This window comes from Patiria miniata, unplaced genomic scaffold, assembly GCF_015706575.1.
Source record: "Patiria miniata isolate m_02_andy unplaced genomic scaffold, ASM1570657v1 HiC_scaffold_23, whole genome shotgun sequence".
NCBI classification, from domain to species: Eukaryota; Metazoa; Echinodermata; class Asteroidea; order Valvatida; family Asterinidae; genus Patiria; species Patiria miniata.
In genome coordinates this window covers 7,896,532-8,040,710 of record NW_024037062.1, presented here as the reverse complement: position 1 = coordinate 8,040,710, position 144,179 = coordinate 7,896,532, and the positions used below count along the sequence as shown (strand labels likewise).

Genomic DNA, 144,179 nt, shown 5'->3' with positions numbered 1-144,179 from the left:
AAATTAAGAGCATGATTCTGACAAGAACCAGAAATAAAATAAACTCGACGTTCCGGTCAGGAGAGTGATTATTACTGGCATTATGGTTGATCTAATTGCAATGTTACGGCCCGTAATCAACGAATTGAAATTCAAGGCTTACTAAATAAAAATTAATTGAGGGGGTCGTGTCGCTTCCCATGGAATTGCCCAGATAAAGTTATTTGTGATTTTTGATGTATTCAAATAATGCTAGCTTCGTTTCCAGACCCTAATAACTTCTTGTCTATCTTTCCTATACAAATTATTCGTTTGGTTCCGAAGTGAAGTGACTTCAGGAAACACAACACGCCAAGCGATTTAGCTGAGGTTAGGGTGAACGTCATTATCTGGAATAACGGGATATAAACTAATCAAATATTTGGAGAATTTGAAGTAAAATAATGGTGACTTACCAAAGACGCAAGCAACAAGTGACGCCAGGGCAAGACGCCGCATCCTGATGACAGGCTCGGTTACTACCTTTCGATAAAATTTAATCCGGTTTGGTTTCCTACTGGGTTCGAAATCCAACGCATCAAATGTTTCAAAATGTAGATATTTCACCACCAGACAACACGTTTTGCCGGGTACATTCAACGCACTAATCATAGGACTAACGAGTGCGATTCAGCATTACGCCCGGGCTGGAGCTCAGGCAGGCTCATTGATGCACGGTCATTGGCTACTAAGATTAATATTAACGCTAATGCATATTCATGCACAGGAGCCTTGCGATGAGGGAGACCTTTGGGAAGACTAGGCTGGTTCCCGCTTGCATAATATGGCGACCTGTAGCTAGTTCCCATTTAACTGTGACGTTGTTCGATGAGGAGGCGCTGGCTGAGGGTGACGACGGTGTGCTGGATGAAGGAAGCGTTGTTGCGGAGGTGCGGTTTGGTCATTAGGGATTGGGTGTCTTTGATATTTCTTTTGGAAACTGGACTAGCATAATCTCTTTTATTGTTTCCATTTTCCCTTAGACCAAGACATCGCGGTGTGCTTGGTTTGCGAGACGTGGAAGTTTTTGGTGTTGAAGACTGGATTCTCGGTGGAAGGCACTGGTGAGCAGGTGTTGGGTGCTCTATTTAAGACCGCTTGGAGTCTGGGTGCTGTTGATTAAAGGCGATGGTAATTATCAGTATGCACTCAGACTCCAAGCGCTCTTAAACAGAGTGATTAATACCGACCAAGCACATATTTATTCCCATCCATAAATACCTTTTCGCTCAAAAAAATCTAAAATGTTCGGTCAAAAAAACCCCGATTTTGTTCAGCAAGTTCACTTCATGTTTTGTAAAACACCCCTCTAGCTAAATAATGGAGTGTCCAGCTCGCGAGTAAGATGTCAACAACTCCCTTTAAGGAGATTGTCGCGCGTACTGCGCGATGTCGCGCAGAATGCACATAAGGCGTTCTCATGCATCCCCTGGATATATTTTTATAACCTACTTTTTGTAATCCTTATGGTGTCTAGTGAATGAATTTCGATGTTCCCAAGATCAAATATCGTCCCATGGGCTTCATTTGGCGGCCACTCTTGGCAGCCAACTTGGCTCTCGACAAAAAAAAAATCGATTATTGACATAACTTTTGAGCCAGGCATCATAGGGAGACATTCTTTACCTCAGGTTTCAGCTGCTGCCTTTCAGAACGCCCTACGAATGGTAAAGGCTAGTAGAGTAAACAGAAAAATATCAGGAGTGGAGCCGCTAAGGCGGTTGGTGGTGATACAAACCATTCCCTCGTAGCTAGCAAAGCGAAGTTCATACCAAAAAAGCCTCACCACACCAAGACTATGGATCACCTACCGCGAATTGTCACCTTCTGCATCAACAGCCCAGCGAGGACTCAGCAGTTTGACAATCTTAGAGAGGCTCTGGCATAACCTACAGGCGGTGATAACAGTTGGAATCCAAGTGGTCCAACCTTCGTTATGATCTACAACCTCACCACTTCTTCCTACGGAAAGAGAGAACGTAGGAATGCTGACTGGTACGAGCTGGGAAGAAAAAAAAAAGTGACAAAAGCCAAGAAAAGAGCTCTCCTTGCCCACAAGAAGGATCCCAGTCCCAGCACATAACATATGTTCCAAGGCCAGGGCCGCAAGAGACCAGTGATGCAAGAAGGCTGTATGAGGGCATCAAGAAGGCAATGACCGAATATCTCGATAACGACACTGGTGCAGTCCAAGACAGGAGAAGTTACCACCGATGCAGCTGATACAAGATGCAAGTGTACCAGTCCTGTGTCCTCGTACACTCTTGAACGGTTGTGAAGCCTGGACAACCCATGCTGGTCAGGAGAAGAGACTAAAGAGGTTCCAACTCCGATGCCTCAGACGTACCCTCTGCATAAGCTGGCAGGATCGAGTGACAAATACGGAGGTTTTAGAGCGTGCTGGTATCCCGAGCATGTTTGCTCTCCTCGGTATGAGACGTCTTAGATGGCATGGGCCATGTCAAAAGAATGGACTTGGGTCCACTCCTAAAAAATATCTCCTTCATGGAGAACTTGCTGAATATACATATTATATACCATTACATAGTGACGCCATCATAGTAGTAATATTCCAGTGGACAATTATAAAAGACTAAAATATCTGTAATTGTAATGCGTACACATTACAAGGTATGAGTACACAAAGCAACAGTGAAGAGAAAATTGTTCATATTTTCGAGCAACACGACAAGCTAGAGAAATGATAATCAATGACATTTCATCGTCATACTGAACGTCTAGTCACGTCAAGAAACTCATCATAATCAATCTGTTGATGCACTTCAACTATTGTTCCTCCGCCTTCTCAAGAGTTTTCTGCAGCAAGTCAATGAGTGATGGAGAATGATAGGTCCTCATCACCACACTGGCATTATCCAACACCACACTGAAACTATGCTATGATTGTTGGTTCACTATATCACCATTCCAGCTAATACTACAAGATTAAGGCTACATCTGAATTTGACTTCCTATGGTGCCTAGCTCAAAAGTCATGTAAAATAACACATTTTCGAAATCTAAAATGGCCGTCACGATGGCCGCCCAAATCATGAAATCATGCTTTCGATCGATTCCGCTCGCCCAAATGACCCCTAACAACATTTATTTTTTTCTTCCCATGATGCCTTGTTAAAAATTTACTTCACGTACAACTGATTGTTGTCGAAATCCAAGATGGTCGCAAAAATGGCCGCCATATTATAAACGTAACACTTTCAATTGATTCCTCACACCCAAATTAACCCGAAAAAACGTGTTCATTTGTCTTCCTATGACGCCTGGTACAAAAGTTAGGTCAACAATAGACTTTCGTCGAAATCGAAGACTGCCGCCAAGATGGCCGCCAAATGAACCCCATGGGACAATATTTGATCTTGGGAACATCAAAATTCATTCGCTAGTCACCTTAAGGATTACAAAACAGTAGGTTACAAAAATATATCCAGAGGGTGCATGGGAACCCTATCTTCCGACTAGACTAATTGGGCGTATTAAAATATGGTTCGGAAGCAAATGAACTTTCTGGCGAATTGTATCAGTGCAGGACAAATCTTGACAGTATCAGCGCGCTTATAGCGCCCTCTTGTGACCGAAGAAGATCTAATGACGGTGTCACATGAAAATCCGACTCCTATGGAAATCGGACCCCTTTTTCCCTTTTATTGGTTAACCCTCGCACGTGGTAGGTCTCTCTCCACAAACGATCCTAAAAATAGCATATTAAGGTACTCACGCGTGTGCAATCCCTACCAATGAGTCCACATTTCATGGAGTCGGATATTTTACGCTACAACGGCACTCCTCTAACCTGAAAACGTTTCCACCCGCAACACCTATGTTCATGTCACCGGTTCCATAGCCACTTAATTACAAGAAAATGTCCACTGTTGACCACCGTATGTACGAGTGATCGGCCTTTTGATCTTATTTTGTACAACAACCTCAATGAGCTGGTTTTTAACAAGGAGGTGAATGACTATCAATTGCATTGCGTGAGTGTGTCTGAAGTACGTGGCGAAAGCGCAACAGTTCATATTTTGGGAATGTTCATAAATTATCACTGAGTGACCACATGAATGACCACTTCATCACTTCCTATCAGGTTTAGGTCCAGATATGTATTTGACCAAGTTTGACATTAGTTGGACCATTAATTGGGGGGGGGGGCTTGTAACTTTAAAGAAAATGACCACTAGTAACCACTAGGTAACCTTTGACCCCAAATCGTCACCGACACCATGATTGTAACACTCCACGTTTTAAACCATATTTTTGTTTTAATTATCTGGTTTTTTTTTTTTCACTTTTATACATTATTCATCAAGGCCTACTATCGAACGATGTTTCAAATTTCCAAGAGCTTTACTTTAATAATTACGCTAATTATCCATGGCAACCTTTGCGCACAAGTGACAATTTTCGTTTTCACGAAGTAACACTCAAGTTCCATTAACCATTGTAATGTATGACGCGCACTCTGCTCAAATGCGAGCAAAACGTTTTCACGAAGTAACACCTCCTTCTATGAGAGGTGGCGCGTTGACCCGAAGTAACACTCACATAGTGTAAGTTGTAGGCCTGATACATTGAAGCGTACTACTTGATGTCTCAAAACCGCCAAATTCACTGGTTTGACTGGAATCCTGCTGCTGCACAATTTTAACGTGTTTTTAGATGGGGTTATGATCGAGAATAAACTTTATGTGGCTTCTCTGGACTCCCATGTATTTGCACTAAGTCTAGTCGGGCACCATTTGCAGTCATCAGCGGACATTTGAGGCAAAAAATTCAGGTATATTTTTTTGGCCTTAGATGCCGTTTCCCCGATTGCTAGATTTTACTGGTATGTACATCGGTGGTGCTTCGTGGTGTCCCTGACGAAATGCTTAACATCATCTCAGGTAGGAGTTCGGTCGAGAAAGATCCTGTCCAAATTTCGCTGCAATCGGCAAATGTATTTTGGCAGTAGCATTTTAAAGGCTCATTAGGAGAAAGAAAGGTCAGGTTTGGTCGGGTCTGGTCAGGTCTGGCTTATTAAAGGCTAAATCACAAGAGACAGTCAGTCCGGTCCAGTCGGTCGGTCGGTCAGTGCGTACCTCTGTGCTAGATAAGTGCTAAGAGCACTGTCACTAGGCTGGCCCTCTGGGACCAGCACAAACGTAGTCTTGAATTATACACGAAAAGCCGTGAGACACCTTAAGAGATCACTAACAGTAATAAATGATATCTAGAGACAACACAACACTGCAGGTGCACGCTTACACTCTATCTAAAGTGCTTTTATTAAATGAGAAAAGATATGCCGAACTTTCTCTATCGTGTCTTCTACTCCATATTCATTTAATTTAATGGGCTTGAAGGTAATGGCCACAATTTGCAGAAGAATATTTTTTTTGCCGTTTCAAGAAACAGTAATACAATAAATCTGAGGCAAGTTGTTATAAAAAAATTAAAAAAAATAAAAAACCGTTGAAATTATGCGCAGTAGATATAATGCTTTTGAGAAAATTGTGACAATGCATCTTCAATTTCTCATGCACAAAACAGGTTTTTGTTGACAGTTTGATGGTTTGATCCTTACCATCCCGAGGAAATGATGGTAAATTCCTCTTGCATGGAAAAAGACAGCATACCGGGCGCAAATGATTTAACAGGATGCTTAAACATTTTATTTACTTACAATAAAGTGGGATATTTAAGAATAATTTGACAGTTTAATGTTTGAATGTTTGCAAATTGTGTCGATTACCTTTAACCTCTTCATATTTTAAGGGAAAACAAGAAAAAGAACAAAAAAACCGAAAAGAAAACAGTTTGCTGAAAAAATATAGCCAGTTCATACTGTTTATCTATTTCCACCAGGTACTGAACTAATGTATATGCTTAACCATGTTGAAAAGGACACTTAAGAAAGAGTAATAATCTATATAATTATGCCCATTTCTATATTAAGAAAATTAATATATTATACCAGGTTTGCTAATATAATGAAGTAAGCTATAATTATTGGATATTTCAAAAGTTTCATGCAAGATTTATTGGAATTGTACAGTGTTGTAGAACAAAATAGTTTGCAGTTCATAAATAATATTCATTCCATTGGTTTACGAAGCGATTTTGAGTGGTAAATTATTTTGTATTGACTCAAATTTACCCACTTCAAATAGCGCCCTCTTATAGTGTCCGCAATACTTCAACAATAATTTGTGACGATTGAAGTAATTATTATCGAAGTTTCACGTGCACTTTCATCTGGGGATTGTTTTCTGGGTCCAAAAAAATCCCGACAAAATGTCTGACATTTCCAGAGAAAATGATGAATACGCTCGTTTGTTTTCATGTGGCGCGTCAGCCATTTTTGCCTCGCCTTTAAGTATTTCTAGCAGTGAAAAAAATGCCATTTGAACTCAAAATGAGACCGTCACTTTTCAAGGTATAGTTGTGTGCACGTTTATATTCCACTTGTCACCAATCTTTCCATTGATTATTATTTCTTGAGAAATGCGTTTTTAGAGCCCAAAAGAGCGCAACCGGCCAAAAAGTGTACCTTTAGGAGTATTGTATTTTGAGTGAAAAAATGGCATATTCTAGCTTGTCTTGCAAACATTTCCCTTTTACCATTATTCTACTATAGGTTTTCCCAGCCAATTTCGCAAAAAAAGCATTCAAAATTCATCTTGATAGTCACCAATTTGAAGCGAAGTAGCATCCTGCTGTCATTCCCGTGGTTCGTATTAGATTTGAGGCGTTCAAATTCGTTTTAAGACCTGACATTTTCATGTTTAACACATCCTAAATTGTAGTTATGTCATTCAGTTTAAGTGATCATTCAATTTAGCAGTCGGTTTGGTTTAGGGTTATTTGCATCAGATTCTTGTTTTCGTTTTCATTTCCGCGCATTCTATTAAGCACTTTTTGCGTCCAAAATAAAAGTAAACAAAAGTAGACGATGCGAGTCTTTTAATTTCTTTCATCTTTTCATTTTTTTTCTGCTTCAGGTCGTGGTCCATTTTTGTGTTTCTGGCCCCTCCTCTTTGCAGGTTTTTCTGTCTGCCAGATCTGAGATACGTTGCTACAATTGACCTGTCAGTAGATCTGATTATGGCCAGCTTATCTGCAAGTTCAAGATCGTCTTGGGCATTGCCATCGAAAGCTTCGATCAAACGACCAGGGTCTACATTTGAATTCTCATGTAACGCCCATTAGCCCGCATATTGATATTTCTAGGGCTTCAATCTAACAGTTTGCATGGTGATCAGAGCAGTCGCAGAGTCTTGATGGACGTCAAGGGCGTCCCGGGTTTTTTTTCTAGAGGGAGGCAAAACATATTCCCCCCAAAATGCCTGTATTTCCCAGCATATTCTCGATTTATCAGTTTAAGAGGGGGGCACGGACATCCCCCAAGCCATTAAATTTACAGCAATATGACTTCGCGCCTCTTTTTCTTTTCCTTTTTTCCCCTCCCCCCCCCTCTTTTTTTTGGAGGGGGAGGGGGCTTTTTCCTGGGGAAGCCCCCCCTTGCCCCCCCCCCCTTCCAAATTGGAACGAAAGCACTCAATCTTATTCTAACAAACAACGGAACGACATGGACCTATTTCGAATTAATTTGCTTACTTTACACATATGCTTGCTTAATGGTGAATTCGAATGACCAAACTTACACAGCTTGAAGCTCCGGCGAATTTGGATGCTCGTTTGTGCAATTTTAATTTGAATGCCGTATTGTTGAAATTGCATGATTTAAATGTGAAATCGCATGCTTTTCATATGAAATTGATTGGTGTTTTTAGGTAATTGAATGTTGATCTCAACGTGCATTCAAATTCGTGGTGCATGGTCACCAATTTGGCCGCCAAATCTGCTAACTTGGCCGGGAAAACCTATACATGCAAAAATGATATTACATATGTAAATACATACCATTGTACTTACTGATTGTGCCACTAAGAATCTAAACAAAAATATGGAAACTCGAAATAAGGTAACTTTAAGCTTCTGTTAATCACCAGTCTTTATCCAACTGATTTCTTTTACCGGCATCAATGTAGCATGGGAAACCCCTGTCTCTAATGCTCATTGGAAATTTGACAATTTAAACTGTGGAAAAGTCTGTGCCATCAATCTTGGTCTACTGTTAGATCGGTTTCGGGCCCTTCCATCGTAGACTCAGAATGTAGGAGGCGGAAACAAGTTCGAACGGGGGTCTCTGGAAAAGCACATGAAATGCAAATGCCGTTTTTTTTGTTTTGTTTGTTGTTTGTTTGTTTTTTTTTGGGGGGGGGGCATGTTAAAGGTGCATCGGATCATGTGCTTTTAGTGCATCCCCCCTCCGTTTGAGCAAAGCAAAAACATCGCTCTAACTCCTGAGTAGTGTGAATGACAACTAACTTGTGGAAGGTTCAGCTCAGTGGATTCTATACATTTTGAGCGAAAACAAAGAAAATACACAATATTTGTGTATTTCTACCAATGACACCATTTCTGGCAGGGAACTGGCCACCAGTTCTATCCTCATTTTGAGCGAGGATTTCTTGTTAAATCGGTAGGTACGTTTTCTCGGTAACTGCAGATCCTCCTATGTGCATTAATGTTTTGACTGAAACATTCTTAAAATTTAACACCACATAATATCTATGACATACACATCCCTGCTCAAATTTGTCGAATTTTCAGCGAGCATTAGAGCAAACTTTTCCCGCGCTACGAACGACGGAATTACTCATGACTTTTGCAGCCGATGACCTCAAAGCGCATACTGCAGTGCACGCTCCACTGAGTAGGCAGGATACGCAGGAACCTGGCCTGGAAAGCCTTCGGGAAAGTGGTGGTCACGTACGTATTTCTGTCTGAGTTTCCAGGGAACTGTGGAATAAACAATATGGATATAATTTACAAACTAGCGTTGAAAGTTGGGAGGTGTTTAATCTCTATTGCCACAGTTTTCATTACCGTGTTTTTCCGACTTTTTGTCTGGAGCTCAGCCTGGAAAATTCATTTCAACCTCGCTTAAATATGATAGAGCAGGTAGCGTACTGGTAGCGTACTGCCTTACACTACGGGAACGAGGTACTCACCCCGATGACCGAACGTGAAATTTGAACTCAATGTTAGAGGAAATTATCACCATATTTTTGTTTCAAATCTGGGTCTCAGGACAATCTCATTTGTTGAAGCTTTATTACAACATTATGCAATAAACATTACGAAATTGAAAATGTTTAAATGATAGCTTAAGACAGTTTTTTAAGGTATAATTTTAACTACTACTTTTTAACTAACTGGTTTACTTTTTATGTGGTTTCGATATTTTGTAAAGCAATATTTTGTAAACGCTATATTAAGAATACTTTAAACTGTAAGATTGGGAAAATATTTTTGTTTAAACTGTAGTAATATCATTATAAATTATCATTGTCAACAACCTGGTACTCACATCGTTGTAGCCCATACTCTGTCGTTAGAGCGCCCTAATTCATTCATAAATATGACTTATTATGTCCTTCATTAATAGAAATGTAATTAATTACTAACCTTTGTCGGTGCACTTTCTCCTTCTGCGTTGACGTTAGTCCATTCCTGGCCATCGTTGCTATACGCAACCTGGAACTCAGTCACCCATTGACGGTCACGTTGATCGCCACGCCCCTGAGTGATGAGGCTAGTGATGATCACAATGCAACCGAAGTCGACTTGAATCCACGGATTTGGGTCACTACTTCCTGCACTAACCCAGCTAGCAGCATAGACTACAGAGTAAGCAGATAATCAAATCCGCTAAGCATAAAATGATTCTTAGCACATGTGCTTCAAGCACTGTACAAGGCAGCGGTCATGCTTACATAGTGTGGTAATTATGGTTCTCGGGGTAGGGACCCCACGCAATCACCCCCCCCCCCCCTGGAAAAACAACGGTAGAGCCACTTCAACTTTTGACAATTGTTGTCACCTTTGACGTATTATCGCTTTAAATTCCTACTGTTAGACTTGTCTTACGCTTTGTCCCATGTGATGTTGGTGGATGAAATAAAAATAACAATTTACCTTCAGTGTTAAGCCGAGCCTTTCTGGGTGCATGGTCGGCCAGGTTGCCCCAAAATGACGAAGCTGTGATGCTTGCATTAGGGATGCGACCATCTTCCATCCCAAGGGGTCCAGCCTCAGAGCACTCCAAAACATCTGTGGCAGGTTTTGATAAATACATTCATTCAGGGTCGGGTATATCGTTAATAATCGCACCTGTCTTTTTCCAAAAGAGTCGTTTTTGTACATGGACTTTACAGCCGGGGCGGATTACGCCCTCTCATGATCTTAGAAAGAATATGAAACTTGGTACGTCTAATGAACAAACTGATGCATTGACGTTGGAGCTCCATCGAAGTGTTTTGTAAATTATGATCATCATGATAGTGTTCCTCATGTCCGTCAAACAGTGGCGTAGCCAGGAATTTTTCAGTGGGGGGGGGGGGGGCCGCTGGGGGGGCTGGAACATTTCATGGGGGGGCGTCAAGCAGGGGCGTCAATCGCTTCTCAAAAGAGGGGAGGGTGGGGACATACCTTGATCATAACTGATGCAAGCGCGAAGCGCGAAGCCCTTACGGCGTGGGGTTCACGGCCCGCTTAAGGGCCCCGAAAAAAATTGGATTCTAGATGTTCTGTGGTGTGATTTGAAGCAATTTCTTACGACTTTCCTCCATGCTTTTACTAATATTTTCTTGGCAAAAGATAATTATTTGAACATCGTTTTCTAGGTTGGAGACATCGAATCAGCTATCGGTATTCTGAGCTATTGGCGTGGGGTTCGGGGCCCGCTTAAGGGCCCCGAAAAAAATTGGATTTTCGATGCTCTGTGGTGTGATCTGAGGCAATTTCTTACCACTTTAACCAATAATTATCTTAGCACAAAAGATAATAATTTAAACATAATTTTCGAGGTTTTCTCAGCTAAAGGCATAAGAAAATTTTGTGAACATTGTTTTCGAGGTTGGAGTCATTGAATCAGCTACCAGAATTCTGAGCTATAGGCGTGGGGTTCGGGGCCCGCTTAAGGGCCCCGAAAAACTTTGGATTCTAAATGCACTGTGGTGCTATCTGAGGCAATTTCTGACCACTTTAACCTATATTTTCTAAGCAAAAGATACATTGTAGTACATAATAGGGCCCTGTAAATGAGACACGAGTTCAACAATCGGGGGGGGGGGGGACATTTGATATTGTGTCCCCCACACTTCAAAAGGTGGGGGGGGGGACATGTCCCCCTGTCCCCCCCCCCCCCCCCCCCAGGATTGACGCCCATGGCGTCATGTAGATCAATGATAATTTTTTTAGAAACTCAAAATCTCAGTGGGGGGGGGGGGGGGCGACTGGGGGGCGACAAGGTTTCATGGGGGGCGGTCGCCCCCCCCCCTCCACGCCCCCCCCCCCCCCCCCCCCCCGTGGCTACGCCACTGCCGTCAAAAGTACGTACTCTATACGGTCTTTGGATTTTGTTTTGGAGATCCCGGGTCGAACAATTTGACATTTATTTTGGGGCGAACGCTACGCTCGATTTTTACTAACTTGGTGTTAAGACGCCGCTATACATCAGCCTAAAAGCCCATCCTCAACACAACCAACGGGACGAAGTTAAAAGCTGTTTCGGCATTCCAAAAAGTATCTCTACATAAAAAAAATCGCACCTAAGCCTACCTTTCTTACAGGGGACATGAACAAGCACTTTGACCGCGTCAAGTTGGTCTCGAAAGACGTCCAGTTGACTATACAACGGACGGAGAGCTGCTTCGAGAACCGAGTCGGGGTCCCCGTGGGCGTGTGCGGCTGCAGCAAACAGGCAGCACTGGGCCACCACGGCAAAATGAGCTACCAAAAGGTACTTCATCTTCATCATCAGAGACACAAAATGACGGAGAGCTGCTTCGGTATTTTTTGTGACATGTGACATGTAAAGTTTGAAGTACAAGTTTCATCCAGGAAGAATGTGTAGTTCTGTTGATAATAACTGGTGGCATACAATGTGTGATTACATTCCCGTAGGGCTTTGAATTATGACGTCACATGTGACGTAATGACGTCATGATGACGTCACAACAATTTTCATCTATTACTATATTTTTGTTTGTAAATAACAACTTAGCCATAGCATACATCGTTGAAAGCAAGTTCACATCTTTCACCAATTTTAAATTAAACGCACATAATATATAACAATTAAGACCCTGGATTATTCTATCGATTCCTGCAAACGTCAAGTTCAGGTCTCTCACGGTTAAATTTATATTGATTTTCAAAGATCTATTAATTTTAACGTGACGTCACGTGACCCATGATGACGTTATCGTGACGTCACTTCAATTTTCCTCTATAAAACATCTCAGTCTAGGTACATACCAACTTTCAACCAAATCGGACCTGTAGTTCAGGAGATATTTTGTCACATAATATTTGACCACAAAAACATAGGTGTAGACATGCCTTTGTTGGTATAGTTTTCGTAATATCGCACAAACAATGGGTTTTTCGGTAATGGTGGTGCGAATTGAGATGATATATGATAAACTACACATCTTCAGGCACTATAATGGTGTTCAACGTAAAGATTGACCACAAAAACATAGGTGTAGAGACCACATTTGTGATATTACCATGTATAGTTTTTGAGATATTGTCAAAATAGGGATTTTCGGTAATGGCGGTGCTTTATTACGTCATTTCGGACCTTAGGCCACGCCCTCGACCCGGCAGCAATGCATTTTTGTGATGTCCCCATGATACCCTTTCACCCTATGAGGTCGACTGCTTTGGCGCTTTTCCCATGAATAAATGTTCTGGGCTCCCACTCTATTAATATAGTGTGAATGATTTTAAGTGTCTGGAAAAAATAACCGGTCTACATTTCAGCACGCCTCCCTGAAAAAAAATTGGATCCACCGTGCTAGCCCCCCCCCCCCCCCACAAAAAATATTGGTTCTAGAACCGCGCCTGCTTAGACCCTTTCAATTAAATATTTCGTTACATGTTGTTTCCCCTCATATCAAATAATTTGTAACATTGCAAATTGTGTAGTCATCAACATTTTGGGGGGAAATGAACCTCGGAGGAAAATAGGAAAATATATCGATTAAAACATCTTACTAACTTAAATGACCAAACGATGAAAGCAATTGCCCATAAACGAATAAGAAACGAAAAGCATGGTCATACGTCATAAGCGCACGGATGTTCGCTAATTTGAATGCGGCAACCGTCAAAAGGTTGCAAAGACTAAATTTAAGGCCCCCCCCCCAAAAAAAATACTCGGTCTCTGGTCAGCGCGCGCGTCGATTTTAATCATGCGCGTCAACCCTTTTTTTCTTCTTTAAATTAACACGGAAGCTACAATAGCGCCCTCTATTGCCGCACCTCCTCAAACTTTTGTACCAAGGAGCACCCAGGAATGGGGAAATTGCACCAAGGCAAATGATAAAGGGTACCAAGGCAAATTATGGAGGATACCAATGTATAATGAGGACACAAAAGAGCAAAATAGTACCCGCATTGTCTGTACAATTCAAGCTTGAAAAAAAAAAAAGGCCACCAAAAAAAAAAAACGCGTCGCCGCATCAATTCCGGAACTTCGGTCTGACCAGAGACCGACAATTTTTTTTTGGCCTAAGACTGCTACAAATTAAGTCTTCAATGCACAAAAACGAAATAGGATATCCGAAAACGAACATTCAGAGCAAAATCTTGGCTGCCTAAAAATGAAATTGAATGAACCCAAAATGAAAAAGAAAATCCAATTTGACCACATGTGCAAAACTCACGCGAAATTTAATTGCTGATAATGAAACTGATTAGAACAATTCGGAATTTTCCCGGAAAAACTGTATTGAAAAGGAAGGCCTATTCTTGGCTGACTTCTTCATACTTAAAAAGGCATTGATCCATTTTTTGTCTTCATACTCATTAACCAACGACTGAATCACCCCCTTTATCAGTACCTCCCTGACTCATATCGTTTGAATATTTTTTTTGCTTCTTCCAAATATTATTGCTCCCTGTGACTTTCGGATCAGGAAGATGTACATGAATGTACAGACTATGAGGTCTCAGTAACTCTCTTGTTAGTCCGATTCTACTGGCCTTGCATTTAAGTGCAAAATCATCATAACAAAAATCCACGATTGAGGAAAATTATTCAATTCATATTGAATAACCTATCAACTAGCAATGAGGCAGAAAGAAAGCGCTTGATGACTGCATTCCTTTGTGTGTATTCCGGTGGTTAATGTATTATAAATAACATAACATAAAATACAGAAAGGCTTCAGTGATCACGCTTTTGGTGAAAATAATTATCCCTGAGTACGGCAGCCTATATTTGTATTTGGGGAATCTGCCACAACCCGGCTACCGTTTTAGAATCGTTCTAGCTTTTCTTTCTTTTCCCCGGACCGTCGTTCTCAGCGACTTTTCTTCAACCTGTTCCCAGCAGGAACTTGAGACTTGGAACGAAAATCAACCCTGATACAGAGGGTACATCATCATGACGTCATCGGGTATCAAATTAACAAATCGTCATTTTGTTTAACTCATGGACAAATAATAAACAATCATGTTGATATAGGTTTTCCCGACCAATTTACCAAGTTTTTATTTAATGTAACGCCTGGCTCATTCAATTTAGATTAAAATTGAAAAATCACTCACATCGTCATTCGACCATCAAAAAGAATCATTCAATTTCACTATCCTTGCATTCTAAAAGTATCGTCTTGTTCATTCAATTTTGTCTGAACCAGCAGTAAGGGTTGATCGGACATTCATTTTCATCAATTGGCAAACATATTGTACATTTATCAAGCATCTTTGTGTGTGCCCGTATTCCTATAAAATTCTGAATTATCTCTGCGTATTACATCAGACGTCTTCAATCCGTAGATGCACACCTCTCTTTCTTAAAGAGTCCATGCAATGAATTTATCTAAGGGGACACATTTTCTGCAACTTTTGACTCCTCTTAAATGCATGACACCTATTCGACATCCATTTTTGGTATATACTCTTATTGCAAAGTGCACTTCTTTAAACAGTTAAACGTTTCCATGCTTTTCCAGACTACTGAAGACGCTGTTGCTGTGATGCCAATTCAGAAAGGGTCTGTTCAGCTAGAGGTTTTCTGTTCAAATTGTCAGCCTAAAATTTGAACGTACTAAAACGAAATAGAATGCCCATAAACGAAAACGAACATTTGGATCAAAATCTTGGGTGCCTAAAAATTAAAATTGAATGCCCAAACAATAAAAAAGAAACCCCAATTTGATCAGATATGTGTAAAACATCACGCAAAATTGAATGGCTGATGAAGAAAATGATCAGGAAAAAAAATATGGAAATTGGCCGGGAAAACCTATACTTTGCAAATCTGATAGGCCATACCTTCATTAACATGCTTGACCTTTCCTCCCAGAGTTGCCGGAAGGTTAAAGTTAGTTGAATTCAAAATAAATACAGAATCCTCAAAATCATAAGAAAACTTCAGGTGAAAAGTTGGAAAAATTAGTGAGGACATCAACTTTTTGCATCAACTTTTTGCATTCTATCGCCTGTCAGCTTCACTCGTCCCTATCAAAGATGCATTCATATTAAAAGTATCGCGTTGTTCATTTAATTTCGTCCTAACCAGCAGTAAGGGGTTGATCGGGCATTCGTTTTCATTAATGGGCAAACATATTTTACAAAAATTCAGTGCACATACCCTTTAATTAAGAAAGAAAGGCAACTACGGACTGAAGTCATCATATATGATTTACGCTAAGGAATACGGACACGTATGAAGTCTTAAAAGATGTTTGACAAAATGTAACATATATTTGCCCATTAATGAAAACGAATGCTGGTTTAGACGAAATTGAATGAACAACGCGATACTTTTAAATGAATGCATCTTTGATAGGGACGAGTGAAGCTAAAAAGCGATAGAATGCTCGGATAGTGAAATTAAATAATTCTTTTTGATTGTCAAATACCGATCTGCGTGATCTTTCAATTTCAATCTAAATCGAATAAGCCAGGCATTAAATTCAATGACAACTTGGTGAAATTGGCCGGAAAAACCTATATTTTAGGAAAAGATGGTGCTGTGCTACCTTTGTTTGTGACGTCACCCCCAAAAAAGAAATTGGGTTCGTTTTTTTTTTTTGGTGGAAGAGGCATGGCCCGGCCTCTTCCCCCCCCCCCTCCCTTGGATCAGCCCTTGGGCCCTTGGCACACCGTACACCCTCCGCCCCCGGCAGTAACCTATCTGGGTCCGCACATGATATTCATATTCATTGTGCCATATTTTCAATGGGGAGCGCTGATGAAATCCTACAATTAGGCATACTATTCAAATACACCCTTCCCACGACTATTTATTTAGGGGAGACTGTTCGTATTGGGGCCGATTTTCTTTGAGGGGGGGGGGGGGCGGGGGGCTAGACAATTTTATTTTTTTGGGTGGATACAGCCCCCCCCCCCCCCTGTAGAACCGCCACTGGGGGGAGTCGTTACTTTTTGTTATCAGTGGTAAAAACCTTATTCAAAAATCAAGTTATTGTTTGTTTAATGGGGATCCTATCAGTGTTGTAGTCGAGACCGGATAGTCCGAGACCAAGACCGAGACCGAGACCTGAAGTTGCGAGACTGAGACCGAGACCGAGACCAGCCCCTTCAAAGCGGACCGAGACCGAGACCGAAATGGTCCGAGACCGAGACCGAGACCGAGACCGTGGATAACAAATAACAATAATCTAAATAAACAACAAGACACTGATTACAGCTGAACAGTCTGTCCTTGAGATGTTGATGTTCATGGGGATGTGAAGGAAGTGATTGAAAGTTAGGAATCACTTGTACCTGCTTAACTGTGTCAGCGAGTGCTCTTCGTGTTTGCTTCATGCCATAAATTTACAACATAGCAACAGAATTTGTTATTGTCACAATCAATTAAAAAAAATGGAAACAACCTAATTTAAAGAAGGGGAAAACCTTATTTGATGAACTCCATATATTTTTGCCACTTTAAAAAAAATATTTTATTTTAAAAATATTGTATAACTACTATAAAGTGTCAATCTGATGAAGAAACTCTAACTTAGGAGTACGATAATTGAGTGGTCGGGCACAACCCGACCACTCTTTGGATTTGTTGCGATTAATCTTTCTTTCTTTCTTTCTTTTTTTTTTTCCGTACAGCACGTTTCCGCGGCTTTTCTCCTAAACGGTATATGATATGAACTTGTAACTATTAGCATATATTGACCCTCATTCCGAGTAGTGCATATTACACTGACGTCATGATGACGTCATTGGGTGTCAAATTACAAGCGATTTTCGTTGAAAAAATGACGATCTTCTTTCATCTATAACTCTTCAACAAAACGATCAATTATGCTTTAACCTTGTAATCAGATAGACCATACATTGATAAACAGTTTTTGTCGTGTACGTGACCTTCTGACCTTTACTTCCGGGTCTACCGGAAGGTCAAAGTTAGGTGAATTCAAAATGAAGACGTAAGCTTGAAATCCAAACAAAGCAAAATTTCTTCCAAACACTTTACGGTATGATCCTAAAACCTAGTGTGAACTTGAACCATGTAACGAAGATATTATACATTTTGTTACGTCATCATGACGTCATCAGGTATCAAATTACAAGCGATCTAAAGGCAAATTTGGACAAAATAGTTTGCGCTATGTCTTTTGAACTAAACAGAGAATTGTGTTCGTTTTTTCGTGACGTTGTAGACTATGCCGTGAGTAACATATCTTGTCCCCGGACACAAAACCGCTTGACCTTTACTTCCGGTGTAACCGGAAGTGCAATAAAAACCGAAAACAACTCAAAAGCGGAAGCATTTTACTGCACACATACAAATTGTGAAAGTGTTTAGTGAGGAATGCCAGACACAAAAAAGCTTGATGACATCATCTTTCGAAAGGGCGCCCCCTAGCGGCACATAAAGTAGTTTTTACTTTCTTTAATTTGAAAACCATCCGTTCAAATTTTACTAAATCGCCCTTTGATATTCTTTGATTAACCACAGATAACTTGGCAAGGTTGCAAATTGTGACGTCATCGGACCGGAATTTATTTCTATGAGAATTTGAAAACGATAATATTTTAAATTCAATGATATCAATTGATCTGAGCCCATATAAGATATCCGTTTATGTTCACCTTTTCTTCCAATACTGTGACGTCATCAAACCGGAAGGTAGGTGACGTGTTATGAATACATACACTTCCAAATTTTCATACGTTAGTTAACGTCACAATGAGCATTTATCCAATCCGAACTCAATCAGTATTCACTTCCCGTTTTTGAATAATGACATCATCAAGCAAGACATAACTTGCATGTGTACATAGAATGTTTACTGAAATTTATCACACCGTCAAAGATGATTTTTTTTAAAACAATATAATTGATTGTACTGGAAAGAATTTAATTTAGAAATCCTTTGTTCATAATTAAAATATACAGTGTTTCAAAAAATAGTTGTCTACCCGACCACTCTGCGTTTGTAACAACAAACGCGAACCTCTAGTATTTTTTTTTTTTCCGGACAATACTTCTCCGCGGGTTTTCTGTTAAACGGTATATGGTATGAACTTGTAACTTTCAATATATATCGACCCTCATCCGAAGTGGTGCATATTACTCTGACGACATGATTACGTCATCAGGTGTCAAATTACAAGTGATTTTATCTGAAAAAGTGACCAATTACTTTCACCTATTACTCTTGAACTAAATATTCAATGATGTTTGTATTCTGTAATCAGATAGACCATTAATCGCTAAACATTTTTTGTTGTCTACGTGAACTTGCTTGACCTTTACTTCCGGGTCTACCGGAAGGTCAAAGTTAGGTGAATTCAAAATGAAGACGTTAGCCTGACATCAAAACTAAACAAAATTTCTTCCAAACGGTTCACGGTATGATCACAAAACCTTGTGTGAACTTTTTATTATTAAAAGCGGCATCCTTGCGACGCGTGTCTGTTGCTAGCCGTGCAGGCCGTGCAAGTTCGTGTAACTTATCCCCGTTTTCTTCTGTTATGGTGCCATCTCCTTGGAGATTGGAAGATCAGATACATAAATATTGACGGGAAAAGTGCAGATGTCAGTCGCAGCCTGACTGTAATTTTATTCCCTGACAGACTGCAGATCACAATTTGTCTGTTTTAATCGGGTTGGCGCAGAAGTTCTTCCTGGTCTTTCACCTCCATGGCCCAAGTTCAATTCCTGGCCAGGTCCACATGTGGATTGGGTTTTCAGTCTTTCTATGGGGCTGCCGTTCAAATCGGACTATCATGGACAGTATCGGACAAAATGTAGTGCTCTTCAATCCGGCAAATTTGCCGACGGGGCTGACGTTGCCGACAAGACAACGATTTTGCCGACAAAAACGATTAAGGGGGGGGGGTCATATCCTCCACGCCCCCCCCCCCCCCCCTCTAGGGATGCTCGTGACCAGAATTCTTTCTTTCTTTTTCCTGTGGAGTCCTCATGATCTCAAAACAGAATTTATGTCTACGGGCTCTTAACATGAACTTTTATATTGGAGAAAAAACCTGAAAACTAAGGAAGCTCCTTCGTCTTTGTTTAAAACATTTCACTGCCCACTGCCTGCCAATTAAGTTATCACAATGCTCTCTACAAAGTAAAGGCACACAACAGCGTGAAGTCATGCCTGAGAGCCTTCACAGATGTCACATAAAAGTAGGCTAATACATGTAATTGGACATTGTCACCACTACATGTATGACGCCCCATTACTACATGCGTGACAATGCCAAATGACGCCACCGGTAAATTTCAATTAACTTGGAGCAATAACCGACCCCCGCACAAATTAGCCTGGAACATTAAATTCCGGTGTCTCAAAGAACACAAACAAATATTCCAATTACTGCAGTATACCCATTCATGATTGTTTTTGCAAATTTAGCCCTCCCCCCCCCGATCTCCTCATCCTGGGCTGGTGCTGCACTTTTTATAGCGGCAATGAATAATAACTGCCTTATATTGAACTTGTACATCATGTTGCAAAATGTAGGGATCAGTACTGAAATGGTTTTAATGGTGTCCAGAGGCCCCTGAAAATAGAAGCTATTATGAGGAATTCCATAAACGCCGGAACATATGGGGTCAGAAGTTCAATTTCAGAGACTGACCTATTTAAAAATATTCCTTGCAATCAACCCTAGTGTCAAGAGTTTTATAACATAACTTCTGAAACAAGTTCCTCCCAACACTTAAGCAAAACTTTCCGCAAATCCAGATCTTTCTTGAAAAAAAGGCAGTTTCTCATGATATAGATTTTGTCCAGATTAGACCCAAGACATCAAAGGCACTGCACGTGAAATTACTTAAATTAGGTACTGAAGAAATAATGGTTGGTATGGGACATCGCCGTGACTATTTGCAGTTTGACCCAATTTTTAAAACCAGGTTCACTGAATTAATCTGAGGAGATGAATGTGCATGGCCAACTTAGATTAGAACCAACAAACTTCAAAGAAAAAAAAACAAGCGCTTCAGTTTCGGACCAAAAATCACCCACAGGGGATCAGCGGGAAGATTAGCTTCCTTCTGTGTGTCAGCAGGATTTGACAAACTACCGGACTGATTTTTCCCTTCAAAAAGCATCCTTTATTACTCTGTGTCGGCACCGAACAGTTTGCCAATTTGGTCTGGCGGTACTGACGGCAGAGTAAATGGCTGCCTGGAGAGATTTCTTGACATTACCATGTTACGAAGATGTTATATATTTAGTTACGTCATCATGACGTCATCAGGTATCAAATTACAAGTGATTTAAGGGCAAATTTTGAAAAAAAATTTTGTGTTATATCTTTTGAACTAAATAGAGTATCGTGTTCGATTTTTTTTCGTGAGGTTGTAGACTATGCCGTGAGAAACATTTTGTGTTCCCAGACACAAAACCGCTTGACCTTTACTTCCGGTGTTACCGAAAGTGCAATAAAAACTGAATATAACTCAAAAGCGGAAGCATTTTACTACAGACTCATATATTATGAAAGTGTTTAGTGAGGAATGCCAGACACAAAAAAAAACAGTGTGATGATGTCATCATCCGAAAGGGCGCCCCTAGCGGCACATAAAATATTGTTTCTTTTCTTTACTTTTAAAACCATGGGTTCAAATTTTACCAAATCGACCCTTGATATTCTTTGATTAACCACAGATAACTTAGCAAGGTTTCAAACTCATTACGTCATCAGACTGGAAGTTACTTTTATAAGAATTTTCCAACGATCATATTTTAAATTTAATTTTATCATTTGATCCATGTCGTATATCGTAGCCCAAATAACGATACCATTACAATGTTCACCTTTTGCTTCTAAACACTGTGACGTCATCAAACCGGAAGTACAGTGTTATGAATACATTCCAAATGTTCATATGTTATTAACTTCACAATGAAGATCCACTCCGAACTAAATCAGTATTCACTTCCCGTTTTTGACTAATGACGTTATAAAGCAAGAAATAACTTGTAAGTGTACATGTTTACTGAAATTTAATTGATTGTCCTGGAAAGGATTTAATTTCCTGATACTTTGTTCTTACATAAAATTAGTCATAACTTAATGGACAGTGTTTCATAAAATAGTTGTCTACCCGACCACTCTGCGTTTGTAACAACGAACGCGAATCTGTAGTTGTAATTTGTTTCGCTACGGCAGCAGTTTCTGTTGAGTTTACGTCGTTATAGCTGTTAAGCTAAAATATGGCCCATGAACATGAACACAAAACAGTCTGGAAATATCGCCGAAAGAAAGTCACAAAATTTGAGCATTTTAACTGTTTATTTCGTTATAAAGGTATTTATAAATGGGAATAACAGTGTGAGGATCCGGTCTTCACTGCGTGATAATGACCGGGTGTGGGGGTGACCGCTGTTAATGGACCTCGACTTCGTGAATTTAATAAGCATGGTCTAGCTTGTATACTCATCTGAAAAGGTGGGTATATTGAAAAAGCTTTTTAAAAATAGCAAATGTGAAGTTACAGGCCCCGTATACCTTAACAACGCACCTTTACGTATTAGACTAACCACACTAGTTACAATGTTAGTGACGTTTGAAATAATAATATGAAATGTTTGCTAACGCCCTGTGATAAAGATCACACAACGTAACGTGAAAAGATGGTTATCGGCGCAATGTACTGTGAAAAAGCAGAACCGCGTTGATGTCGCTACGCAGGCAGCTTGAAAATGCGTAGAAAATGTCTAGTGGATATTATGCCGGATCCGGTTTTCTTTTAGGAGGCCTATGGGTGCACACCAGTAAATAGGCCAAATATCCGTCCGCCGAGCTCATGAATACAAGTTATACACTCAAATTCTTCTATATTAAAGAGTTCTGAGAGCCATGGAATCGGGAGATTGAAGAGATATGGCAATACACCTCTGGCCCGGACTTAAGGCTTCCAATTCAGAGCATTTTGGATGCAATCGGGCCCGAAAGTGGCGCTATTTAGCCATAATGTGGAGGGATCCCTTTTCAAGATGGCTACTTTTCCACTTTTGGATACATCACTAATTTTAGGGGTCGTTTTTATTTGGGTGAGAATGTCTCGAAACAACAAAAATTGAAAATAAAATAAAAGATTTTTCTGTGCAGCCTGAACACGTGAGAGTTTTGAGTATTTTTAAAAGAATTTTGAAGTATGGGCATTTACACTGTTGTCTATGGAAATTTATTTGATTGGGTGCACCCCTTTACGATGTTAAGCTGGGAGATCTTACAGCGCCCTCCTTGACGCATAATTATAGACGAGGAACAAAAAGAAATACTTTTCTGCAACTATGCGGAAAAGCCAAAAAAAACACCCAAAAAACCAATGGCTTTTCCGTTGATGGCGGAAAAGCCAATCTTCAAAGTTGGCGGAAAAGCCTGAAGTTCGAAAAGTTATTGCATTTCAATAAATTCGAATCTTGGGAAAAACTCCATTGAACGGTCCTTTAAATGTCTATATTCGATAAGATGAAGCTCGATTTTAAATATGATAAAGAGACTAACACTACAGTTACGTGGCCTACCAATTTGCACACGGATCGCAAAACGCCAGCAAACAGATTATTTTGGAAATCTGGTTTTGCAATCAAATGACTAATATTGCAATAGAAAAACTCATACTAGTAATTATCACAACCACCACATTTCTGAGATTTCCCTGTAAGACATCATGCTATAGTTGCACTTTTAACAGATTTTTTATGGAGTAGAATTACCTACCTTGTTTACCACGGCACTGGGATCTAAAAGACGCGAAAGCCTTGTTACGAAGTGCGGTCAGATCATCACCGGGTGCAGCCTGGACCATGGCACTACACGTGTTCCCTCGTACAGGTAGAATAAAGAAGGAACTATAAAGCCCTAAAGTCCAACTGAAGACCCACATTTTACGCGGGTATTTCATAACCAGCCAGCAGGTCTTCACTTTGATATCTGCGATCAAAACGGGCAGAGCACCACTCCCTGGCACAATGAGCCTAATGTTTGGGATATTGCTTGCTGTCGTCACATAGTTTCCACGGTAACCGTAACAATGATTATTGTTTGGCGTTGGTTCATCGACGATCATGACGGAGCGAAACCCAATGTCATGAGACGTTCGGGATTGTTTTATTTTTCTCTTGGAGGAAATATTGTATTCAACCTCAAAGCAACTTCTCAGCTTTACAAAAATTACTTAAGAAACCAAGGCAATGTCGCAAAATATCTTGACCTATAACACATTTGGGAATACAGAGTTAATTTTGACACAGTACTTCGAAGGAGTCCCATTTTGTATGACTTTTGCAATAGATCCATTTGTAATAGAGATGTGCATTTCCAAACTAAAATAACGTTTTAAACAAGTTTCAATAGTGCAAGGGATGGTCTGCTATCGTTCATCTTCATCGTCCGAATGTTAACACGACACAACATAAAGATCAGGTTGACAGCCTTTCACGATTTTCTTAATTACACAGAAAAGTATAGCCTTATTGTCTAAGTGTATGTTTAAATGAAGAGTCCTCTCAAACCAATCATTAACCTGGGTCCAAAACATAGATGAAATCTCACACCTACGAAAAAGATGAACAAGCGTTTCGCTCTCTAAGATATAGAATATCTATGTAATTACGAACTGGATAGGGCGCTCGCGCGCTATGCACGTCAAGTCCCGTACGAACATGCGTACGAATACATTTTTTTTCTTGTTGATGCATGTACGATATGGGTTATGGTAAAGCCTCATTTTCGCCTCAAAGAATCTGTATCTTCGGTTGTGAAGGGATGAAAGAGGTACGTACATTTAATACAAATCCTTGCTAAATAACGCAACGTCGAAACCTTAATTATGTTTGAAAGGATTGATTCTTAAAAAAAAGAAGTAAGCTTTTCAATCATCGCGTCCCGCGTTAGATACATCGACTGCAGTCCTAGTTTAAATGTGCCAATATTTGACACATTTAAATGAGACAATTCCAGTGGTTAAGATCGCGCAAGGCATGATGGGAAACAACATGGCGCAGCAAGATCGTACCCATGGAAACGAAGTTGCCCAGCAGGCTTCACTTGTAATTCAATACAGCCTATGCTTGCACACCAGTAAATAGGCCAAACATCCGTCCGCCGAGCTCATGAATAAAAGTTGAACCCTTAAAATATTCTATATTAGTAGATCTAGAGAGTTCTGAGAGCCATGGAATTGAGGAATTGAAGAGATATTGCAATGCACCTCTGGCCCGGACTTGGGGCTTCCAATTCTGAGCATTGTGGAAGCAATTGGGCCCGAAGCTGGCGCTATTTAGCCATGCTGTGGAGGGATCGTGTTTCAAGCCGTACTAAAGCTGTACTAAATTTCGAGATTTCCATATGTTTGTGCACAAACGTGGATCTGCCCAGCAGGCTTGACTTTGTACAGCGAGTTAGCACTGTAGTAATTCAAAATAGCTCTATATATTCTATTATATAGACTAATCCTGCAACAGCCATTTTCTCTGGTGGCACCAGGCTCGCGCGAGGCGCGTAAATGCGAGCTACTTTCATTTATAACGCAGCAACTCCGGGGAAATGCACAAAAGGAGGCCCAACGATTAACTGCCTGCTCCCTGCCTTGTGTGGGCTCCAAAATGTCAACTGGAGCATTGGTGACAAGAAATTAATGAACTTCCATCAATCATTACCATTGTATGGTTTAAATGATGCGTGAACCACAACAAGTCCAAAGCGGCTATTACTCCCTGTACTGTTTTTTTTTTCAGCACAGAGTACGCGTAACCCTTGATGTAACCCGTCTGGTACACACCCACAATGGCGACTTCTAGTCAAGATGAGGAGGGGACACCGACCTCGCCAGATTGATATGGGGGGGGGGGGGTTAAGGCATCACAGATTGAACATTTCTGGGCCTTAAAATCGTTTTGTCGAGACTAATATTAACAAACTCGACTTATCAAGATCTAACTATGATCACATGTACAGCTTCAGTTCTTAAGTTACCTACCTATCCTACGTAAATGTCGCTCCTTCCGTCAAGAAACTTTACTTTCGAAAATCAGAAAATAATGTTTTTACAAGGTATGGTCTATAATATAACAATATTATAACAATAAGTACCAACATGATTGTTCATTTTGTTCATGAGTTATGAATGAACAAAATCTTGTGAAACTAAACTCGCTTGTAATTTGATACATATGACGTCATCATGGCGTCACTTCTGTTTCAGGCTGGTTTAAACTCAAAGCGAAATGCGAACGCAAATTTGTGACGTCATAGCAAATTTTCGCGCTGCGATTTCGCAAAAGGTGAGCACATTTGAACTCCGGCGAATTTTGCAGCGAATTTTCGCGAATTTTTCCGGCGAATTTCGCATTCGCATTCGTGTGGAGTATCATGGTCGGTTCATACTTCATGCGATGCGAATTTGACGTCACGAAGCATTCGCTACGAAATTCGCCGGAGTTGAAATGTGCTCAACTTTTAAAACTGCCCTGACGTCACAAATTCGCTATCGCGTTGACTTTTCGCGCCCGAGTATGAACCGGCGGTAAACCGGCCTCAACATCACATCGGTTATTTTATCCCGACTGACTTTGATCTGGACTAATTCATCGAAATACCGAAGTGCTTTACTGAGGTTATTCACAATACTTTTATTAACAATATTTTCCTCCATCATGTATTATTTTATAATGATTGTGTACCTAAATGCAAACTTCAAACCTGGTAACAAGAGAGTAACTGAGACTTTGTGTGTAAAAATAACCAATTGAACGTACAGACAAGGCTTTCGTGTCCAGGTATTGAAGCTAGACTCGAAAGTCACAGGAAGCAATGATTTTTGAAAGAATTAACAATATTCAATCGGCATGAGACAGTGAAGTACTGAAAAGGGGGTAAATCATCGTCACGAGCGCCCTCATTTCGATGGGAACCACCTTGATGAGGGCACAGTGCGATGGTGCGACGCGATAAAAGTCGCAAGGGACAACGTGATGCACGACACGACGCACGATGCCAAGCATGACGATAAGCATGATGCGCAACAAAAGGGGCAACGTTCAGGCATAAAATCTGCAAGACTTCAGAACACAGCCCGAGGAAAAACACAGTGGACACATGAGCATGTATATCGTGCTCATGTAACGTGCACTGTAACGTGCTCAATTATCCGCCGAATCCAACCGGGCCGGGAAGCTAGCACGCCGGAGAAGTGAGACCGTGACACCGGTAATTAAGGTAGCGAAAAACTATACCGTCCTGGAGGAGTATTAAGCGTGCTTTTACTGTGCTTACTGCTGAAGCCCGCCGCACACGCGTACAATAGCTACCCTACGTGCTGAGCAAAAAGCCGTTTGAGCCGTTTGCATAGCACGTAGCTTAACGTATGCGGTGAATTTTTGCTGAGCAGTTTTCTGTCTCGCGAGGCCGTGAGGCAAATATCTATCCTGTTTGATTTCTTAAATTTCGCCTCGCGGGGCGAAAAACTTTACCGTGAGCGGCTATTGAACTACGGACTGATCTAAAAAGATTAACTAACCAATAAAAGCAAAATATTCTTGTTTGTCGGTCCAGTGATTAAAAAAATGGGGACAAACGACAGCAAGCTTTAGAAGTTTTGCACAAACATATCTTAAAATCACGTGTACAGTGTACGTGATTTCATTGGCTAGTTCGTCTTTTTAGCTCAGCGCGTAGCTCAGGTTGACCGCATAAGGTGAGTTTTTGACCTTGCGAGGCGAAATAAATCAAAGGACAATTCAGGAACCGGCGGGGAACCTGTCTATGGGAAGACCCAACTCCTTTTAAACCTTGAGTAGAACTCTACATTTTTTTGCTCTCTCGCTACTATGGGCCTTTTTCACGAGTCGGCCATATTGAATTGAAAGTGAGGTAAACTCTTTTCCCTAATATTTAAAGCCAGATAAAAAAAAAGACAGTAAAAAATAAGGCTGCATTGTGCCTGCATAAATAATCTGGCGCCATCCCATTGAACAGTTAACACTTAATGCCATACGTTCAGGGAACTCGACAAAAATGGCCAACTCGTATAAGGCCCATTGTCATCGGGATCGAAAGTAGACACGTGGATCGAGGTTGACTCTTTTCTTTTTCCCACTATTAAAACATTTATTACATTATCCCAACCTTGTACCCAGGATCTACTTTCAACCTCGAGACAACAGTAAACCCTGGTAGGGTAACTGATCCAATCCCATCGTAGCAAGTAATGTATTTATTATCTTGTCGGCCTACTTGATGATTTTACTTGTTGATTGTATTTGTGAGTATTTCTGCCTACTCTACGGAATCGTATTGTTACCAACCAAATAAAAAAAAAACGGGGAAAAAACAAACAAACTAAAAAACGTCTTAGTATCTCATTTAATCGACTAAGTACCGGTATCTCATTTAAACGACTAAGTACCGGTTTCTCGTTTAAACGACTAATTATCTCGTTCAAACGACTTAGTATTATTTGTCTTGTTTAACGATTTATTGATCTTGTTTAAACGACTCATGTATCTCGTTTAAACACCTTATTTATCTCGTTTAACCCTGGCAGAACTCAACCCATCCAACCCCAACATGTTTTGCTGGAATCTGTCAGGATGGGTACAGTATCCCTAAAACTGACAGTCTTTTACATTGGGTTGGCACACCTCCAGAATCAGAATCAGTTTCCAATTATGGCGGTGGTGTGCAGTTTCCCATACGGGCGTTATTAAATGATTTTATCTCTCCGTCAAACTAGCCCAGGCACACCAATAAAGTGACAGGCGCGCCACTTTGGTCTTCCTAATCTGCCATCTCGCATGCGTCTGACATCTGGGCCCAATTTCATAGAGCTGCTTAAGCAGAAAATTTGCTTAAGCACGAAAAAACATTGCTTAGTAAAATTAGGTTACCGGCCAAAACTCCATGTGATGTACATTGCTTGTGACTGGTATTTAGCTGTTTTTTACTTAGCATAACAATCGCATGGAGTTTTGGCTGGTAACCTGATTTTATTAAGCAAGACGTTTTTGTGCTTAAGCAAATTTTGTGCTTAAGCAGCTCTATGAAATTGGCCCCTGGTGTGGATGACCTGACTTTTGTGTCGCGTGTTGTAATATGTAAATTTGAAACAAATATCAACCCTGTTAATACAGATAATTATGTGAGTCTTGATGACGTAATCATGCATTCAATTACATGCGCTTTTAGTTTAAAAAGTGAATGGTTTGTTTCAATCATAACTTAGAAACAAAATTAACAATCAAGTTTATACTTTAGGATCTGATAGACCTTGTCTTGATGAATCTCAAAGTACGTGAAGTCCTTGACCGTTTAATTCTTCCGTGGTTACCGGAAGGTGAAAGTTACGTGAATTCCAAATTCCGAAAAAGGCGACAATATTGAAACAAACATAATTTATCTAAACGGTTCAAGGGATGAAGATGAAGCCTGTTCAAATACGAAACCCTTATCTAAATATGTTCACTTATTGGTGAGGTCATTATGACGTCATCATATCAAATGATAAGGTCAAAATTGGACAAAATGCTTTGAACAATAACTTTTGAACTGAATTGAGTACTAGCGTCTTCATTTCGTGCGAGGTACAGTTGATAGATATTGCCGGGCCGGGGTCACCGGAGGTGCAATGATTAATATATGTAACTTGAAAACAGAAGCATTTTGCGACAATAATACAAATTAGGCAAATGTTTAGTGAGGGATATAACAAACACAAGAAACGGCTTGATGACATCATCACCCGAAAAAAACGCCCATTGGCACATTTTTATAATAAAGGTGAACTTGCTTGAATTTTTTTTTTTTTTCGAATTGCTCCTAAATATTCTATGGACAACCGCAAGTGACCTTGTAAGGTTTCAGGATCATGACGTCATCAGACCGGAAGTGACCATTTTCCTTTTTTTTTTAAATCCGCATTTTTTATCAAAGTCAATTATCTCAGAAATAGAATAAGGGTGGCAAAAATTTATTTTACCAGAATTATGTTAAGACTAATCTGAATAGATCATGCAAATGTCATTAATGTGGAGCTAAGCATTGCGATTATGTAAGCACTTGTTCATTGTGTCCTCAATTTATTACCATTCCAAATCCCATTTCAACATGTGGTCCATACTGATCATTAGGAGGACAGGTATGACGCGGCGGGCAGTTGCTGATATGAGACGACGGGCCGAATTGTGTATTCACCTCAATGACCTTCAAGTTGAAGGAAGAGCAGCCAGGCAATGATTTTAAGCAGCCAGGATGCAAGGAGGTATTAGCAGTGCTGGTTGTTGTCTATTCCAAGAGCTTTGAACAGTAATAATAATATTGGAAAGCTTTTTTTCGGGTGATACAAGAATGTTCTTGTATCCCCCTCAAAGCCATCCAATATTATATAATGGCCATACGTGGCCTGTGGAGGGCGCGCATCCTGAAACTATAGTATACATATAGACTGGCAATGAGGTCACTAGTGCACGTCTATGCGCCCCGAGGGACTGTGAGTTACCAGAAGAGGGTCCGGCCGAGGGAAATAGGACCCTCTTCTGGTCACTCACAGGCCCGAGGGGGCATAGACATGCACTAGGGACCGAATTATGCCAGTCCAAATGTGTTTTATGACTCAACTCTGTCCAAAATATAAAATAAGAAAAGAAACCTTTCAGGGTTTTATTATTGAACTGTTTTATTTCAACAATTAATTCAAGCAATTAAACTGTAAGCAATTCAACAATTACAGAAACGCTTTTACTTTCCCTAGATTAAATTTTTGAGTTTGAGTTTTGTCAGAGGACGCTGTTACCAGTCACAAAATAGAGTATAGTGCCCCGATCGGGCACTATACTCTGGAAAATACGCGCGCGCGATGTCTCGACGCGCGTCTAGTTCACGCTGACGCAAGTTTCATGCACTAGCCTATATTAGTGAATCACACGTGACAGCGTCTCAGCCAACCTGGATAAGGAACAAGCAAGAGTTGTGTTACAATTGCACTTATTACACAATATACTTTTCACGCTGAAGACAATATATATAAACTTTGTTGACACTTCGACGGTCGAGAAAATGTTTTGTAATTCAGCACGTGTGGGTCAAATGTCATATGCTAATAAGTTCAAAGGTTTAATACTGACTGGAAAATCCCCAGTCCCCACACTATTTACTCTTTTGCTTGACTACTTTTCTTGATAATTAACAAGCTATACTTTACAACATCACAAAAAAATGTCCGAGATTTGGGGGACAAAGTTGTCCGCTATTTGGTTGGGGTACAAAGCTGTCCGTGATAAGGGGGACAAAAACAATACTAAATTGTCCGCGATACGGGGGAGAAAATAATGTCTACGATTTGGGGGATAATTTGCTTGCCATTTTGAGGACAAAGGTGTCCGTTATTTTGGGAACAATGCTGTTCGCAATTTCGGGGAACAAAGTTGTCCGCTAAATGCGGTCTTATTTGATGTCTATCAGGTATTATCGGACAATAGATGGCGCTTTTTATGGCGGCTGACGTCCGCGAAACCTTCCAAAAAAGAGTTAGCACTCATTAAAAAAAAGGCGCTTATAAAAAAGGTTTCTTTTATTGAAAAGGGCTCCCAGGTGAGTAGCTGTCTATGCCACTTTAGTCAATGGATCAGAGACAATGGTCAGTATGCCTTTAATCATTCATGCATCTTCGTCTGCATTATCATTCCATAACAATCAAGAGAGCCTCAATCAGTAAGAATTCAGTCCAACAGCTAGTCAACAATTAATCATCTTCTGATAATACCTGTAAGCCCGGCAGAGATTCAGTTCAACTTCCCTTTCTCATGTAATCATCAATCAGGCGCGGATCCAGAGAGGGGGGGGGGTCAAAGAGGTCAACCCCCCCCCCCCCCGCTCTGTCAAATAAAAAAAAATTCCATACAAATTCCCAAAAAATAAGTCGAAACCCCCCCTGCTGTGACACCCAAAAAAGGTTATACTGGTATAATGTTTGCCTGTTCAAAATACGGTACACCATTCTGTAATCTAGTCAGGCGCGGTTCTACGTTTTTGTCAAATGAGAGTACAACAATTTTGTCTAGCCCCCCCCCCCAAAAATAAATTCCGTAAAAACAAATTGCATTAGCAAAAAAGGAGGATTGTGATGTACATGTACATGCGAACGGTCTCCCCCTAAAAGAAATAGTCGTGACAAGGGTGCATTTGTAGTTAATATAGTGTGAATGATTTTAGGATTTTATTGGCGCTCCCCATTGAAAGTATGGCATGAGCGCCCCCCCCCCCCACCCTACCCACCCCACCCACCCACCTATTGATTTTCGGAGGCCTAAGTGTCTGGAGAAAATAACCGGTCTACATTTCAGCACGCCTCCCTGAAAAAAAATCTGGATCCACCCTGCTTGCCCCCCCCCCCCCAAAAAAAATATTGGTTCTAGAACCGCGCCTGAATCTAGTGTTAATAATCATCGAATTAAACAGCGCCCCCTATTGAAATATGGTACCAGCCCCCCCCCCCCCCCTATTGAAATATGCTAATCAGATACGCGATTCCCAATATGCAAAGAGACTCGCATAATTTATTTTACTTTCTATAGTTGTGAGAAACGCTTTTTTAGAGGCTAAAATGACGCAACAGGTTGTAGCATTAATTAGGGTGCTGTAAATTGAATGACATAAAACACAGAATAGTTCATATTCCAATTAGGGCGATTCACAATGCAGTGCGCCACCAGGAGTTTGCCATGGAGAGTCCATATTTTAAGCCAACTGGTTTACGGTCGACAAAACTGCCCATTTGAATGAGTGTCATCGGCAGACAACTCGAGCAAATTACAAAAAAACACCATGATAAAAAGAAAAGAAAAGGGCAATCAGATACCCGAATCATGTACGCTTACGAAACTACTGACCGGAATTTTTTTTTTCAAATCTCCCGCGCTGCGAATTTGTCGACTTCTTCCCACAATGCACCGGTGATAAGTGATATTTCAGTGGCAAACTCACATTCACATTGTGAATCGTCCGAATTAATTGGTGTTCCTTACAATACGCTATTTCAAAAATCTACTACATGCAAGAAATGATGCTGATATGTAAAAACATAAATGTTATAATTTGTGCCTTTCACAATATTTATGATTCCGGAGAAAAATTGCATGTAAATTAATGTTAACCATCAGTTTTCAACAAACCGATTTATTTCACATGCATCGATGCGGCGGGAAACCCCACATGCCCCAGCTCTAGTCACTGGAAATTTGACAATTAGAACTGATCGGGCCATATGTGTCATAAATCTGGGTTTAGACGGGTACATCATATAGCCCTCACTCAGAATGTAAGAGGCGGGAATAAGTCTTTAAGTTTGAGTGAAAATGTCTGGTGTTTTATTTTTTAGTAGTTTTTTTATGTTGATCGTGTGCTACTTCTATAAGTGATTGTATAGTCATTTTGCTTGGCAAGCTATATCTCCATCACTTGTGATTAGGCCCAAACAGAAATAGTTCTGCTTCCGGTTACCCTACCCCTATTTTGACAGCCCCTACCCTATTTTTTTTTTGGGGGGGGGGAGGGGCATTGTGTGGAGAGGATCTATATATCCCAACATTTTGACTCACGCATTCTGAAAAATCTACACCGCAGATCTATGACATAGATTTCACCCCAGGTTCCCATTTGTCAAATTTCCAATGAGCATTAGAGCTTGGGCCTCCCAAGCTAGCATCGATGGTATTATTTTACTCGTGACTATGGCAGCCGAGGACCTCAAAGCGCATACAGCAGTGTACGCTGTACTGCTTTGGCAGGATACGCAGGAACCTGGCCTGGAAAGCCTTCGGGAAAGTGGTGGTCACGTGGGTGTTTTGGTCTGAGTTTCCAGGGAACTGTGAGGAACAAACAATAATAAGGATTTTCAAACTAGCGCTGAAAGGTTGAACATTTTTCCCATGTAGTTGCAGCATGCAGGATCGACAGAGGGAGCCCTCACCCTACGACATGCATATTCATAGTCAAAGGTTTGTCAGTAGATAATTAACGGATTTAAGGTGTTTTATAACACTAACGCAAAGACAGCCGTTTTGATTGTTGACTGGAAGTCGATCTGACAACCAATCCCAACGGTTGGCCTTTTATGCTTCTCTTTTTTTTTACCAGAGTGATGAGGATAAATGTTTACTTGGGTGGGACTTGAACCCACGACCTCGTGCTTACTAGCGCAAATGTCTTACCACTCGACCTCCAAGCTTGTTCGAGTCTGCTGGCTGGTTTGAATCTGATCTATAGCTTAATTTCCCATCCAACATTTGCACCCGTAAAAAAAAAAAAAGATGTCGTGGGCTTCCAGTCCCAACCCACTGAGTAAGCTTGTGAATTTTATCTCAGAAATGCTCGGACAACACTGAGTATACAGTATACCTTGGTGAAAGGGCAAATAGGCCTGTCTACTGATGACGTCACACTTTGTTTACACGTGGGAGCCCGGTGGGGACGGCAGTTTCGTAGCCCCATAGTCTGGTTCTCAGACCGAAAGATTCTGACTGTTTCTGATGTATTTAGACGTCAGGGCGTCGGGGGAAATTGTAATATCAGGGAACCAGACTAGTACCCCCATAGCAAAGCGCACATGTAAACAATAAAGTGTGCCGTCATCAGAGGCTCATATCGAACAATGTGCTTGGACTACCTTCATCGGTGTGCATGATCCATCATCGGTGACATTGGTCCATTCTTGGCCATCGTGACTATAGGCGACTTTGAACTCTGTCACCCATTGGGGCCAGTCCCCATTCGAAGTCCCGCGCCCCTGGGTGATAACGCCAGTGATGGTTGCATTGGAACCGAGTTCGACTTGGATCCATGGATTGGTTTCACTAGGTCCAGCATTACACCAGGCTGCGGACCCGCTCGTGACTGCAGAGTAAGCAGATAATCAAACCTGCTGCATGAGCATAATTAACAAATTAGCAAATGTATGCACTAAGTAAAAACTGAGAACCATGCTTCAGGCACTATACCAGGCAGCGGCCACACTTGCAGAGTAAAGCGGATAATCGAAGCTGCTGAACATAGAATACGTTCTGATTTAATAGCAAATTATATACTAAGCAGAAACTGAGAACCATATGCTGCAATTATTCTCCAAGCTGCGGCCACACTTGCAGAGTAAGCGGATAAAACAAACCTGCTGAGCATAAATCAATATTTTTGCAAATTTATAAAACAAACCTGCTGAGCATAAATCAATCTTTTTGCAAATTTATGCACCAAGCATAACTTGACTGAGAACCATGTTGTAGCCATTTGATTTTTTCCCATTCAGATCAATGTAACCAAAGCGAGGCTGGAAAGCAAAATAGTCTGGTTCCTTTTCGCACAAAAACATTATCAATCAGTACTGTTATTGGATACAGGGAACATGACTAAAATGTTGGAAGCATGATGGTCTAGTGGCCTGCAGCCGAATTCACGAAACTTTAGTTGCGCCATATTTTATTGCGTAAGCTGCGCAACATTTGACTGTTGACACATTTCCCGAAAGTCTCATAGTGCGTAAGAACTGTTTTTTTTCTTCGTTAAATCGGCTACAAAATACTCACAACTCTCCAAGGTGTTATAGACACGCACATTAAAGCTAATTTCACCATCTTTTTTTCTGTTCAATTTTTTTGGGGGTTAACTTTTGATTTTTGGAAGAAAATTCCATCCAAAGATAATCAGCCTAAAAGGGGGTCTACCCGATGTTCCCCATACCTATGTTCCCCAATATAATGTTCCCCAAAATCATTAGGGTTAGGGTTAGAGTTGGATGGTTAGGGTTAGTGTTAAGGTTGGGGAACATAGGTTTTGGGGAACATAGGTATTGGGGAACATAGGTATGCACCCGCCTAAAAGTAGTCCTGTAGCGCAAAACCGTCGCCATTTTGAAAAATGGCGCCTGCGTTCCATTGCAAAACAGAGCCATTGTGGGGCCCAATTTTATGAAAACTCTACACAAAATTAATAAGAGCTTGCAGACCTGTGTACGGCTTCCACCCTTCTTATTTGTAGAAACCCTCAAGTTCATGGCCCACAAAATGCTTCAATACCGGAGAATTTGAGGGCATGCAAATCGTGATTTGGCAGGCGCAGGCAATCTCGGGCCTAGTTACTGGCCTGCACACGTGATTCAAAATTGACGGCTGCCATTTTGTCATCATGTGTCTGACTGGTCATCATGTGACCGATTATAGAAAGGAAACGAGCTTCGCTGACCCCCCGCCCTGCAAACAGGGCGCTGGGACACGCTGATGAGCTTCACAGAATCTTGTGAAGGAAGTGGGGTGGTAATTTATCATGACCTATGCATAAAGACATCTGGCTGCAGCTGTTTAAGACCGCAGTTAGCCAATGCGTGCAAATGCTATCCGAAAACTTTCTCATAGAAATGTACACGTTCCATACCGGATGTGATTTCTTTTTCATTGCGGACCATTTGTGGACACATTTTGAGCGTCGCATAATATGCAATTTGACATTTCGTGAATTTCGAAACGGAGCCTGAGCAACTGACGGGAATTGAAAATTTACAAAACAGATTTACTGATTTAAGTTTTAAACAGATTTTACTACATTATTACGCCTTTCAACGAAAAAAAAAAGCATTTATGAATGGGAATAAAAGAGTGATGACTCAGTCTTAACGGCCGTTTGGAACCTTGCAGGGTTGTGGCCGTGATGACTTGCAGGTCAAAGGTCACGCAAAATCTATCCAATCAGAGCGCAAATTCATCAGCCCATCCCATCGTCCTGTTTGCAGGGCGGGGGCACGAGCGAAGGAAATAAGCATGTGCGGGTAGCGTTGCGGTCTTACCGCAACGGGTGAAAAAATACCGTACGTATACCGGTGATGGGGTGATCGGTGAACCGGCAGAATCGGGAAGGTGTGCGCCGGGCTTAAGCGGATAAACATAGCTGCTAAGCTGGAGTAGAACATATTGCATTGCCAATTCTATGAGCTAAACAAAAATCGAATGAAAGGAACCTGTCAATAGCAGTAAATGCTACTTCCTTTTTATATCATTATGTTTAGAACGCGTTTTGTAGCCCAATAATTGGGCGTATTCCAGGCCATAATGTCCTTTAAACGTTCATTCCATGTACGTTGTAATTTCTGAATGGACTTATGATAAAATTAACAATTTACTGTACCTTCAAGGTTAAGCCGAGCCCTGGTGGGTCCGTGATCGGCCCGGTTGCTCCACATTGACGACGCTGTGATGTTTGCATTTGGAATGCGACGGTCTTCCATACCAAGGGGTCCAGCCTCAGAGCACTCCAAAACATCTGTAGGGTTTTTTTTGTTTAGAAAGTTCATTCAGTATCGGGCAGGTGTCATTAATTAAATAATTGCGCAGCGTGTTTTTCTCTATAGAAGAACGGTTGTATGGACTTTCTTGCCGGCGCGGATTCCGCTTTCAGCTGATCTTGAACATGCGCCTTATGCATGAAACTTAGTATGTTTATAGAACTTGCTTTGTACATTGGCGTTGTAGCCCAATGTGATCAAAGTTCGCGTTCACCAACCTCGTCCCCGTGCAGGGCTTACTTTATTTTCAACCTCATTTCCAATAGTAAGCCCTGGATAGGAAACTTTCTTCCTGTATCCTAATTCGATATACCAACATTGGGTAAAATGACTAATTTGAACCAAGTGTTATTTACCAAGGGAACAGCCCAACAGGTGGTTAAAAAATACCCAAACGTAGGGCAAAATGTGCCCAACGATGGGTAAACGTTGGGCAAAATTGGAAAATTTTACATGTTAATTGGTTAAAATGTCAACCAACCAAATTTTAACCAGCGTTTTGACATCAGTACATCAGTCTAAAAGCTCATCACCAATCGACATAACAAAATGGATTAAGTGAAGAGCTGATTTCTAGCCTGACAATAATACAGACAAACACACCTACCTTTCTTGCAGGGTACATGGACTAGCGCTTTGACCGCGTCAAGTTGGTAACGAATGACTTCCAGTTGGTCCCGGGAGACGTCCAGTTGCCTATACAAGGGACTCAGAGCTGCTTCGAGAACCGAGTCGGGGTCCCCGTGGGCGTGTGCGGCTGCAGCAAACAGGCAGCACTGGGCCACCACGGCAAAGATAGCTACCAGAAAACACTTCATCTTGATTATCAGAGACACAAAATGTTCTCAAATCAGTCCCAGAGTCTCACTTATATAGGTTTACAACTGACCTAGAATCCTTGAAACCAAGATGCCCATCACAAAAGGCGTTGACCGTGCGCAGCACACAAAAACCGCAGGACCGTCACGTATGCCAAGTTTCCTCCAGTGTCTAGGGTTCACTTGTTTGTTTCGTCCAAAACAATGTTCACATAGGTAGCAAACAAATGTTCAAGTTACTTGCTGCTTCCGATGATAATATTGTTGCACACCAGTGCATTGATATATTAAAGCCTGGCTGTGAACGTTCATCATAGGCGGGTATAGCATCTCAGCGTATATAAAATGTAAAGGGTACAACATTTAAATGAATGGTTTTTAAACCGCAGCCTGTTTGTTGTTGTTGTTGTTGTTGTTGTTGTTGTTGCTGTTGTTGCTGTTGTTGCTGTTGTTGCTGTTGTTGCTGTTGTTGCTGTTGTTGCTGTTGTTGCTGTTGTTGCTGTTGTTGCTGTTGTTGCTGTTGTTGCTGTTGTTGCTGTTGTTGCTGTTGTTGCTGTTGTTGTTGTTGTTGTTGTTGTTTTTACATTTTGTGCCATGACTTTTCAACATCGTTGGGAAAACAGAAAACACCTGGCTCAGTGCTGACTGTGAAGATGCAGCATCTTATTATAAAATGCTGGATCTAAGTCTTAGATGCTGACTCTACCAACGGTGACTCTATCAACGGATTAATGTATCTCGTGAAATAAATCGACTCAGCCAACATTGGATTTGGGACAAAGACGGCTCTAGATTTCCTTCGCAATCTACCACACAGAATCGGCTGATTAAACTGTAGGACGAATGTGATGTCCGGAACAGCAGACCAATCCGCTAAGCCCCGCCCACTGCCAACGTACGTACGGATGAGGGCAACAACAACAACTGTGCCGCTCTAATGCGTAGACGCTAGACGCGCGCGCCATTATTATGCAAGTGCACGCGCGCACGTGCGGACCTGCGGCAGTGATTGGTCCAAACGACTCATCAGGCGGGGCCAACGGGGCTTGGTGGATTGCATGGTCTATCTGGCTCTTAAGTGACAGCATCATAGACGCGCACGCACCACTGATTACTTGAATACATTGGCTTAACCCGCCACTTCACACTACTTTCCAATGGTTCCAATAATTTGCAATACTCATTTTACTCGAGCCGGTAATGGACGCTTACCATTTGGACATGTGAGCCTCGTATTCTGATTCAGGCGCCTATAGTGTGTGAAGACACATCTGCAGGCGAACCAACCATTAGAACAAAGACCGCTGACGTATTCCTTTTTCACCTCAACTCAAGTTCTATTTGGAGTTTACGCTTCAGAATCAGATAAAAGGTTGTTTTTAACTTTTGAATTTGGCCATCCAGGATTTCATGTGATAAACAGAAAATTCCGGATTTATTGGGTTCGACCAAGTTTGATCTGGTTTCAGTGTCGTAAACTATGCCAACAGGATGTGGTCTGGGTCTTCAAACCAGGACATCAAACAGCAGTAGGAAATGGGGTTTCGAATTTAAATCCGGGATATTGTTAACATAATGCAACGAAGAGGGGCTTGAAACTTGTTGGTAAATAAAGGGTAACATAGGCCTACTATAGCCTTTTTGGAACATGCTAAAAACTTCCAATATATTCTACTGTAGTCATCTCAAGTTTCGTATCTCCCTGGCTTTGGACTGGCCATCCTTCTCCAACACTACAGCCTAAGACTACATGATGAGGACCACCTATTTCCAGGCTTCACGCATGGGTCGAGTGACAGCCTTGTGACAAAAGCAGGTATACGCACAATACAGTTACAACACTAAACGTGACGTCATTATGGGAGTTGGCATGCATGGGTCTGGTCTGTGCCTCAGAAATTCTGGGTCAAATGTTCAATCAGGCTTTTTAGCCATGTCTCATAAGGGAACTATGACATGTTTTTGTGGAAAAAATGACAGAGTAATTAAAATGTTCTTTTCACAGTCACAATTCTTCAAAGAGGAGATGTCATCGCTTGTTTTTACTTCTGGATTGATCATGAATGGGTCATCCAGGGTTTTATACAAGCGATATTTACTTTTGGATTTATTGGGTCGACCAACAATAATTGCAAGTTTTATCTGGGTTCAGTTTTATATGGCTCGTGCCATAATTATTTTTAATGGGGAGGGCTAAAATCCTACAATCAGGCAAGCTATATAAACTAAAAGTGTACAAATGCACCCTTCTCACGACTATTTATTTAGGGGGAGACAATTCGCATGTACGTCACATTTTTACAATTTGCTAGTATATTTTTTATGGATTTTTTGGGGGAAGCTTAAGCCGAACCTAGCCTCCTCCCTCCCCCCCCCCCCAGAACCGCCACTGGCCATATCTCTTCAATCTCCCAATTCAATGGCTCTCAGAATTCTCAAAATTTGACTTGCTTTGGATGTTTGAAATCTTAAGGGGTTAACCGTGCATTTTCATCAAAATTGGGCAAAATTTGAATTTTCTGGAACGTCAGAAATCGTAAGGGTTAACCTTGCATTTTCATCAAAGTTTCACTATTTTGGCAAGTTTGACTTTTTTTGGAACAGTTACAATTGTATGGGTTAACCTTGCATTTGCATCAAAATTGGGCAACATTTCTCCTTTTTTTTGAAAGTTTGAAATCACAAGGGCTTTACCTTGCATTTTCATCAAAGTTGGGAAAATTTCACTTTTCTGGAAAGTTTGAAATCGGAAGAGGTTAACCTTGTATTCTCATCAAAACTAGGCAAAGTTTGGTTTTTTTTCGGAAAGTTCCATAATTGTAAGGGGTTAACCTTGCATTTTCATCGAAGTTTGGCAAAATTTGACCTTTTTGGAAAGTTTCAAAATTGTAAGGGGTAAACCTTGCTTTTTCATCAAAATTGTGCAAACTATGACTTTTTTGGGAAGTTTCAAATTGTTAGGGGTTAACCTTGCATTTTCTTTGAAATTTGGCAAAATTTGACTTTTTTAGGAAGCTTAACATTGTTAGGGGTTAATCTTGCATTTTCATCAAAATTGGGGAAAATTTGAATTTTCTAGGAATCGAAGTTTGGCAAAATTTGACCTTTTGGGAAAGTTTCAAAATTGTAAGGGGTAAACCTTGCTTTTTCATCAAAATTGGGCAAACTATGACTTTTTTGGGAAGTTTCAAATTGTTAGGGGTTAACCTTGCATTTTTATTTGAAATTTGGCAAAATTTGACTTTTTTAGGAAGCTTAAAATTGTTAGGGGTTAACCTTGCATTTTCATCAAAATTGGGGAACATTTGAATTGTCTAGGAATTTAAAATTGTAAGGGTTAAAACTTGCATTTTCATCACAATTTAAAAAAAATTCGATCGTCTGGGAAAATTCGATAGTCTGGGAAAGTTGAAATCGCATTTTCATCAACATTTGGCATAAATTTTAAGGTTGGTCCCGGGAGCATCCAGTTGCCTTTACAAGGGACTCAGAGCTGCTTCGAGAACCGAGTCGGGGTCCCCGTGGGCGTGTTCAGCTGCAGCTAACAGGCAGCACTGGGCCACCACGGCAAAGATAGCTACCAGAAAACACTTCATCTTGATCATCAGAGACACAAAATGTTCTCGAATCAGTCCCAAAGTCTCACTTATATAGGTTAACAACTGACCTAGAATCCTAATTGCAACCAAGATGCCCATCACAAAAGGCGTTGACCGTGCGCAGCACACAAAAACCGCAGGACCGTCACGTATGCCAAGTTTCCTCCAGTGTCTAGGGTTCACTTGTTTGTTTCGTCCAAAACAATGTTCACATAGGTAGCAAACAAATGTTCAAGTTACTTGCTGCTTCCGATGATAATATTGTTGCACACCAGTGCACTGATATATTAAAGCCTGGCTGTGAACGTTCATCATAGGCGGGTATAGCATCTCAGCGTATATAAAATGTAAAGGGTACAACATTTAAATGAATGGTTTTTAAACCGCAGCCTGTTTGTTGTTGTTGTTGTTGTTGTTGCTGTTGTTGCTGTTGTTGTTGTTGTTGTTGTTGTTGTTGTTGTTGTTGTCGTTGTTGTCGTTGTTTTTTTTGTGTGTTTTTTTTACATTTTGTGCCATGACTTTTCAACATCGATGGGAAAACAGAAAACACCTGGCTCAGTGCTGACTGTGAAGATGCAGCATCTTATTATAAAATGCTGGATCTAAGTCTTAGATGCTGACTCTACCAACGGTGACTCTATCAACGGATTAATGTATCTCGTGAAATAAATCGACTCAGCCAACATTGGATTTGGGACAAAGACGGCTCTAGATTTCCTTCGCAATCTACCACACGGAATCGGCTGATTAAACTGTAGGACGAATGTGATGTCCAGAACAACAGACCAATCCGCTAAGCCCCGCCCACTGCCAACGTACGTACGGATGAGGGCAACAACAACAACTGTGCCGCTCTAATGCGTAGACGCTAGACGCGCGCGTCATTATTATGCAAGTGCACGCGCGCACGTGCGGACCTTCGGCAGTGATTGGTCCAAACGACTCATCAGGCGGGGCCAACGGGGCTTGGTGGATTGCATGGTCTATCTGGCTCTTAAAGGTAGAGTCCATCATTTGTAATTTGTGCATTTTGTTCGTTTGAAGCAACAAAAGAGTTCAAAATCTAATGAAGGATACTGAGCAACTAACCTGATGAAGTTTCAGCTAAGCTTCAGCCGTACATTCCGAGAAAAACAGCATTCTAAGATCTCAATTTCAAATCAAAAGTTGCTGAATCATGTTTTGAATTGTTTTGAATTGCAACTATACGCGACGTCGCGCACTGATCCGACGAATTATAACAACCGCGCGCGCGTGTGCGTCGTTCGAATACTTGTGCGCGCTGCGCTGAATAACAAACTAACTACTAATTTAAATTTTCCTACGGTGCTTCTTAAGAATCACCGTTGGAAATGCCTTCTTTCGTTGATTACTTCAAAATGACAGCTTCCCAGAAAGAATAATTTCACAGGGAGTTTAGTCCCCTTACTATCTTTCAACCAAGTTAGTTTTTCAACAATAATTACGCCAGTTACTTTTCGGATGGCTGCAAATGATGGACTCTACCTTTAAGTGACAGCATCATAGACGCGCACGCCAGGACATCCAACAGCAGTAGGAAATGGGGTTTCGAATTTGAATCCGGGATAATTGTTAACATAATGCAACGAAGAGGGGCTTGAAACTTGTTGGTAAATAAAGGGTAACATAGGCCTAGCCTTTTTGGAACATGCTAAAAACTTCCAATATCTTCTACTGTATAGTCATCTCAAGTTACGTATCTCCCTGGCTTTGGACTGGCCATCCTTCCCCAACACAACAGCCTAAGACTACATGATGGGGACCACCTGTTTCCAGGCTTCACGCATGGGTCGAGTGACAGCCTTGTGACAAAAGCAGGTATACGTACAATACAGTTATAGTCTGGTTCCCAGACCTGACAATTATTCCCGACGCTCACGTCTTAAATTGTAGGTCAGGCCAACCTCGTCCCCAGTGCTTACTTTATTTCCAACCGTCAACCTCGTCCCCAGTGCTTACTTTATTTCCAACCGTGTTTCCAATAGTAAACCCTGGATGGGAAACTTTCTTCCTGTATCCTGATTGGATACCGCAATTGGCTAGTAATGGATTTTTATCTGTACTTGGTGCTATATATTCACAACGTGCAGTACGTGTTTTCGCGATCATTCGTCCACGCCTTCTCGAAAATACTAATTTCCTTTCCAATTTGCTCATATTAATATGAAATATGATACTGCATGTTGTCTCGATAAGATCGTAACAGTTTGATTTCAAAAATCGTGTTTTTGTAACTCACGCCGTGCTCGCGCTGCTACGAATTGACTCTGTTTTTACCCCAACCCCGCATACAAAAACAAACGCTAATGTGTAACGCATATCCAGGCACCAAACTGTTCCTCATTTGCATACGTGTGCAAAAATCTTGCACATGCAAATGATCCAATACCAGGGTGAGAGAGCAGGTAGTGGTGGGCGCGTACTGATCGACACCCCGGGGACGAGGTTGAGGTCAGGCAGCCTCCGTGGCTAAAAATAAACATGACGACATTAATGGCCCTTTTTCAAAGCGCGGCTTCGTTTCCGATTTCGCTTTATCACTTGAAGCTTTTAATGTTCTGATCACATTTTTAAATGAATCACTTGCTTCGTAATATCATACAGTTATTATAATACAGTTTGATGTTTTTGTAAGATAACATTGACTAATGTTGATCTGGAATCTTCAAAATAGGGAACCAAATAGCACTGTTAGCAGGTGGAGCCGAATGAAGACCGAGTTTTGGAAAATCTCGGTTACGGTCGTCAAATTCAAAATTGTACATGACGCAGCAAAAAGTTCGCCCGTACGATCCGAGTATATTTGATGCACAAAATCGTCGTTGAATTTCAAGTTTTCTAAATGAAAACAATAAATATTAATTACCAACTCATTTTAAATCAAATTAATAAGCAATTACCAGTTAATTAAACCTATATTATATACTCGGAAATACTCGAGCGCTATCCGATTGTCGACGAAACGACTTCGGCAAACTTCGGAAATTTTCGGAAAAAGGAGGATTTCCTCCCGTTTTAGTCACGTGACGTAAATTGTAATACATTGTATTACCGGAGGCTACCGGACCTAAGATTCATCAGGAATAGTCAGAATCTTTTGGTCTGGAAACCAGACTAAATACAGTTACAACACTAAACGTGACGTCATTATGGGAGTTGGCACGCATGGGTCTGGTCTTTGCCTCAGAAATTCTGGGTCAAATGTTCAATCAGGCTTTTTAGCCATGTCTCAAAAGGGAACTATGACATGTTTTTGTGGAAAAAATGACAGAGTAATTAAAATGTATTCAAATATGAGCTCACAACGTCAGTACTGACGCACACCACATAGTTAAGGTAGATGACTTTAGGCATTATGAGCTTGCAGAAGCACAATTGGCCTCCTGTTCTTTTCACAGTCACAATTCTTCAAAGAGGAGATGTCATCGCTTGTTTTTACTTCTGGATTGATCATGAATGGGTCATCCAGGGTTTTATACAAGCGATATTTACTTTTGGATTTATTTGGTCGACCAACAATAATTGCAAGTTTTATCTGGGTTCAGTTTTATATGGCTCGTGCCATAATTATTTTTAATGGGGAGGGCTAAAATCCTACAATCAGGCAAGCTATATAAACTAAAAGTGTACAAATGCACCCTTCTCACGACTATTTATTTAGGGGGAGACAATTCGCATGTACGTCACATTTTTACAATTTGCTAGTATATTTTTTATGGATTTTTTTGGGGAAGCTTAAGCCGCCCCTAGCCTCCTCCCCCCCCACCCCCCCCCCCCCCCCCCAGAACCGCCACTGGCCATATCTCTTCAATCTCCCAATTCAATGGCTCTCAGAATTCTCAAAATTTGACTTGCTTTGGATGTTTGAAATCTTAAGGGGTTAACCGTGCATTTTCATCAAAATTGGGCAAAATTTGAATGTTCTGGAACGTCAGAAATCGTAAGGGGTTAACCTTGCATTTTCATCAAAATTGGGCAACATTTCTCCTTTTTTTTGAAAGTTTGAAATCACAAGGGCTTTATACCTTGCATTTTCATCAAAGTTGGGAAAATTTCACTTTTCTGGAAAGTTTGAAATCGGAAGAGGTTAACCTTGTATTCTCATCAAAACTAGGCAAAGTTTGGGGTTTTTTTCGGAAAATTCCATAATTGTAAGGGGTTAACCTTGCATTTTCATCGAAGTTTGGCAAAATTTGACCTTTTTGGAAAGTTTCAAAATTGTAAGGGGTAAACCTTGCTTTTTCATCAAAATTGGGCAAACTATGACTTTTTTGGGAAGTCTCAAATTGTTAGGGGTTAACCTTGCATTTTCTTTGAAATTTGGCAAAATATGACTTTTTTAGGAAGCTTAAAATTGTTAGGGGTTAATCTTGCATTTTCATCAAAATTGGGGAAAATTTGAATTTTCTAGGAATCGAAGTTTGGCAAAATTTGACCTTTTTGGAAAGTTTCAAAATTGTAAGGGGTAAACCTTGCTTTTTCATCAAAATTGGGCAAACTATGACTTTTTTGGGAAGTTTCAAATTGTTAGGGGTTAACCTTGCATTTTCTTTGAAATTTGGCAAAATTTGACTTTTTTAGGAAGCTTAAAATTGTTAGGGGTTAACCTTGCATTTTCATCAAAATTGGGGAAAATTTGAATTTTCTAGGAATTTAAAATTGTAAGGGGTTAAAAAAATTCGATCGTCTGGGAAAATTCGATAGTCTGGGAAAGTTGAAATTGCATTTTCATCAAAATTTGGCATAAATTTTAAGGGGTTCACCTTGCTTTTTATGCAACACTCAGGAGTTATAAATAAATTCAAAAATTACTAAATAGAAACGATACCAGCAAATGTTTAATAAAAACCAACTTCCAATTTATTTTTCTACATGTTAATTCTTTATTTCACTCTTCAAATCAGTTCTGAAGCAAAACAAATCAGTGCAAATACCTCAATCTTTGCTATATCATTAGAAGCAATCGAATCTCTGAAATCAAATGAATGAGCAGAAATGTATACACAATGTTACTGCACCTAAATTCACAAATTCCACGTTTACTACACTTATTTTGTGCCCAATGGACTTGAAAGATAATGACGTCACTGACTGACTGACTGACTCCCCGACTGACTGACTCCCCACTCACTCACTGACTGACTCGCTGACTGACCGACTCAATTAGACTTGCTTAAGTCTCGCCTTGGTCCAAAGGTAATATATAGGATTACTCCGTGATGCTAATCCAGCCCACTGTGTAGCCGCATGAAAAGACTTCAAGTTACCGGTGATCGGCCATTGTGAATCGAGAAGCATTTTGTGCTCTTTGGGACCAGCTTTACTAGGCTAGACTTATCTTACTTGAAGTCTACTTGGTAGACCTGCAAAGGGAGATGACAACCACCACAAAAGGGTATTAAGTCCCCCTGGCCTGTGCATTATCGTTTAATGGCCCGCTCAATGTTGAGAGGGTGAACATTTCATCAAAATGTTCTCAGCTGTGATGTGTAATTCGAACTCCAAGGAAGTAATGCTAATACATCATAAATGGGCGTTGGGGAGGGGGGGGGGGGAGGGGGAAAACAATAAAAAGAAAAAGAAGAAGAAAAAGAGGCGCAAAATCATATTGTTGCTAATTTAATGGGGTGAAGGGGGGGGGGGCAAATGTCCCTGCCCACCCTCGAAAAAATTATCAATCTGGAAAATGCTGGAAAATATAGGGATTTGGAGAAAATGTGCCAGTTGCGCCCCTCTAAAAAAAAATCCTGGCGACGCCCATGATGTCATATCTCCAGAACGGGAAAGCTTTACCAAATTAAAGCTTACATTGTGGGCTTTCCATCCATGTATATCACTTTTTGGCGACATAATACTTTTATTTGTGGAGCGGGTGACATTTATCATTTTAATATCTGAGCTGTTATACACATAGATAATATACATAGATAAACAAAAAGCATAAGCTTGACTAGCTAAAGACTTATAGTTTTGTATGTCAACAGATAACCAATAAACAACCAACAGACAAAAAAAGGGAAATAAGCACATCTCATAAGCACAAAATTTGCTTCAGCACAAAAAAGTCTTGCCTAATAAAATCAGGTTACCTGCCAAAACTCCATGTGATTGTTATGCTAAGTAAACAACAGCTAAATACCAGTCACAAGCAGTGTACATCGCATGAAGTTTTGGCGGGTAACCCGATTTTACTATGCAGTATATTTTGTGCTTAAAGCAAATTTTATGCTTAAGCAGCTCTATGAAATTAGGCCCTGCTTTCCATATCGACACTATGCCTACGCACACTGCACAGACAGTACGCGGAACATTCGGCAAAGTTGAACCGGGTTCAACTTCGCCGATCATCTGCGAGGTAGTTTGCGTCTGTCTGAGTTGTCGGCGACACTTCCGGATGAAATGTTTCCAGATGTCTGCGTTGCAGTCAGTGTTGTAGTCGAGTGCTTTTTTCCGAGTACTGAGTACTGCCGAGTACTTAGGTTGCCGAGAACGAGTACAAGCTCAGGTCTCCGAGTGCGAGTACTTGTACTTACGAGTACGAGTACATGTACTTGTATGCCAAGTACGAGTACTTCTATTTCCGAATACGGCCATATACAGCAAATGGTTCATTGTGCGTAATTGGCCCAGGCCCAGTCAGACCGAGACCCACTCGTGGCTAGCTGTTAAGTGTGTTTGTCCGGATGTCTACAGAGAAAAATCAGGAAACTTTGATTTCTCTGCAAACAATCAACCATTTCCAACTGAAAGTATCAATAATAAAATAAGGCCGTGGTAAGTCAAGCTATACCATTTTTTTTTCAAATACTGTTATTCGAGTACGAGTACTTTAAATTTGATGATCGAGTAAAAAAAAACTACTTAGTACTCGAGTGCGAGCACCGAGTACGAGTACTACAACACTGGTTGCAGTTTGGGTCCTGATTGTGTTTCACTTTGCGTTTCTTACGTCGATATGGAAACTAGGCTTAAAGATACTTTTTTACACCCGTTAAATAGTAAAAGTCAATATGTGACTTTTTGAGTTACTTTAAATTCCATATACATGTATTACTAGTTATCACATGAGCACAGTAGAGCACAGAATAACGAAGTGCATCCGTGTCCTAGTTGCCAAGAAGCTGAGGGGCCGGTGGCAAATGGGACACAGATGCAATACTTGTTTCACAGGTGCTAGTGGGATAATAAATTATCTTCAACTACATGTAGTTCAAGCCATTTGATGTGCAATGCATTAATAAAAAAAGTGGAACATGCATCCTGAACACGAACTGTACACATGCGTGCAGCAAGGGCGGATCCAGAACACAATTTGGGGGGGGGGGCAAAAAAAATTTGGGTCCAAAAAAATTTTGGGTCCAAACATTTTTTTGGATTCTAGATGCTCTGTGGTGCGATCTGAGGCAATTTCTGACCACTTTAACCAATGTTTTTTTGAGGAAAAGATGGTGGTGTACTCATTGCCTGCCTTTATTGCGATGTCACATAAAAAAAAAAAAAAAAATTGGTTTCGTTTTGGGGGGGGGGGGGGGGCCATTGCCCCCTTTGGCCCCCCCCCCTGGATCCGCCCTTGGCGTGCAGCAGGAATTGCGTGCACATCTTTAAGAGCGGGGCCGCATCATAAGTCCGATGCCTCATAATAAGTCCGAAATTTCGGAATTATGAGGCGACGGGTTTATGAGGCATCGGACTTATGTATTCTGCCTCATAGCTCGGACGCCTCATAAGTCAGACGCCTAAGTCCGACGTTGGAAAAACAAGACCTCAGACAAATGAGGCGTCGTAGCTAAAATGTATGGACCATTACAAAGAACAGTTCATTTGTCAGACGCGGCAAGAATGAGTAAAAAATATACAACGATTTGAGCGAGATTGTCTCAAGTGCGCACTGTGATAGCCGCATCACAGTCGGCCAGCAAGCAGTTTTTTGGCGCAAGGGTTAATGCCAAGGCCGGGCGTAAACCCGAAAGGGGCGTGGTGCATTCCTTATTGTGAATGTGTTAACAGTAACTCTAACACTTGGTGGCGTTAACATTCAGACATTACCATGATGTTTGTATCCGTTCATAATTGCTGTCGGACAAATGAGGCTTCGGACTTGTAAGGCGTCGGACTTACGAGGCGTCAGACATACGAGGCGTCGGACTTAAAAGGCGTCGGACATATGGGGTGTCGAACATACGAGGCGTCGGACTTAAGAGGCATCAGACTTATGAGACGTCGAACTTATGAGGTGTCAGACTTAGGAATGAAATAAAAGTCCAGTAAATTTTTGGACCTACGAGGCGGGACCTATGAGGCGTGGGACCTATGGGGCATCAGACTTATGGGCCTTTATTTGGTTGGGGATGAGATTTTGTCGGATTTATGAGGCGTCAGACCTATGAGGCGTCAGACATACGAGGCGTCGGACATACGAGGCGTCGGACTTAAAAGGCGTCGGGCCTATGGGGCGTCGAACATACAAGGCGTCGGACTTATGAGGTGTCAGACTTAGGAATGAAATAAAAGTCAATTAAATTTTTGGACCTACGAGGCGGGACCTATGAGGCGTGGGACCTATGGGGCGTCAGACTTATGGGCCTTTATTTGGTTGGGGATGAGATTTTGTCGGATTTATGAGGTGTCAGACCTATGAGGCGTCGGACATACGAGGCGTCGGACATACGAGGCGTCGGACATACGAGGCGTCAGACTTAAAAGGCGTCGGGCCTATGGGGCGTCGAACATACAAGGCGTCGGACTTATGAGGTGTCAGACTTAGGAATGAAATAAAAGTCAATTAAATTTTTGGACCTACGAGCCGGAACCTATGAGGCATGGGACCTATGGGGCGTCAGACTTATGGGCCTTTATTTGGTTGGGGGATGAGATTTTTTCGGATTTATGAGGCGTCAGACCTATGAGGCGTCCGACTTATGAGCGGACCCGAGTAGCACAATGCCCGGACCCTGGAGGGCAATATGCAAATATAGACCGTGGGACAATGTATACCACAATGCATGCTGCTGCCATGGATCACTGCATCATGACTTTAGTTCAAAAGCTATTTTATACAGATTTTGTGCCAAGCAACTGCTCAGAAGCAGTTGCTACAACACATTAAAAAGAAAAAAAAATCATCGGAAATAGCTTCCCTCCAACATATCCACAATATACATCATTCTGCACTTCTTAAGCGCTTCAACCAGTGCAGCTTTAGTTGCCTGGCTACGCATCTTCTTTTTCCATAGCAACAGGCTCTGCATGGACTGTTCCCGGAGGTCCCTCATGTGATCCTCGGAGATGCGCACAATCTCCGTCTCGGTCAGGTGCAGCTTGCGCGCCAGTTGTCGCCAGTCTCGGCCAATCTCCTCCACCACGACTTCAAAAACGTCGGACAAATCTGGACACAAAATAAAAGTTTCAAAAAGATTCTCCTGAAAAAGGGGGTAACACCACCATCATGACCATAGAGCGATATTAAATAACTACTTGTACATATGGCCTGCTGTAGGAAGCCGTTTTTGTGCACAAACGTACATGTATGGAATGCTCAAAATTTTGCAAGGCTTCTTGTCTATACAAATATATGTACAATCACGTTTGTTTATGGTGTAAATCAAGGATTCTATTCGAGGATTCTATTGTTCCTCTTCCCTTTTCCTTTGCTTTTACTCTTAACTTTTTTGCAACAGCTCTCATTGGTTTTGTACACGTTTTCTTATCGAGGTCGTCCTCGATTTGGTTTCTGTCCTCGATTCACCAATGATGTTGCACGTGTGTGACCTCGATTTACACCATAAACAAATTTCAATTTTGTTTAATAAGCAAAACCTAAAAGGGAAGATACATGTACAACACTTGCAAAGATCAAAAAATGAAATGATCAAATTATCATGAAATGATTGTTAGGGAATGACAGTCTAAAGCATCCTGTAAAATTGTGGCTCCTGGTGTATTGACATTTTCAAGAAAATTGTATTTTTCCAACGCTCGTCAGCCGACCAGCGTTGGACAAAACTGGCTTATTTTCAAAAACTGCTCCTCCTTTTTGACATGTGTTAATATTTAGTTATTCCGCATTTTCTTTGCACTTGATTACACACCTGTGTACAAGGGGTACAAGCCAGCTAGACTGATTCTCTGACCTTACGATTCCCCAAAGTCTACAAATTGCTCTGTTTAATCTCAAGTGGGGTCAGGGAACCGGACTACAAGAACATGAAGAACATGGTTGGTTTTCTTGGTTTTTCCAGCATCTTCAACCCCAAAATGTGAAACAAGTCAGTTTAACATATTGCTATAACATTCTAATCCTCCCAATTCATTTATTTCTGATAATTTTAAACATCAAAAAACAAAAGTACCAAATTATTTTGAAATACAATGTACATGCACCTTGCTGGACTGTTAGTGAATGAAAGTCTAAAGCATCCTGTAAAATCATTGCACCTGGTGTGCTGTCATTTTAAAAAAAATTGTATTTTTGTATCAATTTCCAACGCTGGTGGGCCGACAAGCGTTGCTGGAGAAAACTGGCTTTTTTCAAATACTGCCCCCAATTTACCATATCTACGGAAGTTACATGTAGTCCTCATTTAGTTTGCAATCGGTTACACATATGTGATGAGATCAAGCTAAATGAGTCTGAGTCATTTGTTGACCTTCATGACCTTGGTAAAAAAAAGTTATTACAGATTTGAAAAGAGCACAATCTCAGCATTACTGCTGTAAAAACCACATCCTGATACCATCTTTAGTTCAAAAGTTATGGAAGTCGGAACACCAAGAGATGTGATGAAGTGATGTGATGAAGTGGCCCTATTTTGGCCTGTATCTCCAAAACGAAAATTCCCAACAAACGACTCAAGTGGCTTGATCGCATCACATAATATATGAACGGGTACAAGCCAGCTACCGGTAGACTGATTCCTTTCCCCGACGTCTATAAATTGCACCGTTTCATCTTAAGTGGGGTCAGAAAACCAGACTACATGTACATGAACATGATTGTTTCGCTTGGTTTTACTTCACATCAATTTGAAGACGTCAGGGAATTGTCAGGTCAGGGAACCAGACGACATGTACATGTAGCTGTCTTGCGCCCGCTCACCATGCGTATGAATTTGTACTCATATACATGTAACCAATAGCAAAACAAAACTAAATTGGGTCAATTGGGGGAGTACATGTATTTGAAAACAGCTGTTTTTTGGGGGGTCCAACGGTGGTTCAGCCGGACCATCAGTGGAAAATGATACAAAATTCAACTTTTCTTGAAACGAAGTGGCTGTCGTTACGGCAGCCGTTGTTTAGCGCCCTCTACGATACTTTTTTGATACGCATGCAGGTATATAATTATTTGTTTCCCCACGTTTTAGCGAGCAGTGCGACAGCTCAGTCGATAGAGGGTAGGATTTTGCACCGCGAGGTTGCGGGTTCGCATCTCAGTTTTGCACTCATTTTTTTTTCCTTTTCTAACCTGAGGGTTTGGAGGATTTTTTTTTTAAGGGAAATAAAGTCCGAATTTCATAACGTTCAAATTCACTTTTTTTCCTTCTAATTTTATATTTTCTTCTCATGTTTTTATAAAAGTTGCAGTACTACCGTAACGATAGAAAATGGGAAATGCGTTACGGCTGCCGTAACGATAGCCACTGCGTTCTTGAAAATTACAGCACACAAGGTGCAAAGATTGCACAAGATGCTTTTCATAATAATTTGATAGTTTCATTTTTAAAGGGAATATACATCATTTGCTTTTGCTGTAATTTTCAGAAATGGATGGAATTGGGGGGGTTGGAAATATATAGCAAATATAGTTACACTGACTTTTTTGAGGTTTTGGGTTCGAAAATGCTATAAAAACCAAGAAAAACAATCATTTTCCTGCAGTCTGGTTCCCTGACTCCATTTAAGAAGAAACAGAGCAGTTTACATATATTGGGGAATTGTAAGGTCAGGGAACCAGTCTAGCTGGCTTGTACCCGTTCATAGGTGTGTAATCGATTGCAAACAAGTGCGATGGTCAACTGGGGCCAGTATTTGAAAAAAAAGCCAGTTTTTTCCAACGCTGATCGGCCGATCAGCGTTGGAAATTGATACAAAAATACCACTTTTCTTGAAAATGACAGTATACCAGGTGCCATGATTTTACAGGATGCTTTACACTGTCATTCACTAACAGTTCAGCAAGGTATTTCAAAATGATTTGATAGTTTTATTTTTTGATGTTTGCAAATGTTGTATTTTCCCTTTAACGTTTGCAAATGTTGTACACTACCTTTCAACCTAACTCACTAAATGCTGGGGACCAAGTCCGCCAAAATCCATCAATCACACTGCTTCCAATGCATGCTTTGCTTTAGGCCTCCAGGCCCAAGTCCATCATACTCCATCAATATTTAGTCAAACCAGGCCTGCAGGACCAAGTCCCCCAAAATCCACCCAAATGGGGGGATGGATTTTGATGGATTTGGGGAGGTTAGGGTAAAAGGAAATTCCCTTTGAAAAGAAATGAAATCCAAGAACTGGCAAAACCTCACCTTCTCCCATGCTGACTTCCCGTACTTGTTGAATCATGCCTGAGAAAGAAAAAAACAAAATGGGAAAGTTTTTACTCTACAAATCTGACATTGCCAGTTAATAATGTTTGATAGGTTTTGCCTTAGAGGGACTGGAACGTGCGACCACCAACTTTAGTGGAGCAGTCTGTTTACTTGTTTATAATCATTCGGCAATTCGCCGGGATAGCCCACGAAAGTCTATCGACTTATTTCCAGTGGGGTCCCTTGGTAGGAGATTGGGGGTGATGGGGGGGGGGGGGGGGGGCTGGGGTGGGAGGTGGGGGGGATGGAGGTGGGTAGACGTACCAAGAGCATATTGGCAGGAACACCACTTTGAAAGGGGGGGGGGGCGAGGGGAACAACTGCTTCACCACAGAGACCTTTTCTAATTGGTAGACCAGACTTTGTACCAACATGGAGTTACCATGCTTTCGTAAAGTTAAAAAGCTAAATTACACAGCACATTTTGTGGACAGCAGTAATGATACTGATGACCAAAAAGGGCACTCATGAATATATGGGCGGGATAAATTCACCCCCCCCCCCTCTCCCCCCGGATGCTACGCCAATTTGAACTTGATTATTTCCTCCTAGAAGCTTTCAAGTTTAGGCCGGGTAAATGGCTTTTAACAAACCACACAATTTCTACGCACATTCTATGTATTTTGTCGTCTCTTCGCATGCTTTGAGACCGCTCACATTTGTTGAAAATTCAAACAAAGAAAGAAAGTCTATTCAGATATATGTATGTCCCATAGAAGAATATGAGCGCACATTGGTCAAATAGCCATTCTGCTACCTGCTTTTCCTGCCATTACAAAAAAAATTGTTGTCAATTTCAGCAGCGTATACAGCTTTTGATGTCAAGGGGGGGCAACCGCACATCTTCGGGGGGGGGGGGGTACCCATCTTCAAAATGGGGGCGCTCTTCAAAACTAACCGTTATTATGCATACTTTTCACGCCGCATTGCGATGGTTGTTGAGCGGGTTTTCTTTTGTGGGATTGATGTCAGAAAACTCTGCTGACAAAAAAATGTTGTCCAAAAAATCCGTCAGGGAGGGCAAAGTGGAACAGTCAAATGGGCCTACTTCATTATTCGAAAATACACAGCCTGAGAAAGAGAACATGTTGTATTATCAGTGCACCTCTGTTCTGATGTAATGAAGGATGTGGGCCGGCGGCTGCTTGCGGGACGTGTCCATCTGAGAAGTCTCTGGCTCTGGTGACCGGCTGGTACCCCTCACAGCTGGCTCCATCTTGCTCAACAGGCCCCACGCCATGGTATGCATTATGGCCCGTCCCATGGTGTCTGTCGTGGTCCATGGCTTGTACCGGCTGCCTATTGTGGTCACCACTGGCAGCCTTGGCATAAGTCCCAGTCCCATTCTGGTAACTTTCCAGAAGTTTCAGGCAGTCTTTCCGATGAACCATGTCCAAGAGAACTTTAAGGAACCCCAAGTCGATGTCCGAAAGAACGCCCCGCTCTTCAAGTTTCTCAAAGAAATCGAGCGGCTCTTCTAACTCGAGGTCGCGCTTTGTGAGCCCGTCGACGTCTTTGCAGATGAAACGGATAGACCGCATATCGGTGTCTGTCAGCTTTCTCCCAATATCGCTGAGCGTTTTCCGGTATTGTAACATTTGTAAGCTCTACATTTTGAAAAATAAAAAGCAACACATTTAAAACTAGACATCTATTTGCTCGATGAATAGAGCATTTGATTGGTACAGATGTAGCTCTACTGAGTGGAGCGTTGAATTACGGGTACCCCTCCATACCAACGCTCCACCGATTCGCCATACTTTGGTGGCACCGTCACAGTAGCATAGTCACAAACCCACGCGAGGACAAAAAGACCCCCAAAAAAACGGTAAAGAGATTACAAATGAGAGAGACAGTTATCCTGGATTGATCTATACATTCTTGACATTCCATGAGACCCCTTATATTGTTCCCAAACAGCGAACATTTTGGAAAAAAACAGCAAAATAGTCTGAAAACTTACAGCTCAATGTGTTTGCATGGAGGCTCAGTTCTTGAATTGACTGTCGAATGAGGGCGTCTGACGTGACGTCACCGTCGTTGCTCGATCGCGAAGAGAAACAAGTCGCGCTTTATCAACGACTGTTTCGTGTAATGATACGTGCTCTGATCCGCGCCGTACGACAGTATGGGCTATTGGGCTTTGAACACACCCAAGGTGGAGACGGCTGAAACGTTCTAAACAAATTAATGACGTCTCCACCCTGGGTGTGTTCAAAGCCCATACTGTCGTACGGCGCGGATCGGAGCACGTTTCATTACACGAAACAGTCGTTGATAAAGCGCGACTTGTTTCTCTTCGCGATCGAGCAACGACGGTGACGTCACGTCAGACGCCCTCATTCGACAGTCAATTCAAGAACTGAGCCTCCATGCAAACACATTGAGCTGTAAGTTTTCAGACTATTTTGCTGTTTTTTTCCAAAATGTTCGCTGTTTGGGAACAATATAAGGGGTCTCATGGAATGTCAAGAATGTATAGATCAATCCAGGATAACTGTCTCTCTCATTTGTAATCTCTTTACCGGTTTTTTGGGGTCTTTTTGTCCTCGCGTGGGTTTGTGACTATGCTACTGTGACGGTGCCACCAAAGTATGGCGAATCGGTGGAGCGTTGGTATGGAGGGGTACCCGTAATTCAACGCTCCACTCAGTAGAGCTAGTACAGACGTTAGCAATTTACTGAGTCTGAGGGCCCTGCACCCGATTTCATCAAACTCTTCGTAACCTATGATGCATCACAGCGATGCGACGCGTCATATCTCTACGATGCGTCGCAGCTGCGACGCGTCCTGCGATCCATTTCACGAGGAAATTCTTTCACGAAACACGTCGTAAGTGCGACGCGTCGTAGGTGTATTTATAGCACAACTCGATGACTGTTTTATGTATTTAGTCAGCGTACAGTAAATAGTCGTCTGATATTCAACAAAGAGTCGTCGGATCTCAGCTCGAAATTTGTTGAAACGTAAAACAAAATGGCGGCCGTGCGATGCAATTTTGAAGAAAAACAAGCTCTCATTGGACTGTATAGGCGCTACTTTGAAATTTCAACTCTTATATTCCGGTCTAATTCATAATTATTCAATGAATTTCCTATTTACAACTTTACACACATTGCTTCGGTATTATAATCTCGTTAATGTAATGTTCATGGCATAAAACTGGCTTAGAAATTACTCTTCTTATTTTGCGATGACCACTATACACGTCGCAACTTGCGACGTGTTTTAAGCCGTTGTCAAGGAACTTACGATGCGTTCAACACATCGCAACTTTCGTGAAATGGAAGATACGACGCGTCGCGAGTTGCGACGTGTTACACGTCGCAACTCGAGTTGCGACGCGTTGCAGCGCTTCGTGAAATCGGGTGCTGGTGCGAATTGCTGCTGCGCTAGGCCTACTCAGTTTTTTTATTATTAATGTATTTCTTGAATTTTAGGTTTTTAATCAAATTGATTTTGTTCTTTCTATTCTTAAGTTGGCCTAGATTCTCAGATTTCATTTTCTTCAACTTTGAAATCAGTGGTTTTGTAGGATTAAAAAAAAATGGGAAATAAAGTCCAAGATTAACATGATTAAGAACCATTCGGTTGATACTCCAAACATTGCCAAACAGCCAATGATTGTGAAGTTGAATACTATTACTAGTATTACGTCAGGGAACCAGAAAGTTCCGTAACAATAGCACTTGATACTCGCGGTACGGCTGCCGTAACGATAGCATGGATGGATAGCCACGGCAAAAAAAAAAAAAAATGTTTTTAGGTTCAAGTACAACCATTCAACCAGTTTTACTTACTTGTAACGCCATGATTTCTTCTCCATTAATCTTGATAGGCTTTTTTGATATACCGATCAGGCCAGGCTACATAGTCTATATTTAATGGAGGAATAAGATGTTGTAATCATGTACAGAATGATTGCGTCATTTAGTGGAAAATCCACTTCCCCATTTATTGAGCTTTCGGGGAAAAACCCGTTGTTATTTTTTTTTAGTAAGGTGACGTCATGCGATAAGACAGCGACCTCTAGAGGTGGCACTGTTCCTCACTCAATAAATAACTGGCTTTTATGAAAGACTAGTAGGCAAGTTTAATAAGATCATCAGCCAATCACCGCACCGTACGTATCGATCGTCTGTGTGTGTCAAAGGTCACTTGTGTTTAGCCATGTGCAAAAGTTGCTGGTGTTGCCGTGCGACTGATGTGGTGAACCACCCATAAAAACGTCTGATTTTATCGCATCTGACATTCGATCACGATGAATTCTTGTGGTGTAGCTCTTGTGGTACTTTGCGCCTGTGCCAGTCTCTGGAGCGTCGCTCAGGCTCAGAGCAAGTATACAGAAAATGTCAATATTAAAGACAACCAAGTTGACAGGTTTCGGACGAAAATCGTGCAGCAAGTTTGGGAGAAGGCCAACCGGGTAAGTACATATGGCTACGCCCCTTCTTAAAGGGAAGATACAACATTTGCAAACATCAAAAAACGAAATGATCAAATTATCACGAAATACCTTACTGGATTGTTAGGGAATGACAGTCGAAAGCATCCTGTAAAATCGTGGTTCCTGGTGTGCTGACATTTTCAAGAAAAACTGTATTTTTCCAACGCTGGTCGGCCGACCAGCGTTGGAAAAAAACTGGCTTTTTTTCAAAAATTGCTCCTATTTTTTCATATTTAGTTATTCCGCATTTTCTTTGCAATAGATTTCACAACTGTGAAGGGGTACAAACCAGCTAGAGTGATTCTTTGACCTTACAATTCCCCAAAGTCTTTACGTTTAAGTGGGGTCGGGGAACCAGACTACAAGAAAATGATTGGTTTTCTTGGTTTTCCCAGCATAAACAAGCCCAAAACGTGAAACAAGTCAGTTTAACAATATTTGCTATAACATATTAATCCTCCAAATCTATTTATTTCTGAAAATTGCAGCCAAAGCAAATGTTGTACATTCCCTTTAATTCCATGGCGATTGTGAAGTTTAAATATTACGGGCCCCTCTCTTTCGTCTCTGAGTCCAATCGTAGCTCTACGGTCCAATCACGGGTAATCCTTACCTTGAGGACCCCGTTCCTATTATGGGTTAAAGACTCACCAAAACGGTTGACTAAGTAAATGACCAATGACAGTAGGCCTATTGACACTCAAGTGACATTCTGATATTTCTTGACACATTCAATTCATGACATTTAACAAAAACAGTTGGCAATGACACCTTTTTAAATATCACTAGGTTTAATTTTGTGGAAAGAGGGCAGGGCTTTGATTTATGAGGGGTAAAAGACGACGATGACAAACAGAAAATATATTAAAAAAGCAGGATGGCGAACTGCAAAAAAAGGTAGGAAAGTCAGAGTCCGAGTAACTAGGACTCTACGGATCGCTTTTTTAACATTTGGACATGGTCGGCGATAGTAGAGTCCGAAATCAATGGCCCTATTACTGTATTATTTTTGGCGAGCTGCGAAGCAGATGCGAGCCTATGTAATGCCAATTTCCGTCCGTCCGTCCGGGCGTCCGTCCGTCGGAACGTCCAGCCGTCCGCATTCAGATAAAAATGTTGAAGTTTTTGATTCTAGTTAACTTGGGGAAAAAAATTAAATGCAGTTGTCATGTATCATCTCTATAACTTCAGTTAGGTTCATATCATTGCAGTAAATTTTATGATTTTATTGAGGAACTTTAATTCAAGGAAATGTTCAAGTTTTTAATTGTTACATGTACATGTATACTGGTATAACATGTACACTATGCATTTTGGGGATGTGCTTGAGCTTCTGGTTTGATCTTTTAGTTTATGGGGTTGGAGTAGGGATGGGGTAGGGGAGGGTGGGGTGGGGTGGGTTAGGGGATAGGGTTGGAGTTACGGTAGGGTTTGTGTGAGTAGGACGAGTAGGGGAGCTGGGATGGGTGGGGCGGGGTGGATTGAGGTGGGGTTGGGTGGGGAGACAAAATGGGAGAGGGGTTGGAATACTGGGTTTGGGTGGGTGGGGATTTGTAGGGGTGGGGTGGGGACAGGTAGGGGGAGACAGGTAGGGAGAGGATGGGCATGGATGTAGGGGTTGGGTTAGGAGGGGGTTGGGCAGGGGGCGGGATATAGGATCGGAGTAGGGGTTGGGTTGGGGATGGGTAGGGATGGGTTGTTGTAGGGGTTGGATAAGGGGAGGGGGCAGTATAGGATCAGAGTAGGGGTTGCATGGGGTCAGGTGGGGATGTATGGGTGGGGGAATGGGGTGGGCGGGATATTGGCATTCGAGTAAGGGCTAGGGTGGGGATGTGTAGGGTGGGTAAGGACAGATAGGGGAAGATAGGGTAGGTGGGTGTAGGGGGTTGGGGTAGGGGAGGGTACGGGTCAGGGGAGGGGGAAGGAGATAGGGATTGGAGTTTGGGTGGGGTTGGGATGTGTAGGTGATAGGGTGGGGATGGTTAGGGGAGGATGGAATGGGTGTGGGTAGGGGGTTGGGAGGGGGAGGGGGCGGGTTGGGGATGGGGTAAGGTTTTGGGATGGGGTAAGGTTTTGGGATGGGGTAAGGTTTGGGGGAGGTGGTGATGGTGCTGTGTCTACATGTACATGTATACCCATTCTTGTTCTGCATTTGTGGCGACTACACAAGAGTTTTCCCATGGTAATACAAGTATGGGGAGCAGAAGACACTGTTGGGGCTGCAAAAATCCACAACTGGGTCCTAATTACCCTAACAATGGAAAACTCCCCCATAATACAGTGATGGCTAACTATACACATGTATTTATTACATGTATTAGGTAATCTGTTGACTTTTTATGTTGACATTTAAAAACTGACCCCTTTACCTAGGCACATCAACAAGAATCCTGATCCCCTTCCATCATGCCCATCCCCAACCCTACCTTCAGCCTCCCTTCCTGCCTTGGACAGCGAGCCATGGCGGCTTTGCTGTTCTAGTTTTTTATTACCATTTTCACTCGTACCCCCAATCAAAATCGTCGGATTTCACCCCCAAAATGGTCTTCAAACTGCCTTATGCGCCTCTGTAGGCTGTAGGCTTCAGTGGGAAGTGAAAATACAAATGGTGATGGTTAGGTTTACATACCTTTGGGAAAAAAAGAGAAATTTCACCTTCAATTCGGGAAACATCCTTGTCACAAACGCCTTGTTTGAGGCTGCCATTTTGAATTCAGGAAAAGCAGACTTGTACAGGGCTCTGGCTACACTGTTTCCTGTCAAGCATCAGACAGACCAATCACAGAGCACTTTGATTGGTCACCTTGATTGGTGGCTAATCAAAGTGCCCTGTGATTGGCCAGGAAACAGTGTTGCCAGAGCTACTGTATGCACAAGTCTGCTTTTCCTGAATTCAAAATGGCAGGGTGTTTTTGACAAGGATGTTTCCCGAATTGAAGGTGAAATTTCTCTTTTCTGAAGAAACAAGGCTGTTTTAACCTGCTAAAGTCACTTTGGTACTGGACAGTCATCTGCAAAATCAGTTTTGAACAGAACTCGTAAAAAATAGAAGTGTCCCAAAGAGAAGGATACCCAATCAATATCATTCAAAATAGCCCCATAAAAACATGTATGTATGTAATTGCGTCTCAAATACTGGACTTCCTCCGTATGCATTGCATTTGTGAGCTGCTAATTATTTGCTAAATTTCCTGAAGACAATTGACTTCCTTCATGACCATGTCTGTGATGTGATGTGCACTTTTTTGCAAGAATGATGTACATGTATGCATTCTTAAGAACGAACGCTCATTCTTAAGAATGAGCACATAATCTTAAAGGGAATATACATTTGTAGGCTACATCATTTGCTTTTGCTGTAATTTTCAGAAATGGATGGAATTGGGGGGTTGGAAATATATAGCAAATATAGTTACACTGACTTTTTTGAGGTTTTGGGTTCGAAAATGCTATAAAAACCAAGAAAAACAATAATTTTCCTGTAGTCTGGTTCCCTGACTCCATATAAGAAGAAACAGAGCAGTTTACATACATTGGGGAATTGTAAAGTCAGGGAACCAGTCTAGCTGGCTCGTACCTGTTCATAGGTTTGTAATCGATTGCAAACAAGTGCAATGGTCAATTGGGGCAAGTATTTGAAAAAAAAGCCAGTTTTTTCCAACGCTGATCGGCCGATCAGCGTTGGAAATTGATACAAAAATACCACTTTTCTTGAAAATGACAGTATACCAGGTGCCATGATTTTACAGGATGCTTTACACTGTCATTCACTAACAGTCCAGCAAGGTATTTCAAAACGATTTGGTAGTTTTATTTTTTGATGTTTGCAAATGTTGTATTTTCCCTTTAAGAATGAACGCGCATTCTTAAGAATGAGCATGAACAATAATCTTACGAATTAGCGCGCATTCTTAAAAATGAGCACACATTCTTATATGAGCCAGGGCAAATCACAAGAAAGAGCACATTTGCCCCCCCCCCCACCCCCATCCCCCCAAAAAAGGGCTTTGAGGCCGGGGGTAGGCATAACTTATTTATGGATTTGGAAAAAATGTTGCAACCTGACGCCACTTCCGCACTCGCGTATAAAGCCTATATGGAGAGTCCAGAAAATTGGAAATATTTGTCAGTCCCAGATTCATGTCTTATCATCATTTTTGCAACGAATGACCTTCATTGAGATGATATATGAAGAAATTGCAGCGTCAGGTTACAATATTACGATTCTTTCCATGGATTTCGACACAGGTGTGACATTTGACATGTTTGACAAACGGTTTATATTTTCCAAAAATTTAATTGAAAAACTGCTGTGGGAATATTTGGTTGATGTTGATGATTATAAATTTGAATATTCAGTTTTTATTTAGCCTACATACATGTTTCATTCTCTAGATGAACTTGCCACCTAAGAAGCTGGAAGAGTTGAGTCAAACGCTGCAGCAGCACGACGTCAAGGTGCTGCAGCTCAAGAAACACCAACAAGACGGTGGTGACCCCGAGGGAGACACAGAGACCCTCTTGAGACGAAAACTCACAGGTGACTTTTTTTTCCAGAGACCTACAGGCGACAGACACAACAAGTGCCAAGTGGTACAACAAGTGCCAAGTGCCAAGTTTAAAGCCAAGTTAAAAAAAAAACATGTTTAGCATCCGGGCTTTTGAAAACAAAATAGGAGGCGGGGCTTTTTTACTAATTTATTTTTATGCCCCACGGCGAAGCCGAAGGGGCATACTGTTTCCGCCTTGTCCTTCCGTGGGTGGGTGGGTGGGTGGGTGGGTGGGTGTGTGTGTGTGTGTGTGTGTGGGTGGGTGTACAGGCATTACATTCACTGTGTGGACTTCCGAACAAAAGATGTCCACATAAACCAGGTAGAGGAGACACTGTGCGGACTTGGGCAAGTCCACACAGTGTTTCCCCATTTCTGGAAAACAGGTTTAGAGGCATTTTTGGGTTAGGTTTATCCGTAGCAGAATGAAGAGAAACACTAAAGGGAATCATAGAAAAAAAATTGGCTTGAAAGAGTTTTCACAGTTTGAGAAAAATGATTTTTTTTCACTGGTTTTTCTTAACTACACGAAAGCAATGGAAAGTCCACACTTGGTATGTAACGTAAACTTGGGTGGGTGTGTCCGGACAAATTTTGTCAGTGCGATAACTTGAGAAATACTCAACATATGAACTTCAAATTTGGTTTGTGGATTGTCCTTGGTAATCCTAAGAAGCCTTTTGCATTTGGGGCCGAAAGGTCAAGGGTCAAGGTCACAGTGGCTGAAACAATAGAAATTTTGTCAGCACGATAACTTGAGAAATACTTAACATATGAACTTCAAATTTGGTTTGTGGATTGTCCTTGGTAATCCTAAGAAGCCTTTTGCATTTGGAGCCGAAAGGTCAAGGGTCAAGGTCACAGTGGCTGATCTAATATGCAAAAATATACAAATTAGACGCATGAGCATCAGTGTTTGCAAAACCGGTCTTCGAATGCAAAGCTGTAATACTCGAGTTGCATGAATACAATATACATGTATGGCTGAGTAAAGTGTCCACCAACCAACCCACCCACCAACCAACCAACAAACAAACATTTTTGCTTTATTAAAAAAAAAGAAATATCAAAATATCCAAGTGGCTGCCAAAAAGGAAGCGGGCGGGGACGCTAAACGTGTTTTGTTTTTTACTTGGCCTAAAATGTGAAGACGGCTTACGACACCGTCTGTGCAGCTCGGCTGATCCTGTTCCTCAAGAGTACAGAAAACGGAGACAAATGGGGCGTGATCTAAAATGCAAAAATATGCAAATAAGACGCATGCGCATCAGTGTTTGCAAAACCGGTCATCGAATGCAAAGCTGTAATACTCGAGTTGCATGAATACAATATATGGCCGAGTAAAGTGTCCACCAACCAACCCACCAACCAACCAACAAACAAACATGTACATGTACATGTGAGCAGCTCAAGCCCATGGCGTGTTTCTCACCCGCCATGGGAAAACCACGCACATGTATAGGCCTCACCATTTGTGCATTATATCATGTTTATGGTAACTCGACCAACCCGAACTATATTAAGTTTAAGGCCGTGACGGGTACCTGGGTACCCATAACCCGACCGTTGACTACGGGTACTCGATTCCATTTTATCGATTTTATTACCCGAAACCGCCTTTGTAAATGTCGACGTAACATTTCAGAAAGGCAAGCGCCCTTTTCTTTTGATAAATTGTTCGGAAAAAAAAACAAGTAAAACATGTTTTCAGTCCATTTTACCGACAAATTCTGGATGTTATTGGGGATAAATCAACGAAAACAACTAATCACAACGAACATACATGTACATGTACCAAGTGCTTCTCGGCAGGCAACTGGTCTTTAACTTTCACATGGGATAATTGATATATGGAATATTCTCGATAAAGGATTTTCGATGTATTGATTTTTTAAAAGGCTGATATCGACGGTGCTTAGTAGAGGCATTCAGTTCGGCTAATTAAGCTCGGTGTTTAGAGCAACTGCCATGCTATTGCTGGGCCCAACTCTTATTCCTCCATGGTTCAACTAATACCGGTAGTTTGCCAAAGTAGCATGGCATGGCACCTATTAAAGCAGGCCTAAAGTTCTAAACGCCAGCATACTGTACAATTGTTTATGGCTTTTGTGTCCTCTGGATTGGTGGATAACGTTTACTTTATGACCAATAAACTGATTTAATATTACACCTCAAATTCAAATCACAGATTTTAATGAAGAAAACAATACAGTACAGTGGTTATTCTTATAACAGTTGTTCCATTTAAGTGTTCAACAAAGGTTTTTTTATTCGTGGATGCTTTCCAGTTGTGAAGAGTGTTTCCATCTCTGTTGGCCAGTATTGTGTTTTTCCCTTATTTAATTTTTTGTTTAAATCGTCAATTTACACGAGCCTACATGTACATGACTTTAAAAAGCCAAAAAAATACACGTACAATATATGTAGATGATCGAAAACGAAACTAGTATCAAAAATAACCATCAGTCCAAACCAGTCGCCAAGTCAGCTGTGGCAAAGTCTGATTGGCTGCAGCTGTCGTCCTCGAGTACTCATGAAACCAATCTTTTTTTGGAACGCCAGGAAAGCAATTCAGTAGTGTGAAACTCTGTAAGAATCCAATTTGTGGTTGCAATAAAATGCACTGCATTTATATGAAATACACTGTTTTTTATACAGGGTGAGTACAAAAAAAGGGGGAACCCAAACCCCAAAATAATCTATTTCGTATTTAAAAAAAATACATGTATGTAGCACCCAAAATAATACTGACTGGAAAGCCAATTTTATGAGCTTCTTTTAGATGAAACAATTACTGAAATTGCTCAGTCCGTTCAAAGAATGTCACCATTTAAACACAATGACCCGAAAACCTTTTCGTCAAAAAAACCCTAATTGATTGTGTGTTTTGACTGTTTGGAGCAACAAAGAAAATGACACAGAATACTTGTTTCAACAACTGTAGTACACAATATCTTTATTAGGCCTAACAACCATTCTTAGGCAGACAATATGATTTATATAATCCACTTTTTTAAAAAATTATTAAAATACGCTTCAAGATTCAGTTTTCCTTTGTGGTTTATTTGAAGGAAAAAGATTCAAAAGAAAAGCGTACAACTTAAAATCTGACTGTCACATATTAGGCCACTTTAGCCTAAACCTTACATGTGTAGGTATGTTTTGAGACTTTTTGAAATGATTCTTATCTCTTTTTTTCAAGTAGTTTCATCCGTGTATTAGGGCCTTAAATTTTTTTTTTTGGCCAAATGGACGTGTGTATTTCTAATGTAAATTTACAATGTAAATTTCTGTGTAAATTTACATTTGCTTCACTGACGTGGCATTGCAGTTGTCTGCATTCCAAAATAGAACCAAGCTCAAACAAACTGCCCACCAGTTACCCTGGCATCGCAATTTATTGTACATCAATTTACAAAATATTGTGGAAAGTGAAAGCAGATAAGACACATCTGACGGCTTAACAGCTGAAGCCAATGGAAATGTTACACGTTGAAATGGAATTGAAACTAATCACTTTCAAAATTTATACGAAAAGAGAAAAAAATATGTAAAACAAGAAAAGGAAAGTTTTTTTACCACTTTCAATAGTTCCTTTATTCTTGGTTGCAAGACGGTAAATGGGTTAATTTTTTTCTGTTTTTCTTGCATTATTATATTTTTCGCTAAAACAATTTACTCACCCGCAAATGCCATGTTATATTAAATTCCACAATGTATTCGATTCTTTAACCCTAAATCCATAGCATGATTTACTAGGAACCATACCCATCCTGGCAAATTCCAACACCATACATGTACATTGTATGGGAAACTGCACACGCGTATTTCTGACTTTGATTCTGGAGGTGTGCCAACCCAATGTAAAAACTGTCAATTTAACTGTCAGTTTAAGGGTACTGTACCCATCCTGACAGATTCCATCAAAACATGCCGTTGGGTTTTGATGGGTTGGGGGAGGTGAGGGTTATCCCTACCTCCCCTAGGTACATTGTATAATTGCTAAGATGCAACCTCATCCTGCAAATTCCTCCAACCATGCCAACTGCCTCCTTAACAAAATTGCATACAGCCTCCAAAATAATCCGCTATTCCTTGAATATATGTTCCTTGGAGGGGTGACGACTGCCTCAATCCTGCCAAATCCTCCAGCGATCTCTTTCACTATGTTGGAGCAGTGCAGAGGATTTCAAATATAATCTAGGCCTAAATTTATGCACGGCTTAGCATAAACAACACAAATTAAGGTCCGGCCTAAGACCTAGGCACGGTGCATCCTCCAAAATCAGCCTCAGTCCTACAAAATGGAGGATTTGGGAAGGTTAGGGTTATTTTGTTATGTGTCCTTTCCTTCAGATATCATGCGGAAATTTGGAATTATTCCCTATGACGGCAAGGAGCAGCTACGGATGAAAGAAGCCAACCAGAAAAGGGACATGACCGGAGAAGAATTCCAAGACCATAAACTGAACAAGCTTTGGATAAAGGCACAACAGTGTAAGTATACAACATTTGCAAACATCCTGAATCCATCAAAGTCCCCAACTGCTCAATATGGAGGTATCCTGAATCCACCAAAATCCTGCAGTACCGCTAGGCTTTCTGAATCCATCAAAGTCCCCCGACTGCTCATTATGGAGGTATCCTGAATCCACCAAAATCCTGCAGTACTGCTAGGCTTACTGTCCTGATTCCATCAAAATCCCCTACCTTTTCAATATGGAGGTACATGTATCCTGAATCCACCAAAATCCTGCAGTACTGCTAGGCTTACTGTCCTGAATCCATCAAAATCCCCCAACTTTTTCAGTATGGAGGTATCCTGAATCCACCAAAATCCTGCAGTACTGCTAGGCTTTCTGCATCCATCAAAGTCTAACTGCTCAATATGGAGGTATCCTGAATCCATCAAAATCCTGCAGTACTGCTAGGCTTACCGTCCTGAATCCATCAAAATCCCCTAACTGTTTCAATGTGGAAGTATCCTGAATCCACCAAAATCCTGCAGTACTGCTAGGTTTACTGTCCTGAATCCATCAAAATCTCCCAACTTTTCAGTATGGAGGTATCCTGAATTTGCCAAAATCCTCCAAAACAGGGATGTGGATTTTGATGGATTCAGGTACGTTAGGGTTAATGTATTTATTTTTTGGTTTTTGTGACAGCACCTAATTTTAACAAGCTGGAATTGGAACAGCTGAAAGAAGAGTTGACCCACCACCAGGAAAAAAAAGAGCAGTTTGAGCAGCTTTCCGGCCAGCTCTATGGCGACCGTGAGTACACTTATTGAACACTTCAGTTAAGGCCTTTACATAACGAAAGTTGAAATGAAAAGTTGCATATTAGGTTTGAGGGTGGATAGTTTACACATATTGACTGGCAATGAGATCACTAGTGCACGTCCATATGCCCTGAGGGACTGTGAGTGACAAGACGAGGGAAATACATGAAAGACCCTCTTCTGGTCACTCAGAGGTCCGAGGGGAATAGACGTGCACTAGTGACCGGATTGTGCCAGTCCAAACGTGTTTTATAACTCGACTCTGTCCAAAATATAAAATAAGAAAAGATTAGAAAAGAAAAGGGTTTTATTATTAAACTGTTTTCAATTCAACAACAATTCAACAATTAAAGGAACGCTTTCCCTTTCCCTAGATTAAAGTTTTGAGTTTAAGGTTTGTCGGAGGGCGCTGTTATCAGTAAACAAAGTTTGAGTATGGAGTACCGAAGTGTGACGTCATTTAGAACCAGAAAGTGTAGTGTAAACGAATGGAGTACGCGCGCGTGTTGGTTCCCGGTCTGAATCACCAACACTCAGGCTGAATCTCCAATCGCACATGTTGGTTCTCGGGCTGAATCACGCGCTAGTGTCTTTTACGCGCGTTTTGTGCGCGTGACGTATTCACTTCGGTACTGCATAGTGCCAAATCAGGCACTCTACTCTGAAAATTACCAAGCGCGATGTCTCAATTCAATGCACGTCTAGTTCACACTGATGCAAGTTTCAGACAGTAGCCTATATTAGTGAATCACATGTGACCGCGTTTCAGCCAACCAGGATAAAGAACAAGCAAGAGGTGTGCTATAAATGGCATTTAGTGACCACATTGCCAGTCCATATGAAAATATTTCACCCTCTTGTGATGGCCTCTGCAAGGAACCAGAGATGCGAATCGCGTCGAGACACATGCAGACAAGAAACGCATTGACCCAGACGAACGCTCGGTCCTGGAGCTCGACCTGAAGATCCAACATCGCGAGCTGACCAACGACTTCCAGCGCCTGTCCAACAAGATGCTCCCTGACGAGCACAAAGGAGAGTTCACGGAACCGAGGGTCATTAACCTGTGGAGGGAAGCCATGTTTGCCAATTTCACAGCCGAGGAGCTGGAATCTATACGCGTGAGTTTTCTTTTCCCCAGACTTCCCCAGACAGCGCGCGCGTGCCAATTTCTATATTGCAAGGAGAATTTTAGCGCAACGCGCGCGAGGCTCATTCCATACAGGATGACCCCTAGTCTATAGGCTAGACGTTGTTATTGTTTGTACGCGATAACCGCCGCGCCGCCGCGATAACCGGCCGCCGCGCGAGGGCGCTATCACGACCAACCGATATCGCCCACGAACCCATCAGAACAACGTCTAGAACACTTGCTAAAATCTCCCCTGAAAAATGGGGGAAATTAGTGCGCATGTGCGACTTCTGCAGGCAATTACAGTTAATTTTCAGTCCCACACATACTACGCACAACAAAAGAGCTGACCAGTGAAATTGCACAAAAGTCTTGCTGCAGCTTTTAACCTACTGGAAGAAATTTGAGAGTTTGCTTCGCCAGAACTACTATGAATTTTTTAAAACTGCGCACTGCATATAATAGCAAGTATTTTAGACGTTGTTCTGACGAGTTGGTGGGCGATATCGGTTGGTCATGATAGCGCCCTCGCGCGGCGACCGCTTATCGCGGTGGTGCGGGGCGGGCTATCGCGTACAAACAATAACAACGTCTAGCCTCTAGACTAGATTACCCCCCAAAAAAACAGCCTAAAACATTTGCCTCTAAAAAAAAATTTTGCTATCCCTAAAAAACCTGAATCCTCCAATTTTAATATGATTTTGCACACCCCTCGAACTGTGTATACGGGGTGACCCCAAAAAATTGCAACCCTAAAACGTTTGCCTTTTAAAAAATAAGGGATTGGTGGATTTTTATGTTTTGGGTATCAGAATAAAGCTGAGAGCTTTTTCTTTCATATACTGAAGAAAAAAAAATCATGAAAATAGCACTTTGGGTTGCTGAGAAAATGCCAATTATGTAAAAGTAGTCATTTTTCATCCTGTACAAAAAAAATACCACATATAAGTTATTTTCACTGTATACCTACATGTATTTGTGCATGTCCTAGTCCTTACAAACAACATGGCATATAATATGACAAGAGTACACTAAATGAATTTGATGGAAATATCTTTTGTTTTCACTTGAACAGGTAACTGATCCATTTTTGTCCTATTTTAAACCCTTTCAGCATCATTAATGTGTCACAATTCTAAAGAAATTGCACAAATGAAGGATTATTGCACAGTAGACTTACGGTAAAATGTTTCACTGTTTAAAGTACTTGTGTACAGGATGAAAAATGACTACTTTTACTTAAACAATTATAGGGTCACTAGGTCCTGAAATCCCCGAAATTGTATGTTTTTGATTGTTTACTTGGCCTATTTCAAACATCTGGTTGAAAGGAAACCAGCCTAATGTCTTACCGTTCCCGAGTAAAGACGAAAAAAACCCGCTTGTTTACATCGGACATGACGGAGTACGAATACGTTTTTCGTGTCGTTCTCAGTGTGTGATTTACACACTGTGTGTCTCGGGGGCAGCGGTGAACTGTGGTTTCTTCAACGTCCGCAAAAGGCGAACACTTTACGAATGAAATCACAACTAGCATCCAAACAGCTTGAATTTTATGGGGTCGCAAAAGTGGACCCCGAAATTCGTTCTTGCACGCATAATACAGGAATAACACAAAAACGCCCAGTTTTGAAAGGATAGTTGTGTGGATGTTTAAATCCTACTTTTAAATGTTACTTCCGATTAACATCATCTCGTTCAAAGCGCGTTTTGTAGCCCAATTGGGCTGTTCCAGGACCCAGTGTCCCTTTAATTGGCATTTTGTCAGCAACCCGACGTGCTATTTTCCTGTGTGTTTCAGTATATGAAGGAAGCTCTTTCTGATACCCAAAACATAAAAACCCACTGATCCTCTTTTTTTTTTAAAGGCAAATGTTTTAGGGTTGCAATTTGTTCGGTTCACCCTGTATATACACCCAAAGGGGTGTTTCACAAAACCTGAAGTAAAATTGTTGAAAACGGTTGGAAATTTGTAATTTGTTTTTACTTTTTTTATACTTTTTTGACCGAAAGATATGTATTAGATTAAATATGCACTTCGCCGATATTTATCAAGTATGTTTATAACCAGCTAGGGGTCTGGACGAAGATAATGCCCCATGCCTTCGGCTTGGGCCATTGTCCGCATCCAGGCCCCTTGCCGGTTTAAAAGATTCCTGTTTAAAACCGGCCAAGCACGTATTTATTCCCTTAGACCCCCTTTACACAGGGCTGCGACCTTTGGGCCTCCCTTGTGCGACCATAAAACTGGCCAGGTCGCACCGTTGGAGGAGGCTCCATGGTTGCCCAAACATTGCTCGGGGGTCGCCTATAATTGCGTTGGTTGCCGTTGGTAGCACAGGGGAGGCAGGTAAGTGGCTCAGTGGACGCACAGGTCGCTCGTAGCTCGACATGAAAATGCCCAAAAACTGCAGTTTTGGTGGTTCAAGGGAAGCACAAGGATCGCTTGAGCAGTTACATAGAAAGAGGGTTTTCGGCGACAATTGAGCATCCTGGCCATTTTTGGTTGCTCATAGGAGGTACAAAGGTAGCGAGGTGTAAAGGGGGCCTTATTAAAATCATTTCTTCTTTTGCAGGCGGAGCTGAAACATTTCGAGGCCAAGATCATTAAATACGAGGATGTGCAGGTCCAGTCTCTGCATGCTGAGAAGCAGTATCGCATTGCCAAGAAACAAGGAGACTCCGTGGACTCCTTAAAGCACAAGACTCTCAGGGACGAAGCCAGGGAACTTGGCAACAATGTAAGTTAGGCAAAACAAAACAAAGTCTCCGGTTTCTGGTCTGCGCGCTCATCGCAGTAGCTATGCCCGTTGGCAAAATTCAAAAGTTTTTCTAAGATGATATCTCAAAACCGCCAAACTCACTGGTTTGACTGGAATCCTGCTGCTGCACAATTTTAATGTGTTTTTAGATGGGGTTGCGATCGTGTATAAGCTTTATGTGCCCTCTCTGGCCCCTATATATTTTGCACTAAATTTAGTCGGGCACCATTTGCAGACGGTGTTGTGGTTTTGTAATGGTGTGTCTGGAAGCCAGACTGAGGGAGCGATGGTCGTGTATCTGGAACCTGTAAACGCTTTTAAATAGCGCAATATGTAAGGGAGCAGACTAATGACCAGCCTGGCAGCACATGCACGATGTTGATGTCGCTGTATGGTCTGACGTTACCATTTCTCTTGACTATTGAAATTGTCCAAAGAACGTTCGTGTCGGTCAAGATCGTAAGTGGGTGCAGCATTCGCAAGCCTTATGGCCTTACTGAGGTCACCTCAAGCTCCAGCCTGAAGGATATTTTTGAGAGTTTTAAGGGGATCGAAGCGTCATCTGCAACATATCAGCCGACATTTGAAGAAAATGAAACTAAGGGGGAAAAAAACCCTGCATCGCCGCACCACTTTTGGGGCAAACTCCATATGAGAAACCGGAGACTTTTTGGGGGGGGGGCCTTTTTAACCCTTATTCCTTAGGCATTTTTTTGCTAGGATGTAACCTCAATCCTGCCAAATCCTCCAACTGCCTCAATGTAAAAATAGCACACAGCCTCAATCCCGCAAAATCCCCCATTATTTCTTGAATGTGGTCGTTGGAGGGGTGACCACTGCCTCAATCCTGCAAAATCCTCTAGCAATCACTGTCAATATGTTGAGGCAGAGTCAGTGACATCCTGGAGCAGTGCCGAGGATTTCTAGTATAATTTACGCACGGCTGATTTTTATTCCGCAGGTTCATGAGTTTATGAATGATATGAGAGGACGGATCCAACGCGGCCGGGATCGCGCCGACGAACTTTAACGCACCCCGACCACGACTTACAAGTAGGACAGCACTCTTGTGTGCTGGTGTCTTTTACTCAGTATAAATGCAAAACGAGTTTTCTTTTATATAGGACAGAAATATTTAAATTTTATTCTTCATTTTCAACTATTTTTTTTGAAATTCTAGAAATGTCAGCTATAACAAGCATGCAATGTATAAGATTGTGCCAGACTGGGACCGTGAGTGCATGAAAACGTGCAAAATTACTACTGACGTTTGTTTACTCACCATTAAGCTAATTAATGCCCACACAACACATACATCAAAATGATAAAGTTGCAAGCATGTCACCTGCGAAATTTTAGACCTTAAATCCAATTTTAAGGCAAGTTTTTGGCAGTTCAAAAACCATCCACGTCATTCTCCATGCTCTGGAAATGTGTGTGTGATTCCCAATGTATTCTGGGTAGGTGTAGGTAAAGTCTTGCAGCTTACTTGTTTTTTAATTGATGGCCAAATGAACATAGCGCCCTCTGTTAAAAAATGAAACATTTTGCATTCACTCAGATCAACAAGAGGGCGCTGTTTTATCTACACGATGAAAATGTTCTAGCTAGGGAGTTTTTTTGCACAATGCATTGCAGTACACATCAACGTGATGTCTCACGTTTGGATATATCGATAACTCTCTGCAAAATTAGAACTAAAAGCTGAATTTTTGGTGATGCAATGCTCACAACAGCAACTTTGCGAGAGAGAAGTTTCGGGGATTATTGAAGAAACTGTAGTGAGTAAGAAGCTTGCACATTTGATTCACACTGGTTTTATTATGCAGCACAAACTTTTGCACGATATGGATACCTTAAGTTTTGGGACTCTCATACACAGTACTGAGAGTCCCAAATTTTCGGACTAAGATTGTGCATGCTGATGTCTCCACTCAATATAAATGCAAAACAAGTTTTCTTATAAAGGACAGAAATATTTCAATGTTATTAAGCTCTGGCAGGAGCTTTTACATGTCACTTGGTGGTCTGTCGGTCTGTCGTTCTGTCTGTCCCCAAAATTGACCAAAAGTATGGTGTTCCATATGTGCCATCAGAGTTGCATTTTTCGGCGTTGCATTTTTATACTCTGGCAGGGATGATTTTGATCGATTTCATGCAAGACTTCTTGCAACATGGCCAGAGCTTTTTGTGCACTTTTTTCTATCCTCCTAGGGAGTATCAATTGCCACTACCTATTTTCTACCAGCTTAAGGGTTCATGTACTATCATTTTGATCGATTTCACGCAAGACTTCTTGCAACCATGGCAACAGGGCCAGAGCTTATTGTGCACTTGCACTTGCGCTGTACAACATCTTCCTTCAACAAGGTGGACGCCATTTTGTGTCGTGGTTGGAAGGTATCCAAAAGAAGGAAATGTCCCCGAAATTGACCAAAAGTGTGGTGTTCCATATGTGCCATCGGCGTCGCATTTTGGCCAGAGCTTATTGTGCACTTGCACTTGTTCTACCTTTTTCAACTATTTTTTTGAAATTCTAGAAATGTCAGCATTAGCAAGCATATTATAGATTATTCTTATAGTCTATTTTCAGCAAATTATATTCAGTTTTGACAGTATTTCCGACTGATTTGGGCACTTTGCTTTTGGCATTAACAGAAAAGTCAGTGCAGTTAAATGCATGAAATGGTTTAGTACATGTATCTTTCAGATTGAAAATTATATACTGTACAACATTTACACATAAGTGTTAACAAGTTTGTGAATACTAATGAATTTGTGAACAGAGTGCTATATTTTCTATCAAATATCTGAAGCAATAGCGCCCTCGGCCGGTCAGGAACATGAACAATAAAAGGTTCATACTCCGGCTTTAAACCAGTTCGCGCCGGGATTATTTTGACAAGAATGGAACGAGGGGCGGGATTACTTTTCACTCGACCTCAAGCCAGGCGGGTTGAAGCCGTCACCCTCGGGCAGCACACTCATATTTCCAGCCTCGCTCGATGCGTGTAGGTCGCTGACAGATATTTCTGGCCTCGCTCCCTGCGTGCTTATGCGTCATCCATTTTGAATAAACGCAAAACCTTTGCAGGTATGTCATCCGGCGCGAATTGGTTAAGCTGATTCAGAACGAGTTGTAATATTTTTTGTTTTTGAGAATCATGTATTAAAATGCAACTCACTGCCACATATTCCAGTATCATATTCACTTTTACATATTTTCGTTTCTCTCAAGAATGTTCATCTGCAACAGATTGATATCAAAATTTACTTTGGAAAAAAATTCTGCATCCTGGCGCCACTTTTTCATCATACATGTATATCATATCTCAATGGAGGTCAGTCATTGCAACAAATGTTGAAAAGACATGAATCTGTGACTGAAAAACCTTAACAATTTTATTAAAAAAATTATTTGACAACAATGCACTCGACTCTCCATAGACTTTGTACACAACCAAAGAAGTGGCGTCTGGATACTACATTTTTCCCGTTACTTTTTTAGCTAGGAAACTTTTCATTAAAATGGAAGTGTTTGGTGTTCACGTTAATTTATAATTAATTGGAAACCTCAGTTTCTTACGTTGTTGGTCTTGAAGACAAAAACCCAGAAAATATAAGTCTTGTAATAACAGTCACTACATGTATAGTACAAATGTTCGGTTTTAAAGTGATTTTGTTTTATAATTTCATTCAGATTATATTTTGATAAACAGTCACAATATTTTTTCAGAAGCACATTTTTTTCTCTACCTTTGTATGTCTTTGAAATGCCAAAAAGTTGAAATATCTATAATTTGTATGGAATACAGACTTATCAGAAATGTCCATGTTGTTTTTCACATTTTTCCTTAATTTGCTGTGATGCATCGAGTATTGGCAAATCTAGCTTTCAGTGTTCAGTCATTATTGATTCATCAAAACTTTTTTTTTAACTACATTACTCCTGAAGTTTAGATAGAGCTCATTTTTATTAGTTTCTATATTTTAATCTTTGTAGTGAAAAGAAACCAATTTCAATAAATAAATTGAGCAAGAAATGTTGCGTATTAAGAAAGCAAGAATTTTTCTTCATTCAAATTTGTGTCGTTTGGTTTAGAAGTCTGTATAGTTCCAGCATGAAAAGTTAAATGGCAAATCTTGGACCAATCAGATTCCTCGTTTAATGAATAACCGAGGCTTTTGTAAAAAGAGATGGCATTGGGCAGTGTTGTTTCATTTGTGGAGATTGGTGTCACTGCCCGAGCCTTCCCTAAATTAAAATTAACAACGTCTTCACTTTCTTAGCATCCTGTTTAAGCATCATTGGGAATGAAATGACGTCACGATTTAGTAAAGTCGACTACGATTGGCTGAGGCGTGGGATCGCATAAATCTGCATGCTTAGATATATCAGACGTTATACAGGAGACTGGGCTCCGTGGATAACGGGTGATACTCAGACTAGTGAGAGCCTAAGAAAAATGTACTCCTTTCACTTAATTGATTGTATTTGTGGATCTGGGGACCCAAATGGAATGGGGTAAAAATGAGGGGTCCGCTCATAAGCCCGACGCCTCATAAGTCCGACAAAATCGCATCCCCTAACCAAATAAAGACCCATAAGACCGACGCCGCATAGGTCCGACGCCTCGTAAATCCGACGTCGGACTTATAATGAGGCGTCGGACTTGTCGGACCTATGAGGCCGAATAAATAAATTGTACGCCTCGCAAGTCCGAGGCTAGTAGGAGCCCAGGCTCCTGTCTAACGTCTGATATAGCAAAGCATGCAGATTTATGCGATCTCGCGCCTCAGCCAATCGGAGTCAACTTTACTAAATCATGACGTCATTTCATTTCCAAATCAGGACTAAACGTTTGATTGGTCAATTCGAATGCAGTGTTTTGTAATGCAACAACAGCCGGGCGCGTTATCGCGTATGATATACAGAGCGCGTGACGCAGGGCTTTTTAATCCATTGTTCCATAATGACGCACAACAGGTGAATGACCGAAGACCCGATATAGAAAGCGCCCGCTGATTGGTCAAAATCTAGGAGGTCAAGAGGCGGGGTCTTGCCTAATTATGGCATTCGCCATGGGTCTATTCCATAGACATGATAGACTAGTCCGACGCCTCATAAGTCCGAAATTTTGGACTTGTGAGGCGTCGGACCTATGAGGCGTCGGACTTATGATACGGCCCCAAAAATAAGTGGATTGAGACAATGTATTAGGCTTTAATGTAATATTTAATTTCATTGAAAAAATTAAACTGTTTCAATTATTTGTTTTCTGAATGCTTTTTTGTACTCTGTACGTGCAATGGACTCGAAAGTGGCGCTATTTCCCACGCTGCGGAGGGACCGTTGTTCAAGATGGCTACTTTTCCGCTTTGGGAAAAAGTCGGGGTCGTCTTTTTTGGGTGAGAATTTCTCAAAAAGTCAATGGTTAATCCACCACAAATTGCAAAGAAAATGAAAGATGACATATCGATCGTCATTTTTCTGTGCAGCTTAAATACCTGTGAGAGTTCTGAGTATTTTAAAAAGAATTTTGAAGTAAGGGCATATCTGACACTGGTGTCTATGGGACTTTTAATACAGGGGTGCATCCCTATCGAAAAAAAAATGAAAGAAAAACAAATAAACAAGAAAACAGTATAGAGTCCCTTTTTAGTTTTAGCTGATTTTGTCGAGGTACGATGTCAGTTTAATAACCTCCGCTTTAAACTTCAACTACTTTTCTTTTCTTATTTCCCCCGCTTTTTTACTCGTTTTTCAACGTCGACTTATGTATTGAAAACCCAAGAATCACAATCTTACCCCTTTCGGATGTAAAACCCTTCAGATTTTTTTTTTTTTTTGCGAAAACAAAACATGTTTGTTTTAGTCAAATACAACGTCAAGGAGTTTTCACAAAGAAAGCACTAACATAAGAAAAGTGGATGCATACTTTTGTATTGAAAGCTCAAGAATCACAATCTTACACTCTGCGGATGTTATTCCCGAGCTGAACAATTTTGCGAACAAAAAAAAAATATTGATCAAACATCACGTCAAGGAGTTTTCACAATGAAAGCACTTACGTCAGAAAAAAAAGAAAAACCAAAGCGCGATAATGCCTTTGATTTCCCTTAGGAACTTAATTGTACTTCCAGAAAAGTTCTTTCGTCCGATCGATGCCTGCATGAGAGTTGTTTTTGCAAGCTGAATTTGTTCATAGCATTTGTTGACATGAACTTGCACACGCCATCGAGATGTTTTCCCTCTCTTTTAAAGTTTTATACAAGCTGGGCTAGCTGTGATGGCTGTCTTTTACTATGGGGTTATTAATAATCGCAATTAGCCCTGCTTTTACTATTTTGGGTGGTCATCTATGGATGAAAATCACCTTAAAACTGAGAGTTATAGTTTTGAAGTGCGTGTATATCACATTCGCGGGCGTGCCGTCGCTAGACCATTTTGAATGGGGGGGGGGGGGGTGCCATCGTGAAATTTGCCGACGGACCGTCAGGCAAAATGAGTGAAATTGAAATTGTCCGTCCAAAATGATCCCTTTATAATTAACACCACAAATGTATGAATAGTTCATTATGTTAATTACTTTTTGAATGAATTTATTATTTTCAGTGGGATAAGTTCAACTTCAAAAGTAAATCGTCAAAACGTGGCCCTATCGTATTGATCATTTTTGGACATTTTGCTCGTCGCAAAACTGTGTGTACATGTATACACGCACAGTACGTGTGCGCGTGCCGTTTTCAGGCCCGTTCCCTTATCCCAGACTGGGGGAGGGGGGTATAGTTCTCACGCCAACTGATGGGGCATTTAACACTTTCCCCTGACTTTATGAATGAAGTGTGCTGGTGTTTGATGGGGGTGGGTCATCAAAGTTAACACACAAACATCACATCGAAACTGCGCAATCCATAATAATGTGTGATGCCAATACATTTTGTGTGTTTTGAATGCATTTTAAATATGGAAAATACTGCCCACTTTGCTCGGTATAATACAATGACACGATGGGACCTATATTTCCAATATAAAACAATGCCCCCTGTGATTGTCACGTGACCACAAAGATGGCGGTATGGTGTCCATGCAATGATCCATGGCTCGTCAGTCTTGCTGTAAAACAAAATACACGGAACTCGGCAAATAAATTGATTCAATTTTGTGCCGTTGCGTAAATGAATTACCCCGCGAGGCACAAGTGATATTTAATTTCTGCCATGCGCGTCCAGAAAAGATTCTCCCGATGTATCCTGTTACTGAGTGGACCTATAAATTGATATTTTTTTAAAGCAAAATTGCATCAACGGCAGATGGCATTCCATGATCTCCATATTATAGGCAGCAGTTATAGTACAGGCAATATAAGGTTTGACCTCAAACAAATTGCAACAGAATTTTTTTCACCACAGTGCATTTCTACAAGGTCCCTAAAATAACATACTAAAAGTCTTAAAAAATTGAGGTGGTGGAAATATGCCTAATTTGCATAAATCCAAAATGGCCGCATATGTTAGGACTTTCGCATTGATTTGGTCATATTTCTCATACTAGGTGGATTTTAGAGGTACTTTAAACAACAGTTTTAGTCCTTTTACATTGATTTACTCATTATTTAAGTCCTAGGTAAATTCCAAGATCCCTATGTTTCCGAAATTTTCCAAATGCCGTTTAATTTGCATAAATGCCGTATATCAAATTGCCTAATTAAAGTTAAATTAATGGATGCCATGTGTGGACATGTACCAATTGAGTGTTCCCTGATAATCCAAGTCAAATTTCACACTACAGTGCATTGCTATAAGGTCCCTAAAAAAGTTGTTTAAAAATCCAAGTGGTGGATATATGCCTAATTTGCATAAATTCAAAAGGCCGCTAATTACATGATTTTCATATGATTTGGCGCGGCCATAATAGTATATAGGCCGTTATGTACTCTTGCTTTTTTTTTGTTTAAGAAGTAATTTTTGCCATATTTGGAAAGAGTTTACCTCCCTAAGCCGGAAATGCGTTGGCGACTTTTTTTCCCAGCTACCGTGTGGCGGCCATCTTGGATTTCAAAATGGCAGCCATTTCGAGCCTAATTTGTATCATAACTTTGGACTTGATTGTCACATGAAATTTATTTTGATGGCAAACCCCATGTTTTTGATACCAAGGAACCTGAGTACATTATTGTTTATGGTGTACTCCAAATGGATGGCAGCCATCTTGGATATTTCAAATATATGGCCGCCATTTTCGGCTTATTTGCATAATAAATTTGGACTCGAATGGCGTACGAAGTCAATTTCGGTGGCAAACCCCATACATTTGATACCAAGTAATCTTAATGACCCATTGCTGATGATCTTTCCCAGATGGATGGCAGCCATCTTGGATTTTTTTTTCAAAATAGCCGCCATCTTGGATCTTATTTATAATAACATTGCACCTGAATGTCCTATGAAGTCCATGTATTTGAATGAACTCAAGTAAATCACTGTGGACGGGGTACTTACAGTTGATGGTAGCCATCTTTGATATTTCATAATTGCCGCCATTCTGAACTATTTGCATAATAAATTTGGACTTCAATGTCGTATGAAGTCACTATTGGTGGTGGCAAAACCCATAAATTTGATACCAAGGAATCCAATTAGCACATTTAGGCATCCCAAATGGATGGCAGCCATATTGGATATTCAAAAATAGCGGCCATCTTTGATTTCATTTAAATAATAAGGTGGCACCTGAATGTCGTATGAAGTCCATTTTGGTGGCAAACTGCATGTTCTTGATACCAAGGAACCCAAGTTAATCATTGTTGATGGGGTACTCCACTGGGAGTATACCCCATCAACAATGATTTTCGTGGGTTCCTTGGTATCAAAAACATGGGGTTTGCCACCAAACTGAACTTCATATGACAATCAGGTCCGAAGTTAGATACAAATTAGGCCCGAAATGGCGGCCATTTTGAATTCCAAGATGACCGCCACATGGTAGATAGAAAAAAATGTTACCTATGGATTTCCAGCTTAGGAAGGTAAAGTCTATCCAAATAATTATGAGAAAAATTCCTTCTTTAGCAAAGAAACATGCAGTGGCCAAAAATATGACATAATATGCTATCTAGTAATAACTCTCGTCCTAAGTTGCTTTTCGGGGTACTTTAAACAACATTTTGTCATTTGACATTGGGGCCATTCAGTGTCGAATCACCCCCCAAAACTTTTAAATTTGAAACCCCAACCTCTTCAAATTGGATCATATTTAGTTTATGGGGTAATTTCGGCTGAAAAGCCGCAATTTTAAGTTTTAGCACCATCGGACAAACAGTTTTCGCGCTACCGCCCAGGCAATTTTGATCAAAATGGACATTGCTGCCATTTTCAAATGACCATATTTCTATAATCTGTGAGCCAAATGTGTTAATCTTAATTTCTTTTGAAAGGTTACATCATGAGAAATCCAAATTTACCACTGTTGTTTTTCATATCGGGGTTATTTTAAGTATAATGACATTTTGACCTTTAATTTGACCTTGAATTTGACCTAGTGGATTACCCGACATTGAGACAAACTTGGATGAAAATTAAACCCCAAGATGTTCGCTACAAAGTATCAAAAAATTGGGAAAGGTAGTTTTTGTTCGGTTTTTGGCTCATCTCAAAGTTGGCATACGCGTTGCAAAATGTGATATCCCTATGCAGTGTACTAGTGGATTTATAGTAGGGATTTTTTTTTGTCCCTGAAATGTGTTTATGTACAGGGTGTCACAAGACTGTTAAAATTATTCCTTTTATTTTCTGAGTTAATTCATCAATCACTAATTTTTTTACGGCCGTAAAGTGTTATGTAACTTCGGAGGTGGCTGCTAGGTGAATTATGCAAATCGTAATTCCTTTTTTCTTTGTTGCATACCAATTCTGGGCTTGCGCCCATGCGGGAGGGGTATAAAACCCTCGCCCACGTATTTTCGGATTGAGATTTGCAGTTTGTTGGTTTATTTCTTTCCCGTAATATATAATTTGATTTTTGTGATTTGTAACTCCTGTGTTGAATCCTCTGTTCTCTTGAGTTATTCCTTGATTTTTGGTCCGAGTAGAGCGGCGCAAGGGTTTGCTCTGCGACACAGGGATATCACATTTTCCAACACTTATACCAACTTTGACAAGAGCTAGAAACCTTAACAAAAAATATTATACCCCATTGGAAACATAGGATCTCAGTACCTCGGACTGGAATGATGATGAAATCAATGTCAAAGGACAAATTGTTTATCAAACTACTCCAAAAAGCAATGCCGGACAAGAGTTATGGCCAAATCAAAAATCATGTAATTAGTGGCCATTTTGAATTTATGCAAATTAGGCATATTTCCACCACTTGGATTTCTTTCCTTTTTTAAGGACCCTTATAGCAATGCACCATGGTGTGAAATTAATTTATGTACATGACTGGACTTGGATTATCAGGGAAAATTTTATTGTGACATGTCCACACAAGACAGCCATAATTTTAACTTTAATCTATGCAAATTAATAAATGACATTTATGCAAATTATTATCGGCATATCGCAAATTTGGGAAATATAGGGATATTGAAACTTACCAAGGTCTAGAATAATGAGTAAATTCGCCTGATGATCGCCACGCAGTGTGCGTGTGCGTGAAACCAATGGTAGCAAAATAGACTGAACCTATATGTTATATATAGATTCATATATATATATCATGTATATCATATTGCAGACAGTATATATATTACAGCAAAATAAATGAATATAAATCATCTACAGATCTTTTCTGAAGTCAATGGGCATCTCAATAATAAATTAAGATCAACTCTCTGTGTTTAGTATTAAATATATTGTTGCAGCATCACTAAATATTCCATTATAAAGTAGCAAAAAAAGTGGTACTGGGTGTGGTTAAGAAACACATTAGAAAACTTCTTTCCACCACTCGGATTTCTTAAGACTTTTAATATGTCATAGAGGAGATTTTTCTGAGTAATAACCTTTTTAAATAGTTTCTGTTGCAATTTGTTTGAGGTTACCCCTTAATTTTTCACATAATGCCTGTACTATTAAGTTGAGCCAACAGTTTGCAGTCACGAACCGTCAATAGTTTAGGGTGTTGCTTGGAAATTTTCGTCATGACAATTTCACATTTTCAGTTCGTATTTATAAAATAAGCACGTCGGAATCGACTGGCTCTCCTGATTGTACCTTTTTTCAGAAGGAACAATTCACATCATCAGTCAAGCAGCACACGCCGTTTGTCTGACAAATTTAGCGCAGCTAATTCAGTTTCAGATTGATGTTTGGTTTTCATACTGGAATCTTCAGTAACGCGCAGATAATATAGGTTTTCCCGGCCAATTTCCTAAACTGTTCATTCACTTCTGAGAATAAGTCATTCATTTTCGTCTGAATTTGAGAATCGCTCTGCACACTAAATTGATTGAACTGAAATGGAAATGAAATGAAACGCATTTTATTTCATTTCCATTTCAGTTCAATCAATTTAGTGATTGAGCAGCACCTTTCGTTTTTGTCCATTCAGATTCGTTTGCACAGCCATAATATGGTTGCGAAGGGCGATTTCTAAAGGTTACGTAACACTTTATTTTCAATGAAACTACATGTACACAGACATGTTCACGTTGGCGGGTGAAATCTTTGAAACTTAACTTTCAAATTAACTATTCAAGGTCTGAAAGAAACAAATTCGCCAAAAAAGCAAAACAAAACAAATACATGTAGGCCTATACATGTACATCATTTTATTCACGTGCCAATAACTGTGACTTCAGGGGACAGTGAAATCGTACGACCTACATACACTCTCTGGATACTTCTACATGTACCCTTGCATTTGGCGCTTCCACACCCTCCTTAGGCCCAGGGTGACCATAAGGTCATTGCCAAATTCTGTCTGCTAAATGCACTTTAAAAATCTTTCAGATTGATCAAGAATCTGCCAAATTCCCCAGAATTACTCGAAATACACTTTAAACGCTTAAAATCACTTGGAGATGTTGTAGTATTGCCTTAATTAAGGTTCAAATTATTGTAAACAATGTATAGTCACATAAAGATTTTATGAAATTATTGCGTAAATTTCAGGCAAAACGCGGTTGCGTCACAACGAAGTCTGGTTCCCAGTGAACCTCAGCACCTACACCAGCCAACCTGTCCCATTATTGCAAGGGTTTGTTTGAAAACGTTGAAGCATTTTTAAGGCCCCCAAAAAAAAGTCTCCGGTTTCTGGTATGCGCGCGCGTCGCCGTAGCCATGCGCGTCGGCAAAATGAAAAAGTTTTTTTTTCAATGAAAGATGATGTCTCAAAACCGCCAAACTCACTGGTTTGACTGGAATCCTGCTGCTGCTCAATTTTAACGTGTTTTTAGATTGGGTTATGGTCGAGAATAAGGTTTATGTGGCCTCTCTGGACTCCCATGTATTTGCACTAAGTTTAGTCGGGCACCATTTGCAGTCATCAGCCGACATTTGAAGCAAACAAATCACGGGTAAAAAAAAAAAAAGGCGCGTCGCCGCACCACTTTTTGGGCAAGCTCCATACCAGAAACCGGAGACTTTTTTTTTTGGTCTAAACAAACGTACCATTTTTTTTTAATTTGCTATGTTTTTCTGTCAAATAACCATTTTTGCAGAATTCTGCCAGAAATCTGCCTAATTAATCCATTCTGTCAAATGTTCTGTCAAACCCGTTTATTAACAAAAAATCTGTCAAACTTAGCCAAAAATCGGCTAAAACGGTCACCCTGCTTTGACTTTAAAAAAATAAAACGTGCCACAAAGACAACAGACAGACATCAGACAGCGTATTTGCGCGTATTTTAACGCGTCGCGCAAAAAAGACTGAACTAAATATTCTAACAAACGTGGGCGGATATTTTCGTTCGGTGACTCATTCAACAACTGCATAACTTTGTTTAATAGCAATTTTAAAAACAAATGCCTGTAGGTTTTTTTTTAAGTGCAACTCGATATTAGCAGTCATCCGACTTGTTATGAGATCCTCTTGAAGAATTTTCTCCGGGTGTCGACATGATCTTGCTCCTAAAAATGTGGCCAAGATAAGACATGTCAGGCTCTCGACAAGCCGGCTGGCACTTCTAGAGCTCCGTACACGGATTTAAACAATCGTTAATCCTGAGTAAACTACAGTAAGGCCAAAAAAAAAAAAAATAAGTCGGTCTCTGGTCAGCGCGCGCGTCGATTTTAATCATGCGCGTCAACCTTTTTTTTCTTCAAATTGTCCGCGGTAGCTACAGCAGCGCCCTCTATTGCCGCACCTCCTCAAATTTTTGTACCAAGGAATGGGGAAATAGCACCAAGGCAAATGATGGAGGGCACCAAGGCAAATTATGGAGGTCCCCAATGTTTATGAGGACACAACAAAAGGAAAAATAGTACCCACCTTGTCTGTACAATCCAAGCTTAAAAAAAAAAAAAGGCCAAAAAAAAAAAAAACCGCATCGCCGCATCAATTCCGGAACTTTGGTCTGACCAAAGACCGAATATTTTTTTTTTTTTGCCTAATGCAAAGCTTTTTTTGACCGAGTTTTAGGTGTACATTGCCTAGCACAAACTTGCTCGCGCGCTCAATTACATTTAATGGGACGAAATGCATGCCCAATGGTTTGCACGCAGTGCACCCTGTCACTGTGTAAACTGCTTTTACGGGATGTGGTAAAGAATCGCTCACTCGACAAAAATGTTTGCGTATGTCAGTCGCACAAAAAAGCCATGTTTGCCCGGAGTAATGGCCAAATTAGCCCCGCGATCGTGTCCGCATAATGTGCATGGTTTTATTTTACTGCACTGACGGATAGTCAAATGTCTCGCATATTTTGTATAAACTTTTATAAAGACAATCATCTCATAAAGGAACATTTAGCGAACGTAATTTTACGACCACACAAATGCCTCTACCAATGTTGGAGAATACAAAAGAGGCAATGTCTCGCATGTTTTGTACAAAAACGTTCTTTTCCCAAAGGAACATTTTACAGCGAGCATAATTTCCCGTTAAAAATGCCTCTACCAGTGTAGGAGAATACAAAGGAGGCAACGTCTCCCTTATTTTGTATAACAGCATTCTTCTCTCAAAGGAACATTTTATAGCGAACATAATCTCCGGTTCAAGTTACGACAACGATGCCTCTACCAATGCTGGAGAATACGAAAGAGGCAATACCTCGCATGTTTTGTATAAAAACGTTTCATTTGCTTTTGCTGTAATTTTCAGAAATGGATGGAATTGGGGGGTTGGAAATATGTAGCAAACATAGTTACACTGACTCTTTTGAGGTTTTGGGTTCGAAAATGCTATAAAAACCAAGAAAAACAATCATTTTCCTGTAGTCTGGTTCCCTGACTCCATTTAAGAAGAAACAGAACAGTTTACATATATTGGGGAATTGTAAGGTCAGGGAACCAGTCTAGCTGGCTTGTACCCGTTCATAGGTGTGTAATCGATTGCAAACAAGTGCGATGGTCAACTGGGGCCAGTATATGAAAAAAGCCAGTTTTTCCAACGCTGATCGGCCGATCAGCGTTGGAAATTGATACAATGACAGAAACTTCAAGAAACTTGAAAATGACAGTATACCAGGTGCCATGATTTTACAGGATGCTTTACACTGCCATTCACTAACAGTCCAGCAAGGTATTTCAAAATGATTTGGTAGTTTTATTTTTTGATGTTTGCAAATGTTGTATTTTCCATGCAGCCAAATAATTTACCAATGTCGGAGGATAGAAAAAAGGCAATGTCTTACATACTTTTAAGCTCTGACAGGAGCTTCAACATGTCACTTGGTGGTCTCTCTGTCCCAGAAAATTGACCAACAGTAGTTGACCAAAGATTGATCAAATGCCATGCCTTCGTCAGTGAACGCAGTGTTGACGAAAGTTATCGGAAAACGGGCTTTGTCTCGATCGATGCGCATGCGCGTCTATTTTGCATAATGTCTGTCCCCGGGAAATTGACCCAAAAAGAGTCCCCTAAGTTTCCAATATACCAAATTTTCATTTAAAGAACAAAGAAAACAAAAGAAATGAAATACCAAAAATTGTCGGAAAAATTCGTAACGTTATTTATGAATATTTTGTAAAATGGAGGCAAGATAATGTGCAGTAATGTTATAGTCACGTGGTATATAGCGCGCTATTTTTGTTATAATAATAATATAATAATAAATGGAGCATTTATAAAGCGCTTTTAACAAAGATCAAAGCGCTGTACAAAACTACAAAACTACAAATCTACAAATAAACAAGACAAAAACAAAAACAAAACAAAAAACTTAATTTAAGAATAACTCAAGGGAACCAGGGGATAATGAGAGGTAAAGATGAAGGTGAATTGATTTAAAGAAACAGATGTGTTTTGAGCGATTTCTTGAAGGTGATGATTGACGATGCAAGTTGGATGTGTTGAGGGATCTTGTTCCACTCCCTGGGGCCAGCAATCGAGAAAGCTTTGACACCTGTGGTTTTAGTGTTAATAGGAACATGTAATCGGGAAGTGTCTGTTGAAGACCTGCTTATAAGCCCCGCCCTACCTGATTGATACAAAGAGAGTAAATCGGTCAGGTAGGAAGGAGCCAGACAGTGTTGTGTTTTGTAAACGTATAGAAGTAATTTGAAAAAAATACGCGATTCAATCGGCAGCCAGTGTAATTGATGCAGGAGCGGTGAGGCCTCAGTAGAGCGGCTTACACAGAGAATGAGTCCGGCTGCACGGTTCTGAAGTTTTTGTCACCCGTTTCTGTCTCCTTGACTTATGCCGTATAAAAGAGAATTGCAGTAGTCAAGGCGAGATGTGATTAGCGAACGTACTGCATGGTGACAAGTGGAAACTTAGGGGGTTATTTTGGTTGATTTTCAGCGCGAAATTTTCAGCGCTGATTTTCGCGTGGGCACACAATCGTTTCATGCAAGACTTCCATGCAAGGCGGCCAGAGCTTATTGTGCACTCGCACTTGTTTACCAAAACATTCGCCTCATAAAGTGAACGTGTTAAAAACTGAATCTCTACACCAAAAAAAACAATAAATCAAAGTTCAAAGCGTGTCGCTGTGGATTTAACACTCTTCAATTTATTAATTAGGTGATTCATTGCACTACGGTGCTATAATCCAGTTAGGCATCAAGCATAGCAAACACCAGAACAATGATTAATGCTCCTATAGATGTTACGAGAGCATTTTCTGAACAACAAAAGAAAAGTGGACAAAGTGTCCTTACATCGCGTTCGGTACCAAATCGTTTAATTCGGAGAATACTACAATTCTTCAGGAGAAAACAATGATCTGGGGCGGCATTAGTTAGGTAAACAAAGCTTGGGAATCAAATTGCGGGCATTTGGAAATGTCAAGAGCGATTTCCGCTCGAAATGTAAGTGAGTTACCATGAATGAGGTTACATTAGAGAGCCGTTCGCTCCACCAATTGAATTACGCAATATACGATAAGTGATGGATGACGATATAAGGTATTACCGTTATCATGAAATAATTAAGCTGCTGCGAACTGCTCACTGACTGGCTTGACCTGAAATATATACAAATCAAAAATTAGAGAGGCCTTTTAGGGTTTTTTTTTAAGATGTTTTTTTTCTAAGTAAAAATGACTCTGATGAAAAAAGAGACAATGTGCATCTTATTAATAAAGGTGTCAGAATTACAGGGTATTCTTCGACCCAAAACGTCAGTCTTAACGTAAAATGTGCGATTTCACTGTGCGGAATGAAAAGTTTGAAAAAAACTTTTTAATTTGCAAAAAAAGTGCGTAACGAAAATACACTTTTCCAATAAAAAAAACCGGTCCCCGTTAAGTTTCTTTCTCTTGGTGTATAGTTTATTTTCTAAGTAAATTGGATTAATTGTTATTATAGCGCCTTGAGCGCCTAAATAGGTGGATATGTGCGCTTTATAAATCTTTATTATTATTATTATAGTTTTGCCAACTACGTGTTCACTTTAGTTTCAATATAAGGGAGCGTCTCATCAGTTGGAACGCTCGGAACGTTCTCATTGGAACGGCGTGTTCCCAAACTGGAACGCTCCGGCGTTCCATTGGGAACACGGGACCGTTCCGTTGGAACGGCAAAATCCCTTTGCGAGAACGGTCCAGCGGAACGGTCGGGAACACGCGTTCTTTTGCGCGTTCCAGCGGAGCGTTCCCAGCATATCGCGTATACGATGGTCCAGTTTCGAATATTCGCCCATATTGCGTCAGGAAAAATGGCGTCACGATCTCCGGCAAACCGTGCGTCACTGAACGGTAGGTTTTGCCTGTTTTTGAGGATTTATATATAATATTTGGACGTGGTTGTGAAATTTCTGTGATGGTTTGGGTAAATAGTTCAACACAAGCTACGAGTGAGCGTTAATGCGGATGGAATCTTGGTAAATCTAATGATGTAAATATCGTTTCTGTGGTGAAATGTCGGTAGCCCCGAACCTCACATCACATGTAATCGCTACTCTATGGTGAGTGTGTATTCACGTCAAAGTATGCTTGTGCAAGAACAATATATATATTTTTTAAAATAATACTTTGATAATGCGTACTAGATTAAGGGAAATCTCCCAAAAAAATCATAGATAGAGGGGGTGAGGGGATTTCGAAATATGTTAAGTGAATTTCTGTTAAATATAATCGATTACGAAACGCAGTGGCTATTGTTACGGCACATGTGAAGTTCTCTGGTGAAATTTCACCATGAACTTTTACATCGCTACGTTGATTGTGCATTCACGTTTACAATTACTACAGGGCGCATGTTTGTAGTATGCATGCAAGAACAAAAAGTGTCTTTGACACTCGTACGTAATAGGTTTACTAAAATCACCCGACAAAACAGCGTAGAAAAAGTGAAGGATTTTGAATTACAAACAAAATCATTTCCAAACAATAATAGCCTTCATCTCGAAAACAGCCCCGCTGATAAAATGAACTAGAGCGCTTGTATGTTTTGTCATGGTACTATGCTATATTTTTACGAAATAAAAATAGCAAAAGATAAAAGCGGAGCTTACTATTGGCGATGTACTTTTTGTCAGACAAAATCTGCGTTTGAACATAAACTCTGACTCTGGGTCCTGCTGCACGGACGTACTCACGTATACCCGAGCGCGAATACCCATCCGTGCAGCGTTCCGCCGGGAACACGGTGTTCCCTCCCCGTTCTAGCTGGACCGCAGCTCGGTGCGTTCCCTTCAAGCCGCAGAACGCACCCGCGTTCCATTGGGAACACGGCACGTTCCCGTTGGAATGCCTGGCGTTCCCACGGAACGCTTCATTGGACCGCGAACGTTCCCGACTTATGAGACACTCCCTAAACTTAAAGTGATTTTCACTCCAAATCGTCTATTCCGTATAGTTTCAGTCTTTGGAAGAGTATGATAGAATAGAGAGTAGGCCTATGCTTATTGATCGGGACTACAATTAGGGCTAAGCATGTATAGAGCTTCATTTAGGTAAATGATTTAGGCTACATTTAGGTTGGGCTATACGTGTATTTTTAGAATGAGGAATTCGAAGCAAAAAATATTAAAATTGCCAAATGGAATGATGAATTTACCGAAATGAATTATCAATCTGACGAATCAAATGATAGCGAATTGTCGAATGAAGCTTCAGCGTTCCATAATAATAAATCCATCGTAAACCTTGCCATTCTTAAACACTGTCCACTTCCTACAGTCAATGCTCTAATACTTAAAGGCCCTTGCAATGTAATTGCTTTAATGTAATCCTTGAAAATGCACCTTTGTGTCCCATTGAACCGTATTCTTAATTTTCGTTCTGCCATTTTCAAGGGTATTTTGGTGCCTTTGTTGTTTAAATACTAATGCAAATTTCCATATCCATGAGCAAAACCGTGATGTCATTTTGGGCAAAAGCCTCAAATTTACAGCTATTTCAGCATAAAAAAGTTGGTAGAATTTCGGATATTTTTCTGTAATACGTTGTGAGTTTTCTTTTCTTTAGTGATTTGTCGTTCTGTCAGTAGTTAGCCAATGAGCAAACCTTTCTCAATGTTAATGAGCAAATTTTGGGTTCACAATTTGAACCTAAGCTGAATGTTTCTTCCTGAAATGACATCACAGCAACAGCGCCCTCAGTTGTCCAGAAAAACATGGACAATTTCAAAGTGTTTAAAGAAGTGCACTTTTCAATAAAATTAACCAAAAAGGAATGTCACATAGTTTTCATACATTGAAGAGGAGTAGAAAGTTGTAGAAAATGTGTTTTTAAGAAAGATTCATCACATGGACCCTTCAACTGGACAAACCATTACATGCCTCCAGATGTAATGAGATCCCTCGAAATGAGTGTATATTTTGGAATAAAGAGTTCATTTGACAAAATCGTGTTTCGTGATCAAAAGGTTATGCATGGTTTTTAACTGTTTTCTCGAAAAATGTTGGCCCTAATATCCACTGAGCTGAAACTTCAACAGGTTAGGTATTGAACACTCTTCTTTGGATTTTGAGTGCTGTTATTATTGGAAAGGAACGAAATAGCCTGCATGACAAGCAAACGATCCTTTTATGCCTTAAAGAAGGACAATCAATTGGTGAGTTATGAGTTTTTTACATGCAGTTATACTTTCTACTTCTTTATAATGCAGACGTTTTGCAGGTGAAAAAAGGGTTCACTATTTCCATTGTGTGAGATTATTAAATTAAGAAGTCAATTACTCGATAGACATCTCCATGGACTCATTTTCTTAGGTTGGATGACGTGTATCTTTGCGAGACGCGCGCCGATACTGTCGAGATGTCCGCATCGTTATCCGGTCTCCCGTCCGTCCCACGAAACAGCTTCCGCACGCCCTTGCGGAACTGTCTATACTTCACACTGTACACGATCGGATTTGCGCAGGAGTTGCAGACTACGAGTGCCAGGGATACGATGTACGGCACTCCGCCGAGGTCCACATTGACCCCCAGCAAGAAGAGGCTAAAGATGGCCGTGTTGGGAGCCCAGCAGATGACGTAAACCACAAATACCATGAGGAGCGTCTTGAACGTGTTGCGTCTTGCGCGAGCCAGGGATCCGTCTAGCGTGTTGACATCCGTCGTGGAGCCTTGCGTCGATGCGGACGACGTATGCGCGCCCGGTGCGATGCGCCGTGCGCTGCGTTTCAGGGTGACAGCTATGTGACAATACGCCACGCACATGACCGTCACCGGCAGCAGAAAGTTCATCTGGAGCAGCATGAAAGCACTGATGACCGGGGGCTCCGGAAGGGCGTACGGCTTACAGGTTCCGTTGGGCTCGGAGTAGGTCACCCAAACCAGGTTAAAACCCGAGGAGGCGAAGCCATAGCTCCAGCAAGCTGTGATTAAGACTGCGGCTAAGCGGGGTCCGAAGTACGCCTGGTGCTTGAATGGAAACACGATGGCTACGTACCGCTCCACAGTCAACGCGACTAGGTTGGTGGTGGAAGTGGCGAAAGACGACCACAGGAAAAATCGGGTGATCCAGAGATAGCAGAGGAGTAGGCCTGCAACCCCGGGCGGTACCCGCTCCGAAAGGTCGATATTACTGACCAGTAGGAGCAGAAGTGAGGCCACTAGGTCCACCACGGCCTGATTGAAGATGAAGGCGTTGGTCAGTGTGTGCATGGCGCGGACGCGCCATATGACCACACAGACTAGAGAGTTGCCCAAAATGCCGATCAGTCCGACGAGGGATTGGATGACCCGCATATAAATCACGTCCTCCGACATTGTCTTATCGTCGAATCAATTATAACAAAAACCGATGTTTGAATTAGTTGCTGAATTGTCTTTGTAGCGTCGGCTACCTCTCGCTGTAAAACAGGTACAAACTGCTTACTGATGACTGGATTGACCTGAAATGTACGAATAAAAAGTTAGACGTCTGATATTTCGATCCTTTAGCATGTCTTTGTCAAAGGCAATCGGTGTGCACAGGGTGAGTAAAAAACACCCGAAAACCAAATGTCGGGACAGTTTCTCTTAGTGAAGTTCTGCATGTAGCACTTTAAAAATCTAAGATATGAAAGCCCAAGTCATAGTTTCTTTTAGTACAAGAATTATTCAAATCAATCATGTAGTTTTCAAGTTACTGAATATTAAACACAACCACCGTTGTAAAGTTTTGTCCACTGATCACAAAAAAATGTATGTGTTCTTTCAGCAAAACGAAAACAATTCATATACATCCCTTATGTGATTTGTTTTCTTTTTGATGAAAGAACACCTTTTTGTGATCCGGGTACAGAACTTTAAAACGATGTTTGTTTTTTTTAAATTCCGTAACTTAAAAAGTACATAAGTGATTTGAATAATTCGTCACCGACACCACGAAGTAACACTCTACCGTGTTAAACCATATTTTTTTCGATTTCCAGTTTTTTGGATTTTTTAAACATTATTCATCAAGGCCTACCATTGCACGAAGTTTCAAAGCTTCAAGAGCTTTACTTTAATAATTACGCTAAGTATCCATGGCAACTTTTGCGCAAAAGTGACAATTTTCGTTTTCACGATGTAACACTCAAGTTCCATTAACCTTTGCAATGCATGGCACGCACTCTGCTCAAATGCGAGCAAAAACGTTTTCACGAAGTAAGGCTGCATCCGAATCAATTGTCTAGAGCTAGGTCTAGGTCTGCGCCCATTGAAAATACGCGGGGACGCGCTGACAATAGACGTAGCCGTAGCTCTGGAAGCCCGTTTCGGACACGGCCTAACACTCTTGTTGTTTGAGCGCGCGCGCGCTGACTTCCGTTCCCACGAAGTAACACTCTTCTAGTGTTGTAATACATTGAAGCGTGCTACTTCGTGAAAACGAAATTTTACAGTTTCGCAGCTTTTTTGGTTTCACGAACTACCACTCATTTTTTTTCTCTTATTTCTTGTTGTTTAAATACACAAACGGGTCAAAAACAGAGAATTTAATAACATCAATACATCAAGTGTCTACAACGAGAAACTCAACTGAAAATACTCTGTAGTTTTGACGCAAATTGTTGTTCTAAAAGATGTTCAACTTTAGATGCCGTTTTCTCCGATTGCTAATTTTTACCGGTATGTACATGAGTGTTACTTCGTGGTGTCGGTGACGAATTGTTGTACCAAAAAGAGCTTATGAATTGGGCTTTCATATCCTAGATTTTGAAAGTGCTACATGCAGAACTTCATTACATAAATGGTCCTAATAACATTTGGGTTTCCTTTTTTTTTTGGAATCACCCTGTGGTCGAAAGACTTCCCTTCAACACAAGTTTTCACAATTTCAGGTTTCCACCAATTGGCAAGGAAAACTGTTAGACTAGTCAGACTTGTATTCAAGTCCCCAAACATCGATTCCTATAGTCCGAATCCGAGCCTCATCTCTTCCGAGTCTGAGTCCCTAGTCATGCAGGTCGAGTCCGAGTCTGCGTCACGAGTCATGCCTGTCGAGTCCGAGTCCGAGTCACGAGTCATGCAGGTCGAGTCCGAGTCCGAGTCACGAGTCATGCAGGTCGAGTCCAAGTCCCCAGTCATGCAGGTCGAGCCCGAGTCCGAGTCTCCAGTCATGCAGGTCGAGTCCGAGTCCCAGTCCCGTGCCATGCAGGTCGAGTCCGAGTCCGAGTCCCGAGTCATGCAGGTCGAGTGCGAGTCGAGTCCAAGTCCGAGTCACGAGTCATGCAGGTCGAGTCCGAGTCCGAGTCCGAGTCACGAGTCACGAATGTCGAGTTCGAGTCCGAGTCGGAGTCACAAGTTACCTAAAATACATATTAGAAATACATTTTTAGGTACTGCTAAAGCCTCAGAGAGTGAAAATATTTTCATTGGTTAGCAGCTTTCTCTTATTAGCGCTGCCCCAGGTCCGATGTCGGGATTTGGTCACGTTTTTCATGCTCCAGGGTGGGGATTTTGGTCACTCAAAAACATCGTTACCATTCGCGTACTACATGGAAAGGCAGCACTAGTGCGCCCCAGGTATATGTCAGGGCAAATTTTGCCCGAGGGGTGGGGATTTTGTCACTCCAAAATTGACAATCCCCACGTTGTGTGGGGCAGCCCGGGAGAGGGGTCGGGAACAATGGCAAGGCACTGCATGCAGTGTCTGCATCTGGAAAGGATAATCTGGCACCGAACATTATATCCAGCTTGCCCGCAATATGGACGCCTGGACATTTTTAGATACATTGATTCCCCAGATGCATATCAGAAACAAGCCATTAGCCGCACATCGCACGCTGCGTATTTTCTTTTGCTCGGCACAGATTGTTTCGCTTGCGTCGAGTTCGAGTCCGAGTTCAAGTCGAGTCCGAGTTCAAGTCCGAGTCCGCAGGGTCGAGTCATTTGTAATCGTGATTCAAGTCTGAGTCCGAGTCACGGAAAATGGGACTCGAGTCCGAGTCACGAGTCATACAAGTCTGGTTAGAGTAAACAACAAACCTTGCTCAGTTCCCAAGCTAGATGCCAGTGTGTATGTGCCCATCTGTCCTCCACTGCAGCCTTGGTGAATTCGTGCAATCCTGATCCTCGGAAACTCCGAAAGATGTCGCCAGTCAGAAACTATTTGCTTTTATCAACTCCAAGCCCCAGAAATTGTATCTCTCCCGTTTGATTACTCACACGTCTTATATATACTCCTCTTTCTCTTTTCTCCCAAACCCCAAAGGCCAAACAATGGAGAAAAACACCGAGCGGTTCGTCCGGGATAAAAGTCTTCAAGTTCAAAGACGGTCGTTGATCTCACTTCGTCGAGTTTCTACTTTACCAACACGCATATCTAATTAATAAGTCGCTGCCGTTTATAATCAAACCCGAATTGGATTGCCAGTGGCTTTGTCAAAAATTCGCCATCTAAGTCCGTTCTTTGATTCACGTCCTTTTTTGATTGCATCCCGTAAGTTAAAAACGCTTGTGAATGATGACAACCAGAATGCAGAATGAAGTAGGCCTAAAACATCCAACCGTGACATCAACGCTGAGAACGTTTTTGGCCCGTACCTGCATTTCTGCATTGCTGCCAATTATTATGCCCCACGCGTGTCACACGTCACATCGCAAAATGTTTGACTTTCTCGCTCCGATCAATTAAAGGTGTGCCCGGCCAGTCAGTGCCTGGATACTGCGCCATGCCGATCGTTTGACCTTAGTTTTCTTTTTGCGTTGCCTCCCTCTCTAACAACTCGCAACGAAAGTGGTTGTCACGAAGTCAATCGACGGGTTTTTTTTTCAACATCGAGTGCCCGTGTTCCGATCCTCGCACGCGTCGGTCCATCCATTAGTCTTTCGTCTGTGAAACTTAAGCAGGTCGCGTGTCACGATTCCGGGGGAAGGCACCCGGCCCAGATCGGGCGTATCATGGTGACCGGAAAGCAGTGGTGTATCCAAGCAGTTTTCGTCCGGGAGGTCAATTTTCTCGAGATGGCATTGCCCTCTTGAAATAGTAAAATTACCAGCACGTAAATTGCGATCCATTTTTTATTAAGTGACCGGGCAGGTTTGAAGAGGAGTATGCAATAATCAATCATGTACAATCTAATATGGAGAGACAGTTCGTGTATTGTCATCTATTTTAAACCTAAGTCCTACTTCTTGTGTTCTGAAAGGGCTCATTAATTAGTGGGGTGCTGTGGTCCAATGGCTACGGTGTTCGACTCGTGTGCCGTGGTACATGGGTTCGAATCCTGACCGTGGGAACATGGTGCTTGTGCTCTTGAGCAAGGCACTTTACCATTATTGCTTCATCCTCTGGATGGGATGTAAAGCCGTAGGTCCCGTGTGTTGTGTAATGCACGTTAAAGAACCCAGTAACACTCATCGCTAAGAGAAGGAGTTTGCCCCGGTGTTTCTGGTAGTGGTTGCAGTATGCGCCACAGCGCCATGTAAACCCTTATACGGTGCTACATTATGGGTACGGTCTCATATTTCTCATAAACTTCATTTACCAGTCTTTATTAATAGACATAATTTGCAGCGCCTTGAGTACCTAATTGTTGGTAGATACGTGCGCTAAATATCACTCCGTTATTATTAATGTCCTTTTTTTTATGCAATCCTAAATGCACCTTTGTGTCCCGGAACCCTATTTTCAATTTTTGTTTTACCATTTTCAAGGGTATTTGGTGCTTTGGTTTTTTTTATGCTAATGTGAATTTGTATATTCGTGAGCAAAGGTAATGACCTCAATGTTACAGCTATTTCAGCACTAAAACTTGCCAGATTTGTGATATTTCGCTGTCTTAAATGTTGGTAATTCGTTGTTGTGCCAGTACATGGCATGCAGTAAGCCCGCAATGCGCAACTGTTCTCACAAATATTATTAATAAGCAATTTGTTGGGTTCACAATTTGAATAGAAAACCCCTGAACTGATCAGTGTCGTCCTGAAATGACATCACAGCAACAGCGCCCTCAGTTGTCCGGAAATATTAATTGTTTAAGGAAGTACCTTTTTTTTTCAATAAATAAAATTAACCAAAGAGGGATGTCAAATATTTTCATACATTTTAAGAGGAGTAGAAAGTTGCACAAAATATGTTCCTATATAAGAAAGATTCACTTCATGAACCCTTTAATTGGCCATATTCGAGAACATTGAGGGCGCTGTAACGAGGGGATGCTTAATGTGAATCGTGTCTATACGGAATGATATAATACATCTATCTGAGGGCTTGCGAAAAAACCCAGAACCTTTTAGTACTTGGTGGGATTGACGCGAACCCACGGCTATAGTACAGTATTTCCCTGATTCGCTCGTCCCCCGCCCTGCAACTTCCAGGGCGCCGGGAAGGGCTGATGCCGCTTTACAGAATCTTGTGAAGGAAGTGGGGATGGCATTCTTGGTAACTGATCATCATGACCTTCGCATGCAGCTAGCGCGCTATGGGTGCACACCTGTAAATAGGCCTAAACCCAGCCGCCGAGCTCATAAATAAAAGTTATACCCTCAAAATATTCTATAGGCCTATGAGAGAGTTCCGAGAGCCATACATTGGGAAATGGATGAGATAATGCAATGAACCTCTGGCCCGAACTTGGGCCTTCCAATTCTGAGCATTTTGTATGCAATTGTGCTCGAAAGTGGCGCTATTCTGCCATATTGTGGAGGGATCGTTTTTCAAGATGGCTACTTTTCCGCTTTTGGAAAAATAGGGGTCGGTCTTCTTTGGGTGAGAATATTTCTCGAAAAGTCGTTGGTCAACCCACCAAAAAAATGAAAAGAAAATGTAAGATGACATATTGATTATCATATTTCAAAAAAATTATTTTGAAGTATGGGCATTAAGCACTGGTGTCTATGAGAATTGTAATACAGGGGTGCATCCCTACGTATAAACAGCTGTTTGCTGCATTCTACGTCACACAGGTCACGAAAAATCTATCCAAGGAGAGCTAAAAAAGATCAGCCCTTCCCAGCGTCCTGTTTGCAGGGCGAGAGGGGGGGGGGGGGAGGGGGGGGGGGGTACGAGCGAAGTACAGTGTAGGCGTGTTTACCAATCGACCACCGAAGCTTGTTATCCAGGCTGTTAACCATGTGCGCAAGAAATTTAAAACCAACGACGCCGGAAAGATTGCACGAGGTACGTTGAAGTCAAATTGTGTAAACATTTCCAAATTAATACGACTTATTAATCTAAATTTGAGCGCTTTGTTCCTATTTTTTTTTATTAAGGGTAATTTCATCTGTGTGAAGGGGAAAACAGAGTCGTTAGTTTAGGTCGTGCATTCGCTCGTACCCCCGCCCTGCAAACAGGAGGGTGGGGGGTACGAGCGAAGTCGTGCACGTTTTAGTTTCGGCGTAAATGACAAAGAGGGCGCCCTTGCAAAAGGCTGTTCTCTCCTCAGGGTGCAGACCGGTAACTCGACTCCCAGTGATAATTACGCATAATTCAAAAAAATATTACAGATACTAATAACTCTCCAAGGTGTTTGGCTTGTGACACCCATCAATTTAACCCTACAAGGGCTAGGGCGGAATCCGTCCCCCCCCCCCCCCCCCCCCACCCTTCAACTTTTTCCGCGATTTCCTGAATTTTTTTTTTTTTTTTTCGCGACCCGAGCTGTTATGACTTTTTAGACTCGAGCCTTGCGCATCTTTTGATACCAAAAAAACATAAAAATCAGACCACGGGTTGTCACGCAGCGAAACATTTTCAGAACTGAACTTTCCCATATACGTCGTAAACAGAGAGCAGAATTACCATTCGTGCATATGAATAATTAATTAGCCATAATTCCTAAACCCTTTGACCTTTAGTCATGACATTTCTTGGGTATGTTCATGATGAGTTGTTCTATGCATGTGCCGAGATTTTTTTGCCCCCTCCCCCCTCCCCCCCCCCCCGGCTGAGAGATGGTCAAAATAACCCGGCCATTTTAGGGTTAAAGCTTATTTCATCATCTTTCATTATCTGCTCATTTTTTGGGTAGTTAACCGATGACGTTTGGGAGAAAATTCCATCCAAAGATGATCACCCCTAAAAGTAGTCCTGTGGCCCATCGCCATTGTGAAAAATGCCTGCGCTCCATTGCAAAATATAGCATTTTTAGGGCCCAACTTTATCATCCGAATTTCACAGAAATACGAGCTCTTAGTCCTCTGCACGGCTTTCACTAACATTTTTGTTTGCAAAGCTTCAAGTTCATGGCCCACAAAATGCTCCAATTGCAAAAGAAAATTGGGCACGCAAATAGTGATTTGGCCCACGTAGTAAATTTTGGGGCTATATTTAGGCCAATCCCCCCCCCCCCCCCCCACCACCATCTCTTCGATTTTCCTTCTTCAACGTGTCATATTGAGGGCGCACTTCTCAAAAACAATTCAAGTCACTTGCCAGTATTAAAGAAATAAATAAAGAACATGCGTTCGTCTTTGTCAGGTGTTGATTAAATATGGCACAATACGTTCAAATAACCCAAACAGGCCAAATAACAGTATAATTGAAGACTATTTATTAATCGTAAATTATGGATTTGCTAAGTCACTGGTTACACTACGGTTACAAAATGAGCTAGAGGGCGCTCTCAGCGTAAAACAAGGTCGATTAAAGGGTGCAGACCTAGCTGTAAATAAGCCCAAAATTGCCTACGCCTGCCAAATCACGATTTGCATGCCCTCAAATTCTCAGATATTAGAGCATTTTGAGGGCCTTGAATTTGAGACGGGTGGAAGCCTTGCAGAGGACAGTGAGCTCGTATATTTGTGTGAATTTTGGCCATAAAATGGCTTTATTTTGCAATGGAGCGTAGGCGTCCATTTTCAAAATGGCGATGGGCTTCAGGACAGCTTCTAGGGGTGATCATCTTTGGATGGAATTTTCTCCCAAAAGTCGTGGGTTAACTCTCCCAATAATTGAGCGGGAACAAAATGATGAAATAAGCTTTAATTTGATGTGTGTCTCAAACACCTTGGAGAGTTGTGAGTATTTTAAAATAATTTTGGGAACTGCGCGTAATTATTTCTATGACAGTCTATATTGTCTGGAACCATGTTGCGCTACACTCAGTCTTCTGCGTCCGAACCTTGGGTGCTTTTGCCGATAACAACTTTCGGTTTGGGTATAATTTCCACTTGCACGCAAACATAATATTCCTATGTATGTGCCTTATTATCTATGGGAACAATTTTTCAAGTGATCTCCTCCTACCAAGTTTGACCCCCCCCCCCCCAAAAAAAACCAGTTTTTTTCTTTTTTTTGGGGGGGGGGGGGTCGGGGTGGATTGACCCAATTGACTTCAGCTCGTCTTCCCAGTACTAAATCCAACAAAACAATTATTTCTCAGTTTATGAAAGTGACTTAAGGAAAAGAATTGGTACAGTATTAAAATCAAAATGTCGATCATTTTAATATTATTAAAGGGAAAATACAACATTTGCAAACATCAAAAAATAAAACTCCCGAATCATTTTGAAATACCTTGCTGGACTGTTAGTGAATGACAGTGTAAAGCATCCTGTAAAATCATGGCACCTGGTACACTGTCATTTTCAAGAAAAGTGGTATTTTTGTATCAATTTCCAACGCTGATCGGCCGACCAGCGTTGGAAAAAAACTGGCTTTTTTTCAAATACTGGCCCCAATTGACCATCACACTTGTTTGCAATCGATTACACACCTATGAACGGGTACAAGCCAGCTAGACTGGTTCCATGACCTTACAATTCCCCCAATGTATGTAAACTGCTCTGTTTCTTCTTAAATGGAGTCAGGGAACTAGACTACAGGAAAATGATGGTTTTTCTTGGTTTGTAAAGCATTTTTGAACCCAAAACCTCAAAAAAGTCAGTGTAACTATATTTGCTATATATGTCAAACCCCCCAATTCCATCCATTTCTGAAAATTACAGCAAAAGCAAATGATGTATATTCCCTTTAAGAACCATCTTAAAATTCATAGCCAGTAACCTTAAAGCTGTATTTTGGTGGTCAAATTTTCCCGTGCATGCACGATTAAGCCTAACATGGTCTTTTGCTTTTCATGTTTAATTTTTTAAATTCGTTTCCAATAATACCACCACTCAAAATCTCAAATGGATATTACTCGGAAAAAAATAGTGAACAACCATGCACAACCTTTTCTGGACGAAGCACGGTTCTGTTAAACAACAAAATTATAATGTTTATTTTAACGATCAGTCAATTATTAACCGATTGTTGAAAATCACCTACATCATTGTCTCGCTTTCTCCGAAATGACAGAAAGCTAGACGGAATAATTTCACGGGCTGTTTAGTACCAGTTGATCCTTAATCCAAGTAAGCTTTTCGATAATAAGTCGCTAAGTTATAGTCCTACTTTTGGGATAAATGCAAATGCAATGCCTTTCAGCTAGCAATTATAATATGGCAGTAGCAATGACTGGATGCTAATTGCAGCTTGATTGGAAACCCGCACGTGGATCAAAAGATCGAAACTCGTAAATGTAGCGAGTGTTCTACGCACCGCGCACAATATATAGCGGTCGCCGGGGGAAAAAAGGCGATCGATAAATGATGACCATGACCGTCAGTATAGCGAGGCTAGCTATATGCAGTTGTGTTGAGTATTTCGTCTCCATCTCCATCGGTTCCGGTCAGCAAAATATCCTGTCGGATACATCAATGCTTGCGCACTGCGTGTGGAAATCCTGCAAAGGTTGTTTATCATGTCCCTTGAATTCAGCTAGAGTTGCGCTGTTCACAGCAGCCGAGGAGAGTGTGTTTCAACAGTTGACACTACGAAGAATGAATCTTGGAAGGCCCTGTCTTTGTGACTGACTTGAATGCATTTTTGGTTGTTTCCCTGGTATTAAGCTGAACATAGTTGTGAAATGGAATCCATTTTTCAATTTTTTTCAGACATGACGTCGAAGCAACGACTCTTTCATACAAATACATTATACTTATTATGAACTCGTTAAGAATTTTAAGATCGTTTCCCATTTTGAGGTCGCGGAAGGCAATTCAATCTTCCGTAGTCTAGCTATGGCAAAATTTGAAGTGGTGTAACTGCATATAACTTCATAGCGACACTCAAAATTTGCAGGCAGAAATTTAGATTATCGTGCGCAGGCCTCTTTATTTTCTCAACTATTTCTTCCCAATTTCCCGGATATCGTATAATCATGGGCATCGCCAGGATATTTTCTAGGGGGGGGGGGGGGAGCAAAAAAAAAAATTCTCCAAATCCTTGGTTCTTTCTGTAGCATATTCTCAATTTATCATTTTTCGAGGGTGGGCGGGGGACATACGTTTTGCCCACCCCACCCCCATTGGCATCCCCGGAGACGCCAATGTTGTGTTAAATGTGTGTTAAATTAATAGCAAATAATGACTTCACACCTCTTTTATTAATTTTTTTCTCCCTTCCCCCCCCCCCTTTTTTTTGGGGGGGGGGGGGGTGCACAAAGCCCCCCCCCCCCCATTTGTCCCCCCCCCACGACGCCCCTGCGTAGGCCTATAAGTTCTGATGGGTTTGAATACTTGCCTCATTATATTTGTGTTATATTTTAAAGTCTATTTTAAGGTCTGTGTTCATGCTTGTTTCTTTTTTTCTCCACTGAAGCCCCTTACGATGAGTGGCTAGTCTTTGCGAGAAGCAGAGGGACAACCCCCATCATTAAAAAAAATATATAAAAAAATAAGAAACATGCACTACGGTGGAATGTTCCAAAATGATGATACCTGTCATCCAAAGAGCCTTCACAGAATTACCCAAGGCAAGTATTGTTGTTTTGTTTTTAGAGCCTGATTGACCTATGAGAGAAGACATATATTCTAATGATGGATTCATAAAAACATTACAATGATTAAGCGATTATTACTCAGGAAAACAAAACAAAAACCGATGAGAAAAACATATACATCTAGGGCACTAGTAAAGGGGCCTAGTATAATATATTATAGTAGGCCATAATATCTAAAATACTATTGTACTCGTCCTTTTGTTATGAGTTATATTTTATTTTATACGTAGTGGCTGTACAAAAACCAATGATTTCAAAATAAAATATACAAACCCTTCGAGAAAAATGAACAAATAACATGTTTTGGTAAAATTCTACTCAGCTGGCGATCGATACATTTTCTTAAGCGTCCGCAAACGACATCTGACAATGTCTGAAACACAATGGCAGATATAGCGTCATTCTTGTCTCAATCATCAGGACAGTAATCCAGTCTATGGCAACCTTTGAGACCGCCGCACTGGTGATCCAAAGCACCGTCGTTCGTAATGCACTATTACAGCTGGGAACCATCAGCATAGTGCATGCGCTATGCATGATGCACATTAAAAATAGCATTACTCATTTAGCATGCAGCGTAAGTTAAAAATGGGAAAGTCGTTCGGAGAGCATTGAAGCGGTAAGTGTATTCAATGCTTATTGCTTTATTTTTAACAGTATCGTTTTCACACAGTTGTGATCATCACGTACTGTGACGTGAACTGTTGAAAAACTCGACGAAGTCTACTTTTTTTTGGCTAGAGGGAGTAGAGCGATGCGTGCTTGAACTTGAAGTTGAACCGGAACGTACAATTAAAAGACTGGCAGTGTGCATGCATAGCTCTACTGGTCTGGTGCATGCTAGTCACTCACCGCTCGCTCACGTCACGGTGGATCGCAATTTGGAATGGAAAGAAAGCATGTTGCAGCCTGACGTAGTCCCATAAATGTGACTGAACATGCTTGCTGAAATACTGGACTACTTCCGTATATCAGTACGTCACAGAGAGCCACGTACGGCCTGTGAGCGGAGCGTCCCGTTGCTCATGTTGCTAGGGCGGGAGCCGAAAATTAATTAAAGATCGAAATTATTTTGTCAGCAGAAAATCAACCCAGCTATTATAGCTCCATGGCTATAGGGTAAGTGTATACTCGATCGAGGGGAAAACTCGAACAGCCGTTACTAACCGCTCGATAAAATACGTACGATGTATTCTGTTGTCATAATAAACTTTACACATGATGTGCAGTTCCTGCCCTAGCCCCACTAGCGTGGCCGCGGTATGCTGCGCTGAACCTCTGGCCACACACCGTGGTACCGCGCACTAGTACTTAGGGCGTTTTCATAAAATTTACAGGCAGTTTCTTACATATGGTTGTATTCTATGACATGTATGATGTCCCATCTATCACGGCTGTTTCCTGTTCCAATTAAAAATGAAAATAATACCCTGCGCATGCGCTGCACGGGCATCGATGTCGACGGCTTGGACGACGCGCACGACACAGGAAACAGCCGTCGCATTTGCAACTCGCGCCCTCGCTCGACAAGCAATTTGCATGAATGCGACGTCACAGCTTGAGGTCATCTCTTGTCACATTCAAAATGGCTGTCATCACCAGACGTTTCACGAGTGCATATGGGCTCCAGAAAGATTCAAGAATATCTCGGAAAATTGAACATCATTACACCTAAGCATCCCAGAAGTGATAGATGGGACATCATAGAATACAACCATACATGTATGTAAGAAACTGCCTGTAAATTTTATGAAAACGCCCTCAGTAGTGCGCGGTACCACGGTGTGTGGCCAGAGGTTCAGCGCAGCATACCGCGGCCACACTAGTGGGGCTATTCCTGCCCTTGATTGTCTTTTGTTCAGAAATCAGAACAGCTCCATGAAATCTTTGTGTAATTTAGTCCAAAGTTGAACTCGCGTACATGTAAGCCGTTGTGCGGTGCGGTGGCCATGTTATTGGGTCACGGGTATCATTGGTGGCGCTCTTTGAGACTTTACAGAGGTGATGACGTCAAATATCAAGCCAACCTGTCAAACATTATTGGTTAGGTCATCAGTTTGATGCATGATTGGCTGACAATGTTTATTGGGCAGGGCTGATATAGGGGTGACCAAATTATGACCAACAGAGGGCGCTGCTGTGGCTGTTTTTCGATCACCGCGCTTATTGTATTGGCTTGGCGCGGGGGCGCGCGCGCGCGTTGAATTGGATCGGGCCCTGAGATTCACTTTGAGATTTTAAGGGTTGATTTGTGTAATTTATGGGTTTAATTTTTATTTTCCCTGGAAATATTTATTTTTATGATGTAATTTATTGTAAAGAAATGTAAAAGTGGTGGGAAAAAAACTTTCCGTTAAAAACAAAACAATTAACACGCCCTAATGCCCTATCGAGTTCTGCTACATGCTGATTGAAATCTCCCACAGGTTGAATTTCTCCAAAGCCTCAGGTTAGAAAAGGAAAAAAAAATTGAGTGCAAAACTGAGATGCGAACCCGCAACCTCGCGGTGCAAAATCCTACCCTCAATAGACTGAGCTGTCGCACTGCTCGCTAAAACGTAGGGAAACAAATAATTATATACCTGCGTGCGTATCAAAAAAGTATCGTAGAGGGCGCTAAACAACGGCTGCCGTAACGATAGCCACTTCCTTAATTTTAATTGTATTTGTACACAACTGGCACTGAACTGACTGATCTGCTGATGTAGCGTATAGTGTCAGGTTGCAACATTCTTTCCCATAATTTCACAGCCGTTGACAGTAACAAATAATTCATGATCATGTGTCCGATCTTTCACTTGTTGAACTTGACTTGAAGTTGTAATTGTGACTTTTCAGTCTCTTGACACTGTCTCTGTGTCCTGGGTTTCTTCAGTGTTCATTTCTGGAGTGAGTCTTTAGGCCTGGTGGGCAATGGTGGGTGTGTACAATGTATACACTCAGTGTGACACTCGATTAAATCAAAATTAATTCGACTGTAACCAAACTTCTTTTTCTCGAGATTTCTTTCACTTATTTGAAGGTCTATCATTTTGCAATTGTCGGGGAAAAGACATTTTGGAAATTGCTTAAACGTATGAACATTACCCACGATCCAGTTCGGTGAAATATCCGCTTGTTTTGTAACTGTAAAGGAAACATTCTGGTTTCCTGCAGAACATTTTGTCAACATTTATCGTTTTTAATTCACCATATGGTTTTCTTGTGAAGAAATAATCTGAAGTATCGCAGAGTAATAATGGTTTGGGCATTTGAATAAACCAAATAGCCGTATTCGCCGAAAATGTTTATCCCCGTGCGAGCAGTGAGACTAGTTACAGATCACCCGTGCACACAATGCAGTTTGTGTGCAGTCTACATTGTGAACATGATGAAGGCGCAACACACGACGCGCGCGCTGAGTGCACTGTGAATTCTGAATTTGTACATGAATGCGGTAGCGCAGCGATCCGCAGTTGCCAAAAGTGATCCACAACTGTGGGGTTCCATTCAGTCCTGTGCAAAAGCCATGAACTACATTGTATTTCCCTGTAAGTTGAGTCTGTGTGAACATACACATGTACACGTATGTATTTGGTTTTAACTTAAAGAGGAGGAATTACTAAGGGAATTAATGTGTGTTTGGGAGGTATTATAACACTCATAAACACCGTTTCAGTAAAAATAAAACATCTTTTCCTTCCAAAAATCAAAACAAGTCAAAAACTACACATTGCTAACCATTTTGTTCAACAATTTTACTTCATAATGCATCAAACACCCCTCTGATATGGAATGTCCCTCTGCAATTCCTCAGTTATAACGAGATTGGCGTGCACGTTGCGTGTACTGCACGATTTCGCACAAAACGCAGCTGGGCGGGTGTAGCGTGAATTTCGGACTATGAAATACTGATTCAGTGGTAGTATTGCACATGCCTACAGGAGCAATGTGAACGTTCAACCAACGGATTTCATGGGAGTTCAAATTTCATGTGACGCTGGAAAAGTGTTTAAGACCAGCCGGCCATGTCCAACCTTGTCCCCTGTGTGCTTACTTTATTTCCAACCTCGTTTCCAATAGTAAGCCCTGGATAGGAAACTTTCTTCCTGTAACCTGATTCGAATCTTACCCCAGTTTGTTAATAATAGATTTATGTAGTTGTTTTTTCCAACGTGCATTACATGTACGTGTTTTCACGATCATTGTATTTAAGACGTCCACGCTTTCTCCATAATAATCCTTTTCATTCCAGTTCGCTCATATTAATATGAAAATAATGTGTTACTGCATATTGGCGGGCCAGATTGTAACATTTTAACTTCCAAAATATCGTGTTTTCATAACGCACGGCGCGACAAATTGATGCTGTTTTTTTTCCCCAGACACCGCATACAAAAACAAATGCAAATTTAATGCACATACAGGCACCAGACTATTCCTCATTTGCACGTGTTCAAAAATCTTGCACATGTATGCAAATGATCCAATACCAGGGTGAGAGAGCAGGTAATGGTGGGCGCGTACTGCTCGGCACCCTGGGGACGAGGTTGAGCCATGTCTAAATCATCCTTTTACATTTAAGACCGCCCACATGACGGGCTCTTAACCAATAGGAATGGGTAAACTGTATTAATTTATGAATATGAAATGATGTCACTCGGACACGGAAACTCCAAACATGGATGGGTGTACATGTACAGCGTCTGTATAAAAAGTATTCCAAAGCTGACTACGTCGATCAGTTCAACCAGTTCAGAGTGGGAGGGGGAGGGATTGTCTTCTTTTCATCGCGCAACAATGAATACGCTGACTGTTACAATTGTCAGCCTTGGTGTATTAACCCTAACCCCCTAGGCCCTTGTTGCTTACAACCATCCTCAATCCTCCAAAATCCTCCAAAATTTTTCAACTCCGCCTAAATTTTTCAAAATTGTCAGACAGTCCTGCCTCAAAATGCATTCATCCTCAATCCTCCAAAATCCTCCTCATCCCAAAACTTTGCACTCGTGTTTAAATGAAGGATAACCAACGCCAAATCCTTCAAAATCATCAGACAGTCCTGCCTCAAAATGCATTCATCCTCAATCCTCCAAAATCCTCTTGTGCTTCATTCACCATTCATCCTCAATCCTCCAAAATCCTCATGTGCTTCAATCACCATTCATCCTCAATCCTCCAGAATCCTCATTTGATTCAATCACCATTCATCCTCAATCCTCTAGAATCCTCCAAAACCGCCAGGAGGATTTTGGAGGAGTGAGGTGGGTTAGGGTTAACGATTCAAGAGAAAGAAAGTAGAAACATCAATAATATAAAATGTCAAATGTTAATTGAATGAGTAATAAATTGCAAAGGTTAATTGGAACATTAATCACCCCTGAAAGGTCTAAAATCTTCAAATTCAACGTAGACATGATAGATCAGTTTGTACTTTTGGCTTTATATTACCATGAATATTGATTTCCTTTATTTGAGGGGGCTGACTTGTTTTAATTGCTGTTTCGCTTTGTTTGCTGGCCTGTAATTTGTCATTGAATTTTGTCATTTCTAGCCGTAACATCTGTTATGTTTCAGAATTGCCCATATTGTTGATTTCACATTTATTAACCCTACACTGTACATTTGCAATCCTGCAAAATCACCAAACTGCAAGTGAAAATAGTATACAGCCTCGATCCTGCAAAAGGACGTAATTTCTTGAATGTGGTCCTTGGAGAGGTGACCACTGGCTCAATCCTGCAAAATTCTCCGGCAGTCACTGTCTGTACAATGTACCGGTATGTTGAGGCAGAGCCAGTGATATCCTGGAGCAGTGCGAAGGATTTCAAGTGTATACAATGTACATGGTATACAAAATGTATGTATAGATGTACACAGTACATGTTGGCCTATATTTATACCTACAAGTGCTGACATGCTGAGCATAAACTACATGTACACAAGGTCCAGCCCCTTAACCATGTTGACACAGTGCATCCTCTGAATTTAGCAACACACTTTTGCCATGCAGCCTCAATCCTACAAAATCCTCCATTTTGTAGAGAGGATTTTGGAGGATTTGGGAAGGGACATGTAAGGGTTAAGGTTGTTGTGTGAATTTATAATGCTTGGAAAGTTGAAACCAGCGCATTTGGCACAGAATTTAGTTTCATTTCTGATATTTTTTGGAATCTTATATTTTTTCTCTTCTGCTTGAAGTTGGCTGCAGTTAAAGTTTTGCTAAATTCCACTCAAAATTAATTTAGTTTTAATTTCTGAAGAATAGGCCATCAATTAAAGGGAATATACATCATTTGCTTTTGCTGTAATTTTCAGAAATGGATGGAATTGGGGGGTTGGAAATATATAGCAAATATAGTTACACTGACTTTTTTGAGGTTTTGGGTTCGAAAATGCTATAAAAACCAAGAAAAACAATCATTTTCCTGTAGTCTGGTTCCCTGACTCCATTTAAGAAGAAACAGAGCAGTTTACATACATTGGGGAATTGTAAGGTCAGGGAACCAGTCTAGCTGGCTTGTACCCGTTCATAGGTGTGTAATCGATTGCAAACAAGTGCGATGGTCAACTGGGGCCAGTATTTGGAAAAAAGCCAGTTTTTTTCCAACGCTGATCGGCCGATCAGCGTTGGAAATTGATACAAAAATACCACTTTTCTTGAAAATGACAGTATACCAGGTGCCATGATTTTACAGGATGCTTTACACTGTCATTCACTAACAGTCCAGCAAGGTACATGTATTTCAAAATGATTTGGTAGTTTTATTTTTTGATGTTTGCAAATGTTGTATTTTCCCTTTAAGAATTGCATTGCCCCATTTTGAAATTTTGGAGTGATTTTTGCAATGGAAAATTTATGTTGTAATACATATGATTTTTGTTCTCTAAGGCCCCCCAAAAAAGAGTTCTGCTCCCGATTACATGCCATTTGAATATAATTTTATAGGGAACATGTAGACTTGTACAGTTGGTAAGGATTTTTTTTCGGCAATTGTTTGTGTGTACGATCATATGGAGACCTGTGTATGCGTGTAGTCAAGGGAATGTACTGTACACAAGGTACAATGTACATGTAGTAGGTGGTTTTCGGTTTTTTTTCCCCTCATTCCTCCCCCCCCCCTAAAAAAAATGAGGGTAGGGGCTGTCAAAGTACAGTACTTGGGTAGGGTCACCGAGAGCAGAACTATATTTTTTTTTGGGGGGGGGGGCCTTACATTTATGTAATAAGTAAAGACGCCCATTTCTTAATATGGTTCATTTACAAAGTGTCACCCACTTAATCAACCAAAATTACATGTGACCACAGAACATTTCCCATTTAATGAAACTAAAAAAAAGAGGGTGTACATTGTTTAGTGCATTTTGCAAATCACAAAAGATTGGTCTTAATACCTCAAAATTACTATGTAGTATGGGTGTGTGTGTCAAAGTTCTAAGGACACACTGTGTCGTCCGTAGAACTTTGGAGAAAAATGTGAATTTCCAGTATGGGCCCGATAACATTTTTTACGTGTCACACACTTGACCAAACTTTGATGACCGCTCCTAATATTTTGACACAACTTGTGAAAGTAGAAACTGCATCTGTGACATGTCTGAGGTACGGAGTAAAAAGTATTATACAACACCTGAATAAATCCCTGTCATCTGATTGGTGGATCGTTGATCAAATGTCATTGAATTATTCGTACCAGCGCGCAGCGCACAGTGCAATGGAAGTACTATTGCACTGTGATTAGAAGTACCATTGCACTGTCACTGCACATGTTTCCGAAGGTGGCGCTGTCATGGCTGTGGTGTTTAAATTGGCAATAAAAGTTCTGAACTTATTGAACTGTTTTAGTTCTAAACTTATGGAAAAGTTTTAAATTGAGATAAATTGAATATGATAGTTCTCAACCTGTTGAACAGTTTGCATAAATTAAACATGATAACTCTGAACTTGTCAAACTTGTAAACAATTTTTAACTTGAATAAATTGGCTATTAAAAGTCATCCAATCAGATGAGGAGGATTTATTCAGTTGTTATAGCCTATAAAACAAATAATGAATGTTTCACGTTCGTGCAATAGAAAGAATAATTTCATGAGGTGACAGATGAAATGTTCCATTCCACTCGGCTTCGCCTCATGGAATGGAACATTTCATCTGTCACCTCATGAAATTATTCTTACCATTGCACTCACAAACATTCATTATTTGTATACTAACCTGATGAATCAGTGTAATGTCAGACTTTACATGTACAATGTACACGTAACACTTCTCGGGAAGCTTTTAGGTGTGCGATGAAGAAGGGGGTGCGATTGCACGTTTCAAATCAGAAGGACTGTAAGGTGTAACTTTAATTCAGACTAGCCTAAATTTATGTCACACATGAAAGTGGCCGGAAATCGCCTCAGATTGCACCACAGAGCATCCATATTCCAAATTAAGCCACGACGTACATGTAAGGGCTTTGCGCTCCGCTTTCGCATTAAGTTTGTCCGTCCTTTAGAAATTCCAGCACCCCCTGGCAAAAGTTTGTGCCAGCGGCAGTGTTGGTCTGGGAACCAGACTACGCACATTGCAGCCACTGCGATATTTTGTGTGCGTAGAGCCAGTGACCGGTTACTGTACATGTATGTACCAGTTACTGTACACAAAACAATTAGGCTACCAACTTGGCTTCAAGTCTAAGAGGATACTTGTTTAACATCTTTAAGCATGTTAAGTGGACTTCATTTACTTTTTCTGGACCCAGATTGCCAGCCTACATACATGTATAAAGTGTCCTCTATCATGTCTACCGGTATGTCATGTACATGTATGTTGTACGGTACATGTTCATGTATGTATACATGGGTCATTCCATGAAGTTGGGTACACAATCAATGCATCAGTGACAGTGGTCCAGTGAAAACAAAGTGCTGTTATTTTTTTTTTTGACAAATTAATCACATTTTTTATCGATCCCGATTTATTGAGGATGAATGGGCGAACAAGAAAAAAATTTTTTTTGGGACCTCCAATTGGTCGAAACCCAAACTACGTCACCAAAATATCATGGTATCCATGTTTATTTTAAGAATATTTTGTGACATGAAACATACTCGGTCTTCAATGTACGATTCTGTGTTCCCAAGAGTATATTTTAAATAATGTTTTGCAAATAAAGTTGAACCAATAGACCGTTTACGATTCCCTGATTGTTATTTATTCCATGCGTCTTGCATTTCTGAAGTATCGATCACGGAAGTCTCAGCGCCCATCGTAACATTTCGTGTCAGCAATGTTGCGAGGTGAAACCGAAATTTACCGACATATTGTAAAATGTCAGAGTCATTTAGAAGACCCAAATAACGATTTCCACGAGAAACAGTAGCATTCCATTCGTATCCAACCAGAAATCATGAAAAAACTACACGATTTTTAAAAAACAACCGTGGTTACTCACTGGTAGTTGACTTCGCATCCACTAAAAAACGTGACGACGTGATAATTAAATGCGATCGCGCGTGCGCCCTCTATAGATTTTCTGGATGAACGTCTTGCGATCAAAGTACCCGGATGCAACCCTTGCTTTGTTGCAAGAAGAAACCCGCGTGCTTTCGGCAACTTTCCCATCGTGGGTGCCAATAGTTTTGGTGTCATTTTTTTACGGTGTGATGTCAGTTACGAGGTATACCACATTCGGGGAGGACAAACAAGGGTTAGATTACAGATTTATCAACACGGTGCCTGGTAATCCCGAAGAACTACTCCCTGTGTATGCTGAAACATGAATAACATCTCAAACAATTGTTGCAGTATAGTTGACACGCTAAAACCTGCACTTCAGCTACGGAATGGATACGAAACAAAATGGTAACCGCGTGACGACGTGATATTCCATTTCCGTGATTTGGCATAAAACATGTTCATGCACGGTCAAACGGCCTCCAAATTACTAGATATGCCACCTGAAGTACAAGTAGACATCGATGATTAAGATGGTTGTACTTAAGTTTACTTACGATCCGGAAGAAAAGTGAAATTTTCCGTTCATTTCGGAGAGCTCCCCTCGCGATCTTGAACACGTTAAATTTCCGATCGTGTTTAATATTTGAACGACGCGATTTCTTCTACATGCCCAGCGTACATTCGATGGTCCCCGTATCCCGAGTGCGATTCCGTTACCGAGCGCGCGCGATGCATCGATTATGATAATGAGTAGACTGGATCACGTTTGTAAACACATGTGCATTTCAAACGATAATAGGGAGTCGGGAACTAGCGCAGCTTTTATGGCGGGTACCAGTTCAAGCTGGTTCCCGATTCCCTTTTACAGTTCAAAATGCACATGTATGTGTTTACAAACGTGACTCATTATCATAATCGTGCATCGCGCGCGCTCGGTAACGGAATCGCACACGGGATACGGGGACCATTGAATGTACACTGGGCATGTAGAAGAAATCGCGTCGTTCAAACATTAAACACGATCGGAAATTTAACGTGTTCAAGATCGCGAGGGGAGCTCTCCGAAATGAACGGAACATTTCACTTTTCTTCCGGATCGTAAGTAAACTTAAGTACAACCATCTTAATCATCGATGTCTACTTGTACTTCAGGTGGCATATCTAGTAATTTGGAGGCCGTTTTGAAGGTGAAATCTGATGTTTTTTGTTGGAAAATGTTGGTTTGGGACAGTGACAGGATGATGTTGTCCAGGTCGCGGTATTAGCTTGGACCCCACTATCGCCAGACCATGTCCAAAATGTTAAAAAAGGCGATAAGTTGGGTCCAAGTTACTCGGACTAGAAGAGGCTAAGCTTTCACAAATGACGCTAAATATGTGTCCCGAAACCCTAACTGAAATTGCACATCGTAATGGAAATATCACGACGTGGTTTCCATGCGACTGTGTGGTACGATTTTGTGTTTTGGCCTGTGCTTTTGCCTGCGTTGGATGGTCAACGTCTGATCTATTAAAAATGGGGTCCTTTTCATTATCTGTTTGAAGGGGGTTCGAAAGTTGGTGATTTTTACTGAAGTTAGTCTAAAATAAGAGGGGAAGTGTCAACATTGATTGGTCACAGGCCAGGATACCGCCAGACCATTCCATTCTCATAATGGGGGTGGAGCATCATGTGATTTTCTTTTTCTGGTTTGAATTAAGATATTTCAACATTTTTTTCAAACAAAAGAAACAAAACACATAAGAATGAATAGTACAAAACTAAAAAAAAATCTTCCCCTAAGAAATAAATTCATAATTTGCATTGATTTAGGCTTCAGCATGTTCAGTAAATTCATCCATTTGGGAATGGTTAATCCAAGGAACAATGCATCCAACAACACTGTTATGTAATGGGTACTAGAGGGTGGGAATGGAGTGGGGAAGGGGAGGGTAGAGTGGGGAGGGGGGGGTGGGGTAGGGGAGGGTAGGGACGGGATACGGGAAGGATGGGGACGGCAAAATGGTTTAGGCATCACATCTTGAGATGTAATCAGAACGTTCGATAATTTGGCATCCATGTTACATGTGAAACCCAACCCTGTCCAATAATGGGAGTCTCGAAGCTAAACTCTCTCACATCTTTAGCGGATGTTTCAAATTTGTTCATTTTTAATTAATATACCGGTAAATGAAGTTTTACTCATTTTTTTATCAAGTTTAAAGTTTATTACCTGATTAAGACTGAATTGTTTGTGATGGACTTATGATGGACTTGCAGGGACTTGTGATGGACTCGACTACAACACTGTTATGTAATGGGTACTAGAAGGATGGGAATGGAGTGGGGGAGGGTGGGGTGGGGTAGAGGAGGGTAGGGACGGGATACGGGAAGGATGGGGACCGCAAAATAGTTTAGGCATCACATCTTGAGATGTAATCGGAACTTTCGATAATTTGGCATCCATGTTACATGTGAAACCCAACCCTGTCCAATATGTTATGGGTACTAGAAGGGTGGGAATGGAGTGGGGGAGGGTGGGGTGGGGTAGGGGAGGGTAGGGATGGGATACGGGAAGGATGGGGACGGCAAAATGGTTTAGGCATCACATCTTGAGATGTAATCAGAACGTTCAATAATTTGGCATCCATGTTACATGTGAAACCCAACCCTGTCCAATATGGGAGTCTCAAAGCTAAACACACTCACATCTTCAGCTGATGTTTCAAATTTGTTCATTTTTAACTAATATAAATGAAGTTTTACTCATTTTTTATCAAGTTTAAAGCTTATTACCTTATAATCCATATATCAGTTTCACGTGTAACAGGACACCAATATTTTGGTGTCATTGTTACATGTGAAACCACAAAATTATTTTGCATGGATACTGTCTTGTGTAAAAGAAATGGTAACATGGCAAAATAAGTTGAACGTGTGGGTTTGCTTCCTTGTGTTTTACACGTTTGGTGTAGACAAACATTTTTGGAACAGACAATACAAGAAAAAATATGTATGAAGGGCCAAATTTATATAATTTGCCCATTTCATGTGAGTGAACAACAGCTGATTTCAATAATCTCATAACGATTAGCCAAAAAATGTATGAATTTAATTAATGTACTTATCAAGCCCTTTTAAATACATTCTATACTTGGAGCATATCAATTCTATAAAATAACAATGGGAAAGGTGATTCCTCATGTTTGGTGTCCATGTTACATGTGAAACTTGCTTTGCATCTGTTAATAAACAACACTGTTAAAAATAAAACGTTTGACAAGATGTCTCAAAATGGTTTATTATTTTAGACACTACATATATGTCAGCACCTAAAAAAGTTATTTTAGTGCTCTTCACATTATTTTGAAAAACTCACCCTCATGTCACACATTCTGTACCCAACTTTGTGGAATTACCCACATACATGTACAAAATTACATGAATACAGGTAATGAACAACGGTATGTACATTGTACATGTACATGTACATGTATCTGGCTGTATCCCGACTCCCCGACCAACTGACTGACTGACTGACTGTAACTTGTGACTTCTAGCCTGGTTGTAGCCTGTCATGCCTGTTGCAGAGAACCGTGCAGTGCTATCATACAGTATTACCCTTAATAATTATGTGGCATACTGTGTAGATTAGGCCTGGGAGAGAAGTGGATTTTTCTACTCGAGTACTCGCGAAGAAATTACTCTTGAGACAGTAGGCATGTACATGTACTCCCAAGTACAATGTATGGGTAGTTAACCAAATTCCCATAAAAGCAGAAAAATGACATGTATACACATTAGTGTGACGTGAAGTAATTTACAAGCAAATACCGTAACGTGCAAATCACACCACATTCTTCAGCACTGAGATATTGTTGATGTACCCTAACGTGGCGCGGCCCCTAATGGGCGCACTTTGATTTTTTGCCTGTAGCGCCTAGCTAGAGCAAAAGTTTGAACTGATTCTGTGAAATTTCGTTAGGTTCTATTAAGCACTCCCGTTCATAAATCACGAGTTTATCTACCCGTTACAAAGGTCGAAAAAAATGTTATTTCAGCGTGATTTTCCGATTTTTTTTTTCGAAGTGCACAGTGAACCCTTGGAAATGTCCTCAAAAAATAGAAAATTATTTTCTGACAAACTTCTAGTTGGGTATGTTTATCAGAATTTATCAACTTTACAGAAATGTTAATTTGGAATTGCCTGAGAATTATTGTGCGCCACGTTGGGGAACACTCAGCCGATTTGTGCCCAATTTCCGGACGCCACCGTTGGTGAATTGTTCACAGAGGTTAAATTACATTGTAGCAAGCATTATTAAGGTACATGTAAAAGTACCAGTATGAATGAATTTGAAGTTTGTCAACAAAGAAGTTTGGCACACTGATGTGGAAAGTCGCGGTAACTGTCGAAGTGCGCCACGTTAGGGAACACCACTATATCCTTACTGCGCAACGTTTTGGGTCATTTACGTAATTTTTGGTGTTTTTTTTAAAGACGAATGAAATCCTAGGGAGGAATGTTTACAGAGGACGTATTAAGCCGTGAACCCTACAGCCAAAATTGCTGTACTCACGAGTACATGTACAATGTACCTGCTTCTACTCACCACAGTCATTCCAGTAGATCATGGAGGTAGCCTCCATGAGTAGATGAAAATCTATGAGTACGGTACATTGTAGAACAACAGGTAGCATGAACGACTAAAGAGTATTCGGTAGTGTAGACCAAATGCAATAACATTTTCCAGTGAGCCATTCTGAATCCATTGAATCTATTGTGTGCACGGGGGCCAGCTTTATACTAGCCTTGCCGTAATTTGTTTGATACATGTAGTTACCGGTATGTGTACAGTACATGCATGTATGTTTTCACTTGTTGATGTTTGTTTTGTCTTTTTTCCATGCAGGGCAAGACACGGCCAAAACCACAAGTCAAGCTTTTCAACAGGATGACCACATACAGGATAGTTGAGGATTCCTCTGTCATCGTCTCAACCTAGATTGGCAAAAATCCCTAAAATCAGCGAAATTTGTTTCTATCGTGCTGATGTTAACCCTGCCGCAATGAATCCGTACTTAAGGAACCTCCTGATTTTAACCTTAATCGGAACCGTGAACTTCTTTGCCTTTATGTTTATATCGGGGCGCTCGTCGCTTCTGTTTAGCAAATCCCCTATAGCCACGAAATCAGCCATCGCTAGCGATACTGAGGCATCACAGAGAACAAGAATTGACATCGAGGATTTATTCAGGCACGGAGCCCACGGATATCAACCACCGAGTGCAAAACAACCGGCGGTAATCAAGGACACTGAAGAACCCGGGCGAAGTTTTATCTTCAGAAGCCCGACAAACATTTCTAGGGTTCTTCCGAAGGATGACTATCTGTCATTTCGGACATCTTTTAATACAACACATGTAGTCCGACAGATACCTGTAGACTCTAGTGGTCAGAACACAGTCCCGTCACCCGGCAATTTACTAGCGTTGTACAACCGAGATGATTCCGCGCGAGTGAACCCCCACGATTACCGCCTGATTTTAGACGAGCCCCAGGCCTGTTTTGACGCCTCGGGGGCCCCAAAGGAGGTCTTTCTATTAGTGCTGATCTGCACGATACACAAGAACTTTGAGCAGCGGCGGGCCATCCGCGAGACCTGGGGAAGCCCGCGGGAAACTGGTGGCAAGCGTGTCATTACAATGTTCCTCCTAGCGTACAACGAGGATGCCAGGCTTCAGCGCCAGGTGGAGGAGGAGTGCAGCGAGCACCACGATCTCCTCCAGGAGGATTTCCAAGACACCTACAAGAACCTGACGCTCAAGACCATCATGGCGATGAAGTGGGCCAGCACGCACTGCCCCCAAGCCTCCTACGTCATGAAGACAGATGACGACATGTTCGTCAGCTACGACAACCTCGTCAAGCATCTTGCCTCCACCAAAGCCCCGTCGGTCAACCACGCGGAGGGTTTTCTCATCAACGGCGGCCCTATCCGGGACCCTAAGAGCAAGTGGTACATGCCTAAGGACATCTACCCCGGCGTAAAATACCCACCGTTCCTCTCCGGAACAGGCTACGTGATGTCTGGAGACGTCGCCAGTAAGATCTACGAAGAATCCCTGGATCACAAATACCTCCACCTAGAAGATGTCTTTGTGGCCATTTGCTTGGACGCCTTGAAAATCAAACCCGTCAAGAACAAAGATTTTCACAACTGGCGCACCGCGTACTCGTATTGTCGCTTTCGCCGTCTGATGACCACTCACATGGTCCAACCCTCCGAAATGCACCGGATTTGGAGCGATCAGCATCGCCACCACAACATCAGATGCTAAGTAATTTTGCCACGATAAGGAGGGTCACTGTAATCGGTAACCCAGGAAGTTTTTGTTAGATTGGGGCTTATAGTCTGCTGGTTAAATCACCTGATACAAGGTGATTTCAGATTAAACAGCATGGATCCATGTTCATGAACAGTAAGCATGCATACGCTTTAGCCTTTTTGAGATTGGAGGACGCAATGAGCTCCGTGCGCAAACAAGAGAGGGCGCTTTTTTACCACCTTTGAGAGCCCCGTGAACGGAACACACTGCGTGTGCGTACTGGTTCATGCATATAGCGCGAAGTACAATGCACAGTGTGCATAAGTGTGTACACGTACTGTGTGCACAATTAATGTGCACAAAGCCAAAGCTTCTTCGCGTGAGCGTCGGGCGTCTTCAGCAATGTGTCGGCCAAAACTTTTGGGCAACATTTTGTGAAAAAAAATTTGAGCCCCCCCTCCCCCCCAAACCAAATCTTGGGTGCGCCACTGATCACATGTTTGAAGGCTCGCCTAGTACCTATTGCGTGGGGCGCTATATGATCTTTTGCCTACTACTACAATGGCGACGCTGACTTTCTAGGAGCCGGATGTAGGCTGGGTCTTGTGGGTCTTGTGGGCTAAGGATTTCGGGGAACATCGGTAGTGGGGAACATCAGCATTGGGAAACATCGGGTAGACCCCAGTGAGAGCGCCCTATAGCAGGGGCATATTTGGCGTGGGTGAACTTCTGTGTGTTTTTTTTACCACAATTTTTCTTACTCCACATTACGCCCACCTGTTGTGTTTGCCTAAATCTCAAAAAGGCTAAAAGCCTGTAAACAGAGCCGTTGAATATCCCCTTGTAAAATCCAAGGCTGTGCCACACAAGTTATTTTTAAACGTTCCGTTCGGCAACTTCTCATCTGCTATAGTACATTTCATTAGCTGAAATTTTAGCTCAAATAAGACTTAGATACACTTACTATACCAATAAAGTTGTAGCGGCTGGGTTGGGCTGTTTGGCTGTCCGAATGCTGAACATTTAAATATTTCATCAACTGAATATCCGAAAAGCATTTTTTTCCAATTCAAATATTCAAAAAATGAAAAGCCTCTACAGTATTTTGATATTGCATAGTTTTAATTGTTTGTCCGAAGCCACACTTTTTGTCGAAAGCCATTTGATGAATAGGCCTAGTAGCTCAAATTTTCTATTTAAAAATGGATGCACGAAAATCCCGATCGGAACCAGTTTAGGCTGGCGCATGTTTGACTCGATCGGGCTTTTAAAATTGAATATTCGAACATTCGATCATGTCCAAGTTGGAATAATCGAATACCAATCTGTTCAAAAATGCGTAGCCACAGTCCAGACTACAAAAAATGTATCCAAACACCCCCGAGTCATGTCTTGCAATGTTTGTAGACTTGGGCATTTTAGATTTTGTGCAAATATGAATATATATATCAGTTACATGCACATCTGGCGATCCAAAATTGACACAGGATTTGTCTAAAATGTTTATTAGGTGCAAGATTTTTTGAGAAATTCAAGGGGGGATGGGGATGTACATGTAGTAAAAGGACCTGTTTTATAACTCGGCCAGCTTTTTTTTTTTGGCAACAAAATAACCAAGCATTCCCCCAGACCTTGCTCTGTTTGAAGTCTAAAACCGCACACAACCATTTCCTTATTGAGGTACAGTACAATCATTGACAATACATGTAGTTTACATTTGTTTACGGCACATGCCATGTGTACATGGACCCATTTTTCTTTTGAACATTTCGAACAGATGTTTTCATTTACAACAAAACTCTGACTGTAGACATGGTAGAAGGTTACAAATGTACGTGCGTGTTTCATTCTGTGAATTTGGGAGCAACTTTTTTTCCCTGTCCCCGTTTCATCTGACATCAGTGATTTTGCAATTCTGATGCACCCCTGAATGCAGTCGTCCTCCAAGAGTGATTATGAATAGCAAACTACCTACCCAACAAATAAAACATCTTTTGAAATCATTCAACACGATACTTGGAAAATGTACCCTAAATTTATAGAATGACGCACAGACAAGTAGAGTTCAAGGGATCAAGGAAAGAAATGCTAAAAGCTTTGATCAACAATCACGGCAAATACAGTCTCTTTATGAAAATGTTACTCCGAGGCCTGCCCAGATTCAGGTGTATAACATTGTATTCATGATGAACCGGTACCACCCGACTGGCAATTTTTATTCGTTATATCCTGTAAATGTAGCTGTAGTGTGTACGTGTATGTACATGTAAAAATATTATATTTTTAGCTTATTGCTTTTTAATAACTGCTGGCGGTATACATGTATGTATACATACATGTACATGTTCAATAGACAGTGGCCTACCGGTACATAACAGTACATGTATTTCTGAACCACATCTTTTCCAACTAACACCATGTATACATTATGTGTAACTACGTACATGTACATGTGTACGTACTTTTACATAATTATGCTTGTATGGTACATGTACATGTACATGTACATGTACATGTATGTGTACCGTATACATACTGTACATACATGTATATACATACATACATACATGTACATTGTAGGTGTACACACAGCAGCATAGCCATTCTCACCATAGGGGGTGAGTGGGGGCACAGGACGGGCACTAAATTTCTTTTAAACCTGTTAACCATGGTCACTTATAAGATGGAGCTATAAGACTTACACATTTCCAGTTGGGGGGAGGGGGGGGGGAGGCGGGTAGGCGGGCGAACATGTTGTACGTGTACATGTATAGTTTTAAGTCAAGACTTAAAAGTGTGTAGACAATCAACTTGAAAGAAATACATGTACATTGTACATGTACATCTACTAACACAGGATACATGTACGATTCAATGTACAGTCGCCTCTCGTTTATACAAACTCGGTTTGAAGAGGGCGAGCGTCAGTCCCATTCGTTGTTCACATAAATGCAAAGTTGGGACCCAATGCCAGATGTTCTCTACATGTACATGTGCATGTTTATATCCAGAATTCGTATTAATTAACCGAGTTTTTAAACGAGAGTTGACTTACATGTACATGTGTTTCTTTGTATGTCCTACATGTATAAGTATGTACAAGTATTAAGACAGATTTTAAAATATTTAAAAGATTATAGTTTCAATATGCAATGTAATTTCCACCTTTGTAAATCAAGAATGTAGGCAGGATACAGTACATGTATATGTGATTATTTTGCTGATAATTTACAACAACAATTGGATGTCAACTACTTTGCCAAGAGTAATTTTGTCCAGAGTTGGTTGTTTTAATTGCAAAAGCAGCGATACATTTGGGCAGTGTTATTGGAAATAGGATGTACGCTATGTACAATGTAAGTACGCTAAATAATATACTGAATGTTATTTATTTTAATACGATACTTGTGGCACATGACTTGTTCTTGATTTGACTTGTCATTGTTCCTCTTGTTGATGACTTCCTGGTCAAAAGGTACATGTACATGTAGTCATTGATTTTAAAGATTGTAATTTTTATGTCGAGATTTTCACCCTGTAGTCATTGTATTCTTAAATCGCCAGCAAATACTGGGAAGCCCTGTCTGTTGTACATATATTGGTGAGACATCTGCACTTGTAAACAAGAGGTAGTGGGTTCGAGTCTCACCGGTGATTGTGAAGTTTTTACCCCACAAGCTGCCAACCATGCAAAAATGTGTGAGTAAAAGGGTTGAAAATTAGCATTTTAACAGGGAATGTACAACATTTGCTTTTGCTGCAATTTTCAGAAATGAATGGATTTGGAGGATTAGTATGTTACAGTAAATTTTGTTAAAACCGACTTATTTCACGGTTTGGGCTTTAAGATGCTAGAAAAACTAAGAAAACCTATTATGTTCTTGTGGTCTGGTTCCCTGACCCCACTTAAGATGAAATGGAGCAATTAATACACTTTAAGGAATTGTAAGGTCAGAGAATCAGTCTAGCAGGCTTGTACCCCTTCACAGGTGTGTAATCAGTTGAAAAGTCAGAATAACTAAACATGAACAATAAGGAACAGTTTTTGAAAAGAGCTAGTTTTTTGGAAAAATACAGTTTTTCTTGAAAATGTCCGCACATCAGGCATGTCAGGAGCCACGATTTGACAGGATGCTTTAGACTGTCAGTCCCTAACAATTCAGTAAGGTATTTCGTGATAATGTGATCATTTCATTTTTTGATGTTTGCAAATGTTGTATCTTCCCTTTAAGTTTAAACCGTTTGTTATTATACATGTACATGTATTTATGCAGGAGAATGCAGTGGTGAGGGCTCGTGACTCGCGATCAGAGGGTCAGGGGTTCGAGTCCAGCTGCTGGCAATATGTAATGTCCTTGGGCAAGCCAAGTTACACCCACTTGCCTCTCTCCACCCAGGAGTATACAATACGTATGTGTAAATGGGTACCGGCATTAGCTGGGGAGTAACATGCGCTGAACTGGCATCCCATCCAGGGGGAATAGAAAATATTCCGAGTACATGTACATGTAGTTTCATGTCAGGGAAACCGGAGATAAATGCCAGTTTGACATGCTGGATGCATCATACGTTTATTGGCTCGTCCCAGACTTTACGACTATACATTATTTACATAAATTATCAATAAAAAAATTGTCATTGGCTGCACACAGCATGATATGAATATCATTATCATATTAAATATTGCCACACATTTACATATATATTATATGCACATACCCTGTTCAATGAAAGTCCTGAAACAAGTACAAGAACTGGAGAAGGCCATGACAAATATTTGAAAGATGATTCCCAATAATGGTCTGCAACAAATTCAATTTTATTTTTTATCAAAACATTTTCAACTTGTATATTATTCCACCCCTCCCTTTTAAGTTTTTTCCCTTTCATTGCTGCCTGCAACCTTCTAAAAAAGGTGGTTTTTTTTACACATAAACAAATGTGTTCTATATTTCAGTAAAACAAAAATGTTTCTCGTAGGGATGCATGCATGTAATTTTTTTTTTCGTTTTGTTGAAATAACACTTGCCTTTTTTTTTTGTTCGTGGACAGAACTTTAAAACGGTGTTTGTGTTCAAAATTCCGTAACCTGAAAAGAACATGAGGTACGGTATTTGAATGATTCTTGTACTAAAAGAAAGCTCATTGATTGGACTTTCATATCCTAGATTTGGAAAGTGCTACAGGCAAAACTTCATTCAAAAACAGGTCCTGCCATTTGGGTCTCGTTCTTTTGACTCGCCCTGGATTTGGTGAATTATCCTACATTACACCATGGTTTTTAGAGTGTAACCATGGTAATATGTTGATTTGAACCAAATATAATAATGCAGCTTTTTTTGGCCAATTGTGTGCTTGTGAATATACATTAAGTAGCCAAAAATTAATTCCCCATTAATCAAATGGTAAATTAAAAATAAATATATACATGCCACATCAATCCTTTGCTTTGTACATTCCATAATTTCTGTGCACACTTTCAATGGATAGTTTTCCTGTAGTTTTCTGTAGTGTTTTTTTTTTCTGTACAAATTTGTTACATAATAGACAAATCCTTGTGGCTACCGTTATCATAATTCTAATAATAATAGAGAAATTTATAAAGTGCAAACAATCGCAGAAAAATCCACCTCACGGCGCTTAAACAAAGAATATGTATTATTTAAGTTAAAAAACACTCACCGGGCCCCCTTCGATGGAGACACCATTGTGCAATAGCTAGCACAATGCTTCCGCCATTAAAGAGGGCCTTCATGATGGAATTGTTAGCGTGCCCAGATTGGTGTATTAATAAAAAAAAATGTAAAACGTTATAGAAGGTACACAGTGGTTTTTTTTTATGCTCTGGCAGGGACAATGTCACTTCGTGGTCGGTCAGTCGGTCGGTCTGTCCCCAGAAAAGTCACCAAAAACGAGACCCCTACGTTTCCCACAAGATATAACTACAACATTTTAATTTTCAAAAAAAAATATATAAATAAATAAATAACTTAAATACATAACAAAAATTGTTTGTAATCAATTCGTAAAGTTGTTTATCAAATTTTGTAAATGAAGGCAAAATATGTGCAGTAATGTTTTAGTCGTGGTATACAGCGCGTTATGGGCCTTATTCAGGAGTTGGCAATTTTTGTCGAGTTCCCTGAATGTATGTCATTAATTGTTAACTGTGTAATGGGATGGCGCCAGACTGTTTATGCAGGCACAAGTGCAGCCTTATTATTGTACTGTCGTTTTTTGTTAAATATGGCTTTAAACATTAAGGAATGTTTAATTACAAATTTTAAATCATTCATTGAAGCAGACTGGAATTTATTATGAATGAAATTGCTTTCAATTCTCTTTGCAAGTTAAGAAAAAAAGTAAGATTTTACCTAACTTTCAATCCAATATGGCCGACTCGTGAATAAGGCCCATAGCACGCTTTACATGTATGTTATGGAAAACCTAGGGGGTTTTATTGTCAATTTTGGGGACAGCGTGATTATTGCGTGGAGGGACGGCGGCCCGCGGCTTGCGTCATATCATAATCTCCGGCCAACGTTTTCGCGTTACGCGAGACTTGAATGCAAGATTGCCAGAGCTTATTGTGCACTCGCACTTGTCTTTAAAACATATCAGTTTGGTGTTATGCGCTGACAGAGAAACTGCCTTTTAAGAAATATTTAGAAATATACATTCGACTCTCGTTAGTACAAACTCTGTCAATACAACATTCTGGTTATAACAAACATAAACCCTTGGTCCCGACTGTTCATTTATGCGCACAATGAATGGGACTGATGTTCCTGATATAACAAACAATTTCGCTAGGTCCTAACGAGTTTGTTATAACGAGACTCGACTGTATTTAGAAATACTATAGTATGGAGTAAGTTTATTGCTTTTATTGGACATAATGGCACAACACATGTACTTAATCTCCAGTCGGTCATACTAATAAGCGTCAACACAGCATCAACACCTCCAAAATGCATTCAAATTGACAAAACAAGTGTTCCAACCGTATAGTATGGGCAAAAATAAAATGTTGGCTCAAAATCAGTTGGTCAAACGTCTGAACATTGCAATTTTAAGTTCAAGAAAATTGGCTCTCAGTGCAGCTCCGAAATCCGCCGCCAAGTTGCTTCAGGGGCAGCGCAGACGATACCATTACGCAAAAGGAGTGATAGCTTTATACAATAATCAACAGAGGGCGAAGGTTACGTGTGAATCCGCATACGACATGATAATTTCATTACCTGCACACCCATATCTGAAATGGTGTAGTCCAAGCAAGGCAAGATAGCGGACGACAGTGCTTTTAGACTAGAGATCAATTTTTCGCGTGAAAAAAACTCCATTTTTGTAAACGAAATGTAACCTCTGACCCACCGAAAATCTCTTTAAGTCTAAACTTTACAGTTCTATGCCTTTTTTTTTGTCAATTTAGAATGTGTTTTGGCAGTGTTGACGGTGTGTTGACGCTTCTGTCATGTGTTGACGCTTCTATCGTGATGACGCTTATTAGCACGACCCTCACCAGTAGACAATACTTGTACAGAATGTCTCAAACAAAATGTAGCAGTCGAACATTTTTTTCTGAGGAAAGTAAATCGGGTTTTTGTTTGTTCAAACAATGATTACCATGAGATGAAAGAGTGTTTCTTTACCTTTGACAGGATTTTTGTTCCGTGTGATTTGGACCCGAGTTTAAAAGTTACGGCAAAGCTTGTAAAGACTGTCCAAATCTGTGTAGGCTACTTTCATCACCTTCTTGGTACTGTATGTGTGTGCCTTTCGTTAGATATCAAGTAGCCCAACTTGGAATTCAAGAAATTTCATTTAATTAGCTGTATCTCTGGATTGGGGTGTCCAAATGAGATGGGATAAAGACCATTGTGTAGAGTATTTACTACACCTTTAGACTTTTGCAAAAAAGAGGGTGGTAGTATTTAGATCATTTATGGATTGACTGCTACATTATTTTTTTGAGGCGCCCTGTACTAACTAAGTAGGCCTACACAGAGTAGTTGAACAATATGTTTCTTTATAAGTCAAGTAGCAATATTTTAATGTCAACAAATACACGGATATTGAATAAAACATTGTCAAATAGTAAACTATTGTCACTGTATACAAACTGAATTTGTAATCTGCTGGAGATTTATTTAATTTCCGCTGTTTCTAAAACAGGAACATGTGTAGGCCTACATGGGTTCTTCTATAAATTTAGGGTCCATAGTGTGACATATTTAAAGCTCTGGCACTGAGGAGCTTCTACAAAAGTACAAGTCACTTTGGTGTCGGTCGGTCGGTCCCGAACAAAATTGACCCAAAATAAAATTGACCTAAAAAAATAAATGCTGTCGTACGTTCATCCGGGAAGCGATATTTTTTATTACACAACTATCTGGGGTACCTGTGCACTTTCCTATGGGCATTTTTATTATAACGTTTTCAAGATAAAACTTTTGACTTGTTGAAAAAAAAGAGAGCAAAACCTGGAAGAGACAGAGCAGGGAATCGAACTCGGGACCTCTGATTGCTAGCCAGCCTGCATATCCACTAGGCAACGGTGGTGCTCAATTGGACTTTGCAATTAATTAATTATAATTATACTTTCGCACATGTGGAGAGAGTATACGCGCGCGCGTAGGTAAAAGGCTACAGGATTGTAGGACGCCGCTATGCGGCGCTCTACAATCCTATAACCTTGATTCAAGTCGCCTGAAAAATGGGTACCCTGTACTATTGTGTAAATAAAATATTGGCGACCCGGCCTTTAAAAATGCCATGATGTCAGTATCCGGCAATATTAAATTGGTAAAATGCCCCTTGCCGAACCGAACGCGTATTTTTTTTTCCTAGGAGGGTTAGGGGCAATGTCATGAATAATTCAGTTTTTCCTTTGAATCATTGCATGACTTAGGTTCTCGTTCTATTTTCCCCTTAATTTAAAATTATCTCAGTGATAAATTTGGAGAAGAAAAATAGCTGATGCAAATGAGCAGCGACGACGTGGATTCGAACCAGGGATCTTTGTTTCCATAGCTCATCTCGCTATCCACTAGGCTACTGTGTGGTAGCTCGACGACAACCGTTCTTTAAAATGCTTTAATGTATTGTAACTAGTTGAGTAACTAACAACAATGCTGTTGATGTCATTGTCCGTTTCATGGATAAACATGAATTATTCATGACATTGCCCCTATAACCCTCCTAGGAATAAAAATTACGCAACCCGCGCCCGATCCTGAACCGAGTGAGGGCGCACTATATCAGCACTAGAAATTTCAAGTTTCATCTTGATCGTATATAAGCAAATCTGAATACCTCGATCTTAATCCTCGATCTCTACTTGTATTCATGGTCAGGGTTTTACTTTAGCGGTAGCCCGCTAGCCAAATGCTAGTCAAAACAGTGGCGGGCGAGTAAAACTATTCCTTAAGTAGCCCGGCTGGCGAGTCAAACATTTTGGGCTACGGCAAAGATGAAAGGACAGGAAGAAATAAATCATTGAATTCAGAAAGCCAACCTGTATCAATTTGTGTATCATTTTATTAACTGTTTAGGGTTAAATTATTGGATATGTTTAGTGAAAACACTGACAAGATTGCATCAGGATACCCGTTTTACACGTATGCACATTGTTGCTTTTTAGACACTTTTTATACAAAAGAAAAGCATGCAGGCTAGTGTATCATTTTATTAACTGTTTATGGTTAAATTATTGGATATGTTTTATTAAAAACACTGACAAGACTGCATCAGGATACCCGTTTTACATGTATGCACATTGTTGCTTTTTAGACACTTTTTATACAAAAGAAAAGCATGCGGGCTAGTGAAAATGCCCTCGGGCTAGTTGAAGAATCTGTTTCAGTAGCCCAGCTGGCTAGTGAAAAAAAAGTTAAGGTCGATCCCTGTCTATGGTGGCGTAAATATAAGGGCCCCCCCCCCCCCCCCAAGTTTCTGGTTTCTGGTATGGAGCTTGCCCAAAAGTGGTGCTGCGACGCGGGTTCTTTTTTCCCCTCCAACTTTTTTTTCTTCAAATGTCGGCTGACATTGCAGATGACGCTTCGATCCTCTTAAAACTATCAAAAACATCCTTCAGGGTGGAGCTTGAGTTGACCTCAGTCAGGCCATAAGGCTTGAGAATTCTGCACCCACTTACGGTTTCACCGACACGATTCTTTGGGAAATTTGGATAGTTAAGACAAAAATCAGAGACAACAGTAACGTCAGACCATACAGCGCTAGCGACATCGTGCATTAGCCACTGATCTCATGAACTGCCAGGCTGGTCATTAGTCTGCTCCCTTATATATTGCGCTAATTAAAAAGCGTTTACAGGTTCCAGATACACGACCATCGCTCCCTCAGTCTGGCTTACAACACCGTCTGCAAATGGTGCCCGACTAAATAAATTTAGTGCAAAATATATGGGAGCCCAGAGAGGCCACATAAGCTTATACTCCATCGCAACCCCATCTAAAAACACGTTAAAAATCTGCAGCAGCAGGATTCCAATCAAACCAGTGAGTTTGGCGGTTTTAAGACATCATCTCACATTGAAAATGTTTTGTTTTTAGTTTTGCCGACGCGCATGGCTACGGCGACGCTCGCGAAGACCAGAAACCGAAGACTTTTAAATTTTTGGCCTAATCTGATATTTTTGTTTTGGTCGTTAGTTGAAACAAAGACGACGCATGGCGGTCATCAATGTTCATGTTCCATGGATTTATGGTCACAGACGTGAAGTCAGTTCAGATATTTTATGTTGATCAAAAGTCACATCAAGTGTCGCGTTTTTTTTTTTTTATTTCTCCTTTCTCTCACTCTCATGTGTCTTTTTCCGGTCGAGGTGAAGAGATCAATATGCGCACAGACAAGCTCTTAATCTCAGTAAATCCGGATGAATAATAGTCGACATTCATTACACGTTATCAATTCATGACACGTAATCAAGAGAGGTGTCTATGCTGCCCTCTGGTGATCCTCAAGACTTCAAGTCAAGAATGCCAACTCTCGATGGCATTTACGTTAGTCTTGGCCCAAGACGCTAGTGATCGATAGTGGACGGTGCATAGTGCGCCCTCTAATGGCACAGCTTTTAGACCAGCAGGCCTTCTCGCACTAGTCTATGTATATGGTCTATCATAATGCCAGCTGATTCGTTGATCAATTATGCAAATAACCGCCTCTTGACCTCTAGATTTTGACCAATCAGCGGGCGCTTCCTATATCGGATCTTGGTCATTCACCCGTTGTCGCGTCATAGACATGGATAAAAAAAAAAAAACACAAAGCTCACGCGCTCTGTATTATGTTACACGGTACGCGCCAAACTGTCTCTGTTTTATAGATCTATGCTCGGCCGTTGTTGTATTACAAAACACTGCATTCGAATCGACCAATCAAACAGTAAGTCCTGATTTGGGAATGAAATGACGTCACGATTTAGTAAAGTCGACTCCGATTGGCTGAGGCGCAGGATCGCATAAATCTGCATGCTTAGATATATCAGACGTTAGACATGAGACTGGGCTCTACAGATAACAGGTGATACTCAGACTAACTCACACTATAAACGTCTTAGCCATTTCGTTCCAGCGGTTTAACTTTTTCTTTATTTTCTCCCTAGGCTTTCCTAGGGAACCGATCAGCGATCGAGAAAAGGTTCAATGGCTCGCCGCGCCCAACGGTTGTAAAAACTTACCCTACCTGCGTGCGGTACGTGATCCAAGGGCGGATCCAGGGGGGGGGGGCAAAGGGGGCCATGGCCCCCCCCCCCAAAACGAAACCAATTTTTTTTTTTTTATGTGACATCGCAATAAAGGCAGGCAATGAGTACACCACCATCTTTTCCTCAAAAAAACATTGGTTAAAGTGGTCAGAAATTGCCTCAGATCGCACCACAGAGCATCTAGAATCCAAAATTTTTTCGGGGCCCTTAAGCGGGCCCCGAACCCCACGCCGTAATTTTTTTCGACCCACTTTTTGGGGGACCAAAATTTTTTTTGGCCCCCCAAAAAATTGTGTTCTGGATCCGCCCTTGACGTGATCAAGCATTATCGCTTTCCTAGGGAACCAATTAGCGATCGAGAAAATAGGTTAAATGGCTCACCCGACGGTTGTAAACATACGCGCTTATACGTGCTTGATCATGATCAAGAATGGAGCTATAAAAAGGAACCATGTTTGTTCGAACATATACAGACGGTCATAATTACATAAAATGGCCCCGCCCCCATTGCTACGAAATGACCAAGACGTTGGTGGGAGTAAGTAAAAATCCAATTATGCAAGGGCGCTACACATCAATGCAACTATCGCTCTTGATCACTGACGTCTAGGGCCAAGACTACATCTACGTCGGCGTTTTTGGTCCCTCCAAATCCTATACATTTCCGTGGGCCGAAGTTTGTGAGCGCTTATCAGCTGCCGGAATCGACAATACGAGTATTCCTGGCGCTGACATGTAAAATAATAGTTATTCCTCCGCTGAACTTTCAAAGATTTCAGGCAAATAGCCACAAAGACATCCTCGAGGTGTAGGTACCTCGTTTGCAAAGACTCTTCGTAAATCTTCCCGGTCAGTTCCCCAGAGATCACGTATCCCGCTCCAGAGAGATACGGCAGGTACACGCGTCCAGGATACAGTTCCTTTGACATGTACCACTTGTGCCCGGGGTCCCGAAAGGGCGCTGCATTGGGGTACAGACGCCCCACAGCGTAGTTTGTTGACGGTGATCTAGTCAGGTGCTTGACAAGGTTGTCGTAGCTGACGTAAGAGTCGTCGTCTGTCTTCATGACGTAGGAGGCGTGGGGGCAGTGCGTGCTGGCCCACTTCATAGCCATGATGGTCTTGAGCGTCAGGTTATTGTAGGTGTCTTGGAAATCTTCCTGGAGGAGATCATGGTGTTTGTTGGACTCCTTCTCCACCCGCTGCTGAAGATAGGCGTACTGGTTTTGAGCCAACAGGAACAGGGTGACGACCTTCTTTCCCTTGATCTCTCGTGGGCTTCCCCAGGTCTCACGAATCGCCTTTCGCTGTTGTGTGTGCAAGTGAACGGTGAAGATAAGGACTAACAAGAACACTTCCTCGGGGGTTCCTGCGGCATCGTAGCATGCCTGAGGTTCGTCCATGCGGAGTTTGTACTCGTGAGGATTGATGATCTGCCTGGAATCATCTCGTTGGTTTGAACTTGTCTCAGTAGGCTTCATGGTCAAATTTCGTATCACCATAATTGGGTAAGTGTGCTTCGTGGGAAAAGTAAAGATCAAAAGCCAACAGGTGGCCATTACCACAATCACAAATATTAGGTATAATTTTGATGGATTCATTGTGAAATGTTGAAGTTACTCGGTAGCCAAAATCAGACCTCAGGCAGATAGTTCCGGTGCGAAAAGTGACCCTTTTGGTGTCCAGGTAACGTGAAGGCCCATTTCGATGATCAGTGGTCCCACTTCATGCAAGATGTTCTTTTGCTGCTCACTGAGCGCCTCTTTCACATCTGGTGTAGTATATGCGCCGGTAGAAGCTGGACAGAATTGACCGCGAGAGGGCGCCGGTGTAGAACGAGTGTCGAAGGTTGAACTTGAGACACAAACGGTTAGTCACCGACGGTAACAGTGATGCGCCTTTAAGTAAGAGTCAGGAATCACACACTGTTAGGGACGAAGTCAAAAAGAGTCAGTTATATGTAGCTGAATATTGCAACTCCTACTTAATTGACACTAAATAAGTACAGGTTGTCCCACAAAACACATAACAGTCGAAAACCAATTAATAAAGGTATATTGCATACGGGTTTTGGAATATTTTCAAATCACCTGTTAAAGTCAGATAACCTACCATAATCTACCATACAAACTTTATTTCATTCAAATCGATGCGTGGAACAAACGCTCAGCTTCATCGAACCCAATGGTTGAAAATCGTCTTTTGCCACTTTCCTTGAAAGTGAGAAAGCGGAGTTAGAGAAAAACATAAAGGATTTATTTCCTTTGTTCAAGAGTGACGTGTGACTTATTCTACCCGCTTCGATCTGTAAACTTGATAAATAAAAAAGTGCCCCAAGTGGTTTTTCAAGTCCCATATTGTGATTGCTGTATCTTTTGAACAAAATACCCTCATGAAACTAACTAAAAAATATTTGGAAGACCAATTATTCTACTCAGCAATACATTAGACACGATTTTGAATACTCCCCCACTTTTCTGAAAACATGCCCGATTCGACTGTTAGGTTTTTTTGGTAGGACAACCTGTATATAAGTGTATATTGCCGAATTTAGGTTAATTTCTCAAACATAATGAGGAACTGTCTATGCAAGCATCGTTGCGGAAGCTTTGAATCTAGCTCAATCAAAAAAAATGAGTTGAAATTTATGAAAGAATCCAGCGAACAACGCCCCCCTCTGATGAAGCTAATGTGTAGATTTTTAACTTAAAAAAAAACGACCAAAAAATCTACCAAGTTGACGTTTTTGGCGATTCACCTTCCCAGTAGAAGTTCCAAAGTTCGTAAATGCAATTCAATGTCCGTGGCAGAGTTTAGAGCTCAGTGAGCATAAACCTGAAAATGTGCTCTTCAAATGTAATACATCCACCATGTAGTGGCGAACGATCGAGATTACAGACTAGGAGTTTGGGATCATGTCTCTGAATCATTAATTATCATCATGGTTAATAGGCTCTGTCACAGACATTAAACTTCCTTTCATCATACTGGAATTGCCCATAATTTTAAAATATGTAATGGCATTCTTCTCTTTCAGAGACATTTATCTCAAGTTCCAATCGTCAGCGACACATCGAAGAAACGACCAAGTGGACTTGAGTGTGCGCTACGCGCGCGTATTTTACAGAACCGAATGATTTTCGTTTTCACGAAGTAACTCTAATTCGTTTTTACCAAGCAACACTCATCTTTCATTCACAAGTTTGAATTTTTTTTAATTAAAATTGTATGTAATTCATTTCTACAAGAATACTGATTAATAACATTCCTGTCAAAAGTTTTTATCCAAATAATATTTCCGTAACCCTCGTGGTTAATGGCACTGATTCGTGGTCTGTGGGTAAAGCTGCAGGTTGTGGGTTCGAGTCCTGGCGGGGTCATGGTTCGTGTGACCTTGGGCAAGGCACTTTGTCACTCATTGCTTCTCTCCACCCAGGAGTAAATGGGTACCTGTGATGGCAGAGATGGTTATTGCGATTGAATCAGCTTCCTTGCGCCTAACAGGCTGCATCGAGCTGTATACTCCCAAGGGAGCTGAGATGGTATTTGGAATGTTTCATGTGCCCAATGAGCAGGGGTAATAACGATGTAGCGCCTTGAGCACCCGTCCTGGTGGATACGTGCGCTCTATAAATATCCACTATTATTACTATTATTAGTAACAGTGTTGTAACTTTGTGAAAACGAAAATCGTTCGCGCCACTGTCTGATGTGCGCGTGGGTTACAGCCCGATAGTCCGAACGTTCGATAGTCCGAAGGTTCTTTAGTCCGAAGGGTCATTAGTCCGAAGGTTCGTTAGTCCGAAGGTTCAATAGTACGAAGGTTCGATACTCCGAATAGACGATAGGGTTCGATAGTCCGAATCGACAATAAGGTTCGATAGTCCGAATAGATGATAAGGTTCGATAGTCCGAATTTACGATAGGGTTCGATGGTCTGAATTGAAAATAAGGTTCGATAGTACGAATTAAGAATAAGGTTCGATAGCCCGAATGGGCAATACAGTTCATCGGTCTGACACTTCGGACTATTGGACCTTACTGTCGATTGGGACTATCGGACCTTATAGTCGATTCGGACTATCGGACCTTATTGTCGTTTCGGACTATCGGACCTTATAGTCTTTTCGGACTATCGAACCTTATTGTCAATTCGGAATAATGAACCTTCGGACTATTGAACCTTATTTTCGTTTTGGACTACTGAACCTTCGGACAGATTAACCTTATTCAGGCGCGGATCCGGGGGGGGGGGGGGGTTTCAACCCCCCCCAGCTCTGTCAAAAAAAAATTTCCACATACAAATTCCACAAAAATCAGTCGAACCCCCCCCCCCCCCCCCCCCCCCCCCCCGCTGTGACACCCAAAAAAAGGTATACTGGTATAATGTTTGCCTGTTCAAAATACGGTAGACCATTTTGTAATCTAGTGTTAATAATCATCGAATTTGAACAGCGCCCCCTATTGAAATATGTTACCAGCCCCCCCCCCTCCCCGTTTTTGATTTTACGGAGGCCAAGTGTCCAGAGAAAAACAACCTGTGTACATTTTCAGATTTTTTTGCTGATGACCCCCCCCCCTGCGAAAATTCCTGGATCCGCCCCTGTTATTCTAAATTCGGACTATCGAACCTTCGGATAAATAAACCTTCGGACTAATGAACCTTCGGATTAATGAACCTTCGGACTATTGCTTCAAATGTTCGGATTGACGAATCCTATTTTCATTTTCGGACTAACGAACCCCCTCTTATGTAAATTTTGTGCATTCGGACTATCGAACCTTCGGACTAAAGGACCTTCGGACTATCGGGCGGTGCCCGTGCGCGTGCACACTTGAGTGTTACTTCGTGAAATCAACACTTGTCATTAAGCGGTTTTCGAAGTAACACTGAAGTGGACTTGGCGTTACTTCGTGGTGTCGGTGACAAAATATTAAACTATATGACCGTGTCATTGATTGGTATCTATTGTGACCGAATCATTTGACCACGGACGGTGATATTAAACACATGCGTCCATGCGGACGTTGCTGTAGCCGCTTCCATAGGTGCATGTAAAATTGCAAGCCACGTACGGCTATGTCCATGTAATTCGGACAAGTCCAATCGCCGCAAAAATGTTATCCAGCTTTAAGTTGTTGTACATGACGTCGGGGGTTATCCCGCAGGTAGTTGAAAACTGAAACAGTAATGCTAATTACCTGTACGTCCGTTTCGCTAGGAAAGGTGACCCGTTCAGTTGGTCCACTTCGACAGTTGTGAAAATACTGCTTGCAACGACCAGCAATACAAATGCAAAAATAGATACACGCTCCGAAAATGTAACAAATTTACGTCCATCATAATAATATGGGACGCGGGTCGATATCCAGGCAACACATTTTGGTGGGATCGTATCGATCGTACAGGTCCATTTCAATACATGCCATTGTTAGATAGAACTTCCGGATCACACGATAGCAAATTGGGTGAGCGTGGAAAGGTCCTACAGGTGTTAAAACAAAGCTCTACGCACGCAAATCGGCCGGACGGAGTGAAACCACCTGTTTCATCAAAAATGAAAAGAAACCAATTGAGTATTGCGCGCCCTTTACAGGGTTGTTCAAAATAAAGGAAATTCACTTTTGACAGCAGTTTTCACCTATTTTTTAACAACAATTTGGTGTTCATTCAGTATCCAAAAACCTTTTTGATCATAACTTGGTTTAAATACTTTGGGTTAAATGCAAATGATCATAATAATATGCTTTTAATGTTAATATCCAGAGAAAGGTCATTGAAAGCACATCAGAATTTTTGATTATGGTTTGATTACAGAAACAGAGAGAGAATTTATACAACCATGTGAAAATATGGCCGTTGCGTGAAAAAGGACGAATTTAATAGCGGTATTGGTTAAGGATAAACACTGATTACACTAACAGACAAAACAGAAAATTGAAGTCATTGCTAACAAATTGATTTTTTCTTTAATTTACCACAATTATATTAACATTTTTTTTTTCAAATATACAAACTACATACAAATATTACGGATGAGTTCAAACTTTAACATTCGACAAGTGAAACAGCGTACTTACCAAGTGCTCATTAAAGAAACTTTTTGGGCTACCTGAACAGATGATGATTCATTTGAAATAAGAATCTAGAGAAGAAGGCGATCGAAAATTATGAAAAAAATTAATGTTTTGCATAAAGGGCAGATTATCGTTAATTTAAAGGGCCCGTACATTGTAATTTGTTTAATGCCGTCCTTGAAAATTCACTTTTGTGTTTTAGAAGTGGATTTGACCATATTTTAAAACTTGGAGCCTTTTTGTTATGCTAATGCTAATTTCCATATTCATGAGCAAAAGTGTGATGTCATTTCAGGCAGAAAACTCACTGTTACGGCTATTTGCAAGTTGCCAGAATTTTGGATATGATTATGCTGTCGTAAAATTTGTATCTGAGGTGATTCGTTGTTGTGTCAGTACATGGCAGTAAGCCAATGAGCAAACTTTTTTTCACGAATGTTTTCAATGAGAAATGTTTATGGTTCACAGTTTGAACAGAAAACCCCACAACTGAACAGTATCTTCCTGAAATGACATCATAACAACAGCGCCGTCTGTTGTCCGGAAAAGCATGGACTATTTTAAATGTTTAAAGAAGAGACTTTTCAATAAAATAAAACATGAAAAGGAAAGTGTGTTCCTCAGAAAAATTCAGTTCTTTGATCCTTTAAGGTTAGTATGTGACTCAAACAGCTGGGAAAATTAGCTGAAATCGTCAAAAATATCATTAAAAAGATTCAGATTTTAAGACTATTTCGATTTGAACCTCTTATGTAAGTTTAATACTGTCAAGTAGATTCTTTACAATGATTCTTAACAATGGGACTCGATTAGGTTGATTAAAACAATGTCAAAATGCTTGTATGGATATTTTTCGTGTCATAGAAAAATCAAATCTTTGAGAGATTTTAGATTTTTGTGTGAAAATTGTGGAAGTACCGGGGTAAAAGAGCGCACTTAACTTTGTAGAACTGTGAAGTATAAACGTGAATACTCATCATTGTGAGATCAAAAGAAATTGAACATTTCTTTAAACTAGACACAAACTACATCACGGGGTGTTTTGTTACGTAAAATAAAACAAGCAAATAATTGCTTACAATCATGCACATTGTGCTGTATGAAAAAGATCGCGCATTGTGTTGTCACTGACACGTTATACAGGGTAAGTAAAAAAAAAACGAAACCCAAATGTCGGGACCATTGTTTTAGTGAAGTTCTGCATCTAGCACTTTCAAAATCTAGGATATAAAAGTCCAATTCATAAGCTTTCTTTTAAAATAAGGATCATTCAAATCACTTATTTACTTTTCAAGGATCACAAAAGAGTTCAGTGTTCTTTCAGCAAAACGAAAACAAATCACGTAAGGATGTGTGTGAATTGTTTTCGTTTTGCTGAAAGAACACACACCTTTTTTGTGATCCGTGGACAGAACTTTAAAACGGTGATTGTGTTTAAAACTCCGTAACTTGAAAAGTACATAAATGATTTGAATAAATCTTGTACTAAAATCTAGGATATGAATTGGGCTTTCATATCCTAGATTTTGAAAGTGCTACATGCAGAACTTCACTAAAACAATGGTCCCGACATTTGGGTTTTGTTTGTTTTTACTTGCCCTGTATTACGTTGCAGCTATAACAAAGCTAAGTTATCTTGATTTAGCTGTTTTTATATTAAACTCTGATAGGCAATCCACAACTTCAATTTTGTTTAATGTTTGTTTTGCTTGTTTGTGTGTGCGTGAGCTTGTGCCTGTCTGTCTGTTTGTCGTCCTTTGTTTTTGTTTGTTTCTGTGTCTAATCAAATTGTACTGTTGTAGTTGGAGAGCCTCTCGATAACCTAGTAGCTTCTTGGGCAATCCCTCAGGCCTGCATATGGTTCAATTTAATGTCGAATGTGTTTTAATGTGTTGTTTGCTAGTTTCGTGTATAGTAACCTTTTTGTAGTCTGTCCTTTTGATATTCATTGTTGTGTCTAGCAATTTTTACGTAATTGAATTTTAAAACTGTCTTATATTTTTATATTTTTATTGTCTCGTCCCTGAGCAATTATCTAATAAATAAATAAATAAATAAATAATTATAATTATAATTTTGTGCAAAATGTGTCTTCACGATTTCTATTAATTTTTCTATGGACCCATATGTGCATTTTCTTTTCTGTATATTGTACGAAACCACTGGAACATTACGTCATGCAATTGTCAGCGCGCTGTTAAGTGCTCTTAAAGATGTCTCCACAAAATCCATTCCATTACGGAAGTGAGTCCTGGCCTTCATGTCGTTCCGGTTATCTAGATAAAATGTCTTGAAGTAGGTCTATACGAAGCCGGCGAATTGAACGTTTAGTGTATATTCGGTGTGCAGAAGGCCGTCGAAGTGATAAGAATCATGATTGACAGTACAAGGTTGCTTAAAAGGTTTCCTTGTCTAAAATAAAAACCCGTTGTACTTTTCTCGAATCGCAAAAAAAACCCTGAGGATTTTCTTTTTGTTGATTCGTGGTCTAAAAGTCGAGATTGTTTTATGGCTGTATCTTAAAAGATGCAATCTGGAAATACCATTTTGTTTTTAACAACTGACCTTTTCAATATGGAGTGCCGTGGCCTCATAGTCTAGAGCATTGAATTCGTGGTCTGTGGGTAATTCTGCAGGTTGTGGGTTCGAGTCCATGCGATCAATGACCGTTTTCAACAAAAGATCCAACGCTCGAGGACTGAAAGTATCTTTTGTTTTCCCTTTGTGTGTCTGCCCTCTATCGTAAAGCCATGTCATGTACATTGCTGTGTAACAGTGGATACTGTACTTTAAAAATACACATTATTAATATATTACTATTAACTTCTTTCAGTAATTTGATTTGCTTGATTTTTTGTTATGATTGGTATTCAGTGCATTTTCTTGATTTAGGACGTCGCATTAGCCAGTGAAGTAGGGCTGACAAGAGTAGCATTGAAGTAAGGCTGACAAGAGGGTGCTATTTGGAGTGGATTAACTCTTTTGTAGTTCCCAACGTTTAACCACTTCAAATAGCGCCCTCATTTGGTGTCCGCCATACTTCGAACTAACGGCGTTCACACCCAACTTCAATTGCGATTTTTGAATCAAAAATATTAATTATAATACAAAATGTCTTACCGATTTCGTTTCAAAATTTATACAGACGGTCATATTTACATAAAATGGCCAAGCCCCCATTGCTACGACATGACCAAGACGTTAGTGAGAGAAGGTAAAAAACAATAATCTTATGCAAGGGCGCTACACAAACAATGCAACTATCGCTCTTGATCACTGACGTTTGGGCCAAGACTAGTTCTCACTCAGCTCAATAGCTTTAAATGGCATTCCATGGAGACGGGACTCTTTTAGTGAAAAATGCATAACTGCTCATAAGGCCAAAAAAATATATATTTGGTCTCTGCATGGTCAGACCAAAGTTCTGGAATTGACGCGGCCACGCGGCTTTTTTTTTTTTTTTTTAGCTGTTTTTCTTTTTTCTTCTAGCTTGGATTTTACAAACAAGGTGGGGTACTATTTTGCTTTTTTGGTGTCCTCATGTACATTGGTGTCCTCCATTATTTGCCTTGGTGCTTTCGATCATTTGCCTTGGTGCAATTTCCCATTCCTTGGTGCTCTTTGGTGCGGAAATAGAGGGCACTGTTGGAGCTACCGCGTAACATTTTGGAAAAAAAATCGACGCGCATGATTAAAATCGACGCGCGCGCTGACCAGAGACCAACTTATTTTTGTTTTGGCCTAACATTGATCAATTCCAGTAATTCCTTCTTCTTTTTTAAATGAGTGCAAGAACATGCTTGTTAAATATATGTTTCGTAGGTGTTTCAAATGCACGTTATGCATGAAAATATACTTTGACCAGACATTCATTCGGAATCGATAAAATATACCTTTGTGCGCTCTGGTACAGGCTACCTGATCTCGTTTAGTTCAGACTGTAACGTTAGTGCTTCTAGTTCGCACTGAGTTCAAACTTGCCTCTGGCTGGATCGTTGCGGATCTGTGCTTGCAAAAGAGCTTCCTGAAGCCTGCTTTGAATTGCTTGTACTTGAACGCGTAGATGAACGGGTTGACTGCCGAGTTGGCGGCCACCAAAGCCACCGAGAAGATGTACTCAGGGGAGGCGTCGTCGAAGGGGTTGCCCAGGTTGGCTCCGAGGAGGAGGGACGCGTTGAGCGACCAGCAACAGACGAAAGCAGCGAAGACGATGACCAGGGTCTTGAAGGTGTTGCGCCGGGCCCGGAGCAGAGACTCGTCGGCCGACTCGTGGGCCGGGTTGGACGGCCCGGAGACGGTCCGCATGTTGCCTTGTCGGTCGGCGCTCCGCTTGAGCTCCACCATGATGTGGATGTAGGCGAAGAGCATCGAGGCGACCGGAATGAAGAACTGCAGGCCGGGCACCATGATCCCGATGACCTGAAGCTTGAAATCGAAGTAACGGTCACAGCGGTCTACGTTAAAGCGATACAGCTCGGTAGCGTAGATGGCCACCGCAAAACCAGCCACCCAGACGGAGATTATGACCACCGTAGCCCCGAGCCGAGTGCACATGGACTGGAACTTGAAGGGGTAGACTATAGCCAAGTACCTCTCGAAGGTGAGAGCAACCAGGTTGAAGGAGGAGACGACGTAGAAGGCCCAGAGGAAGTAGTTGGAGACCCAGATTTTACAGAGGAGTAAACCCCCTGCGCCGGGCGGTAAGGGGCTCGGCGTCGGGATGACGCTGCTCAACAACATCACGACGGAGCCGAGGAAATCCACAGTAGCTTGATTGAAGATGAATGCATTGGTCAGGGTGTGCATGGCACGGTCTCTCCAGATAACCAAGCACACTAGAGCATTGCCCAGCATCCCGATTATTCCAACAATAGTCTGCACGATAAATATCGGGGACACTTCGAACGCCATCGTCCAGGGCCTAAGTTGTCCTAGCACGGAGAATGAACACCCTTTGAAGTTGTACGGCACAATGACAAGCTTCACCGTCTGAAAAGTCAGCGCAGTTTATCTGACGAAACTTGGAGATCTATTGAACTCGGACTTGCGACGGCATCGCCGATCCTTCTCTGACAGTTTCCGTCGAAGTCAACGATGAAATGTTGATGGATCGAACTTCGCCGGAAAAAACTAACAAACACAGAGTGTCGCCAAGTGCTGAAACGTGTGTCAAAGGAGCGGCTTTGCTTCTCGCCTTTTCCTGCGTGATCATTAATTTCAATCCAAATAGGCCTAATGAGTTAACGCTGTCAGCATTTCTGTGTAAAGTAAATGTTTTCTCTGTCGACGAAGGAATATACCGTCATCCTTTCTTCACTCTCCGAGAGCCAATACTTTCCCTCCTTGTCGGGATTTTGCGACTACAGCAGTCGCTTTTAGTCGTCAGCAATGAAGTCATACAGTGGCTTGCTGACTGGAAAAACTCGGAGTGCGTAGCGGACGAGTCAGGATCGAGACTGGAACCTACCGGAGCGGTCTGACTGCGTTGATCGAAGACCCTTTGCCGTCTGAATTTAAAACCTCGCCGGGCAACAATCGCAAGTCGTTTGCGTCAATCCAATCATGCTCTTTGCCGATGCGAACACGTGACCGCTTCAACCGAAGCAACACCGCACCTATCCAATAACCGCAAGATGCGTACCAAAGGCCACAAGTCTGAGTGCAGCACGTATTTCCGGCAAAGCTTTAATATTGAGTCACGTTGCTCATTCCTAGAAGAAAAAAAAACAATCTACGCTTTACATTTAATACAGAGGAAATTGCGAATACGGAGAGTGTTTCACTGCTGTGATATGAAGTGGATGTTGGTATAATTGAAGATGAAGGTTATTTCAATACCATTAATGAACTAGGGCTTATCTAGAGCCCTGGATCATTGTGAACACACTCCAGCACGTATCAAAGATAAACCGTCCGTGCTCCTAAAGACGTTCGGTTATTCTGTTGACGTATTGGCAACTTCAATGATCTGATACACCGTGCCCTCTGGAGACATGCACACAATAGGGAACAAAATATTGTATACGTCTCCACAGGGCAATTTCTATAGATGAATACGTCTCCACAAGGTTTTTTTACGAAATAGATATATAGATTTTACTCAAAAACAAATGGTAGAGTTTTAGAAAAGGGATATTAAGTCCGACTTTCAGCCAAGGAAATTAATTTTGGCTAAAATAAGAGCATTTTGAAACTGTACTTTCAAGCTCGAAAACTTTAGCACACGAGAACAAAGAAATGTCTCCACAAGGATAGTTCAGTATGTGTGTTTTCCCCCGTGAAATTAAAGCTATTTTATGACAGTCAAAAGAAAAAAACCCAGTAATGTGCATATGAACAGAAATATCTCTTAACTTAGGCCTCTATACCCATTTTTAGAGAAAGTTAAAATTAAACCATTTAAATAAGGATATTTATTATTCTTACATGTGTATTCTTACTCAGTTAAGTTCAAAGGTTAGGCTATAGCTCTATAGTTGAAACTTGGAAAAACATTAACCCTGATACGTAGCTGTGCATACAAGTGTGACGTCGTAATGACGTCATTATGTATCAAATTACAAGTGATTTTGGTTTAAAAAAAGACCGATTCGGATCAATCATGTGCAATATGAAGTATCGTGTTTACACTTTGTGATCTGATGATAGATCATACCTTGATGAGCAATTCTGGTCGTGGACGTGAAGTCGCGTAACCTTTACTACCGGGGTTAACGGAAAGTCGATTGTCATGTGAATTCCAAATACCGAATGAAGAGTCACTATTAAAACAGAACGGAATTTATTCCGAACCGTTTAAGGGATGAAGAAGAAACCTTGTTCAAGCTTGAATCCTTGATGTGGCAAGTTTCACGTACGTTTAACACATTGTGCACATAATATTTTCGTATTTTCAGTTCTTTTTACTTTATCTTGCATATAAACACCGCAAAAAAGCGAGTCCACACTCATTGGAGGGGTCACAATTTTGAATCTGATTGTCTTATGAAACTATTGTAAGAAGAATTTGAAAGTGATCAGTCGTTTTTGTTTTGTTTTTGTTTTTTTAACAATGGGAGACTGTTGAGACGCTTGGTGATAGCAAACATACTGGTCCTTTCTATTGTTTGCGTCACGTTTAAACTAATGTGCGCATGTTCAGACATGACGCAAACAATAGAAAAAAGAACGGTGTGTTTGCTGCCACCAATTCTCCCATTATTGAATAGACAGTGGATGATCTTAGCCCAAATAATGATTTCAGCTACATTATTGACGTTAGGCATCCTTATTCTATGACGTCATCAA

At 41.0% G+C, this 144,179-nt stretch overlaps 8 protein-coding genes across 9 annotated transcripts; 2 read left to right on the top strand and 6 right to left on the bottom strand.

The window, feature by feature from the left end:
• Positions 1-8,736: 8,736 nt before the first annotated feature.
• On the bottom strand, positions 8,737-11,896 carry LOC119731435 (EGF-like repeat and discoidin I-like domain-containing protein 3). Its single transcript, XM_038204605.1, has 4 exons — positions 11,707-11,896; positions 10,063-10,197; positions 9,553-9,767; positions 8,737-8,883 (listed from the first exon to the last, which is right to left on the bottom strand). Exons 1-4 carry the CDS (start codon positions 11,894-11,896, stop codon positions 8,737-8,739), a joined length of 687 nt encoding a protein of 228 aa, XP_038060533.1.
• A 20,557-nt stretch (positions 11,897-32,453) lies between these two features.
• Positions 32,454-37,918, bottom strand: LOC119731116 (lactadherin-like). Its single transcript, XM_038204135.1, has 4 exons — positions 37,527-37,918; positions 36,763-36,897; positions 34,259-34,485; positions 32,454-33,458 (listed from the first exon to the last, which is right to left on the bottom strand). The coding sequence occupies exons 1-4, from the start codon at positions 37,735-37,737 to the stop codon at positions 33,312-33,314; spliced, it is 720 nt and encodes a 239-aa protein (XP_038060063.1). The 5' UTR covers positions 37,738-37,918; the 3' UTR covers positions 32,454-33,311.
• A 12,087-nt stretch (positions 37,919-50,005) lies between these two features.
• On the bottom strand, positions 50,006-57,970 carry LOC119731204. Its single transcript, XM_038204282.1, has 4 exons — positions 57,749-57,970; positions 55,053-55,554; positions 53,885-53,923; positions 50,006-50,742 (listed from the first exon to the last, which is right to left on the bottom strand). The coding sequence occupies exons 1-4, from the start codon at positions 57,758-57,760 to the stop codon at positions 50,477-50,479; spliced, it is 819 nt and encodes a 272-aa protein (XP_038060210.1). The 5' UTR covers positions 57,761-57,970; the 3' UTR covers positions 50,006-50,476.
• A 117-nt stretch (positions 57,971-58,087) lies between these two features.
• Positions 58,088-73,417, top strand: LOC119731203 (alpha-2-macroglobulin receptor-associated protein-like). The gene is made up of 7 exons (XM_038204281.1): positions 58,088-58,374; positions 62,791-62,935; positions 67,302-67,442; positions 68,111-68,218; positions 69,103-69,347; positions 71,935-72,099; positions 73,082-73,417. Exons 1-7 carry the CDS (start codon positions 58,210-58,212, stop codon positions 73,148-73,150), a joined length of 1,038 nt encoding a protein of 345 aa, XP_038060209.1. The 5' UTR covers positions 58,088-58,209; the 3' UTR covers positions 73,151-73,417.
• An 18,456-nt stretch (positions 73,418-91,873) lies between these two features.
• Positions 91,874-92,887, bottom strand: LOC119731434 (somatostatin receptor type 5-like). Its single transcript, XM_038204604.1, has one exon. It carries the CDS (start codon positions 92,885-92,887, stop codon positions 91,874-91,876), a length of 1,014 nt encoding a protein of 337 aa, XP_038060532.1.
• Positions 92,888-103,867: 10,980 nt separating this feature from the next.
• On the top strand, positions 103,868-123,036 carry LOC119731168 (beta-1,3-galactosyltransferase 1-like). 2 transcript variants are annotated; one of them, XM_038204223.1, is made up of 2 exons: positions 103,868-103,972; positions 117,670-123,036. In XM_038204223.1, the coding sequence occupies exon 2, from the start codon at positions 117,827-117,829 to the stop codon at positions 119,096-119,098; it is 1,272 nt and encodes a 423-aa protein (XP_038060151.1). In that variant the 5' UTR covers positions 103,868-103,972; positions 117,670-117,826; the 3' UTR covers positions 119,099-123,036. The 2 variants fall into 2 exon arrangements, with proteins under 2 accessions (XP_038060151.1, XP_038060152.1); XM_038204224.1 differs by lacking the exon at positions 103,868-103,972 and adding an exon at positions 104,002-104,472.
• An 8,374-nt stretch (positions 123,037-131,410) lies between these two features.
• On the bottom strand, positions 131,411-132,313 carry LOC119731433 (beta-1,3-galactosyltransferase 1-like). The gene has a single exon (XM_038204603.1). It carries the CDS (start codon positions 132,293-132,295, stop codon positions 131,411-131,413), a length of 885 nt encoding a protein of 294 aa, XP_038060531.1. The 5' UTR covers positions 132,296-132,313.
• Positions 132,314-140,679: 8,366 nt separating this feature from the next.
• LOC119731081 (kappa-type opioid receptor-like) lies at positions 140,680-142,379 on the bottom strand. The gene has a single exon (XM_038204094.1). The coding sequence runs from the start codon at positions 141,801-141,803 to the stop codon at positions 140,826-140,828; it is 978 nt and encodes a 325-aa protein (XP_038060022.1). The 5' UTR covers positions 141,804-142,379; the 3' UTR covers positions 140,680-140,825.
• Between the last annotated feature and the right edge of the window lie 1,800 nt (positions 142,380-144,179).

Excerpts from the sequence above, each read along its gene's own strand:
- LOC119731116 (XM_038204135.1), bottom strand. The coding sequence starts at position 37,737 with ATGAAGTGTTTTCTGGTAGCTATCTTTGCCGTGGTGGCCCAGTGCTGC. Across the intron at positions 36,898-37,526 it reads CCATGTACCCTGCAAGAAAG|ATGTTTTGGAGTGCTCTGAG; the intron begins GTAGGTGTGTTT and ends AAAACCCTACAG. Across the intron at positions 34,486-36,762 it reads GGCTCGGCTTAACCTTGAAG|TCACGAGCGGGTCCGCAGCC; the intron begins GTACAGTAAATT and ends CTTACTCTGCAG.
- LOC119731081 (XM_038204094.1), bottom strand. The coding sequence starts at position 141,803 with ATGGCGTTCGAAGTGTCCCCGATATTTATCGTGCAGACTATTGTTGGA.
- LOC119731434 (XM_038204604.1), bottom strand. The coding sequence starts at position 92,887 with ATGTCGGAGGACGTGATTTATATGCGGGTCATCCAATCCCTCGTCGGA.
- LOC119731168 (XM_038204223.1), top strand. The coding sequence starts at position 117,827 with ATGAATCCGTACTTAAGGAACCTCCTGATTTTAACCTTAATCGGAACC.
- LOC119731435 (XM_038204605.1), bottom strand. The coding sequence starts at position 11,896 with ATGAAGTACCTTTTGGTAGCTCATTTTGCCGTGGTGGCCCAGTGCTGC. Across the intron at positions 9,768-10,062 it reads GGCTCGGCTTAACACTGAAG|TCTATGCTGCTAGCTGGGTT; the intron begins GTAAATTGTTAT and ends CTTACTCTGTAG. Across the intron at positions 8,884-9,552 it reads GAGAAAGTGCACCGACAAAG|TTCCCTGGAAACTCAGACAG; the intron begins GTTAGTAATTAA and ends TTTATTCCACAG.
- LOC119731203 (XM_038204281.1), top strand. The coding sequence starts at position 58,210 with ATGAATTCTTGTGGTGTAGCTCTTGTGGTACTTTGCGCCTGTGCCAGT. Across the intron at positions 58,375-62,790 it reads TTTGGGAGAAGGCCAACCGG|ATGAACTTGCCACCTAAGAA; the intron begins GTAAGTACATAT and ends TTCATTCTCTAG. Across the intron at positions 67,443-68,110 it reads TTGGATAAAGGCACAACAGT|CACCTAATTTTAACAAGCTG; the intron begins GTAAGTATACAA and ends TTTTTGTGACAG.
- LOC119731204 (XM_038204282.1), bottom strand. Across the intron at positions 53,924-55,052 it reads TTCATTACATCAGAACAGAG|GCATGATTCAACAAGTACGG; the intron begins GTGCACTGATAA and ends TTTCTTTCTCAG. Across the intron at positions 50,743-53,884 it reads GGAAGTCAGCATGGGAGAAG|ATTTGTCCGACGTTTTTGAA; the intron begins GTGAGGTTTTGC and ends TTTTGTGTCCAG.
- LOC119731433 (XM_038204603.1), bottom strand. The coding sequence starts at position 132,295 with ATGAAGCCTACTGAGACAAGTTCAAACCAACGAGATGATTCCAGGCAG.